Raw genomic sequence first — 116,134 nt, forward strand, 5'->3', positions numbered from 1 at the left:
CAGTGGACCATGCTGCCATATACTTTATTTTTTATGTGGCATGACTCAACAGCAAAGACAAAAATAAAAAATACATTTTCCTCTGTAATAGAAATCCCAGCTCTTATATAAAGAGGGTTCAAAAGATAGAATACTTACCCGGGAATGTGTTTTTCCATTAGCTTATGACCGCACCCTTGGAGAGGACCTCCCACCGCAGGACAGGAAACCTGGGAATATAAAATGGGACATGCCTCTCCACACCTCAGTTCAAAGTAAAGTAATCCAAAGGAGCCAGTAAACACAAAAAATAAATAAAAAAATATCCCTTCTTTTATAGGGTAGGATAAATGAGGGGTGCTCACCCTTGGTGACTTAGAATAGTAACTACCGTATTTTTCGCCCTAAAGGACGTACTGGCATATAAGACGCACCCAATTTTAAAGATGCAAAATCTAGAAAAAAAATTATTCTGCACCCAACAGTGTTCTTCAACCTGCGGACCTCCAGATGTTGCAAAACTACAACTCTCAGCATGCCCGGACAGCCGTTGGCTGTCCGGGCATGCTGGGAGTTGTAGTTTTGCAACATCTGGAGGTCCGCAGGTTGAAAACCACTGGATAGGAGGTAATACTCACGTGTCCCCGCCGCTCCGGACCCGTCACCGCTGCCCTGGATGTCGCTCCATCGCTGTCGCCGCGTCCCCAGGGTGTCCCCGGCGCTCCGGACGTCTTCTTCCCCGGGATCCACGCTCTCAGTCGCAGTCATCACGCTGCATCATCACGTCGCTACACACGCCACTCCTATTTGATGACGGGACGGCGTGCGCGACGACGTGATGACATCGAAGGAGAGCGCTGGCCATGCAGGGGATCCCGGCAGACACCGAGGAGGCAGATAAGGTCCCTCCCGGTGTCCTGTAAGCTGTTCGGGACGCCGCAATTTCACCGCGGCGGTCCCGAACAGCCTGACTGTGCAGCCGGGTTAGTGTCACTTTCGCTTCAGACGAGGCGGTCAGCTTTGATCGCCGTGTCTGAAGGGTTAATACAGGGCATCACCGCGATCGGTGATGTCCTGTATTAGCCGCGGGTCCCGGCCGTTGATGGCCGCAGGGACCGACCCGATAGGGGTGTATTCGCCTTATAAGACGCACCAACTTTTCCCCCCCAGTTTTGGGGAAGAAAAAGTGCGTCTTATATGGCGAAAAATACGGTAATCTTCAGGCGGTAGTCCCGCCCTGGACTTTATGTCCAAAGGAAAGATCAGAAACAGGATTTAATTGCAACCTATAGTGTTTTAAAAAGTATGTTTTGAGGAACATGTAGCTGCCCTACAGATCTGGCCCAAAGAGGCTTCAGCCTTCTCTGCCCAGGAAGAAGACACTGCTCTGGTGGAGTGAGCTGGGGGAAAAAAGGAAGGTGGATCCTGATTCTTTGTAGTGTAGGCCAATGTAATAGATGCCCTGATCCATCTACTAATAGACGGTTTAGAAGCAGTCTTGCCTTTATTAGGGCCAGAAAATTTAACTAAAAGATTTTCTGTAGAACAAAAGTCCTTAGTAGAGTCCAGATACTTTAGGAGGCATCTTCTGACATCAAGGTTAAAGGGGTACTCGGGTGGTCAACGTGTTTTTCAGTTTTTGACTTACCCCATTTGTTTTGTTTCATTTCTATTCTTGTTGTTTAACCTACTCTATTTCCGTTCTTTGTTGTCTTTTTATCCCCACTTTGTTTTCCTATCTTTTGCTTCTATTTCCTGTTTCTTGCTGTGCTGAAAACTACAAATCCCAGCATGCCACATGCCTTGCTGGTTTGGGGCGGCTCCTTTTTTGTTTTGTTTGTTACGCCCTTTACCCATCCTACTATTTTCCCGGGTCGGCCCCCTTATACACAGCACACCAATATAATCAGCCCTGGTTGGGGATACACTGTCATACACACACAAAAGGGACTACAACTCCCAGCATGTGTCATTCAGGAGTCTTCAGTCTGTGGTATAACACCAGCATGCTGCCTCTGTAGTCTCCTGGGGGTTGTAGTTCACCACATCTCTGTAGGGCATACACCAGTGTTTCCCAACCAGGGTGCCTCCAGGTGTTGCAAAACTACTACTACCAGCATGCCCTGACAGCCAAACGCTGTCCAGGCATGCTGGGAGTTGTAGTTTTGATACAGCTGAAGACACCCTGGTTGGGAAACAATGCACTTTGTTTGTAATATACTGAATTGGCTAGAACAGCATTTCCCAATCAGTGTGCCTCCAGCTGTTGCAAAACTACAACTCCCAGCATACCCTGACAGCCTTTGGGAATGCTAGGAGTTGTAGGTTTGCAACAGCTGGAGGCACACTGGTTGGGAAACACTGGTGTAACAGGATGTGTATGCTGAATAGGCTAGAACAGTGTTTCCCAACCAGTGTGCCTCCAGCTGTTGCAAATCTACAACTACTAGTATGTCCAAAGTCTGTCAGGGCATGCTGGGAGTTGTAGTTTTGATACAGCTGGAGCCCCTCCCTCCCCCTTCACATATAGAGATCATTCCCAGTATGAGATTTATTCCCCTGCAGTCCATACATCCCCAGCCCGTGCACCTTCTCTTCTCTGTGAGGTCCTTCTCCTGTGCAGATCTGCATCTTCAGAAGACAGAGCAGGGGGAGGGGAGGTGAGGAGCTGCGTACTATGGCTTCTCCTGTGCAGACCGGCATCTTCAGAAGACAGAGCAGGGGGAGGAGCTGTGTACTATGGCTTCTCCTGTGCAGATCTGCATCTTCAGAAGACAGAGCAGGGGGAGGAGCTGTGTACTATGGCTTCTCCTGTGCAGATCTGCATCTTCAGAAGACAGAGCAGGGGGAGGAGCTGTGTACTATGGCTTCTCCTGTGCAGATCTGCATCTTCAGAAGACAGAGCAGGGGGAGGAGCTGTGTACTATGGCTTCTCCTGTGCAGACCAGCATCTTCAGAAGACAGAGCAGGGGGAGGGGAGGAGCTGTGTACTATGGCTTCTCCTGTGCAGACCTCCGGGAGAGGGGGGGGGGGGCTCAGAACATGGCCGTTGTGGACAACAGTAAAAGAAAACACTCAACTACAGAACTTCCTGCCCAACAAACAGGTAAGCAAAACACACACATGCTGCCAAAACATATAACACATGTATATTGCAAAAAAACTAAACTTACAAAGAAGATGCAACAGTCAATAAAATTAATCACTGGAGTACCCTTTAACCCCTTAAGGACCAAGCCAATTTTATTTTGGCATTTTCGTTTTTTCCTCCTCGCCTTCTAAAATCCATAACTCCTTTATATTTCCATCTACAGACCCATATAAGGCCTTGTTTTTTGCGTGACCAATTGTACTTTGCAATGAAACCTCTCATTTTCTCATAAAATGTACTGCGAATTTTGGAGGGTTTTGTTTTCAAACTATACAATTTACGGTAAAAATGACGTGTTCTTTATTCTGTGGGTCAATACGATTAAAATTATACTCATGGCTTGATACTTTGTTTTTTTGTACCGCTTAAAATTTTTTCAACTTTTTGTACAAAGTCAGTAATATAAAATCGCCCTATTTTGACCACCTATAACTTTTTCATTTTTCCGTATATAGGGCGGTATGAGGGAACTTTTTTTGCGCCGTCATCTGTACTTTTTATCGATACCACATATGCATATATAAAAAACTTTTAAATAATTTTTTCTTACATTTTTTTTTTTTTTTTTATAAAATGTGACAAAAAAAAAAGTAGCATTTACGCCATTCACCGTACAGGATAATTAACATTATATATATATATATATATATATATTTTTTTTTTTTACACTATGTCCCCATAGGGGACTATCTATAGCAATCCTTTGATTGCTAATACTGTTCAGTGCTATGTATAGGACATAGCACTGATCAGTATTATCGGTCATCTTCTGCTCTGGTTTGCTCAATCTCAGACCAGGGAGATGGCCGGAGCCAGGTAAGGGGACCTCCGGCCGCCATGCTGGATGATTGAATCGCTGTGCCAGCGCTGCTGGCGATCTGATCATCCAAAGTACCGCACTGCCACAGATGCCGTGATCTGTATTGACGCGAGCACCGTTTCGATGCTCGCTGTCATACACAGGAAGTACATGTACGTCCTAGTGCGCGAAATCCCGCCAAACCAGGATGTACATTTACGTCCGTGCTCGTTAAGGGGTTAAAGAACTCTGTCTGACCCAATGGATAAAAAAGCAGAGTTCCTAGATCCTCAAAAGGCAAGGCGGATTTCTTAGTCATCAATTAACGGGGCTCTATCCCATGACTTAGTAACTGATTCCTCAAAGGGGTACTTCCTTTTAAGGAGTTTAGGAAAAAAAGATTTCATCAATTACTTTTATGTAAATTTAAAGTACGGGACTCCTTGGGGCCTAAGCCTTCATAAAGGGCATCTTTGGCCGAGACCGTCTCTCTGCTCTCCTCAAGGTTAGCCGTTATTAGACGGATTGCTTTAACCCCTTAAGGACCCGGGGTTTTTCCTTTTTAGCATTTTCGTTTTTTCCTCCTCACCTTTAAAAAATCATAACTCTCAATTTTGCACCTAAAAGTCCATATAATTGCTTATTTTTTGCGCCACCAATTCTACTTTGTAATGATGTCAGTTATTTTACCCAAAAATTTACGGCGAAATGGGAAAAAAAAAATAATAATTGAGAGACAAAATTGAAAAAAAAAATGCCATTTTGTAAATTTTGGGGGCTTCCGTTTCTACGTAGTACATTTTTCGGTAAAAATGACACCTTATCTTTATTCTGTAGGTCCATACGATTAAAATGATACCCTACTTATATAAGTTTGATTTTGTCGGACTTCTGGAAAATATCATAACTACATGCAGGAAAATGTATACGTTTAAAATTCTCATCTTCTGACCCCTATAACTTTATTTTTCCGTGTATGGGTCGGTATGAGGGCTCATTTTTTACGTCGTAATCTGAAGTTTTTAGCTGTACCATTTTTGTAATGATCAGACTTTTTGATCGCTTTTTCATTTTTTCATGATAAAAAGTGACCAAAAATACACTATTTTGGACTTTGGAATTTTTGACCATGCGGTTTAATTAATGACCGTGCGGTTTAATTAATGATATATTTTTATAATTCGGACATTTCTGCACGTGACGATACCACATATGTTCATTTTTATTTACACTTTATTTTTTTTAAATGGGAAAAGGGGGGTGATTCAAACTTTTAATAGGGAAGGTGTTAAATGATCTTTATTCACTTTTTTTTGCAGTGTTATAGCTCCCATAGGGACCTATAACACTGCACACACTGATCATCATTGATCACTGGTTTCTCATAAGAAACCAGTGATCGATGATTCTGCTGCTTGACTGCTCATGCCTGGATCTCAGGCACTGAGCAGTCATTCGGCGATCGGACAGCGAGGAGGCAGGTAGGGGCCCTCCGCCTGTCATGTAAGTTGTTCGGGATGCCGCGATTTCGTCGTGGCGATCCCGAACAGCTCCCTGAGCTACCCGGCATGGTTTTCCTTTCACTTTAGACGCGGCGTTCAACTTTGAACGCCGCGTCTAAAGGGATAATAGCGTGCGGCTGTGGCACTGCGTTATAGAATGGGAGCGGACTCATGACGTACCGGTACGTCATGGGTCCTTAAGAGGTTAAAGGGGTACTCCTGTGCTAAGACATCTTATCCCCTATCCAAAGGATAGGGGACAAGATGCCTGATCGCGGGGGTCCTGCCTCTGGGGACCCCCCGTGATCTTTCACGCAGAACCCCGTTACTATCAGCCCCAGGTGACAGCTGCCACGCCCCCTCCTATAGGCTTGCATTGAGGGTGCGGAGTGTGACGTCACAATACTCCAGCCCCGTGATCAGCAGTCATCAGACCCAGATCAAACATGCTCCGGGGGCTAATGGTAATGGGGTTCTGCGTGAAAGATCACGGGGGGTCCCCAGAGGCGGGACCCCCGCGATCAGTAATCTTCTCCCCCATCCTTTGGATCTGATCAGTATCCTCTGGAGAAAAGAGCAATTTGGATTAAAATTCTTCCTGCTCTTCATCAGAGGAGGAATACAGAGTAAGATTTTCCTCTTGAACACTAGGGGAACTGGAAATAGCAGGGGTGACCACAGAGGAGGCTGAAGCACCCCCATTCCCGACGATTCCTAGTCCTTTAAAGGGATGAATCTCTCTCCTCCCGGATCATTATTCTTAGGTTGCTAGCAATTGCAGAGGACTCCTGGGCCACGATAACTTAAATACAGGCTGCACATATAGACTTTTTATATACAGGATCTAACTGCTTCCTACATTCTGCACATTCTTTATTACGGGTTTTAGAAGCTTCTTGCTACCCTACAAAACAAAACAACAGCCTCCCTTGACTGAATATGGAAAGAAATTGAAATGATCTCACCCAGAAGTAGACCCACACCTCCGTAGCCGGGCTGGAACTACTCTTCTTGGAGCGTCAACCTCCCTCTGTCGAATGCTCAGATATGCTGGAGGAGTTCTTTCAGCAAACACTGCAGGGCAACCAGGAACGGTCTGCTCAGCTGCAGCGGGCTGGAACTGCTGCCACTGGATACTGCTGCAGCGGGCTGCTGTACTGCTGCAGGCTTGGGTTCTGGATAATGCTGCTGTGGATATTGCAGTGGGCTGGCTGCCAGCTGTCCACGGGATTCCGGATGCTGTAGAACGCTGACGGGGAATCCAAAGTGGAGAAATCTCACACCCCTTTTGAAAGGAGACCAGAACCGGAAGGGACGCTACGCTACTGGGCTGACGCACATTCGCCGGAGTCACTCCACAAGCGTTGTTCCGGCCTCAGAGACGGGAGAGCCGCCAGCGACCACGCTACACCCCAGCCCCCACCTCCTTAAAAGAGTAGTCCAGTGGTGAACTATTTATCCCCTATCCTAAGGATAGGGGATAAGTTTGAGATCGCGGGGGTCCGACTTCTGGGGCCCCCTGCGATCTCCTGTACGGAGCCCCGACAGCCCGCTGGAAGGGGGCGTGTCAACCTCCGCACGAAGCGGCGGCCGACAGGCTCCCTCCATACAACTCTATGGCAGAGCCGAAGCGCTGCCTTCGGCAATCTCCGGCTCTGCCATAGAGATGTATTGAGGGGGCGTGTCGGCCGCCGCTTCGTGCGGGGGTCGACACCCGCTATCTGGCCGGAGAGCCTGGCCCCCGTACAGAGAGATCGCAGGGGGCCCCAGTGGTCGGACCCCCCGTGATCTCAAACTTATCCCCTATCCTTAGGATAGGGGATCCGTTTTTCACCACTGGACTACCCCCTTTAAGCCGCAATGACCGAGGGAAGGACGGTGATGCAGGGCTATTGGGACCCCACTGGACCCCCCTGCAGGCAGGCTTAAGGCTGCTCCCCAGTAGAGACTTGTGCCGGTCAGGGAGTCCCACTACCGGAGGACCTGCAGCTCCTTGGAGAGGTATGGAGACAGCTCCCAGGCCTCCTACCGGAGGACAGGAAACCTGAACTGAGGTGTGGAGAAGCGTGTCCCATTTTATATTCCCAGGTTACCTGGCCTGCGGTGGGAGGTCCTCTCCAAGGGTGCTGTCATTAGGTAAATATTGGATATTTGCTGTGAGGCAAATACTAGTGCCCCTTATATGTAGTGAGACTTAATTGTGAGACTATGACATGTTCCTTTGGGCTGCATGTGATCAGTGGTATTCCACCCTAGATACATTTGGGGACATATTAAATACAGATTTGTGTTACAGCAATATTCAATCAATTTTTTTCTTTTTATTTCTCAAAGGTCCCTTGTGCTGCTCTGAACTGAAAGTAGCCAAGATGATTGTCTATTGAGATAGTCTCTTTAAAAAGGGAACCTGTTCTCACTTTCACATCCTCTGAAATCCGAGTTACCGGGAAGTCTTCAGAGGCTTCTCCACCCTCAGCAGCCTTGATCAATGGATCTATGAATAGCCAAGCGGGGAAGATTTATCGATCAAGGCTGCTGGGGCAAAGCCTCAATGACTTACGGTTCAAGCAGCAGGAAAGGGATGGCAGGTTCCCTGTAAAAAAAATTCAAAATCTTCAATTTGTTACTGTATCACAACAGAAATAAAACACAAGCCTAAGATTAGATTTCATTTATTTTTATTTTTTTTTATTAATCTTCAGTGCCATTCCAAAATGCAATTTTTTTTTCTTTAGTGTTAACATAGTGAGTCAGGAACTGGGGGCTAGACCCCATCCCATAACTTGGCAGGCTCACCATGGAGGTTATAAAAACAAATGGTCCATATTACAGGGATCGCACGCAGGCATAGTGATAAAAGTATCGCCACGACAGACTGGCCTTTAATTAATATGCAGGCAGGAGGTCTGGTAACTAACACTGTAGACAGATGAGGGAGCTGTGCGTCAATACTATCACAAAACCATCATAATCCTTAGTGTGTGGAATCATAGCATTAGTTTTATAAACAGACTTGTTATTCATTAAAACATAAAAAAAATGATCCTGTGCAAATTCCCTTTTAAAGAGCAGTGTAAAACACGATTGAAATAAGACTCCCATCGCACCCTCCAACCTTCTTCTCAGATCAACTTTCATACAATAAACTATACAAAGCCATTTGGAGCTAATCCAGGTGATGGACATAAATATTACTGTGTAAAAAGTCAGATAGCAACTTAAAAATGACTGTCCAGTAGGGAGTTTAAAGGGGTACTCCGCTGCTCAGCGTTTGGAATAAACTGTTCCGAACGCTGGAGCCGGGAACTTGTGATGTCATAGCCCCGCACCCTCAATGCACGTCTATGGGAGGGGGCGGGACTATGACGTCAAGAGCTCCCGGCGCCGGAACAGTGTGTACCCCTTTAAACATAAGCAAGTCGGTACCTATTGGTGATGTTTGCCTAATATTTATTCTCCCTTAGTGCCTGCTGCTTGGCTGACTTTTTAGTTCAGCTTTATTATAGCACAGATGTTATCAGCGACTACATTATAGCTACAGTGCCTACAGGGAGTATGAAGTAGTCTTAGACACACCTCCTGTCTCCTCATTGGTTCAGGTCACTGCTCTGTCCCGCTTTCTGCAGCTCTGTCTCCTGAGATTGGCTGCCAAGTATTAGGTATCGATATCTATTTTTTAGGGCCGATACCGATAATCTGTGGCCTTTCAGGACGATGATTTATACCTGAATATCGGTATAAACTATCGGCTATTTCTCCATCGCATCCCCCCCCCCCCCCGGCCCTAAAGAAGCGGCTGCAGATCATTGATTTAAAGCGGGCGCTTTAAATCAATGAACTGCAGCTGCTTTTGCGGGGCCAGAGACCGCCGCCTGCTTCTCTCCCCCTGCCTGTCTTGGGGTCCTCCTGAGTCCACCCCCCCCCATCCTCTGGCCAGAGACCGCCGCCACCCGCTTCTCTCCCCCTGCCGGTCCTTAGTCCAACCACCGCTGCTGCCTCATTGTCTCCCCATCCCCGGTTTTCTAATTACCTGTTCCCGGGGTCTGCACTACTTCTGGCTCCGGCGGCGTCCTGAGATGTCACTGTGCGCACTGACTGTGACGTCGGGTTGAGGACATCACTCGTCATTGCGCAGCGCACAGCATAACGCAGGACACCGCAGGAGCCAGAAGTAGCGCGGACCCCGGGAACAGGTAATTATAAAACCGGGCATGGGGGAGGCAATGGGACAGCGGCGGTCTCTGGCCGGGGCGGTGGGGTTGCGGTGCGGGGCATTATCGTCAAGGTAATTGCAGATACCGATAACGTCCAAAATCGTGAATATCGGCCGATAATATCGGCTAAACCGGTAATCGGTCGATCCATACCAAGTATAAACACATCTATGACAGGCTCACTGGGTAAATTAAGACAGTGATCTGATATACATTACAAAGAGATTATAAAGTGCCGATTACTAATCCATACTGCTATTGTGTGCCATTATTTATAATCTATGAGGACATGTTATATATTCTCTATAAGGACCATACCGATAACTGTGCTGTAAATTGTGCAGAAATATCAATACAGTACTTATTACACAGATGAAGAGTTGTCCTGTAGAAAACGCTAACCACAGTGGCAATTCTATTAAATAAGTTTAAAATGAGTTATCCTACAAAAATAATTTTTTAACTACATTAGAGGACGGCAATAAATGTAAAACCATTGGGAAAATCCCAGGACTTGCCGATTCAAAAGTTAGTACTTTTTTATATCATACTGTGGCTGGAAATGTTGCATCCCTGTCGAGAAAGGCTCATGCTTGGGCCGCAACGTAATCCAAGCCCCACTATGATATAATGAAGAACATCTACATTGGCGAGTGCCAGGATTTTCTCCCTTTTGATCCTCTTTCCTGCATGATCACAATGAGGAGGAGTATAGGGTGATCATACAAGTGGGCTACCGAACTGTTCAATGCCTATGGGGCTGCCTGAAACAGCTTAGCACTGTATGGTGCCAAGGCTCATGCATGGCCACTGCAATGTGGAACGGTGCTTGGGACCCCTAGGGATAGGTGATACATTATTATTATTATTATTATTATTATTATTATTATTATTTTCACAGGATAACCACTTTAACCTATTCCCTATACACAGCCATTGGGGAGTGTATTTACAATGAACTCTAAAAATTGAACTACCTCATGCTTTGGCAATGAAAACAACATCAGCTTGTGGATTAGAAAACCCAGTGTGTAAAGTAGGGTACAAATGACGATACTGGTACGGAATATGACTAAGGCTGGGGTCGCATTACTTCTAAGCAATACGGGACCGTATGCGGCTGGGGGGAGCGAAAACCGGGCGCTCCTGTATCCCAGCCGTATCCGGCCCAAATGTAATGCATTTCAGTGAACTGACCGGAGTGAAATGCTGACTCCAGTCGGCTCATTTTTGCCCCATATGCGGTTTTCTCACCGGACCTAAAACCATGGTACACCACGCTTTTTGGTCCTGTGGGGGGGAGGAAACACTGTCTCGCCACAAAATCTCACTACCTGGAAGCTTGATAGCGCTTTGTTGTGTCTCCCTCATCTCTGCATTAAGACCCCCTTTTTGTGGTTTCATGAAATATATACAGCCTTAAAGACTAGGGGAATTCTACACCCCTCACACGGCCTTTTTTACAGTCTGTATAGAATATACAAGAACATATGTATATATTTATATATTTATAGGATATGCTATATCTTTTATATGTTCTCTTTACAATATTAACTTTTGTATTTTAAAATTATTTTTTACATAAACTACAAATGATGATGGGCAATGGCACAAAACACAGCAGCGGATGGGGACTAGAACATGCACAATAGCTTGCCTCTTAGCAAGACGTCAGCCCTCTCTGAACCCTGTAAAATGGCACCAGCATAAAAAACAATGTTAAAAGTGGTGAGGGCTCAGAGGGAGCTGGGCTTCGAGGTCCTTGGAAATTAAGGCATTCTTATTTGCACAGAAAAAATTCAGCCAACTCAATAGCCCATAAGGCACTCAGGCCGAGGGTTCAATCCCTCATATTGTAAGAGATGCCCTGAGTGCCCGCTGCCCTGGCAATGACAATGCTAGGGCACCAGCTTCCCTATTAATATCACATACACATCTATGTTAACAAGGCGGCACAGTAAGAAGGTATGACATCAATCGGTGCAAGTAAAGCACATGGGCCGACAATCCCTCTAGGTTTGTCAAGACAGTATATCATGAGCTTGGCAAAACTGAGGCTGAATGCTCAAGTCCCAAGGAGGCACAACTTAACTATAATGGAAATTGTAATATTTTCTAGAAGAACTTAAAAATCAGCAGGGGTCACCATTAGTGACAAACGTGCATTTGGAAACAATGACCGAAATCTAACGCTCTCGTGTAGCTACTGTGCAAAAGGACACAAACTATCTCCAGTGTTCAGATGTCCCTGCCAGCTTGAGAGGGTGGCATGAAGAACATAACCCATAGTAGGGCCACAACAACAAGGGCTGATAAACGAAAAACATATAAAGAACACGGGACAAGAGGGTCAATAAATATACAATTAAAATGACAAAGTTCTGAAACACCACAATAAAAGCTGTAAAACCAGTTAGGGGATTGGGACTTCAGTGCAACTTGTAGGCTATTTTAGCCTTCCTAGGACGCCTCAGCCCCAACTATTTCGACACATAAAAGGCATCTTTCAAAGGACCCAGTATTACGTGAATAATGTACCATGCTATGAACAGTGTAATGGGAGGGATGATATGTCCTCCCCATAGAAAGATGATATCAAGAAGACTTTGGATTTTGAACCATTTGCTGCTAGAAGAGTCTCAATTACATAAAAGTGCCAACCACTATGGCAACCAGTCTTGCACTCCATATTCTGAGTAACTACTTGCCAGGCCTACTGCCTCCAAAAACAAAAAATATAGCAAATCTTGGCACCTTTCATCTCTTCATTCACGTTATGGTAGAGAAGCTATGCCTCTAATATCCTTTCTGACACTTATACAGTAGGTTAAGACAGTATCAGGATTTTATCGCTTGTTCAGCTACATTCCATATATATGTATATACACACACATCTAACTCAATTTTCATTAGACTCACTCCTTTAGGACCTATAAAGTGTATAGTACTTGGCACATGATTTTACTTTATAAACTAGGATAACTGTGGCCTTCAAGTTTTTGGCAAATTTATCACTGAAGGAAAAATACTGCAGTAGAAGTACATGTCAGTTACCATTGCTGCTCTAAGAAATAGCAAGTATAGGGACATAACCACTTTCTTTCAGAAACAGTGAGAACGGTACATGGATGATCCCAGGTATTCCAGCTCAGCTCTATTGGTCTGAATGGAATGGAGCTGCAATGCCATGGCACCCACCATGAACAGCTGTGGCATCGTGTCTGGATGAAAGAAGCTACATTTTTCTAATCTTATACCACACCTTTAAAAGGTTTTTCTCAATGCATTAATAGGGTTCCCTCTGCCTTTCACTTGGCCTTTTTTGGTCACAGCCATAAATGGCATGCACTGGGTGCGAATGTGACGGTATCCAGTATAGGTGTTCTAGATTGTTGTAGTGTTGGTATGTATGCTGGCTAGAGACAATAGATTACTGTTGGCACATCCAAAAGTTTTTGGCATGGACCCACCAATAACCTTATGACTACAAACAATCCCACAACATCTAGAAAAAACAAAAACAAAAGTATCTGTGAAGACCTCTCTCACGGCTACCCTCTGTAGAGCTCAGCCGAGTTGACTAGCCAGGTCAATGGGTATATTCAGATGGGGAGGATATGCTGTGGATTTTCTTTCAGATTTGTGGGCAGATAAAGGGTATTTCTGCATAGAAATAGAGATCCACTCAAAATTATGCAGATTATGGTGCAATATTGATTTATTGTATATTTTAACTTACCCACTGAAGTCAATGGAGAAAATCCCTAACACATCTGTGACCAGGAAAGGCCATAAACATCTGATCAGTGGGGTGTAGATATCTAGCAGAAAAGATGCCGCACCTGTAATACATAGTGAATGGAGCTGAAATCAGACAGACATTGTGTAGTGGCCATGCTGGATTACTACAGCTCGGGTCTTTTGGGAGTTGATCCGCAGTAGCAGTGTCACAGCATAGCCACTAGACTATGTATGGAGCAGCATGCTCTTGGCTCTGTCCACTGTGTATTATAGGTCCGCAGGTTTGGCAACCAGCTGATCTGTCTGGCCTGCTAGGTATCTACACCCCACAGGTCAGATTTCCATGGTCTATCCTGAGAATAGGTCATCAGCTTTCCATAATAAAACCTTTTTTATTTTATTAACTATGTCTGTGGTTTTTACCGGTTACCAGTACAGCGTGCGCCCGACAGAAAACCTGTCTTTGCTCGTTTGGATATTCCAGCGGCTCCCAGAATCGTGCACAGAACTCTTCCATGATTGGGTCCAGGTTGGAAGCTGCCCTGCTTACATCTATATAATATGCACACAAAAGAGGTTGAGCTCTTAGCCCAACATCACCAGGTACGTGTAATTCCACTGATCTTTCTATACAAGTGTTACCCTTGGTAACTGCACCAGGCAGCGCCACCTTTGTTGGATTTTTTTCTCTTCATATATCTACTGCTATCCCGAGAATAGGCCTTCAAATCACCAAGTCTTGAAGACGCCTTTAAAATCCACACCATAGATCAATTTTCGCAGAGTCTGGGCAGAATTTTTACTGTCTGATCCACTTTGCTGTTACGGTCATATTCTACAGAACAGAAAATCCATAGCATATTCACTCCATCTAAATATATTCTAATAAGAAAGAGGAAAGACCGTAAGCTTTTGTTTGGTTTACTTACGTCTATGGCAAAACTACCAGGGGTTGAGATTTCTTTCTAGCTCACATACGCTGACTCCTGTGTATACTTTCTGTTCCATAGCAGCAGGTAAAAAGAAAAATCTATATCAGTCTGAAAGGTAAAGGATTCAGAACAACCCTTTAAATTGCTGCCATTGGACCTGGCATGGCTAAGTGTATGAGATACAATCATAGCTGACACCCATGTGTCATATGGCATTACATACTTCCCTTCTCAAGCACTTTGTATAGTATACGGTCATGGAAAAGGTTCAAAAGTAATGAAACTTCATGTTGTATTCCTGGTGAAAGTGGTCAATTTAAAGGGTTGCACAGTGACTCTCACATCGAGCATGAAAAATACACTGCAGCACATTGGGCAGGAGAGCTTCCAAGGCAAATTTATGACCCCCCCCCCAGAAGGCAATGTACACGTCCTATTCCAAATAATACTGTAAATAGTAGAGAGAACCGGCACTATCAAGTGGAAAAAAGTTTTGGCAATAGAACAAACGATAGACAGTGGAGGCAAATGGTGGCATTTGTAATCCACAAGGCTGCGGTGCATAAACCTGGAAAAAAAAAACACAAAAGTATGCACAGGAAGAAAATGAAAACGCACTCTCTGATCTTGCGTGGAAAAGCTGGGTGCAATTTATTTTTGAAGGCACGGATACATCCTCAATGGTATCTGTTGTCTCTCCCTTCCTCCATGGAGGATGTATCTGTGTCTTCAGAAATAAATTGCACCCAGCTTTTCCAAGCAAGATCGGTGAGTGCATTTTCATTTTCTTCCTTTGCATACTATTCTAAATAATAAGATAGGTGAATGCGCCAGGTGTTGGCTACTTGCCTTGGGACAAGAAAGGCTTGTGTGCAGCAGAGTCTCTTCATGCCGGATGTCAGATGGAGCAGAAGAGTGGCGCTACACAATCCCTTTAAAAAGCCACCACAGTAAGTTCTTGTAAACATCTGAAGGCTCTCAATGTAACAGTTTGACTAAAAGTCATTGGTAAAAAACCTGATTTTGAAGTCTGGTCTGATATACAGGGAACAATTGTATAGCTTATCAAAAGCGACTGATCTAAAAGAAATCAATCACCAGGTATTCTTATTGTTAGATGTATCTAAGGGGGCTTAATAGTAGTACATAAAGGATTTAGAAAAAGGGGGTACATTTCTATGTCTGCCCTGAGGCACTGTCTCAGCTTGGGATGGCAACTTTAACTAGTTATGTTCCTGCAATGTTACACTTAACAGATCTAATATTCCCTCCCCACTCATTTCCCCCCCAACTTGTAATATATTGGGGATGGGTCCAGCTTGCAGACTGAAGATGAATAAATGATGCCCACTTAGGCCACATATTGTCTCGCATTCATCTTTTTAACCATCACATGGCACATAAATTATGTAAATAATGAAGGCAGAAGGGTGTCCTGTCCTTGTTGGCCCATTTTTGAGTTACAGTTGATACTGTACCTACACCTCCTTTGCACAAATTGTAATAGTACAAACTAATGTAATAAATACCCAATGGTAGACATCCGTAAAAGCCTACACAGTTCATATGTCATCAACTGCAACATCTGAACAGACTTGTGAAGCAGGTCGGCAAGTAATCTTAGCTGGTAAGAGACAAGCCATGCAAGACTGCCAATGTGGTGGCATCTTCTTAGTGCAATGTATCACTTTCCTTGGTTTGTGATCGTCACAAAAAGGTTTGAGAACCCCCTTCAGCTGCTGCAGTCTGTAACACAGTGGTGCCACAGGCATAAAAATAGATTGTTGGGAGGGCAGCTCTCCCTCCAACTCAATTACCACAGGTAATTAAGCTCTGGCTTCTCTTTTCCTATTGTAAGCAGGCATTATTCTACTCCTAAAGCTGCATTTTCAACTAATCTCTTCGTATGTGCGTTTTGCTAGAGAGCAGAGATGAGCAGTTCTTCCTGTTTGCCATGTGTGGGTCCTGTTGGTGTAGCAGTCCGGGTGGGATCAGGGGTCAGGCACTCCTGGCTGCTCATACCTGTTGGTGTAAGGTCCATGAGCTCACCTGAAGAGCTAAGAGGGAAAGAGGCCGAAACAGATATGCCAGATGATGGATCTGCTGAGCCAGCAAAGAGACGAGGAGGCTTCGGTACCAGATTTGGTTCGAACTGTGCTCTAAGCAGTATCTCCTGATCACTTACAGACTTGGGCATTTCACGGTCTGTTCCTTCTGTTACCATCATATGATAAAGGTCCTGCAAAGATCCACTTTTACTGTCTAGATTGAACAGACTGTCTATAAATTCTGCAAATTCTAGTACTTGAGGACTTGGAACTTCTGTGAGGCGTCCATTCTGTAAAGCCAGCTCCTCTGGGGCTGGGGTCTGCACCCTGGTGGTCTCTGCACCTGCAGCTGCTTCTTCATCCCAGGGTGGCAAATCTCCAGGCGAGGAGCGACCGCTGTTATGGATAATCTCAGTATGCTGGCTCTCTTGAGAGTGCTTCGAGAGGGCATCTGCTCCGAGCAATTCAGTGCGGGAGCTCAGGGATGGATTCTCCTCTGGAATGGTGGGATCAATGAAGAAGCAGTGTGACTCATCACGCTCCAAAACGGCTCGCAAACTGGGCGAGCCACGAATACTACGGAATCCAGAAGAACGCCTGGAATCGAAGCTGTACACTGACTCGTTGTCAGACAGGCTCTCCATCGTAGCTAGTGGCGCTCTGCGGTCTTGCAGAGATACTGCCAGGCAATCCTTGGTGCTCATCAACAGAAGCTCCACAGGATCCTTCAGAATCGGGGACAGGAGACGGGAGTCATAAAATCCTTCAAGGCTGATCTCAGACTGTTTACTCCTACAGACAAGAAAATTATTATTACACAAGATTGAAAAGAAAAATTGCATGTAATATAAAAGGAAAAACAATAAATGCAAAAAAAAATAAAAAATCTTGTTGCAACTCCGCATGATCCAAAAAGTATGGTGCAAAAGCAGAGGACTGTAGTTAAAGCAACACCAGTGGTAAATGGCCAGTTACTGAAAACGAAAGCAAAACTGCCTTTCATTTATAATCTAGCACAGCAAGAGACAAATTTCAGTGTTATAATTTGCAAGAATGGGGAAAGGCCGGGGTGTATGGGTGTTGTGACAGTATAGCAACAATTTTAGAATACATTTGGTAAATGTGTTCCACATAAAAAATGCATTTCATTTTGGGTGAAGCCATCTCCACATCATTAGCATTCGGGGGTTTAAAAACAAAAACATGTGCCCTTATTGGACACGAGGGACTGAGCAGGCCCAAACCCTACGGTCTCCTTTTTGATGAGGATAATGTTACTGGCCACTATGCCACAGATAGAAGATCTGACAAATGTAGGCAGCAAGATGGAGCACCTCTACAGTTCTATTTGGATGTTCGCCAATACTCAAATGAAACCCTACCAGAACATTTTATAGGTCTACCAGAAACAATAATTAACTAATAGTGCTTTGGCCTCCTCGATCACTAGAACTAACACACTGTGACTACATCATGGACTGTCCCCCTCAGCCACAGGTTCTGAATGACCCGAGACAATGCATCAATGAAACAGTGGAGTTCACATCCCAAGATACCCCGGCACACATCTGGACAGAACTAGACTACAACCTGCTGCGTCACCAATAGAAATAATAGATAAAAAACTTAGATAGTCTTTTCTGGTTAATAAATTAGTGGTATGTTCTCTCAGTTATGAATACCAAGGCTGTAATATTTGCACCATCCTTTTGAATCACCCTGAATTACTTAAAACAGAATTTTACATAATATATTAATTGAGTTACTACAATGGCTGCATTAAGATGGGTCATATACAATGGCTCCTCTCGCTCCGTCAACAGGCTACAAACATTTACAGTGTGTGGTAGTGATGGAAAATCACTGGCCAGGCAACTAGTGGAAGGTAAACTCTTTAAACGCAATTGCCATTTACAGGATCGTGATCAGACGTTAAAAAGGAACCTGAATTACCTTAATGGGGTACTCCGGTGCTTACACATCTTATCCCCTATCCAAAGGATAGGGGGATAAGATGCCTGATCGCAGGAGTCCCGCAGCTGGGGACGCCCGCGATCATGCACGCGGCACCCCGTTTTGTAATCAGTAGCAATAGCTATCACGCCCCCTCTCGTAGGCTTGCATTGAGAGGCGGAGGCGTGACGCCCGTAATCAGACTGATTACAAACGGGGTGCCGCGTGCATGATCACGGGCGTCCCCAGCAGCGGGACTCCCGCGATCAGGCATCTTATCCTCTATCCTTTGGATAGGGGATAAGATGTGTAAGCACCGGAGAACCCCTTTAATGCTGACCCACAAGTCAATGGTGAGGTCTTCCCCAGGTTCATGTATACTAAGTACTTTGCACAACCATGGAGACTAGAAGAGCTACAATCTTGCCTTTCTGTTTTTGGAGCACTGTTATAGCTTTTCTGTATGCGTGGATTCTGGAAGGCATTTGGAATACCAAAATCAAAGTCTAACTTCAATAAGTTATATAGAGAAGAAAAATCTACAATCAGACCTGGCCTTGGAAAAGACCCAAAAATGTGTTTGGGTTGACCACCACTGCTCTATAAGCCTGACTAAGGAGCTGGGGGGGGGGGGGGTAAGCAATGGAATCTGAAATCCCACTGTAACCAGTTAACTATTTTCAGAACACACTTGCTTCTAAAGTCGGAGCTACATACGAAAGAGTTTTTTTCTTAATTATAACTTAAAGCGCCACTTTTGCCCATGGACTGTGTCTGGTATATCAGCTCACCTCAACAACAAGAAGGGTGCATAGTTGTAATACCAAACAGTCCATGGCCTATGTTGGGGCAAAACTAGGTAAAGGTGTATGAATTTTACTAAAATTATGACTAATCCCGTTATTTTGCATGTACCCTTGCATTGTCCCTAAAACTATTGTAAATGCGTAAATTACGTATAAAGTTCAAACCAATGAGAAAGGTTCACATTAGTCAAAACCAGTGGTTTTTAGAACATAGAAAGATTTACGTAAATGAGTGAACAAAGACTAACAAAATAGGCTGAGGGTAAAAGAGAAGGGAAAATGATAAAATATGACCTGGTAAATTGACCTTCAATAACTCTAGACGGTGGTCCATCAGCTTGGATTCACAGTCATTTTCAAAACTATTTTATTACTGAAACCCATGAAAAACACACATACACATTTAAAGGGGTACTCCACTGGCAAGCGTTTGGAACATTTAGTTCCGAACGCTGTTCGGCCTGCAGAGGTCGGCCACGCCACCCCCCTCGTGACATCACGCTCTCTCAATGTAAGTCTATGGGAGGGGGCGAGGTGGCTGCCACGCCCCCTCCCATATACTTGCATTGAGGGGGAGTGGCTGACCCCCGCAGCACACACACAGCGTTCAGAATTAAATGTTACGAACGCTGGCCAGCGGAGTACCCCTTTAACAGAGAGAGTCAGACAGTGCTATTGGTTACCTATAGACCAGTGGTCTCCAAACTGTGACCCTATTTTAAAACTACAACTCCCAACCTTCAATAGGTTAGATGTGAAGAGGACCTGATGATGGTTGAAGACTATCACAGCACTTTAGTTCTTGAAATATGAAGTAGCCCAAGCTGATGGACACCACCAAGGAGATCTTTTGACAGGTACATGACATGTTAGAAGCTCCTCATGGTCTCCATATACTCTATAAAAAGGATAAATTCTCAAATATGCCCCAAGTCAAATCTTAATTTTGAATATACAGACACTAAGTGCTGAACAAAGCAAATTGCTCTTCTTGAGAATGTACGGGCATGCGATAAGACTCATTTTTATGTGAATATTAACCTTAAATTATTCAGAACTTGCAGGAAGAGACTGGAAAGCCTACCATGACTATTATCATGTACAGGGGCGAAACCTTCCTGGGGCTGAACAGTTTGATCAACAACATTTAAACTCCTGTCATTGAGGACTCTATGTCTTGAACACCCATAGTCTCTTGTGAGATGTCAAGTTTGGTAAATACATGTTTGCCCCATAAAATATTTACTTCTAGTTCTGCACGATATGGTTTCTCTAATATTCTTTCTAGAAATGTATGACTAAAAAGCTGACAATTGGGGGCGTGTCTCTGCACTGTCAGCTCTGATTGGATAGTGTAACAGTAAAGGGGCAGGCCCCCATCTGGCAACACCTAGTTGACTCTTTAGTCATATACGTCTAATAAGAATAACAAAGGAATATAACAACAGAGCTACAAGATGTCTGATCACGGGGGTATCGCCACTGATCTACGTGCAGCACCCGACATTCTAAACAGTATGTTTAGAATGCTGGGTTTCCTCGGCAGGGGTTGTGACTTTACGCCACGCCCCCCTCCATTTATGTCTATGGAAGGGGGCATGGCGGCCTACAATAGCTGGTGGCCGAGCTGATTATCCTATGCACATGCAAGTGTTTTCAATAGGTAGAAGTACATGCTGCAGCACGACAGCTCTGGAGTTACCACCCCTAAGAATAAAAGGCTTGGAAACTGAAATTTAACATGCTTGATCTCCCCCCCCCCCCCCCCCCCAATTATCTGTTGTGAGGCCACCATAAACATGAGATAGTTGCCCAGTGCCACTAAATTAACAGGTTCAGCTGTCCTGTCTCTAATGTGTATTGGGGTCTTTAGAATTGCAACCATTTTAATTGTTGCCTGTGGCCTAGAAGGCTGAGGAAAAAAACAACAATAAAGTTCTCCTGTATTCCCAGCCCAAGTGGCTGTCCACACACAGAAGTGGGCAGATTTTACATGCCAATTTGCAGAGAAATAAAGAAGCAGTAAAATAATGTGTGAGCAAATCTCATGGCAGAGAGAAAATGGGTAAGTGGATGTTGAGAGTGGGTACTTGCCAAAATTGGGCCCGCACAAAAATAGTTTTCTGATAAATAGGACTTTTCTGAATGCCCAGCGTGGCCCGAGTCTCCCCATGTTGGTACTGAAGATCACATGGGTTTACAACTAGGGACTTCAACTCAAAAGTACAACTTTCACAGAGAAAAGCGTGAATGAGAAATCATTCAGGAAAAAAAAAAAAAAAAAAAAAAAACTCATCTAAAATCAAGAGCATATAGACCATTATTTCTGTTCCAAGGATTTCAGTACCAGATATAAGGGTACAGATTTACTAAAACTGTGTAATTCTCAGACAGTCTACAAATACTTTTTAAGATTTTATAAAAAGGCTTAGGCTGTTTTCTAAATTGGGCACAACTCCAGACTGTTTAGTCTAAGTTTAGAGCAACTCTTGGTTGGCGTAAACTGCACCAGAATATTCTGCCAGAATTCTGATAATTGTTTTGGCAAACTGTGAGGCACATCTGAAGCCATGTCTCCTTTGGCCTAGGCCATCCCAACATGGGGAAAGTGCCTAAAACTAAAACAAATGTGGTGAAAGTAATGTAAGTTTTTTTTGGTGCAAATGACTGCAGAATTTTGTCCAAGTCTTCAATTAGGTATATGGGGAAAAACATAAGTTTCCATTCAAAAGGAAGAGCAATTCTAGATTTAGCTGTTACCTTGAGTAAGGATTGACACCAGAGGAACAATCAATTGACAGAAATGTGGGACTAGTGAAAACTAAGTAGGGTGGGATCCAAAACGGACAACATGGTTTGACCGACAACTATGAAATATACAGATGGATGATAGAAAAACAACAGCATCATAATAGTAAATAAATGATAAAGATTGAAAAAGACTTACAGATGAGAGAATACAAATCACGACACAAACAGGCCATGGTAATGCAAGAAAAATTGACAGAACAGTGTCCATTATACAGGCGAGCAAAGAGACATTACACCACACAGGACCCTGAATAATGAGGACAAGAAACATGCGTGAGGAAATGGGGGAGGGGAAAGGTAGAGTGGGAGGGAAAAAATAAGTGAAAAATGGAGTCATAGAAGAAAACATAAGAACAATCAATGGATCAATAGAAACTAGTAGTGCCTCAGCCCAAAAGACAGACCCAAATCCATTCGCTAAAGACCCCAACTCATAGCACTCAATAATGGACAGCCAATCCCCACTACCAATTCCCCCTCGAGTTCCTCACTTACCTGGTGCTGCTGTTCCTCCTGTTGGCATACGTGCCAGGCATGATGGCAGGGATCACCTCCAGAATAGGGGGAGACAGATGTGGAGGCTGATTAAAGATCAGTTCTGGGTTCAGATCCACTTCTGTTGGACTCACCATCACTTTGGCAGCTGAAAGAAGGGCAGTTTTGCCCTTGTTATAATTTTCTAATACCTGTTTAGGAGACATAATATACATCAGGCAGATAAATTAATGAAGCTTAGTAGGGATCGACCGATAACGATTTTTTAGGGCCGATACAGATAATCTGTGGAGGTTAGGGCTGATAACTTATACCGATTTTCCAGTATAAGTTAACGGCTATTTATCATCCTACACCCTCCCCCGCGACACCGCTGCAGATCATTGATTTAAAGCCGGCGCTTTAAATCAGTGCGGTGGGTGGTGGGGACATTATCGGCAAGGTAATTGCAGATACCGATAACGCCCAAAATCGTGAATATCGGCCCATAATATCGGCTATACCGATAAACGGTCGATCCCTAAAGCTTAGTTACAAATACGAAGATAAAAATGGTCGGCAACTCACGAGTGCTTCTCAAGCTTCTTTATTGAAGAAAATACTCACATTTCGTTAACAGCGGGGAGGGACACAGTGGGGGGGGGGGGGGATGTGGAAGGCAAAAGCAGCCGTTTTGCACGGGTTACGCGCTTCGTCTGGCCTTGTCTGGAGGCACGTAACCCGTGCGAAACAACGGCTGCTGTCGCCTTCCACATAACAGCGGGGAGGGGGGTATGTGGAAGGCGACAGCAGCCGTTGTTTGGCACGGGTTACGTGCTTCGACTGGCATCGTCTGGAGGCCAGACGAAGCACATAACCCGTGCGAAACAACGGCTGCTTTTGCCTTCCACATCCCCCCCACTGTGTCCCTCCCCGCTGTTAACGAAATGTGAGTATTTTCTTCAATAAATAAGCTTGAGAAGCACTGGTGAGTTACCGACTATTTTTATCATCTACGTTTCTATTGATATACACAGTATCCAGCCAGAGCACCACCACTACTCTGCATGCAACTTACTGCCAGTCATCTGCACACCCAGATCCTCATACACAGTGAGAGGCAGTGCCGGTCAAAAACATTTTCTTCTTGGTGTTGTATTAGTTACAAATACAGTGACCCCCCGACCTACGATGGCCCCGACATACGATAATTTCAACATGCGATGGCCTCTCAGAGGCAATCGCATGTTGAAGGCAGCATCAACATACGATGCTTTTGTATGTTGCCCTGTTTTTCCTCCCTAATCCTTGTTGGGGAGGAAAATCAGCAAAAAGGAGGAAGTTTTTAACTTCATATCCTGTCCCCATATATTTGTCCTCATGTCCTGTCCTCATGTGGGACTGATTTGTGATGAAGATATTGTAAGCTGAAAAACAGAAGGATGTGGCTTTGTGGGACTGGGCGTGATTTGCAAGTCAGACCGATGCACAAAAAGTCTAGCGAATATAAGGGGTGAGGCTTAAACAGTGGGCGCATCTTTGTGAGATGGGGTGTGGCTTGCAAGCTGGACTGACACATTGCCCAGGAGATGCAGAGCGGAGCTTGTGGAGTAAGGTACTGGAAGTCCCATATACTTGCATGCGACTTGAAACAAAAACCCATCTTTTATACAAGAGTGCAGGTAAGTGTTAATTTAACTATCATATATTTTAATTTGACATAAGTAATATGTGTAACGGGTATTATTGAAAAATATCTCCAGCCGTACGGAAGTTATTTGGGAACATACATTTCGCATAGATTAGCACGGGACTTTAAACAAAAACCCAGACCCTAACAAATGGGGGGAGTTAAGGGTTAAATGAACTATTCCATATTTTAAGTGGACATATAAGTAACATGTGACCAAGTATTATCGAAATATTTCCAGCAGTTTGGAAGTTATGCAGTAACATATTTCCCATAGACTTGTATGGGACTTTATACACAAAAAAAAAAAAAAAAGAAGAAACCGACCCTGGCAAATGGGGGTGAGTAAGGGTTAAATTACCTACCCTATGTTTGTTGTTGACATATTAGTAACATATGTGCCAAGTTTCATGTTAATATCTTTAGCCATTTGGATGTGATGCTGGAACGTACACACATTGATAATAGGGTGAATTATATGATAATTTGTTTTCTGGGAAGTATCCACGAAAGCACGCTGAGATGTTCTCTGTCCAATCAGGGGGAGGCAAACAATAAGAGGTTAAAAGTCCATCCCCTTCCTCTCCCCTTCAGTGTATTTATAAAGAACACAGAGTAGAAGAGGAAAAAAGTGGTAACTAAAAACCAGCACCAAAATGATCACCAAGGGTGGGATGTATGGGTGCTGTCGTGGAGTCTTCCCAGAAAACAAATTATCTGTGAGTATAATTCCCCCTTTCTCTAGTCGTCTCTACAACAGCACCCTGAGAAATACCAAATAATTATTAGGGAGGATCTTACGTCCAAATGCCATATCTTGACCTGCCATTACGTCAAGTCTAGTGTGTTTGGAAAAGGTATGCAATCTTTTCCAAGTAGCAACTTTGCAGATCTGTTCCACTGAGGCTGAATCTTTTTTCTGCCCAAGGAGGATACTGCACGAGTTGAATGAGCCCAAATCTCTGAGGGGGGATCCTGACCGCTAGCTGTATAGGATTCTGAGATGGCTAACCGAATCCACTTAGAAATGGAGCTCTTCGAGACCTTCCTTCCTCTATTAGGACCTGCAAATTGTACAAACAGGTTCTTATCCTTCCTCCAGGTACTGGTAACTTCTATGTAGTAAAGGACAGCTCTCCTAACGTCCCAAAAAAACTGAAAGATCTCTCTTGCTCATCGATAGGATGAGCACAAAAAGACGGGATAACAATATCCTGGGATCTGTGGAAGGAAGAAGCAACTTTTGGAATAAAATTTTGGTCTAGTTTAAAAACAATCTTATCCTCTAATATACTGAAATAATGTTGTTGAATGGAAAAGAGCCTGAATTTCACCAACTCTATGGGCTGAAGGGCTACAAGGAATATTGTTTTCATGGTAAGAAATTTTAAGGAAAGAGAGTCTAAAGGTTCAAAAGGAGCTTTAGTTAGAACTAAGAGGACCACATTTAAATTCCAAGGAGGAAGAGTTTTTTATTCTGGGTCTTAGTCAATCCGTAGTCTTAATAAAGCTAGATATCTAGATATCCTCTCCCAGTTTGGTCTGATAGAGGGCACCTAGGGCTGAGACCTGTACTCTAAGAGTGTTAGGAGAGACCCACATCAAACCCATCTTGGAGAAAGTCAAGGATTTTAGTGATATTAGGAGAATCAAAAGAAAAGAGGCATATTTTTTCCACACCTTCGTGTACATTTTAGGGGTAGAAAGCTTACGACTTGCCAAGACCACTATATCTGATAATCCCTTCTTCTCTAGCAGGAACCTTTCAGAATCCATGCTGATAGACTGAGGTTCTGAACCTGTCTGTAGGACTGGTCCCTGAGAGAGCAGGTCCTGGTGAGCAGGTAACATAATTGGCTTGTGCAGGCTCATGGACTGTAGGAGAGCAAACCATCCCCTCTTGGGCCAGAATGGAGTAACTAAGATCAGGGTACACTTCTCTTAGTTTTTGAAGGACTCTGGGAATTATAGGAATAGGTGGGAAGGCATATGCTAGACTGAAGTCCCATGGCTGAGCCAAGGCATCTGTCGCTGCTTGATGGTCCCTTGGATTGAGGGAAATTATTTTTTTTTCTGTTTTCCTGTTTTTTTGTGGTGGTGAACAAGTTGATCTGGGGGATACCCCATCTCTCTTATCAATCTGAAAGCCCAGTCCGCTAGACACCATTCTCCCGAATCTAGGGTCTGTCTGCTGAGAAAGTCCGCATATAGATTCCAGACTCGCCCCAGATGTACAGCTGTTATGGATAAGATTCTTTCTTCTACCCAAGAAAAAAAATGTTGCCTGCTATTGATTGGAGATGGCTGTGTCTGGGAACCCCTTGATGACAGATAAAGGATACTGCCGTGGTACTGTCGGCGTGAAGAAGAATGTGTCTGTCTCTGCAAGATGACTAGGTGTTGTGAACACATCCTTATGGCTAGAAGCTCCCTTAAGTTTGAGGATTACTGAGCTAGAACAGGTCCCCATCCGCCCTGAACGGTCTGATCCTCTGTGTGGGCCCCCAACCCCACGTGCTGGCATCTGTGCTAATGACTAGGGGATCCTCCTTTAACCAATGAACCCCCTGACTTAGTTTGATGGCGCTCCCAGAAAAACCTAACAGATTTTTTTATTTTTACGGGAATCAGTACATTCAAGGAAAATAAGGATTTGTCCCACACTGCTATGTGCAATCTTTGTAGTGGTCTTGAGCGAAATTGGGCCCACCTCACTGACGGGATGCAAGACGTTAGGTGACCCAATATGGACATTGCATAACGGATTGAGCAAGACACAAAATTCTGTAATTAACTGCTGAATCTTCAATTTCTTTGCTGGTGGGAAAGATTGTTGAAGATTCGAGTTTAGGGGGACAAATTGTTTCACTGGACTGGGAGAAAGAGCAGACATTTCTAAGTTGAGTATCCAGCCTAGGTCTTGAAGAACCTGAATGGTCCTGTGAATGTGGACCTGTAATCGAGGAACAGAATCCGCCACTACTAGAATGTCATCCAGATAGGGAATAATAATAAATCGACTCCTTCCTCAGAAGGGATACCACCTCAGACATGAGTTTTGTAAATATGCGGGGGGGGGGGGCAGAAGAAAACCAGAAGGGCAGGCAGAGAAACTGGTAGTGACGGATTCTGCCCTCCCAGGAAACGGCAAACCTCAGGAACTACTGAGATGCTTTGTGAATTGGAAGATGGTTATAGGCATCCTTCAAATCAATAGTTGCCACTACAGAATTTTCCTTTATTAGAGCTACTGCTGATTTTACAGTTTCCATTTTGAACTTTCTGTACTTTACAAATTTGTTCAGGGGTTTTATATTTATTATGGTTCTGAACTTCCCACTGGGGTTGTTTTTTTTTTTTTTTTAACCAAAAATAGGCCAGAGTAATGTCCCTGCTTGAGTTGATGTGAGGGAACTTTGACAACCGCACCCAATTTTAGATGCTAGATCCCCAGACCAGGATTTTAACCATAATACACGTCTTGAGGAGTTCGATAATACCGCTGTACGTGCAGATAATCTGACAGACTTGGCAGAAGCATCTGATAAACAGTTTGAGGCCATCTTGAGGAGAGGGAGAGACTCAAGAATCTGTTCACAAGGCGTATCCCCCTGAAGATGCAGGTATAGTTGATCCAGCCACACACCCAGGGTCCTAGCAACACAAGCGGAAGCAACACTAGGGCGTAGAAGGGTCGCAGCAGCTTCCCAAGTCTTTTTAAGAAGACTCTCAGCCTTCCTATCCATGGGTTCTTGGAGCTGGGTAGCGTCCTCAAAAGGGTAAGGAAGTGCGTTTTTGCCACCTTAGCATTAGGGATGTCTACCTTAGGGATAGTGTCCCAATCTACAGAATCCTTATCAAATGCATAGCCTCTTTCAATCCCTTTTGGAATGAAGGATCCTTTTTCAGGTTTGGATCATTCATCCTTAATGATTTTGTGAATGTTGCTATGGACCGGGAAAGAAAGCATCCTTTTATCTCCCAGCCCTCCAAAAAGTTCGTTCTGAATTGTTCTAGGCTCCTATACCAAAGGTGGATCTTATGGCTCTGATTAATTCCTCTGTATCCTCTGGGCTAAACAGGAATTTCCAGAAACCAAGGTCCTCCTCTACCTCAGAACATTCAACCACTTCTTCATCAATGTCCTGAGTAGCGGTACTTTCCTCCGAGTCAGAAAAAGTAATTATCTTAGGTTTTTTAGACACCTCAACCACAGTTGAGGTAGATGCGACAGTCTGAGATGATTTAAAAGCCTGAATCTCTTTGTGGATAAGCTCCTTGGTCTCTGTCATAAGGTCAGGAGTTTCCTCCCTGACTAAATTAGCCAAACATTTTTACATACTGGCTTCTTTGAAGAAAGAACAGTATTTATTACACAATAAACATTTCCTTTTAGTATGTTTAGGTTTGGGGACAGAAATATCCTTTTCTCCCTGAAATAAAATAAGGGAGGAAAGGATCAGAAAAAAACAACTGTAGATAGGCTCTGGGAAAAACCGCATAGCCCTCAGTACTCACAGATCCTGGATTCTACACCCTCAGGGACTTTCACTGGAGTAGACATCCTGGACTCTGGAAGCTCCATGCAGCAGTCTGCGCTCCGGAAGCGATCCCGTTTGATCCCGTTGCCCCCTCTTAATCCTATAGGGCAGGCCAAAGCATAGGGCAGGCCAAAGCATAGGGCAGGCCAAAGCATAGGGCAGGCCAAAGCATAGGGCAGGCCAAAGCATAGGGCAGGCCAAAGCATAGGGAAGTGACGTGAGACGCCAACCACTGGACTGGGGATCTGGCCAGAACTGACCCCAAGAAACAGGAAGTGAGGTAAGACGCTGGCCGGCACTGGGATCTCTTCCACGGGACTGGAATGAAGGCCCCGTGCGACGCTGGAAAAAAAGGCAGCACGGGAGCGGAAGAGAAGCCGGCGCCCTGTTCCACTCCCTATCGCTCCCACTCTGCATAAGCCCGACCTGGATGCTGCAGAAGTAGGTAGGGAAAAATAAATAAAATAGCCAAGCGGGATCCGTCTCCCACACCTGTCAGGTTACCTGCCCGGATCGGGACAGGAAAAAACACTCGAGGGGAGAGGAAGGGGAGGGTCTTTTAACCTCTCAGTGTTTTTCCCTGTCCAATCAGGCGGAGGCAATCTCAGGAAGCTGTCGTGGAGATGACTAGAGAAATATTATATATATATATATATATATTATATTTATATATTTATATATTTATATATTTATATATTTATATATATATATATATATATATATATATATATATATATATATATCTCAATGTGTGTGTGCGTATGTATGTTCCAGCATCACGTCCAAGCTATTTATAGATTACTTTCCAGTGCAGAGATACAAGTCTTTTATTAATATGTAAAAAATACTCAAAGCGGGGGGGTTCCCCAGAGTGGGTAAAAGCCCAGGTAAGTCAAGCCTATGTTTTATTTATTGCCATTAGTCAGATGAGGTAGGCAGATGCAAGCAGGTACATAGGAGGTGAATAAGATGGGCTCGGCTTACCAGTTATCCTGCTTACAGGTCCGCTTTAGTTTAGCTCACAAACAACATTTAACACCTATCCACTCAATAACTGTATGATCACTGGGGGTCTGACTACTGGGACCCCCACCAATCAATAGGATATGGGTTACCAACTTCTCTGTAAATGGTATGGTAGCATGCACACTTTACTACCACTTCATTCACGATCTATTGGACTGACAAAGATAGCAGAAAACTGTATTCTGCCAACTTCATTAGGCCTTTATTAATAGAGTGGAGTGATATCATACATGGGCACTACCACCCCATTTTCACATGGGAGTTGGCCCCTGTTCTTGCAATTGGTACAAGTCCCAGTGTTCAAACCCCCAGCGATCATACATGTGCTCCCAGAGAAAATAATCTGCCACTAGAGTGATTCTTCCCTTCCCAGTCAGAAAACTTGCATGCGGTATCTAATGTTAGGCTCAGCTATGCAAATTAGATACAATTTACACACAAAAATAAAAGGCTTAGCAAGTGTGTAGCAAAAAAACAATCTATAGGCTGCATTCAGGTTGTAACTATCTTGATATTGTAGACATGCAACATGTGAGTAGAACAATCTAAAGCAGTGTTTTCCCAACCAGGGTGCCTCCAGCTGTTGCAAAACAACAACTCCCAGCATGCCCGGACAGCCTTCGGCTGTCCGGGTATGCTGGGAGTTGTAGTTTTGCAACAGCTGGAGGCACCCTGGTTGGGAAAACACTGATCTAAAGGTTAGGTATAGATGTAGTGTTTTAGTAACGTAGAGAAATTTATACAAGAAGCTATATGGCAATGAAGCATTGCCACTATTGCCTATGGCAGTGGTCTCCAAACTGTGAACCTTCAGATGTTGCAAAACTACCACTTCCAGCATGCCTTGAAAGCTAAAGGCTGTAGTTTTGCAACATCTGGAGGTCCACAGTTTGGAGACCACTAGCCTATGGGCCATGGTTAACATTCAATACTATCTCCATACAAGTAAATATGGCTGAACTGAAAAGTAATAAAATAAGACCATTTTTTTGGCCCTGGACAGCTCCTTTAAAGATTAATAAAAGAAGGAACGTCCAGCACAGGATGAAGTCAAACAGGAACTTTATTAACGATCACATGGAGCACACAGAAACACCAACGCATTTTGGGTCAAACCTGACCCTTAATCAAGGCAAGGGTCATGATTAAGGGTCCAGTTTGACTCGAAACGCGTTGGTGTTTTTGTGTGCTCCATGTGATCGTTCATAAAGTTCCTGTTTGACTTCATTCTGCACTGAACATTCCTTCTCTTAGTTCTGCCTATTGGACCGGTGGCACAGCCGGTTATTCCGGAAGCGGATAGGAGAGTCAGGCTGAGGTGAGCCGCCAATTTTGCTGCTATTTCGTTAAACATGAATAGGTTTTCCCCTCTTTTGAAATCTCTGAGGTAGATCTCAAAAGTGATCTCCCTCACCTTGTTCAGGCCTTCCATTACCACGTGTGGAAGGTGTTCATGCAGCATGGCTGGGGAAATTATTACTTCTTCAAATGCTTTGTTATCTCCCCAAATGGCAAAGTATGTAGGTTCCTCTTGATCCCAGAAACTGTAAAGAGAAGTGTGATGATGCAGTGTACATCCACCAGTATTACATAGTAAATGATCTAGATTTTCACTCCACCAACTCACCAGCACTGCTCTGCTGGATGATTGTGCACAACATGAATGATCCGTCCAGGCGGATAGAGCGGGGTACTGGCTGACAGTGCTATGGTTAGATCACTGGGGTGAGTCCAGAGCCGGTTACTGGGCACAGTTATCCCCTCAGATTCATCCGGAAGTTCTGATTTAGGTATACACTTAGTCCCCCCTAGAATAATCCGCCACTAGGAAGGAAGAGAGAGATACAATTAAAGGGAACTTGTCATCAGAAATCACAGTTTCACAGCCAGCCGTGGACAGTGAAAGAACCCCCTTCCCTCCTTATCGCTAGAAGACAGATCTCTTCCTATAAGTAAAGAGGGTAATATCAATGAAGCCTGGAGGGTGCAGATAAAACACATGGGAGGGAGATTCATCAAAACCTGTCCAGAGGAAAAGTTGCCAAGTTGCCCAGTTGGCCATAACAACCGGATTGCCTCTTTCATTTTTAACAAGGCCTCTGAAAACTGAAAGGAGCGATCTGATTGGTTGCTATGGGAAACTTTTCCTCTGGACAGGTTTTGATAAATCTCCCCCATGGTGTCCATCCATAATTTCAGAGTAAATTATAGATGCTTGTAATAAAGGGATCTTATCCCTGCCTCATGCTGCCCACAGTTTTGGCAGCATATAACTGAATACAGGTTTACATGATTAAAAGCAGTGGTATAAAATAAACCTTAGAAATAAAACTTATGCACCAACATCTTTCCAAAACTAACCTTTGGCTTGTTGCTCCTCTGAAGAACATCTAGAAGATGTCTGCGGAATCCTTCAAGTTGAGACAAACCAATCCTAAAGGGAAAAAAAAAAAAAGTAAGTTCAAATGCATCCTCTGGAATGTAGTTTAAACAACGTTAACCCCTTAAGGACCCAGGACGTACTAGAACGTCCTGGCACCCTGGGCTTTAAGGACCCAGGACGACCTAGTACATCCTGGTGTTTCTCCGGTCTCTGCCACGCCCCGGGCAGAGATCGGAACGGCTGGCCGGCTGAAATTTTTCAGCAGGCTTGCCGTGCATATGCCGAGGGGGTCCCGGGACCCCCGCATGTTGGCGATCACAAGCGATCTTCGGCGATTCGGGTCACTTGCGACCCAATGACCGCGAAATACAGGGTGATCAGCGGTGTACGATACACCGCCAATCACCTGCCGTTGCTGGGGAGCGGTGACAATACTGTCACCGCCCCAGCAACGCTACTATTGGCCGGCGATCGTCCGGCCCATAGTAGCGCGGCAGAGGAGGGGTTAACGGTCCTTCCCGCCGCTGTGCCCGCTCGCTGCGTTCAGTCAGCGGGTACAGCAGCGAAGAGAGGACCGTGGATCCCCCCTCAGAGCTCCGGAGCCCCCTCAGAAGCGGTTAGAATAGGGACAGACTCTTGCAGGGACAGGTAGGTGAATAAGTGTCAATAAAGTTAATAAAAGTAAAAAAAAAAAAAAGAAAAAAAAGTAACCCCCACCCCTTCCCCCCTGACAGGTCCCCAAGAGTCCTATTAGGGTCTGATCCCTGACCCCGGGTCGTATTAGGGGTTCAGGGAGCTGCGTGCGTGTAAATCACACACAGTTATTATATAAAGTTTACACCAAGCACCACAAAACACACTTCCCCTCCCCGCCTGCCACCCTCCCCCCGCCGCCACTGTAGAAAAAAAAGACGATGGCCCGCCGGGCATTTTCAGCAGCGGAGGCTTGTCCGCCCCGAGGTGATCCCGCCCATGACCGGCTTTACAAAGTGAGTCCGGTCATCGATCACTTTGGGGACAAATTTTTGGAGGCCTATGTACTGCTCAGGGACCCCTCAGTAGAGGAGTTTCATCGGTTTTAAGGGGAGACTCCTCTTCCGTCAGTATATTCCCTCGAAGCAGGCGCGGTATGGCGTGAAACTCTACAAACTCTGCGAAAGTACCTCCGGGTACACTTGCAAGTTTAGAGTATATGAGGGATGGGATTCCCGTATTGAACCCCCAGAATGTTCCCCCACTCTGGGTGTTCGCGGGAAACTCGTCTGCAGAAGAACCAGAGAGGCCTCCCTCTAAATTTGGTCCAGACGCCTATCCCCAAGGGGGAGTCCCGTGCCCTGACCCATGATAACCTGTTGTTGGTCAAGTATAAGAGGGATGTCCTTATACTCACCACTATTCATGGGAATGGCAGCACCCCTATCCCTGTGCGAGGTACCACAACACCGGTCCTCAAGCCCGATTGTATTCTGGACTACAATCGGTATATGGGGGGAGTTGATTTCTCAGATCAAGTCCTCAAGCCATATAACGCCATGCGGAAAACACGGGCATGGTACAAAAAAGTTGCGGTCTACTTGGTACAGGTTGCCATGTACAACGCTTTTGTACTATCCCAGTACGCTGGCAACACAGGGACATTCCTCCAGTACCAAGAAGAAGTCCTAAGGTTCCTGATCTTTGCTGACGGGAAAGATCACGCCGGACTTCCCAAGGGTCTGGAGTTATAGGCACCAGGATCGTCCCAGGCCAGCACTTTTCAGGTGTGATCCCCAACACTGGAAGGACGGGACGATCCCAGAAAAAATGCAGTGTGTGTTACAGGAAGGGGATGCGGAGGAACACCAGGTACCAATGTGACACTTGCCCAGATAATCAGGGCTTCTGCATAGACTGCTTCAGGGAGTATCACACTTCCATGGAGCACAAAATTTTCCCTTTTCATTAGAATTTTCCATAATTTGACCAATGTCCAGAGTACATTCCAAAATGTAACCCCCATAAATCACTTAATTGCCCAAAAAAACCTGAGGAAAAAAAAAAACTGAAAAGACCTCTGGGGTGTTTTTTCAGAAATGGGTCATAGGTCACTGAGTCACTATCATCGGGGACTTATGTTGCCTCAAATGCGCAGCGCTCTCTCTCCACCTGAGCGGGTGCGCATTTGAGGCAACAGGTTAGGGACGGAAACACACATCACATTCCCAGAATGATGACTCAGAGCATAGGGTTTGGGGCGGGCATATTTTATTTATTTTTTTAGTTTTGGCTATGCTATGGGCCATCATTCTGGGAATATATCCTTTTTTATTATGATTTATAATTTTCTGTCACACTGTACCCCAACTGTCTACCCCAGTTACGGCCCGTTGTCCCCCATAGTGTTCCCCTATGTTAGGGCTCAGTGCTCCCCCCATTAATGCTCTTTGAGGGGGGGGGGTCCCACATCCTGGCTCCATATCAAGCTCAGGGTCCCTGACTGCGCTCCCACTCAAGCAAGACCTGCTGTGCACCAGCCATGCCAAATTCATCAAAAAATAAGGTATGTCCTTACTCCAAATAAATGTATTTACAAATTGTGGGGGGTCTTTTCTGCTATTAACCCTTGTAAAAATGTAAAATTTTGGGGAAAACCCACATTTTAGTGAAAAAAATATAAATAATTTTTTAACATATGCAAAAGTCGTGAAACCCCTGTGGGGTATTAAGGCTCACTTTACCCCTTGTTACATTCCTCAAGGTGTCTGGTTTCCAAAATGGTATGCCATGTGTTTTTTTTTTTGCTGTCCTGGCACCATAGGAGCTTCCTAAATGCGACATGTCCCCCCCATGTCAGCAAAGTTTGCAAATGTGACTACTTTTCTTCTGAGCATTGTGGCGCTCCTGCAGTGCACTTGACTTTCATACTCAGAAGAGATGGGGTTACAAATTTTGGGGGGTATTTTCTGCTATTACCCCTTGCACATATGTGAAATTTTGGGGGGAAACACATTTTAGTGAAAAAAAAAAAATTTTTTTTTTTTTTTTACATATGCAAAAGTCGTGAAACCCCTGTGGGGTATTAAGGCTCACTTAATTCCTTGTTACGTTCCTCAAGGGGTCTAGTTTCCAAAATGGTATGCCATGTAGGTTTTTTTTTTTGCTGTCCTGGCACCATAAGGGCTTCCAAAATGAGACATGCCCCCCCCCCCCCCCCTAGAAAAATTTGCTCTCAAAAAGCCAAATATTACTCTTTCTCTTCTGAGCATTGTAGTTCGCCCGTAGTGCACTTCAGGTCCACTTATGGGGTACCGCCATACTCAGAAGAGATGGGGAAATTTTGGGGGGTCTTTTCTGCTATTAACCCTTGCAAAAATGTGAAATTTGAGGGGAAACACATTTTAGTGAAAAATTTTTTTTTTTTTTTTATGTATGCAATAGTCGTGAAACAATTAAGGCTCACTTAATTCCTTGTTACGTTCCCCAAGGGGGCTAGTTTCCAAAATAGTATGGCATGCGTTTTTTTTTTTTTTTTTTTTTTTTTTTTTTGCTGTTCTGGCACCATAGGGGCTTCCTAAAGGCAACATGCCCCCCAAAAACCATTTCAGAAAAACGTACTCTCCAAAATCCCCTTGTCGCTCCTTCGCTTCTGAGCCCTCTACTGCGCCTGACGAACACTTTACATAGACATATGAGGTATGTGCTTACTCGAGAGAAATTGGGCTACAAAGATAAGTATACATTTTCTCCTTTTACCCCTTGTAAAAATTCAAAAATTTGATCTACAAGAACATGCGAGTGTAAAAAATGAAGATTGTGAATTTTCTCCTTCACTTTGCTGCTATTCCTGTGAAACACCTAAAGGGTTAAAACGCTGACTGAATGTAATTTTGAATACTTTGGGGGTGCAATTTTTATAATGGGGTCATTTGTGGGGTATTTCTAATAAGAAGACCCTTCAAATCCACTTCAAACCTGAACTGGTCCCTGAAAAATAGCGAGTTTGAAAATTTTGTGAAAAATTGCTGCTGAACTTTGAAGCCCTCTGGTGTCTTCCAAAAGTAAAAAAACTCATCAATTTTATGATGCAAACATAAAGTAGACATATTGTATATGTGAATAAAAAAAAAAAATTATTTGGTGTATCCATTTTCCTTACAAGCAGAGAGCTTCAAAGTTAGAGAAATGCAACATTTTAAATTTTTTCATCAAATTTTGGGATTTTTCACCAAGAAAGGATGCAAGTTACCACAAAATTTTACCACTAAGTAGAATATGTCACGAAAAAACAATCTCGGAATCAGAATGATAAATAAAAGCATTCCAGAGTTATTAATGTTTAACCCCTTAAGGACCAGGCCATTTTACACCTTAAGGACCAGAGCGTTTTTTGCAATTCTGACCACTGTCACTTTAAACATTAATAACTCTGGAATGCTTTTAGTTATCATTCTGATTCCGAGATTGTTTTTTCGTGACATATTCTACTTTAACTTAGTGGTAAAATTTTATGGTAACTTGCATCCTTTCTTGGTGAAAAATCCCAAAATTTGATGAAAAAAATGAAAATTTTGCATTTTTCTAACTTTGAAGCTCTCTGATTGTAAGGAAAATGGATATTCAAAATAAAACATTTTTGGGTTCACATATACAATATGTCTACTTTATGTTTGCATCATAAAATTTATGAGTTTTTACTTTTGGAAGACACCAGAGGGCTTCAAAGTTCAGCAGCAATTTGGAAATTTTTCACAAAATTTTCAAACTCCCTATTTTTCATGGACCAGTTCAGGTTTGAAGTGGATTTGAAGGGTCTTCATATTAGAAATACCCCATAAATTACCCCATTATAAAAACTACACCCCCCAAAGTATTCAAAATGACATTCAATAAGTGTATTAACCCTTTAGGTGTTTCACAGGAATAGCAGAAAAGTGAAGGAGAAAATTCACAATCTTCATTTTTTACACTCGCATGTTCTTGTAAACCCAATTTTTGAATTTTTGCAAGGGGTAAAAAGGAGAAAATTTTTACTTGTATTTGTAGCCCAATTTCTCTCGAGTAAGCACATACCTCATATGTCTATGTTAATTGTTCAGCGGGCGCAGTAGAGGGCTCAGAAGGGAAGGAGCGACAAATGGTTTTTGGGGGGCATGTCACCTTTAGGAAGCCCCTATGGTGCCAGGACAGCAAAAAAAAACCACATGGCATACCATTTTGGAAACTAGACCCCTCGGGGAACATAACAAGGGGTAAAGTGAACCTTAATACCCCACAGGTGATTCACGACTTTTGCATATGTAAAAAATAAAAAAAAATGTTTTACCTAAAATGCTTGGTTTCCCAAAAATGTTACATTTTTAAAAAGGATAATAGCAGAAAATAGCCCCCAAAATTTGAAGCCCAATTTCTCCCGATTCAGAAAACACCCCATATGGGGGTGAGAAGTGCTCTGCTGGCGCACTACAGGTCTCAGAAGAGAAGGAGTCACATTTGGCTTTTTGAAAGCAAATTTTGCTCTGGGGGCATGCCGCATTTAGGAAGCCCCTATGGTGCCAGGACAGCAAAAAAAAAACACATGGCATACCATTTTGGAAACTAGACCCCTCGGGGAACGTAACAAGGGGTAATGTGAACCTTAATACCCCACAGGTGATTCACAACTTTTGCATATGTAAAAAAAAAAAAATAATTTTTTACCTAAAATGTTGGTTTCCCAAAAATTTTAGATTTTTAAAAAGGGTAATAGCAGAAAATACCCCCCATAATTTGTAACACAATTTCTCCCGAGTACGGCGATACCCCATATGTGACCCTAAACTGTTGCCTTGAAATACGACAGGGCTCCAAAGTGAGAGCGCCATGCGCATTTGAGGCCTAAATTAGGGATTGCATAGGGGTGGACATAGGGGTATTCTACGCCAGTGATTCCCAAATAGGGTGCCTCCAGCTGTTGTAAAAGTCCCAGCATGCCTGGACAGTCAGTGGCTATCTGGCAATACTGGGAGTAGTTGTTTTGCAACAGCTGGAGGCTCCGTTTTGGAAACAGTGGCGTACCAGACGTTTTTCATTTTTATTGGGGAGGGGAGGGGGGCTGTGTAGGGGTATGTGTATATGTAGTGTTTTTTACTTTTTATTTTATTTTTTGTGGTAGTGTAGTGTTTTTAGGGTACAGTCGCACGGGCGGGGGGTTCACAGTAGTTTCTCGCTGGCAGTTTGAGCAGCGGCAGAAAATTTGCCTCAGCTCAAACTTGCAGCCGGATACTCACTGTAATCCTCCGCCCATGTGAGTGTACCCTGTACATTCACATTGGGGGGGGGGGGGGGGGGGAACATCCAGCTGTTGCAAAACTACAACTCCCAGCATGTACGGTCTATCAGTGCATGCTGGGAGTTGTAGTTTTGCAACAGCTGGAGACACACAGGTTGTGAAACACCGAGTTTGGCAACAATCTCAGTCTTTTGCAACCAGTGTGCCTTCAGCTGTTGCAAAAGCTACAACCCCCAGCATGTACGGACAGCGGAAGGGCATGCTGGGTGTTGTAGTTATGCAACAGCAGGAGGCATACTACTTTGGCTGGGGATGCTGGGGATTGTAGTTATGCAACAGCTGGAGACACACTGGTTTGCTACTTAACTCAGTGTGCCTTCAGCTGTTGCAAAACTACAACTCTCAGCAGTCACCGACAGCCAACGGGCATGCTGGGAGTTGTAGTTATGCAACCTCCAGATGCACCACTACAACTCCCAGCATGCACTTAAGCTGTTTGTGCAAGCTGGGAGTTGTAGTTACACAACAGCTGAAGGTACATTTTTCCATAGAAAGAATGTGCCTCCAGCTGTTGCAAAACCATAAGTCCCAGCATGCCCATAAGTGCATGCTGGGAGTTGTGGTGGTCTGCCTCCTCCTGTTGCATAACTACAGCTCCCAGCATGCCCTTTTTGCATGCTGGGAGCTGTTGCTAAGCAACAGCAGGAGGCTGTCACTCACCTCCTGCTGCTGCTTGATCGCCGCACAGGTCAGTCCCGCTGCCGCCGCCGTCGTCGCTCCTGGGGCCCCGATCCCAACATTAACGCCGGGGATCGGGGTCCCCAGCACCCGGGGTGCACGTCCCGCACCCGCTCACGTCCTCCGGAAGAGGGGCGGAGCGGGTGCGGGAGTGACACCCGCAGCAGGCGCCCTGATTCGTCGGCCGGTAATCCGGCCGACGAATCAGGGCGATCGTGAGGTGGCACCAGTGCCACCTCACCCCTGCAGGCTCTGGCTGTTCGGGGCCGTCTCTGACGGCCCCGATCAGCCAGTAATTCCGGGTCACCGGGTCACTGGAGACCCGATTGACCCGGAATCGCCGCAGATCGCTGGACTGAATTGTCCAGCGATCTGCGGCCATCGCCGACATGGGGGGGCATAATGACCCCCCTGGGCGATATGCCGCGATGCCTGCTGAACGATTTCAGCAGGCATCGGGCACCGGCTCCCCTCCGGCTAGCGGCGGGGGGCCGGGAATGGACAGGACGTACTCCTACGTCCTCGGTCCTTAAGGACTCGGAAACGGGGGCGTAGGAGTACGTCCATTGTCCTTAAGGGGTTAAAGGGACAGTGGCCAGATGTTCAAACAATGGCCGGGTCCTAAGGTGTAAAATAGCCTGGTTCTTAAGGGGTTAAAGGTTTTGGGGGGGGGGGGGGAAGAATATAAAAAAAAAACAACACACATCAAAAAATTTACCTGGGTACTAAGTCTTTTCCAAGCACTACAGAGGTAACAAACTCCTTGGAATACTCCATGGCATCCTCGCTGGGAAAAAATGAAATAAGTATGCAGGACATGATATAAGTGAAGCTAGATGGCAGTCCTGTACAACAAAACAATTACAGAACGCATACCTTAGGAGGCCCCCTGGTGGAGAGTAAGCGAAACACTTGAGGGAAGGATACTGTGGACGCAGAAGGAAGGAAAGAATAGCAGCAGTACCAGCTCCAAGTGAGTGGCCCACCACAATCAGACCATAATGTTTGGTTCCACGTCCCTGGGAACACAAGAAATAGTCTGTGTGACAAACATAGCTGGAGATAAATCTATGAAATATAAGAAAATTTATCTGGAGCTTTATGGAATATTTGCATGTCGTATTTTTCACCAAAAAAGCATTCCACATTGAAATATACCGTTAAAGAGCTCTTCCCATCTGGATAATTATAGCATATCCATAGGATACGCCATAAGTGTCCGATAGATCTAGATCAAGAGCTAGGACCCCCTAAGCCTAGGCAGCTTTCTGACACCATATGTGTATATTTAATTAAAAAAAAAATAAATACTGCTGATGGATAGACACAATGGCCCTCATTTACTATTGCAAACCGGTCATGTTTTGCAGGGTTGTGCGCCAGAATTGAAAAACCCCAACTAACTCCATTTTGCAAAGAAAACCCCAAAAAGGGGGGTGCCTGTTGGGAAAAGGGACATTGTCACTGAAAAGGGGAATGTTCCTGACATTTTCACAAAAACCCAACATATTTACTATGGTTTCCACAGAAAATGTGGCGGATTTCAGCTGAGGAAAACCCTACAGATCAGAGCAGGTGTTTAAAAAAGCAAAGTGTAGGGAAAGGGGAAAATGTAGGGAAACCTTAGTAAATACTGTGGAAAATAAATTGTAGGGAATTAAAACCCACAAAGAAACCTACACAACACTCTTAGTAAATAAGGGCCAATGGGCAGAGACTTGAAATTGATGACATCATAAATGCTAGTCTATATCTTACCAGATCTCTGCCAAATGCCTGAGAAAGAACCATTTCTTGTTCCAATTTCTTTTTAATATATTCAGCAGAAAGAACCATTCCCTGTAAAGAGCAAGATACCAGGATGACATAATCGCTTCTCAGTAGGGTCTCACAGAGGGTAACGTCGGCAGATCAGTCATCTAATTCCAAAGGGCAACAGCACCTTGCAAAACCGCGTGCATGATGTCAGAAGCATGACTAATATAAGATAATGATGGCCAAGGTTAGACGATACAGGGGCCACTAAGCTTACAACACAATGCTGCACAAACAAAAGAACAATTCATAACAGAGAGAAATGTGTCAGTATATCAGGAAGAAGAACAGGATGGGGTGAGGTCATCTGCAGAAAACAGGAAAGTTGATAATCATAGCAACCAGTTTCAAGATCCTTTTTGTTGCAATGGTTTTGATAAATGTTCATTTCCATAAAGGGAATTAGGGCATAAGGACACCATAGAGATCCAGCCTGTGGGTTTGGACCCATACCTTGTGCCCTAACCACGTCCCATGGTGTCCCTCTACTGGCAGACGCTCCGCATCTCCTGTGAGGTCTGTCAAGGCATCCTGGGAATATAAAGAAAGAGGTTTACCAGAGGTTCTTCCCATTTTACACGGAAGTGATCAGTTATTCAAAGTAAATGTCTGTATTCCTATACCTTTGGAGACAGGGTGCCACGTATACTAATCACTACTTTCTTCTTATCATGATCCACGGCAACAAAGAACGGGGTTTCATAAACCTGTAGGGAAAGAATACCTTATAAATGCCAAATACACCACAGCTGAAGAGCAAAAAGCACCGTGTACTAAACTGTACCTATAGGAGTACGGAGGAGCTGCTTAAAGGGGTACTTCCCCCCCCCCTCTAGACATCTTATCCCCTGTCTCTGTCTCTCTCTATATCTATATCTATCTACATTCACATTATCTACATTCACACACACACACACACACATATATATATACATATATACATACATATATACATACATATATACAATATATAATATATGTTAGTTATATATATATATAAAAGTTCAATGTCATTCCAACAACTCCTCCTTGGTTCATTATGCTCTTTTGTCAATGAGTATTTAAAGGGAACCAATCATCAGCTTTTACCCTATATAACGCTTGGCAAATTGTTATATAGGGTAAAATCTTTATTTTCACCATCCCCGGGGGATGCTCCTGCCCCCAGGGATGGTGAAGATATGAAGTTATAAACTAGTCACCGCCGCTGCCGTAAGTAGTCACCTGGGCGGGGAGCTCTTCTCATCTACTCCCGTTCTTCGGCCGGCAACGACGCCCCCTCCGCTTGATTGATGGGCCGCGTCATCACTCTGCTCCGTCTGTTCAGTGAGCGGAACAATGACGTGGCCCATCAATCAAGCGGAGGGGGCGTCGCTGCCGGCCGAAGAACGGGAGTAGATGAGAAGAGCTCCCCGCCCAGGTGACTACTTACGGCGGCGGCGGTGACTAGTTTATAACTTAATATCTTCACCATCCCTGGGGCAGGAGCGTCCCCCGGGAATGGTGAAAATAAAGATTTTACCCTATATAACGCTTTGCCAAACGTTATATAGGGTAAAATCTGATGATTAGTTCCCTTTAAAATCATATGCAGAAAATCTGCAGTGTGTGAACACAATCTAAAAAGGGATTAGAAAAACAGCTGTCTTCTTCCAAAAAACAGCAACCCACCTGTTCTCAGGTTGTTTGTGTTATTACATCTTTACTTCATTCACTTCAATGGAACTAAGCTGCAATATCACATACAACCAGAGGACAAGAGTGGTGCTGTTTTCAGAAGAAATCAGCTCTGTTTTTCTAATACTAGACAACCCCCCTTTAAGGGTAGGGTCACACGTAACGGATCTGCAGCGTATTTTACGCTGCAGATTTGCCGGTGACCCGACCCATTCTGTGCCTCCTGTTGTTGCCACGCCGGTTCCCCCACCTTGCTCCGCCCCTGGCCTGCTTGCAGCGGCAATCCACCGCTATGAGCAGCCACACAGAGGGCCTGCGAGTCGGCAAGTGCACTCAGACATCGCGGAGCAGCTGCGATGTCTAAGTACACTGTACATTACTTTGTAGTGACATGTACACTGCAAATGGCCTCAACTCCGATATCGTGGAGCAGCCGCGATGTCTGAGTACACTGCACCACAATGTCAGAGTGCACTAGCCAACTCAAAGGCCCCCTGTGTGGCTACTCGTAGCGGCGGATTGCCGCTGCGAGCAGGCCAGGGGCGGGGTGAGACGGGGGAACGGGTTTTGGCAACTGCTGGAGGCATAAAATGGGTCGGGTCACCGGCGAATCTGCATCGTAAAATATGCTGCGGATCCGTTACATGTGACCCTACCCTCCGCTGGGACTCCCCCTGATCTCTTGTGACGTCATGAGGAGGTGTAGTGTGAAATCATGTCTCCAGTCCCGGAAACAAAGACGTTTCCAAGACTGGAGACTCAGCCCCGCATAGAATGCTGTTGCTACGCAGAGATCGTGGGGGTCCCAGCAGCAGGCCCCCAGTGATCAGACATCTTAACCCCTATACTTTTGGAAAGGGGATAAGATGCATTTGGCTGGAATACCCCTTTAAAAAGGAGTACTCCGGCACTTTTTTTTATTTTTATTTTATTAACCCTCCGTGCCCGGGCTGCAAAATGAAACAAAACTTTAACTCACCTGCCTACGTTGACCCCCTCGTTGCTGCAATGTCGGCATCCCGTTCTCCGGTCCCTTTCTTCTTCCGCTTTCCTGCAGGTCATGAGTCACGCTGCTCTCAGCTTATCACCAGCCGCAGCGGGACATTGCTGCGGCCAGTGATACGCTGAGAGTAGCGTGACTCACTGACCCAACAGGAAGCGGAAGAAGAAGAAAGGGAACAGAGAACAAGACACAGACATCGGAGCAACGGGGGAACGTAGGCAGGCGAGTTAAAATTTGTTTTGTTTCATTTTGCAGCCCAGGCACGGAGGGTTAATAAAAAAAGAAAATAATTTTTTTTTTTTTTTTTTTTTTTTTTAAAGCCATTGTACTCATTTAAAAAGGATCTCTACAGAGGCTAAGATATGATAGAAACATTAAAAACCAAGTAGAAATAAAATACAGTGATCCTTCAGTATCAGTAGTTCAGAACCACTTATCCTATGCCAGGGTTAGCCGCTCCTTTGGACACCAAGTAAGGGCGGCTCCATTTTACTTTTTTAGAACATTGTGTACAGGACCCTGAAGAAGCGCCTGTCCTCTACATAGACAGTGATTTACAGCTCCCAGCAGCTCTTTTTTACTTTTATATGTAAGGATTTGCTTTTTCTGTATTGGTTATCTACTATTTACCGTATTTATCGGGGTATACCACGCACCGGCCTATAACACGCACCCTCAATTTACCAAGGATATTTGGGTAAAAAAAAGTTTTTTACCCAAATATCCATGGTAAAATGAGGGTGCGTGTGTGCGCGTGTATACCCCGATATACCCCCAGGAAAGGCAGGGGGAGAGAGGCCGTCGCTGCCCGCTTCTCTCCCCCCCCTGCCTTTCCTGGGGTCTAGAGCGCTGCTGTCGGCCCTTCTCACCCCCTGGTTATCGGCGCCGCTGCCCGTTCTGTCCCCCTGACTATCGGTGCCGGCGCCGATAGCCAGGGGGAGAGAAGCGGCGCCGACTGCCAGGGGGAGAGAAGGGGCAGCGGCACCCATTGCCGGCGCCAATAGCCAGGGGGAGAGAAGGGGCAGCGGCACCCATTGCCGGCGCCGCTGCCCCGTTGCCTCCCCCCATCCCCGGTGGCATAATTACCTGAGTCGGGTCCGCGCTGCTGCAGGCCTCCGGCGTGCGTCCCCAGCGTCGTTGCTATGCAAGGCGCGGCGCACTGACGTCATGCGCCGCGCCGTTCAGCGCATAGCAACGACGCCGGGGACGCACGCCGGAGGCCTGCAGCAGCGCGGACCCGACTCAGGTAATTATGCCACCGGGGATGGGGGGAGGCAACGGGGCAGCGGCGCCAGCAATGGGTGCCGCTGCCCCTTCTCTCCCCCTGGCTATTGGCGCCGGCAATGGGGCGCCGGCACCGATAGTCAGGGGGACAGAACGGGCAGCGGCGCCGATAGCCAGGGGGTGAGAAGGGCCGACAGCAGCGTCCTAGACCCCAGGAAAGGCAGGGGGAGAGAAGCGGGCAACGACAGCCTCTCTCCCCCTGCCTTTCCTGGGGGTGTATCGGCGTATAACACGCACACAGACTTTAGGCTAAAAATTTTAGCCTAAAAAGTGAGTGTTATACGCCGATAAATACGGTATTTAAATTTTTTTAATCCTCCCTTTTTCCTAGTTGTGTATGACAATTTGGTGGTTTCAGAACCAATTACCAGGTTTCCATAGAGTTATGGTTTCAACGTACAATGGTCGTCCTGGAACTAATATTGTAACTTGAGGGACCACTGTAAGAAAACTGAAATTTAGCAACCAATAGGAAACCAGTCATGTTGCAGGGAAGGCCATGACTGGCTACTATGCATGACAGTTCTATCCTCATACATGTCTCCATAAATGAGGCCCATGACAGATTTAAAGTGACCATAGAAAGGAGCAAGAGGCTGAGCAGAATAGAATACTAACCGCATCATGACATGAAGTGTACACAATGTCCACCATGTTCATGTTCTCATCCAAGAAGTGACGTTTTATTGCAATTGCATTACAACCGCAGCAGTTATCCTCCTCGATGGTAACTCCAGGGGCAAAGCGAGGACGAGAAGAGCAGAGACAACAGCAGCTGCTAAAGATGGCAGAAAGACCACAGAGACAAGAAACGGAGGGGGTACAAGTTACTTAGAAAAGGCCTGACTCTAAACACAGGAATATATACAAAGTACATAAACGTATCATGAAGAGCCTGAATATGGCATTACTGCATTATGTTTACTTTATGTGGAGACTGCATAAAAAAAAAAAATATATATAATATTGTAGCATACTCTACTGTGTGAATATATTTGCATGGAGTTCTTCCATAGAAGCACTGAATTTTATGAGTACCTGTCACCAAACTAAACTTTTAATATATTGTTCCTTATGTAATTATAAGACACTTTGCTATTTACTTGCTGTTAGAATTCTCAACCTTTATATGTTATTGAAAAAACGGCCACTAGGTGGCTCTGTTCTGTTCCCTGCAAAAGGCGAACAGTTAGTTTGGACTTGCAGAAGTCCAAACTCAGGATGTGTGCGCGGGGCATGGTGAGGCCCAGCTCTCGCAAGCTTCAGTGACACTGCGCCTGCTGGGGAATGCCCACTTTCACCTGCCCGGAGCTCACACAATGTGAGCAAAGGGAAAGGTATGATACAGATCTTTTTAAAGCTTTGAAAAAATTTTTAAGGGCAGGAGGGGTGTTAGGAGTAATAAGGGAATATAATCTGAGTTAGTTTAGCAAATATGGTTTGATGACAGGTACACTTTAAAGGGGTACTCCGCCCCTAGACATCTTTATTTCCTATTCAAAGTATAGGGGATGAGATGTCTGATCGCGGTGGTCCACAGCTACCTGCTGCACCCGGCATTCGTTTAGAGCGTCAGGTGCAGTGCCGGACGCTCGTGATGTCACGGCCACGTCCCCTCAATGTAAGTCTATGGGAGAGGGTGTAACGGCAGTCACACCCCCTCCCATAGACGTGCATTGAGGGGGCATGGCCGTGAGTCAAACTGGGCGTGACCGTGATGAGACTCCGCTCTGCATAGTCAGTCATACGGTACTTCGAACTTTGCTCTGTGCACCGAATGTCTGGGGTGCCCCAGCTGAGATCGCGGGGGTCCCCAGTGGCGGGACACCCGCAATCAGACATCTTATCCCCTATCCTTTGGATAGGGAATAAAATGTCTAGGGGCGGAGTACCCCTTTAATGTTTCAATTTATGAAATGGAATCTCACTTAGAAATTAGTCCGCAATTTGGTTCCATCTTATGCACAGAATAAATTGTCCCATGTGTACATCAGGCTATAGCATATCAAAAGTATTAAAAGAAAAGAAGAAAACTCACGAGCAAGCGCCCGCCAATCGGCAGATGCCACATGTTGGTTTTCGGATGAGGTACATGGGCCAGCCATACGCTGCCAGTGCAAATAACATGTAATAACACACTTCCTTGTACCGCTGCATCTCTTGCTGTAGTAAAAAAGACAGGACATGGTGAGGAGATAGGACTAAGGATAGACATATAGAGAGATAGAAAAGCAGTAATACTCACAGTATTCTTCAGGTCCAGATATTTGGTTTTTCTGGTGACTGGCATGCCAGACAAGAAAGCCAATATATCATTATTAGCCTGAAAACAGAAAATAGAGAGAAAACTATAGAATATCTGACCTTAAAAGACAATAACTTCCCTTTCCATTACATTAACCCTTATGCTGTAGGACTTTTACCGCACATGTTAATATTTCATTATATATTTGTAGTCGGTCACTTTATAGTGAAAGAGGTAAGGGCACATGACAAGCCTGTGTATTAAGGACAGTCAGTGATTTTATTTTTTTATGCTGCATGAACCACAAGTCTTAGGGGCAGACCCTGGTGGCTTCTGCCCTCCTCACTAGTCTTAATTGATAAAGTTCTCCCTATATCCAACACAGATTTAGATCTATCAGTCAAGGCCGGTGGGTGGGGGTGGAGCTGTTGGGAGCCACCTGCTTGACTTTGACCACATGACTCGACTGTGGTTCAGGCTGCATGAAGTTGGTGAAAAGTTCTCTTTACTATCACTATCATTACCAAGCCAATGGGGGTCTCCCTCGAATTCTCCACTAGAAACCTACCATACCATACGTCTTTCAGTTGTATCAAATTCACATATTCCTAACATACAGTAAGTCATGTTATCACAAACAGAGAGACACTGAATCATCCTTCCCACTGGAAGAAGAATACATCTAACGATCTTTTGGGGGTTTTCATAAAACAAAAATTCCCGAAATAATTTGTACAGAAGTTTTGTAGGAGTTGGTAAAAGTAGTCGAGTCAATGAAGTTTCTGCAGTATGTGACTTGACCTGACTACCACACAAAGCCTTTGGCTACCATTCCTGCACATATTAAAGGGGTACTCTGGTGGAATTTTTTAATTTTTTTAATCAACTGGTGCCAATGCGTTAAACAGATTTGTAAATGACTTTTATTTAAAAATCTCAAGCCTTCCAGTACTTAGCTGATGTATACTACAGAGGAAGTTGTGTAGTTCTTTCAAGTCTGACCACAGTGTTCTGCCACCTCTGTTCATGTCAGGAACTGTCCAGAGCGGGAACAAATCCCCATAGCAAACCTCTCCTGCTCTGGACAGTTCCTGACACAGACATATGTCAGCAGAGAGCACTGTGGTCAGACAGAAAAGAACTATACCTCTGTATTATACAGCAGCTGATAAGTACTGGAAGGATTAAGATTTTCAAATTTAAGTAATTTATTTATTTACAAATCTGTATAACTTTCTGGCACGAGTTGATTAGAAAAAAAAAATTTTTTTCCACCGTAGTACCCCTTTAAGATGACATTATATGGGAAATTCCAGCAAAAAAAAAAATAAATAAAATAAAAAAAAAAAAACACACACACACACACACACACACACACAACTTACTGGGATATCCTGTACTTCTACCTGTCCAATTTATTTTATGTCAAGCATTAAAATTATTCCCCCCCCCCCTCTAGGCATTTATGGCTCATCCACAAAATAAAGCTGCAGTCACATCATGATTTGGGGATACAGCAGTCTGATTCGGCAGGAGAATTTCAAAACCGTCCGTATCCCCGCTGGACTTGTGCCACACCCCACTAATTTCAATGAGCCGTACAAAGTCAGCTAGTGACTCCGTTCAGCTCATTTATGGACTGTATCAGTTTTTGTTGCCGGACTGAAAACAATGGTCTGCTGTACGGCAGATCTGGTCCAAAAATGAGCGGAACGGCTTATTGAAACAAATGAGGTCAATAGATACGGCAGCAGCAAGTTTTTTAATTCTCACACCGGATTAGGCTGCAATATCCCAGAATCATGTTGTGTATGCAGCCTAACCCATATCTTAAGAATGCACCTACGCCCCATCTCCATAACCCTACCATTTACTTTTATGCACATTACGTGAACAATGTAAAATAAAAAGCCTGCTAGGTAATTTTTGGCTTCCTGACCACCTCCAGTGGCTGCTGCCAGGCCAAAGGTAGCCCTTAAGTTTAAGATAGGTGCAGACCCCTCATAGGTGGGGACCTGCATCTATCAAAAATGTATGTCATATCCTGGGAAAACCCCATAAATGTGGGGAGCTCACCTCATCCAGAACTGCGTTACGCTTTGCTCTCTGCCTTTGACGCAGCAAGACCAACCCGGCGATGATGTCAGATGGGACAATATCCAGATCTCGGAAAAACTCGGCAAACAAATAGGCTATTTCTGAGTATGCATCCTGAAAGAGAAGGCAGAACGTGCTTGGTATACATATTCTACAACACTGTATTACATATCACAGGCAGGTGCTTGGCAAGACCGAGATCTACTCCAACTCAGAAGGTATTAAAGATCAAATGCAGTGTTTTCCAGACCAAGAAACGGAAACACAGCCGCACCTCCACCATTTGTATTATTAGTTTTAAACACTAACAGGTTGTTAGTATACATTTTGATCAACAAGCATGCAAGTCGCATGCATAGGATCCCGGGAGGGGGTAATGAACTTTAGCTTTGTTGACATACTTTAATTGAAATAGGCATATTTAGGTCAGTGGGTTAATTGTGTGCCAATGATGATTGGCAGATATAGGTAAATTACCGTGGGTAAAGAAAATGACTAATGTATCGCGAGTAGTGCTGGGCGGTATACCGGTATGAACCGGATACAGTTTTGTTTTTTTCTCCCACGGTATGGATTTTTGCCCATACCGCTATACCGGTCGGGCCCCACCCTCCGAGTCAATAAAAAAAAAAATTAAACTTACCCGTAATGGGGGGGGGGGGTCCGGGCCATCCATCCTTCCTGTAGTGTCCGGCGGCATTTCGGGTGGAGGGTGAACCGGTCCGGGGGTCCTCTTCTCCACTCCGGGCAGGCTCCGGCCTTGTACGCTGCATAGACGCCGCTATGCCGGGACGTCCGTGACGTCAGGTGCGTCGCTGCGCACGGACGTCACTGCGCAGCGGAGTCTATGCAGCGTTGCTGGGCCGGAGCCTGCCCGGAGTGGAGAAGAGGACCCCCGGAGAAGAAGGAGAACCCGGACCCCTTCACCCTCCACCCGGAATGCCGCCGGACACTACAGGAAGGATGGATGGCCCGGCTCACCCTCCCCTGACGGTCCCTGAAGCAACTGGGAAGGTGAGTCAGGGTTCTGGGATGGACAGGGGTCTGTATAATATACTATACCTACAGTAGGCCCTCCAGCTGTTGCAAAACTACAACTCCCAGCATGCCCGGACAGCCAACGGCTGTCCGGGCATGCTGGGAGTAGTAGTTTTGCAACAACTGGAGGCACCCCTAGTTGGGAAACACTGACCTATACTATATACTACTATATAGTCTAACATGCTGGGAGTAGTAGTTTTGCAACAGCTGGAGGCACCCCTAGTTGGGAAACACTGACCTATACTATATACTACTATATAGTCTAACATGCTGGGAGTAGTAGTTTTGCAACAGCTGGAGGCACCCCTAGTTGGGAAACACTGACCTATACTATATACTACTATATAGTCTAACATGCTGGGAGTAGTAGTTTTGCAACAGCTGGAGGCACCCCTGGTTGGGAAACACTGACCTATACTATATACTACTATATAGTCAAACATGCTGGGAGTAGTAGTTTTGCAACAGCTGGAGGCACCCCTAGTTGGGAAACACTAACCTATAGTATACACTACTATATAGTCCAACATGCTGGGAGGTGTAGTTTTGCAACAGCTGGAGGCTGTAGGGTTGTTTGTTACATCTATTTAAAAGGGTACTCCACTGCCCCAGTGTTCAGATCATTTAGTTCCAAAAGCCCATTTAGTTCCGCTACGCCACCTCAATGCAAGTCTCAATGTAAAAAAAAATACCGTGAAATACCGTGATACTTTAGAAAAATACCGCGATACTCATTTTTGGTCATATCGCCCAGCACTAATCGTGAGTACATAGAAACTACTCTGGTCACTAGGTGGCAGCAGAGTCAAAAGCTAGATAGCTGTCTGTATGAATGTAGATAGAGTATTAGGGTGACGATGTTTTACAGTTTAGGATGAATCTGAAATTATTTTGGTGGATAGCGGTGTAAAAAATGATGTACAAAAGGAACTGAATTGGTTGGTATTAGTATATGTAGCAGGTGGGATGTACTGACTAGGCAAGGATGTTAAGGGGGGGGGGGGGGCATTAAGACATGGGGGAAAGGTGGGGCAGGGGTGGACCAGTGGCTGGGGTAGGTTGGAGCGTTAGAGGTTATTTATGAGTTCTGTAGCTTCATTGAGACCAAGGGGTTGGACCGTTCCCAGATTGAAGATCTTTTGACAATACTTTGAAATCGGTTTGTATTGTGACTGGGGATGTGGTCTAGAGGGCAGATTGTGATTGGGTCTTTGGTGTCCGGGTGTTTCTCGGCACAGTGTCTTGTTACAGGAGAAATTTCTTCTTGAGGTTATTTCTGCTAGAGATGAGCGAAGTAACAGTGATTCGATTCATCACAAACTTCTCGGCTCGGCAGTTGCTGACTTATCCTGCATAAAATTATTTCAGCTTTCAGGTGCTCCGGTGGGCTGGAAAAGGTGGACACAGTACTAGGAGACTCTCTAGGCTAAAGTCAGCAACTGCCGAGCCGAGAAGTTTGTAATCAATCGAATTACTGGAAGTTCGCTCATCACTTAAGACTAAACAAACACAGAAATTAGAGAAGATTTGGGTGGTTCTACCCACATATTTATTGCCAAAGACGCAGGAGATGACATAAATTACAAAGCTGGATTTGCATGTTAGATGGTATTTTATAGGGAATCTCTCAACCGATGTAGAGTTCGTGAAGAATTCTTCTTTGTGGCAGATGGCATTACAGCAGAGACAAGTTTTTGTGCAGCATTTGTAGGACCCTTTTGGTGCGTCGATGGTTTTAGAGGTATGTTGTTTTTTTGTGAGTGTCGTTTTTAGTCAGCTGGGTGCGATCATGCTCCTAAGTGTTGGGGCTCTGCGGTATGTGATTTTAGGTCTTTCTGGTAGTGCGGTTTTTAAGAGGGGATCAGCCAGTAAAATGTGCCAGTGTTTGCGGAGTATGGTCTGGATCTGGTTATGGGCAAAGTTGTATGTGGTGATGAAGTTATTGCTTAGTGGAGGATCATTCTCAGTCACATTGCGTTTTGGTTTTATCTTCTTGTGTGAGGTCTTTGGTTTTGTTGTATGCTTCTTTGAGGAGTGGTCTCGGATAGCCTTTTTCTTGTAGTATTTTTGCTTGGGTCTTGAAGTCATTATTTTCTGTGCAGTTTTTTCGGATTCTTTTGTACTGGCTTTATGGTATGTTAGTCCTCCATTTTTTGTGATGGCCGCTGTTGAATGGTAAATGACTGTTGGAGTCCACTTGTTTGAAATGGGTGATGGTGGTGATTTTTCCAAGTTTGTTCTGAATCTCAAGGTCTAAGAATTCTATCTTGTCAGGTGAGTGATTGGAGGTAAGGTTGACCCCCCCCCCCCCCCAATTATTGTTGTTGATTTTGTAGATTAATTCATTGATAAGTTCTGGTGGTCCGTCCCATAGGGAAAAACAGGTCATAGATGTATCTCCGGTATAATTTGACGTGTTCTTTGTAGATGTCCTGTGAGGTGATATATATTCAGTCATGGAAATTCTGTGTGTGAACAGGGAGTGCATCGAGTCCCATTAAAAACAATAAGAGTCTGCCGCAAGTGTGTTGTTCCCAGAACAGTTAAAGGTTGGGGACTGAAGAAGCCTCATTGTTGGAAAGGCATGAAAGGTCTACTCAAAACCCGTTCTACCAGCCTTGCTGGGTGTACACAATGCTCTAGGACCAGACATTCCTCCAGATAGGTTACTTCAATAAATACTTACAATTACCTACAAAATAATTCTAGAACATCCTATTTTGTAATTGCATTGTGCTGCTCCAACATTATTCTCCCTGGAAATATGAAAAATTGACAACTGGGTATTACCATTCCTCTTGATAATGAGAAGAGAAGAGACGATGCAGGGTCACCACTTACTGACTAAAGCAATAGTAACATCAACTTATCCATATATCTTTACGGGATGGGTTAGAGGAACAGCACAACACACAGCTCAAATAATTTCAAAACTGCACCATACTTGTCCTCAGGTTGTGTGTGGTATTGCAGCTCCATTTAAGTGAATGGAACCAAGTTGTAATACCACACACAACCTGAGGACAGGTGCGATTCTGTTTTTAGAAGACATTTTAGCTCTTTTTCTATTACTGGATAAGTGCATGACCATCCCTCTGCACTGCTTGGGACCTAAACAGGCAGTTACAATGCAAATAAAAATTGATCTTTAGACAGGCAGGGACCAAGTAAACATAACTTTGGGGGTGGGGGTGAGCACATTCCTTCTGCGCAAAAACAAAATTTTTAGTTTAACTATAACGTGACTTACAGTAGTATACAGCTTTCTGTATCAAGCCTTGCAGGAGAAAAGACAAACAGGTAATGGTTTCTTTACACTGGGGATGGTAGTAGTTCCCTGGAGGGCCAAATAAGTGCTACTTCTGCCAGTAATGCTTTATAGCCTCCTCTAATTATATTGGAAATGAGGCTTTAATAGATCACATGATGTTCTGCACTGAACACTCATCTCTTCTGCAATAGCAGCGCCAATAGCCAAACTCAGCTATGACCAAGTCACATGGCCGCAAACGCAAAAAAATAAAAATAAAATAAAAAAATTCACCTTTAGATGTGTAATGGTGATAATACTGAATTTCTAATTAAATAATATAATATGCACATGATCTGTGTAGAAAACACTAAATGGGCAATAGCACGATAGCCACCTATATGTAAAGCCCTATGTGCTGCTTCATAATAGTACAACTACAAATAATAGACTAAGAAAACATTTAGGTGACAGTAGCTCTAGTCCGAGATTCATCTGCATACTGTTTACAACAAAACCATAAGGGATTCTATCACACAAAGTAGGTCAGATTCCTAAATCTCTTCGGGAAAGGTTTTCCTCTACGGCTCACACACAAAGGTTTTGTCTACATTTCTAATATTAGATAACCAGGTGAGCTCTGGAAGAACACGACAGTCCCAGGCCACATTCCTTTTTTAGCAACACCAAATCCACAACCTGATATTGTACGGCAGCACAATGTATAAAACTAGCAATCTGCAGAAAAGTCCTTCTTAAAAGGAACCTGGCTCGTTGAACATGGTGTCTGATCTGCCAGCAGGACATTATGGAGCAATGTGCTTCAGGTCCTTTCACATTTATGTTGAGGCCTTCTCCAAAGAAAAAAAAAAAAAATTCCCTCCGTCATCAACTTGCACTCAAAAAAGGGGTATAATGACAAAGTGTAGCACAGATTTTAAAAATGTTGCAGTTTTATTTAAAAAAAAATATAAAAAATATATTCCATGGACATAAGTTTTCAGATGATTTGCTATGACAATTGAAATTTAGCTCTGGGGCTTTCAGGTACATTCAGTTTATAAGACAGGATTTAGAAAGACACATGCTGCACTGAGTGGAGCACATTGCCCTCCATAATTCTTAAATGGAAGAAAGTTGGAACAACCAGGACTCTTCCTAGAAATGGCTATGTCACCAAACTGAGTAATCAGGGGACAAGTGCCCTGCAAAGAGGTGACCAAGAACCCAATGGCTACTCTGGCTGAGCTCCAAAGATCCTGTGTGCAGATTGGAGAGATGTCCAGAAGGTCAATCATCACTTCAGCAATTCAAGCCTGGTGGTGGCAGCATAATGCTGTTCGTGGTATTTTTTCAGTGGCTGGAATAGGGAGACTGGTCAGGGTTATCGGAAACCTAAATGGTCTTCGTGAAATCCTGATCCAGAGTTCTCTAAACCTCAGAGCGGGCCAAATGTTCACCTTCTACCAAGACAACCACACTAAGGTCACAGACAAGACAACACAGGAGTAATTTAGGGTCAACTTTGTGAATGTGAATTGAGTGGCTCAGTCAGAGCCCTTACTTGAGCCCAAGGGAATATCTCTGCAGAGACCCGAAAATGGCTTTTACTGACGGTGCCACCAAACCTGACAGAGCTAGAGAGGATCTGCAGAAAAGAATAGCAGAAAAAACCCAAATCCAGGTGTGTAAACCTTGAGGCATCATCCCCAAAAAGACTGGGGGCTGTAACCTCTGCCAAAGGAACTAACACTGTACCGAGTAAAGGGTCTTTATACTTATGGCAATGCAAGATTTTAGGTCTTCCCCTTTTAATAAATTTGCAGTTGTCTCAAATTCTGTTTCTTGGACACCACTGATCCAGAGAATGAAGGGTAAGAATTCCAGTGGGCATTTCACCTGCACAGCAGCAGATCTGACACAAAGCTTCACGTGAAGTTGTGTTGAGGTTCCCAGCATAGTAGGTGGTTGGGGGCTTTACTGTGTAAAGAAAATTAGTGATCAAGGTGGGTGGACATTCAAGCAGTCAGACACCCACTGTTAGGTCACAGCATACTATTTAAAAATAGACCAAGAAATATTTTTGATAAATGACTTTGTCTTGGATTATTGAATAGTGGATAATAGGAATTTTAGCACATCAACCTGTACTTACAGACTGAGAGTCCTTTGTGCGCGTGCAGCATAGGAAGACTTTCAAGCGACGGGTCCAGCTGCTGGCCTGACCTTCCTCCAGGCGGTGCCTAAGACCACAAAGTAAAAGAGGCTGAAGTTGTAGCAAGAGAAATTGAACACATTCGGGGAGGGGGTGAAATGTTATTTACCGCAGGTTGTAAGTGCGCAAATTCCTTTGTCTTCTCTTTGTTGCACGCAGTTTCACAAAGGTTCTTCCAGTTGGATCAAACACACAGAGAACCGTGATGCAGACACTGAGTATGACCACCCAGTTACATACTACCATCCCTATACACACACAATAGTAATAGGGTAAAACAATGAGGCACAGGCAAGAAAGAATATGAAAATGATCATAAAAAAATGAATAAGTATATATAAGTATATTAACTACAGATATACGCATCATTAAACACACACTTTCTTTATAAGGGGGATCATGTAAAGAATTTGACTCCTCTTACCCAGTGTAACATTCTTTGCGGTGACATCATTGCAGGATGTATAATACTGAGCGAGCCAGACAATACCAACGATGGCATAAATAAACTCAATCACCAGAATTGCTACAAGGGATGGAAGACAGCGTTAATGGAAAATATGTTTCCACATCAGACATGCCAAGGGAAAGTCTGTCTTTAATGCTAACTCACCGAGCCGGACGTAAAGCACATATTGCATGGAGTCTCTAGGTTCAGTGTACAGGATTCCCCCTCTCATACTCAGCCAGATGATGGCCACCTCTGCGATCATACAGCTGAGCAAAATGCCCAGATACCCACGCCCATGATCCACCAGATTCAGGGAACATGTTTCGTGTGGGTTGTAGGTCAGTCCAAAGAGAACCACAGATAGGATAACAAACCTGTGAGAAAGAATTAAAAGATGAATGGGGAGATTTATCAAAACCTGTCCAGAGGAAAAGTTGCCGAGTTGCTCATAGCAACCAATCAGATCGCTTCTTTTATTTTTCAGAGGTCTTTTAAAAAAAAATGAAAGAAGCTATCTGATTGGCTGCTATTGGCAACTCAGCAACTTTTCCTCTGGACAGGTTTTGATAAATCTCCCCCACACTGGAGACACATAATGGCCACTACTCAAACTCTGTTTAAAAGGATTTATAGAAGGTTTAAAACTCGACGGCCTATTCTTAGGAGATTATAAATCCAAATTACCCATAAAAGGTGTTTCCCAGGGATAATATATTCAGGCTTTCGCCCTCATGGGACTAATTTCCCAAGCTCCGGAACCCTATTTTCTTAAACTTTAACTTTTATTGTTATTTCTATTTAGTTTTAGAAATTGTGAGAAACCAAAATTATAATGTGGGTTAAAACCACAGATGTTGGGTCTGTATAGGGTTGAGTATTGTGCTCATTCCCATTTATAATTGGTATTTCAGTTGGATGTGTAGCTCCTAGCCAGCATGCCACTTGCACCTCGACACTTGATAAAGCCGGTTACGGCCGGCGAAACGTTGGGGGGTGTCAGTGCAATATGTTTTAAACAGCAGCATTGGGTTCAGTACAATTATCTATTAGGGTTGGATGTAAATAGAAATACCCCAAGTGGAAATATAAGTAGCATCCTGGCTAGGAGCTACACATCCAACTGAAATACAAATTATAAATGGGAATGAGCACAATACTCAACCCTATACTGACCCAATGTCTGTGGATTTACCCCACATTATAATTTTGGTTTCTTACAATTTCTAAAACTTTTTAAATAGAAATAACAATAAAAGTTACATTTTAAGAAAATAGGGTTCCCGAGCTTGAGAAATTAGTCCCATGAGGGCGAAAGCCTGAATGGGAAATTGAGAATTTGTTATTCTTAGGAGAGGCCATCAGTATAGCTAGAGAAAGTCCAACACCTGCCACCCACCCAATCAGCTGAGGTGAATAAGGCAACGCTAATACCTTGATTCACCAAATAGAACAGTGTTTTCAAGCTCCAATGTGACTGCAGCAAATGCTGAAGAGGGTCCAGTGCTTGAACTAATGCCGCAGCCTCTTTAAAAGCCTGTGAATAACCCCTTTAACTCTTACCATGGTTGTCCGAAACTTATGTAACCATCACAAAGTCATTACAATAAAGTCATTATCACCTCAATGCCAAGCAGAATCTGCAGAGACCTATCAAATATGAACGTTGCACACCAAGAAAGATAAAAACTGACGATTCAAATAAAATACTAAATCCACTATATATTACTTGTAAGACCTAGATACAAGTCTTAGAAGCGATTTTAAGTAGGATTTCTCACCCCATAAAATGATAGTATGTTATATGCTTTTACTTTAAGGAAAACTGTAGTCGTATATAACTTATTCTCTATCCAAAGTTATATACTGCCGTATAGGCCCTGTACAGGAGATTATAGAAGTTATATACCACTACAGTTTTCCTTTAAAAGGGGTTGTCCCATCTCGTCTGATTACCTTGCTGTGGCTCCTGTGCCTCTCACTCTTCCGGGCTTTTACATTTTTGATTCACATTCCTGGCCAGCAGCACTCCTGTGACTTCACTGCTGCTGAAACATTGCTCTGAACAAGTGCGTTGTTCTTATACCTTGTGGGGCAAGAGGCTGGTTATTTCAGCCTCACTTCTGTGTCTAACAGCTCCATAACATATGCATTATGTCTGAAGCTGTCAGACAGTAGGGCAGAGCAGTAGGGAGCCTTGTGTTCATGAAGGCCTGCAGAGAGTGATGTCACCTCTCTGTCCCCGCTGCTACTGAAAGCAGGTGGTCGATTTCCAAGGCACCAAGATGACTACAGGAGGAGGGAAAAGTGCTCTCTCAAATTCCAGGCAAGATAGGCTTAGTTCACATCAGTGTTGTGCTCTGTTCAGAGGAGCTTCGCTGGGTAAGTCTGTTAAAAATACAGAACTTGTGATGAAATTTTTACTTCACTCAACTCCTACAATCCAAAGGACCCCATTTAAAGTCAATGGAACCTATCTGGACTCAGCAGAGTCTGTTGTGCCCCGACCCGAATGGACTACGAATAGGATGGAGCACAACGCTGATGTGAACCTAGCCTTAAAGGGGTACTCCGCTGCCCCAGCATTCGGAACATTTTGCTCTGAACGCTTGGATCCGTTGGCGGGGGGTTATGACGTCAGCTACGCCCCACGTGACATCACACCACGCCCCATCGATGCAAGTCTATGGGAGGGGGCGTGCAGTGAGGGGAGTGGTGTGACATCACGCGTGCTGTGGCATTGAGATTCCCGCCACCCGCTCCAAGCGTTCTAAACGAACGCCAGGTGCTAGATAGGGGATAAGATGTCTAGGGGCGTAGTACCCCGTTAAGTAAATAAAAGCTGGTGGAGTGCGCGGGAGTGTGCTCCACTCACTGGCCAGCAAATTAGTCCTTTTACTGCATTGTCTTATGAAGGAAAAGGTCAAAATTAATTGACAGCTGGGGGAGTAACTCACATTGGCGCACACTTCCCTGGGTTATAACTCAATTGCAGAGGGTCTTAGGAGTCAGACCAAGAGTAATCTCAACTTTTGAAATGTCTGGGCAACATGTCAAAAGCTTTCTAAAATTACAGTAACATTTCAAGTTGCCCAGTACCACATTCTTCTATTAATGCTGCCTAGAGAGAATTATTGTTTTCCATCCTGATGATTTTACAAGAATTGTGACATCTACAGCACTCAACATAATCTGATCTGACCGATGGAACTCTGCCCCTTTGGTTGGTACATTTACCATTCACACTTCAACATTTCTCCGGGCTGTCATCACCACATTAGCAAGGCCAGTTTGACACAGGCATATTATGAGTGCATTTTCACCTCCTTAATGGTGTGTTCACACGTGCGTATTTTCTGCTGCAGATTTTCTGTTGCAGATTTTGCTGCCCACTGACTTCAATGGGTAGCAAAATGTGCAACAAAAATACGCACGTTTGAAGGTACCCTAATACAACCACAATTCCCGACCTGACAGAGGGTCTAATGACGCAAACTGACAGCATCATAGATAGATCACTTTAAAAGATCACCACGATGAGTTCAGGTCATCCACAGACCCTTGCTCAGGCCAGAACGTATTGTAAAAGGGATGTAAAAATGCACCCATGTTACACTTGTGTGGACCCATAAGATACTAAACAATTGTTCACAGGAAATATCAATTTGCGTGTTCACCATATCATGGTCAGCTTAGGTTTGGTGATCCTATCATTGCCTTATGTGCTTTGCCGGTTTAGTCACGGTCACTTATTTCTATCTGCTCTCAGGAATAAAGATCTGATTACCAGGCGAGAGATTATCAGGTCTAGAGGATAAACCTTCTTACTTACCATGTGCTGTGCAGTACAAAGAGAAAGATTCCCGGCAACACCAAATCATCGCTGCCCACAGACCAGCGCCGGCGGAACACGACAATCCCTGGCATGGTGAGCAGCAAGCACTACGTCACCGCGGCCTGCCTTTACTATCTGAGAAGAAAAATAAAAAAGGTTATAGATAACAAGATGGCTGCAAGTATTACCAATATTAGTAATAATATATTAAATTGGGTCTAGACTAAATTATCTGGGCACACATGGCCTATTCACAGGCATTTCTGGTGCCCTGAATGGACGTTCAGCTCAGTTCTCTAGACGTGTACAACTAGGAAAGCCGACAGAACAGAGATATTAGCTGATGTAAATAGACATAGAATGGAGAGATGTATTTACCTTCTTTATATGCCTCCCAGGCATGGTAATAGTTAAATATTACTATTAAACTAGTTAGACATTACATCATCAGTCTTCTCTGCAGAGCTTACAATCTGGCCTTTCATAGCTGTATGTGTCTATACATTTAGCTTCCAACGAGCAGGGATCGGGCATGGGCTTCTTCTGCCGCCACAAGCCATGTCCAGAACAATAGTGAATGTACAGTAAAGTCGTTGGCTACCGCTATAAAACAAGGGGCCTCTGTTCCTACTCACATCAGCACCCACCACTGGCCATTCCAATCCCCTCCTCAGCTTATTTCCATAGCCGCAGCACCTGCTGTAACAGATCCCTTTGTCACACGTCCACCTGCTTCATGCATTATTGCTTGGGGTTTTCTAGCATTTGTCAAAGTGATTTCAGTCTTCCGAGCTTATCTATTCCCCAGACTGCTTATCTGAAGTTCCATCACCCCATTCAGAAACCACTGCAGCCGCCTGCGGTGTCCCACATCCTCCGTACAGACAGCTCCATCCTCCCTCTACTTCTGGTTCTCTCAGCTAGTTTGATCACCAGGCTACCCCCCTCCCCCCACCCCCCCCTCATTTTATTAGGCTGCTTTCACACTTGAGAATTTCTCCGTTTTATAGACCCATTATAATGTAACCGTCCGTTACAAAATTCCAGTTAAGTCTATGGGATTTTGTGATTAGCCGTTATAATCCGTTAATGTAGGTTATTAATAACGGACGCTATTTTGTGACTGGAGAAAAATGGTACATGCCCTAATTTTCTCCAGTCACAAAATAACGTCCGTTATTCATAACCTACATTAACAGGTCATAACGGCCAATCACAAATTCCAATAGACTTGATGGGATTTTGTAACGACCCTTTAACGGATGGTCTTAAGGGTTTCCTGAACGGAACATTATAACTGGTCTTTAAAACAGAGAAATTATATAGTGTGAAAGGGGCCTTAGACTGTACTATGCACCTCTCCTGCACCTCTCTTTAAATGGGCTTTCCAGGATAAAAAATAAAAAAACATTTATTACAGGGTGAAACCAGGGTAAGACAAACACAAAAGCCCTAAAGTTCTTAAAAAGTCGTTGCTACTCCATTGTCCCCTGCAGGAACTGCAATGATTCCGTGTACACTGTCCACACGATGCTACAGCCAATGGCAGCAGCTTTAGAGTATAGGTTACCCCAGTTCCAGCCTGTACTAATTACCTTTGAAGGGGTACTCCACCCCTAGACATCTTATTCCCTATCCAAAAGGATGCGTGGCTAATGCCGGACAGCTGCGATCGGCCAATGCCCGGCATTAACCCTTTAGACCAGTGGTTCTCAACCTTTTTGGAGACTGTACCCCCAAAGGCTGAAAGTATTATTCCTCCTCCATCTTTATCCCCTTGTGTTATTATTCCTCCTCCATCTTTATCCCCTTGTGTCATTATTCCCCCTCCATCTTTATCCCCTTGTCCCATTATCATCCAATATGGCAAAAGGGGATCAGATGGAGGGAGGGAATAATAACACAAGGGGATAAAGCTGGAGAAGGAATAATAACACAAGGGGATAAAGATGGAGGAGGAATAATAACACAAGGGGATAAAGATGGAGGAGGAATAATAACACAAGGGGATAAAGCTGGAGGAGGAATAATAACACAAGGGGATAAAGCTGGAGGAGGAGGAGGAATAATGACACAAGGGGATAAAGCTGGAGGAGGAGGAGGAGGAATAATAACACAAGGGGATAAAGATGGAGGAGGAAGAGGAGGAATAATAACACAAGGGGATAAAGATGGAGGAGGAGGAGGAATAATAACACAAGGGGATAAAGATGGAAGGTGGGGGGGGGGGGGGGAGATAATCAACCCTCCCCCCCTCCATCTTTATCCCCTTGTGTTATTATTCCTCCATCTTTATCCCCTTGCGTTATTATTCCCCCTCCATCTTTATCCCCTTGCACCATTATTCCCCCTCCATCTTTATCCCCTTGCACCATTATTCCCCCTCCATCTTTATCCCCTTGCACCATTATTCCCCCTTCCTCTGATCCCCTTTTGCCATATCGGATAATGGTACAAGGGGATTAATATGGAGGGGGGTTGATTATCCCTCCCTCCATCTTATTCCCCTTTTGCCATTTCCCCCCCCCTCCATCTTAATCCCCTTGTGCCATTATTATCCGATATGGCAAAAGGGGATCATAGGAAGGGGGAATGGCGCAAGGGGATTAAGATGGAAGGGGAGAGGGATAATGGCGGAGGGAGGATGAGGGAGAAATAAAGCACAAGGCATTAAAATGTCATTCCTTGTGCTTTATTACTTCCCCCTCACCCCCGCCGCCATTATCCCTCTCCCGCTCCATCTTAATGCCTTGTGCCCCGTCCAATACACTCTCCCCCCCCCCCCCCCCAAGAATATAAACCGAGGCCCCTAATTTCACCCCAAAAACCTAGGAAAAGACTCTACTATAAGCCTAGGGTGTGAAATAAATCATCCCCCCCATGTAATCATCCAGACCCCCGTCATTATCACCCTGTCATCATCCCCTGCTTCATTGTCTTGATGAGGACGAAGGCCATAGTGGTCATCAACCTGCGGACCTCCCGATGTTCCAAAACTGCAACTCCCAGCATGCTCGGACAGCCGATGGCTGTCCGGGCATGCTGGGAGTTGTAGTTTTGCAACATCTGGAGGTCCACAGGTTGAAGACCACTGAACAGGCGGAGAGTATAAGCCGAAAAATTGTGCTGAAAAACTCGGCTTATAGGCAAGTATATACGGTAAAAAATCATTTTTGTTTTGCCATAGATTTTGTGGTGAAATTATTGATGTCATTACAAAGTACAATTGGTGGCTCAAAAAAACACAAGCCCTCATATGGGTCTATAGGTGGAAAATTAGAAGAGTTATGATTTTTTAGAAGATGAGGTGGAAAAAAACGAAAGGGGTTAAGATTTTGATTCCAACCTGATGGATTTCCCCTTAAGTTGTCTCCCACAGCACTTCCCGTAGAGGTTTCGGTATTGCAAGAATCAGAATTTCCCTGTGATCACCATTTACCAGAAGAAGAAAAGGTTTGACTATTTCCATGCAGAGATTTATTTCTACAAACGCCTGTAAATCCAGCCAAAATGTAAGAATTCCTTGGACACAGTTAACCCTTCGCTTGTGGAACAGTTGTAGAACCTACACAGCCTCTTAATTCCTACAACCTCATTTTATTCCAGGACAGGGAACATCTGGCCGCCCTGTTCTGTTACATAACCTGCTTTCTGGAACTTTGTACTCGGCTCATACAGCTCAAAGCGGAAGACGGATCGGATAGGCAGCGTTTCTTACTTTGTATTCTGGAACGGACAGGACAAAAATAGCATGTAACTAAATGTGTGTATTAAAGGTTTATTGTAGGTTGTGTATGTTTATATAGAGGAAAATAAGCATATCATCACTGTGCAAAGACAACCGAGATATAAAGGTGCTTTTTCTTTGGGGGGGGGGGGGTCAACAGCACTCAGGTCATTTTTGCTCTCCTTTACACTAGGTTCTCGGGTCAATGAACCAAAATTGATTTTTTTCCTGACCATTGTGTTGTATTCGTGTCATGGTGACAGCAGCTCTCTGTAGGGAGGACCCAACCTAATAGCCAATATCTCCGTTTCTGGGGGGGGGGGGGGGACACGGTCAAACCTTAATATTCTGGATTTTGCGAGTAGGCATGACTACACAGATCCTATAAAAAAACAGAAAAGCTGATTTACTAGAGCTATTCAAATAGTCTCAATTCCAACCTGACTCGAATACCTGCACCTTATGACCTCACCATGGAAAGCAGCGAACCCCAGAGCCGCGTATTCCCAGACAATAATCAGACGTCTCCGGTACCTGCCGTGGTCTCATCTGTCCTGCGCTGCGCTCTCCGTCTCTGCCATGTCTGGACTATTGACTTTCAGATCAATATTGACAGTTTGATCTTTGCCTGGTGTAGCAGGTGTAAATAGGCTCAATGCGGTGTGCCGTCATTTTCGAGAGGCTTTTAACCCTTTCCAGGCCGGAGCCTAGGGCATATGTAACACTAAGCCTTATCTGGACACCAAGTATTGCATTCATATGACAGCCATTACCCTGAACCACCTCATAAAGATCCACTCCCTGAATTTCCATATATACATGTTTTCTAATATGGGAGATTAGCAGCTATCCGGGATCTCCGGCATTGCTTATCTCTCAGTGAAAACATAGGATCAAAGGTTCCACACCTCACCTACTTGTGGTGCGAAGAGATAAGTAGCTCCATCCTTCTAAGATTTACTACCAAGGTCATCGTCTAATCCCCCTTCATGTTCTCCGTTAACGTGGTGGTGACCAGGCCAACTACTCTTTAATTACATGCATATTATGTCCACAGATCTAAAATTGCCCATAAAGATTCATCTTCAGACGGATTCTATCATTTTGAATGGATTTACTACAATTCTTTGTTTTTTGGTTGCAACTAATGCTTTTTTTTTTTATTTATTTTTTTATTTAATATGGGATTTCAACATATTTGTTAATTATTTACCAAAAGTATCCCTCAACCCCAGTAAAAATGCTCTTAATTCTTGGCCATTAAGGGTCTGACTTCCCTGCAATCTTCAGTTTATTGCCTGCTGTCAGGGAAAATGAAGACAAATTACAGGAAGTGGGGCAGGTTTTAGCATGAGCATTACAAGAGGAGAGCCTGAGAAAGCCTGGGCTGTGTACCTGCGAGCCGAGCCAGTCTACCTGCTGAGGATGATCCACACAGTTCCTCAAAAAGGTAAATCAAGGCTATCTACTAAAAAAAGTAAATCAAGGCTATCTGAGCTGTAAACAGCAACAGCTCAGTGTATAGTGTGCCCTTTTCTTGATGTGATCCTGCTGTTTCCTTTTTGCTCACATAGCACCTTGCAAAACCAGTCCATCAGTAAGGCTGCATTCACATAACATTTCTTATGGACGGGGCCTGGATCCGCTGGGAGATGGAAAAACTGGGCGCTCCGGCATCCCCACCGCCATCTCATTCATTTGAATGAGCCGACCGGAGTCAGACAGTAGCTCCGGTTGGCTCATTTTTGCCCCGTATCCAGTTTTGTGACCGGACTTAAAACTGTAGTATGTGCGGCTGTGTTTTTTTCTTTTTGTGTTGCACATTTGTAGTCTCTCCCTTCTTCCATGGCCAGCACTCCACTCCATCCATTTGGCCCAGGTATTTTTAATTAGTAGGAAACTGCATAAGGGTTTCCTCCTACCATTCTCCCAGCCCTCCGGCAGTGAGAACATGGTAGGTTTCATACTGGTGTGGTTCTCTGTGGCGGCCATTGTTTCTGTGATGCTTTGTCTGTGGGGTGGAGCTGCTTGGCCACTGGGTCGCTCCCCCCATTGGGCATGGGGTCTCGGAGGCAGTGGTCGCTGCCGGGGGCTACGCCAGTGTAAGGTTAGGGACCCACTCTAACGAGGTGGCCTTGACGTGGCGAGTAGGCTTGTACGTTTTGATCAAAATGTAAACTAACAACCTGTTTTTGAAATTATGCTGAGAAGCAAGTAGATCAAATTACCAATGGTGGATGTGCGGCTGTGTTTTTTTCTTTTTGTGTTGCACATTAAAACTGCAGTATACCATGGTTTTTAGTCCAGTCACAAAACCAGATAAGGGGTAAAAATGTGCCGACCAGAGTCACTGACTCCAGTCGGCTCATTCAAATGAATGAGATAGGGTCCGCGGATTCTATACAGAAACCAGAGGAGTTTAGATGTGTTTTTTTTGTGTGTGAATTTTAACTTTAATAAGAAAACTTACATAAAAATTGACACATCAATTCCTGAGGCAGATTTAAATTCCTATGATTTCATGTAGATGTGGATGGAAATCCCTGTCAAAAAACTGAATAAACCCTTAGCTGGACACAATGCGCTGTCTGATCATTCGTCTACTGTCCATGATTTTCACTGTCTGATTTTCACTGTATATGGATGATATTTCGAAATGGGAGAGGAGACTGTTAGGAATTCCTGGCACTGCTTATTTTTCCAGAAAACAAAGCATCAATACTAAAAAAAAACTACTTGTCCAAGCCCTTCCTTCCATGGCGACCATCGAACAGGCCTCTATCTCCAGTAGTATATTAAGAATATAGTGAGAAAACAACTTACTGTAGAGATATTTAGTCAGGGCGGTTTTGTAGTGGCAGTCGGCCGAGACAGTGTGTGCGGTGTTACTACAAACACCCAGGTGAATAGGAAACATTTTCCCTGAAAACTACAGCACTGTTCCCACTTACACGTAGGGGGCACCGCTTGCTTTCTATTTCACATTAGCTTTCACACACACTCTGCATTTTATTCAAGGGACTTATTTTCCGGTCACTTTTGTATTTCATTGTTCTGTTAATAACAGTAGAGAAACACATTGGGGGAACCAGAAATACAAGTGCGCTTCATGCTGTACTGACACAGAGGTATCATTTCAAAAAGCTATTGCCCATAGCAACCAATCAGGGCTCAGCTTTCATTTTACCAGAGCTCTAAAGGTTTGTCTGGTTGCCATGGGCAACAGAGTTTTACTATTAGTTTTGATAAATGAGGCTCAATGTTCCCAGAATCAGCCCTAGTAAACCATACTAGATTTACTTGTTAAGGGTCTATTCACACGTACAGTATTCTGCACAGATTTGATGCACAGGATTTTATGCTACAGATTTCAATGTAAATTAAATGACTGAATATAGCTTCAGATCTCTGCAGAATACTGCACGTGTGAATGCAGCCTAAGGGTATGTTCACACGTACAGGATCTGTTGCATATTTTGTGCAGCCGTTTTTGCTACCCATTAACTTCAATGGGTAGCAAAATCAGCAGCAGATCCTGCACGTGTAAATGTACCCTTAGTCATCGTATGCGACAGTCGGGGGAAGATGGCGGCGGGTACCTTGGGCTGCGCGGACCGGCGAGTAAAGCAGGGGAGGACCGGCAGGCAAGTGGAGGCAGCCGCAGCATCAGAGGCAGCAGTGAAGATCACTGTAAAGTGATCTTCACTGCTGCTTCTAGGAGTTTAAAAACTACAACTCCCAGCATGCCCACACAGTCCAGGCATGCTGAGAGTTGTAGTTCTGTAACATCTGTCCCTTCAGATGTTGCAGAACTACAACTCCCAGCATGCTGGGAGTTGTAGTTTTGCAACATCTGGAAGGGCACTGTTTGGAGACCACTATACAATGATGTCCAAACTGTAGCGCTCCAGATGTCAATTCAAAGCATGCCCAGACTGCCCAGGCATGCTGGGAGTTGTAGTTCGGCAACATCTGGCCCTTCAGATGTTGCCGAACTACAACTCCCAACATGCCTGGGCAGTCTGGGCATGCTTGGAGTTGAAGTTTTGCAACATCTGGAGGGCTACAGTTTGGAAACCACTACACAGTGGTCTCCAAACTGTTCTCCAGTTGTTGCATAACTACCACTCCCAATATGGCCTTCGACTGTCTGGGCATGCTGGGAGTTGTAGTATTGCAACAACTGGAGGACCGGTTGGGAAACATTGTCTGTTTCCTAACTCAGTGTTTCCTAACCTGTGTGCCTCCTGCTGTTGCAAAACTAACTCCCAGCATGCACTGACAGACCATGCATGCTGGGAGTTGTAGTTTTGCAACAGCTGGGGGCACATGGGTTGGGAAGCACTGAGTTAGGAAACAGACAGTGGTGGCACCCTGTTAGGGGAAAACTGACGTACAGTATTTTTGGTGGTGGAGGCAAATGTAACTCTTGCGTCCTGGTACACCCCTATAAAAACACCTAATTCAGGCCTCAAATGCGCATGGCGCTCTCATTTTAGATCCCTGTCGTATTTCAAGGCAACAGTTTAGGGTCACACATTGGGTGTATTCAGGAAGAATTTTGGGGGGGCTTTTTCTCCTTTTACCCCTTATGAAAAGGGAAAGTTGGGGTCTACACCAGCTTGTTAGTGTAAAAAAATGTAATGTTTTTTTACACTAACATGCTGGTGTTGCTCCATACTTTTCATTTTCATAAGAGGTAAAAGGAAAAAAAGACCCCCAAAATTAGTAACGCAATTTTTCCTGAATATGGAAATACCCCATATGTGGGCGTAAAATGCTCTTCAGATGCACAACAAGGCTCAGGAGTGAGCGCGCACTATGTACATTTGAGGCCTAAACTGGTGATTTGCACAGGGGGTGGCTGCTGGTTACAGGGGTTCTGACAAACGCAAAAAAAATAAAAAATAGCCACATGTGACCCCATTTTGGAAACTGCACCCCTCACATAATGTAACAAGGGGTACAGTGAGCATTTACATCCCACAGGTGTCCGACAGATCTTTGTAACAGTGGGCTGTGAAAACGAAAAATGTTATTTTTCTCTTTGCACAGCCCATCGTTAAAAAGATCTGTCAAACACCAGTGGGATGTAAATGCTCACTGCACCCCTTGTTACGTTCCGTGAGGGGTGTCGTTTGTAAACACACATGGCCCCCGACTTCAATTCCAACCAAATACTGTCTCCAAAATCCCATTGTCGTTCCTATCCTTCTGAGCATTGTAGTGCACCCACAGAGCACTTGACGTCCACACATGGGGTATTTCCATACTCAAGAGAAATGGTGTTACAAGTTTAGGGGGACATTTTCACCTATTACCCCTTGTAAAAATTAAAAATTTGGAGTAACCAACATTTTAGTAAAAAAATAAAAATAAAAAAAATTTTAAATTTCATTTTCACGTCCGACTTTATTGAAAATTTGTCAGACACCTGGGGGATGTTAAGGCTCACTGTACCACTTGTTACTTTCCTTGAGGGGTGTAGTTCCCCAAATAGTATGCCATGTGGAGGGTTTTTCACTGTTCTGGCATCATGGGGGCTTTCTAAATGAGACATACCCAGCAAAAAACATTTCAGCAAAATTTGCTCTCCAGAATCCCATTGTCGCTCCTTCCCTTCTGAGCCCTCTAGTGCACCCACAGAGCACTTTACATCCACATATGAGGCATTTCCTTACTCAAGAGAAATTTGGTTACAAATTATGTGGGGCTTTTTCTCCTTTTACCTCTTGTAAAAATAAAAAATATGGGTCTACAAGAACATGAGAGTGTAAAAAAAAAAAAAAAAAAAATTAAGATTTTGAATTTTCACCTCCACTTTGCTGCTATCCCTGTGAAACACCTAAAGGGTTAAACTTTCTGAATGTCATTTTGAATATGGTGAGGGGTGCAATTTTCATAACGGGGTCCATTATGGGGCTTTTCTAACTTAAAGACCCTCAAATTCACTTCAAAACTTAACTGGTCCCTGAAAAATTCAGATTTTGAAATTTACTGCTAAACGATTTAAAATTGCTGCTAAACTTTGAAGCCCTTTCACCAAAAAATGATGCAAGTATCAACAAAAATCTACCACCAACAAGCAGAATAGGTCACCAAAAACAAATGTCTGAATCAAATTCGTAAGTACAAGCATCCCAGAGTTATTAATGCTTAAAGTGACAGTGGTCAGAATTGCAAAAAAAAAAAAATGCTGTGGTCCTTAAAAGGGGTACTTTTTTTTTTTTTTTTTTTTTTTTTTTAATCAACTGGTTCTAGAAAGTTAAACAGACTTGTAAATTACTTCTATTAAAAAAAGCTTAAAAAGTGGTATTCCAGGCAAAAACATTTTATCCCCCCCCCCCCCGTCACGCCCCCCCCCCCATAGACATGAATGGAGGGGGCGTGACGCCACGTCCCCAGTCCCGGAAACCCAGAGGTTTCCGAAACTGGAGATTCAGCACCTGCATAGGATGCGGGTGCTGCAGGAAGATCGTGGGGGGGGGGGGTCTCAGCAGCGGGCCCCCCACGATCAGACACCTTATCCCCTTTCCTTTGGACACCTGTCACCGGAAACGCCCAGTTTAGAAGCAAATCCCCATAGCAAACCTCTTCTAAACTGGGCGTTTCCTGAGACAGGTGTCAACAGAGAGCACTTAGACAGAAAAGAACAACCTTAACTTCAGAAGCTCATAAGTACTGAAAGGATTAAGATTTTTTAATAGAAGTAATTTACAAATCTGTTTAAACTTTCTGGAGCCAGTTGATAAATATAAAAAAGTTTTTGCCTGGAATACCCCTATAATCTTTCCAGTACTTTTTAGGGTCTGTGTGCTACAGAGGAAATGGTTTTCTTTTTGGAACACAGAGCTCTCTGCTGACATCATGACCACAGTGCTTTCTGCTGACATCTCTGTCCATTTTTGGAACTGTGCAGAGTAGCATATGTTTGCTATGGGGATTTTCTCCTGCTCTGGACAGTTCCTAAAATGGACAGAGATGTCAGCAGAGAGCACTGTGGTCATGATGTCAGCAAAGAGCTCTGTGTTCCAAAAAAAAATAAAAAATAAATTAAAAAAAATTCCTCTGTAGTATTTAGCAGCTAATAAGTACTGGAAGGATTAATATTTTTTAATAGAAATAATTTACAAATCTGTTTAACTTTCTGGCACCAGTTGATTAAAAAATAAAAATAAAAATACGTTTTCCACAGGAGTACCCCTTTAAGGTCCAAATGGGCTCGGTCCCCAAGGGGTTAATACCCACTTTAAAAAACACACACCCCCCCACCCCTGTAGTTTTTTTTTTTTTGGCTGTGTATTTTGTGGTCTTTTTACACATCTTCGAAAAATGCATTTATGTTCTAACTTTGCTGCAGATTTAACACAAGGAAATCCACAGTTTCTGCATGGGCGATTCCACAAATATATCTGCACTTTTGGCTTTTTTTTTAATTTTAATATATATTTTTTTTTATTTATTTTTTTATTTTTTTTATTATTATTTTTTTTTAAATAAAAAAAAAAAAATCACACTCTGGGAAACCCTAAGAAAGGTGAAAGCTCCATTAAAAAGGTCTTAAAAATAACGCAACATAGCTTGGAAAATAAAAATAAAGCAAGAAAGGATAATAAAAAAGAAGATCTAATATGCAACCTCTATTACTGCTTAAGAGAAAAGAACAGCGTGCCGAGCAGCCATAGCCTAAGGCCCCCTCATTGTGAGCCGAGACCCTGGCGACACTGACTGTCATTTAGAAGACTCCTCATGAAATATTAAAAGAACAATTATGAGGCCTGGGCAGCCCGAGGATTATAGGAGATGCAGGTGAACGCAGACAGATAATGGGGAGACGAGCCACAAATCTGGACACCCCAATCTCACATGTAATTGAGTTTTTCCCCCTTTCAGGAGAATGTTGGATCCTGGAGAATTATTAGGACAAGGCTTTCCCTTCACCCTTCACCCTTCTCAGTGACACAAAAACAAGACGTATCAGAGACATAACAGGATGTCCCATACTGACAGTCATTTCCTCCGTATTCTCCCTGCACATCTTCACCGACATCTCAATGGGGAGGACACTTGGCACCTCGGCCTCCCGTCAGTGTCTTGGGCGAGGCTGTAATACCAGACTAATCTCCAGGCGTACTAATTTGATGGTAATAACATCTGATAATCTGTTTATGTAATCTGTAATTAAAGAGAAGAGATCTACGAGGCTCGCGCCAGAACGCAGCCAGGAGGCCCTGAAATAAGACAGAACCGGTCAGTGGGGAACATGGTAGTGGAGGTCCACCTGAGGAGATACTTGGACTATATGCAGCAATAGTGGACACCAGGCTGGAGTCTCCGGCTTTTCCTGCATCCAGACAAATGCCTCAGCGATTTATAAGGGACGTCCCGGGCAAACACATTTGTCTGATTGCTAGGGGTCCGCTGCTGAGACCCCCACGATCTCCCTGCAGCACCCGCATTCTATGTGGGTGCTGAATCTCCCGTTTCCGAAACCTCTGGGTTTCCGGGACTGGGGACGTGACATCACGCCACACCCCCTCCATTCATGTCTATGGGAGGGGGCGTGGCGTCCGCCACGCCCCCTGCCATAGACATGAATGGAGGGGGCGTGGCGTGACCTCACATCCCCAGGCCTGGAAAGCCGGAGGTTTCCAAAACTGGAGAATCAGCACCCACATAGAATGCGGGTGCTGCAGGGAGATCGCGGGGGTCTCAGCAGCGGGCCCCTAGCAATCAGACATTTTATCCCCTATCCTTTGGATAAGGGATAAAATGTTTTTGCCTGGAATACCACTTTAAAGGGGTACTCCGGTGAAAAACTTATTTTTTAAATCAACTGGTGCCAGAAAGTTAAACAGATTTGTAAATCCCTTCTATTAAAAAATCTTTACCCTTCCAGTACTTTTTAGCAGCTGTATGCTACAGAGGAAATGCTTTGCTTTTTTAATTTCTTTTTTGTCTTGTCCACAGTGCTCTCTGCTGACACCTGATGCCTGTATCAGGAACTGTTCAGAGCAGGAGAAAATCCCATAGCAAACCTATGCTGCTCTGGACAGTTCCTGATACAGGCATCAGGTGTCAGCAGAGAGCACTGTGGACAGGACAAAAAAGAAATTCAAAAAGAAAAGAATTTTGTTTGTAGCATACAGCTGCTAAGTACCGAAAGGATTGAGATTTTAAATAGAAGTAATTTACAAATCAGTTTGAATTTCTGGCACCAGTTCATTTAAAAATGAACATTAGGGCACAGAGAGGTTTTGGGTCTCTATACGGAAAGGTGGCATTGAGCATTCCCATGCCAGTAGAATACACCATCACATTATGATCAGTCAGAGTCAAACTTCTGGGACCCCCATGTAATTATGTGGGTGAAGCAATTCATCCAGTCACCTGGCTGTGTAGTCAGACATGTCCACTTGAATGGACCATCCTGCAGTTCCCTGGACAGCCAGAGGACTACAGTGCAGATTAAAGGGGTACTCCACCCCTAGACATCTTTTCCTCTATCCAAAGGGTAGGAGATAAGATGTCTCATAGCGGGGGTCCCGCTGCTGGGGAACCCTGCAATATAGCATGCAGCACCCACCTGTATCTGCTTCCAGCAGCGCTGGAGGTTCTGGCTCCCGACCACGGGAATAGAAGATCGTGATGTCACGACTCCGCCCCGTGTGACGTCACGCCCCGCCCCCTCAATGCAAGTCTATGGAAGGGGGCGTGACAGCCATCACACCCCCTCCCATTGAGGGGGAGGGGCACGACGTCACACGGGGGCGGAGTCGTGACGTCACTATCTCCCGTCCCCGTGGTCAGGAAGCATTAGACTGAGAGCCTCCAGCACTTCCAGGTGGGTAGCTGCTTGCTATATTGTGGGGGTCCCCAGCGGCGGGACCCCTGCTATGAGACATCTTATCCCCTATCCTTTGGATAGGGGATAAGATGTCTAGGGGCGGAGTACTCCTTTAAAACTGTGAAAAGGATACAGTAAGACATCAGCGTCACCGCCAGCTTCTTTCTTATGATTCGGGGTCCCAGAGAACCCTCATGGAATTAACGCTCAATTGATGGGACTTTGAGAACTGACTCGTACGCCTTGGTTTTTGCATAGAGAAGTAAAGGAAATTCTGTATAGTCAACCCAGTCTCAGAATACGGACTCTTGTAATGGCAGAATGATGGAGAAGTTTTCACCCACCTCACGTACACTCTAAGGCAAGGCTACCTACCTTTACTCTCTAGCTTTGGGAAAATTGCTGGGTTTTTGTGAACATTGCTGTATTTTGTTTTTAGACAATAAACTACTTGAGAAGTCCTGCATTTGAACTGTGTCTATAACTGGTGTTTTGTGCTTTTTGCCCATCTCTACCCAGCGCTATACAGTGGTCCCTCAACATACGATAGTAATCCGTTCCAAATGGACCATCGTTTGTTGAAACCATCGTATGTTGAGGGATCCGTGCAATGTAAAGTATAGGACAGTGGTCTACAACCTGCAGACCTCCTAATGTTGTAAAACTACAACACCCAGCATGCCCGGACAGCCAACGGCTGTCCGGGCATGCTGGGAGTTGTTTTGCAACATCTGGAGGTCCACTGGTTGAAGACCACTGGTATTTAAGGTTGTACTCACCTTTCCCTGCCGCTCCGGACAGTCACCGCTGCCCTGGATGTCGTCATCCATCGCTGTCGCCGCGTCCCTGAGGTGTCCCCGACGCTCCGGTAAGGCCTCTGCTTCCCCGGCATCCTCTCTCTCCGTCGCCACCATCACGTCGCTACGCATGCCGCTCCTATTGGATGATGGAACGGCGTGCGCAGCGACGTGATGACGTTGGAGAGCGCCGACGATGCAGGAATCCCGAAGAGGACGCGCCGGAGCCCAGAGGACAGGTAAGTGATCGTCAGCGGACCACACAGGGCACCGTAAACGGCTATCCGGCGGCAGCTGAAGAAGTTCGCGCTGCCAGATAGCAGTTTATGCAATGGCCCCGACATACAAAAGCATCGTATGATGATGCTGCCTTCAACATGCGATGGTCTCTGAGAGGCCATCGTATCTTGAAATGATCGTATGTCGGGGCCATCGTAGGTCAGGGGGGGGGGGTCACTGTAGTTAGCTGATAAACTGCAGCCTGTATTCTGCGGACAGACCACCAGGACAAAACTGATACGCTGCAGATTATTATCAGAACAAGCCTACCAAGGAGTGATTCCAATGCCAACACTACCTTATGGAAGTGCTATTCATGTAATTCTCCATATAATTTATGCCAAAAACAGGAGCCAGGTAAAATGGACTGTATACGGTTTGCATCAGGGAGCGGCCACCTTCCCCTGTACATTCACATATACTTCATCAGGCCACAAGGAATGTGGTATTACAAGATCTGGCCTAAGACACTAGAATCTAGATGTCACCTCATACAGGTAAATCTTTGATGCCACAAGCAGGATGTCCCTGACCGAGAACAGGACGAGCCATCTCTGAACAATACAGGCAGTCTGAACAGCTTCCAAGTCATACAAGCCAGTACCTGCGCAGGTAATTCTTCCTCTTCCCCCCACACCCATCTAGTGGAGCATCCATTCCAGCACCAGTAAGGGCTGCCACCCCCGCCCCAGTGCAAACACACCTCAGGAGGAAAGATTTACTCAGGAACATTTCCCAAGATGCCTTGGAGGCACAAGGATTTCTATCAGGAAATAACGTTCTAAAGAAAACAATATAACCCGATCACAATATGGCTGCACATGGGAAAGGTCTGCTGGAGGTTATAAGATCCAATGCTGGAGTAAAGCACAGAAATTCCTCTGACCCAGCTTTCCCAGGTTCCTGAAAGTCAGGTTTTATAAATTGATACCTAACCCTGTTAAGGCAGAATAGATTTTAACCCCTGTTTGCTTGGTGAATTGTTTGGGCAGTTGCTCAAAATTTACCAAAAAGGTGCAGGGGGCTTGATCAATTTTGCACAACTATAGAAAGCAGTGAACTGCAGATTGTTTATGTTTTGTGCTCCAGCATAGACACTTTTGTACGTGTCTAGAGATGAGCGAACTTACAGTAAATTTGATTAGTCACGAACTTCTCGGCTCGGCAGTTGATGACTTTTCCTGCATAAATTAGTTCAGCTTTCTGGTGCTCCGGTGGGCTGGAAAAGGTGGATACAGTCCTAGGAAAGAGTCTCCTAGGACTGTATCCACCTTTTCCAGCCCACCGTAGCACCTGAAAGCTGAACTAATTTATGCAGGAAAAGTCATAAACTGCTGAGCCAAGAAGTTTGTGACGAATAGAATTTACTGTAAGTTCACTCATCTCTAGACGTGTCCTATTAGATGATGAAAAAGTAGGCTGTCACTGCTGTTATCGAGCCTGACAGTCCCCTGCATGGTGCTCTGCTATTTTTCACCCTCTCCATTTTAGGGGGTGGAAACAAGAGAGTTATTTGCCAACAGTACACCCAGGGTTTCCTTTCCCTTATTTCAACGGCCAATCACAGGACAGCTGGAGAAAGTGTACTGGACTGAGCAGGCTTGCACTGTGCTGGAGGATTATTTTTAGTCCATGACTATAGATACTATGTAGATGGAGAAGGTGTTAGGGGGTTTGTAAAGTGCTATGTGAGCAAAAAAAAAATAAATAAAAAAAATGCATCAAAGTAAGGTAGGGTTACACTACAAAAGGAGCCCTGGTCTAAGCAGTGGAATGCTGCTGCTGAAAGAGTAAAGGGTGCTGCTGCTGAAAGAGTAAAAGGGGGTGGGAGATTACAGTAAGGAACTAGTAGATCATAAAAGCATCCCTGGTCTATGCAGTGAGCGGCTGATAAACTACAGGAGGGATGGCTGCCCAGATTTTTATGGGTGGTCAGAGATGAGCAGTAAACCTTGATTAACCTATAAATACACAGGGTGGACCTGCTGGAGGAGGCTGCATTCCCACATACTCTCTCCTGCACATATCTCCAGATAAGCCGTGCCCCCCAACTTCTGGTAATCTGTCTCAGTCTCCCTATACTAGAGATAGAATTCCCCTAACAGGCAGTAAAGAACAGATTGCAATGAAAGGATAAACCTAGTGGCCGAGGCATTAGAGGTTTTTTTTTGTTTTTTATTTCCCCCCTTTGACAAGGAGTATTTGGGGTATAATAAGATATTTGCAAATATGTTAGGAATCACAAGAGCAAATGTTAAAAAAAAGAAAAAAAAAAGAAAAAAAAAAAACAAGGAGGGAAATTGTTTAAAACGACAGCGATCATTTAAAGCAAATAAATGAAAAAAAATAAAATCACAGAAGACTGAGAATTTAAGGATTAAAATTAAGCATTTTTGAAGTTTCCAGGGTTAGCCTTTGTGTACAGTAACTAGAAATCCAATAGACTTCTATGTAAATGATCAGATGACAGCAGGGATCTGGCCTCATACACACTCCCATAATTCATTGCAGTCCAAGCTGAGGGGTCTGAAAAGATCAGCCTCCAATATGGACCCCAGCTACAGCAGCTGATAAGTCCTAATAACCACTCAACTACTAATAATGCTACAACCATGCTTTTATTAGCTGCTAGAGATGGAATTCCCCTAACAGGCAGAAAAAAAAAATAAATAAAAAAAAAAAAAAAAAATAGATTGCTATCGAAGGAGACACCTAGTGGCCGAGGGGCTATAGTGGCCATGGTTTTCCAAACAGTGCACCTTTTGGCTGTCGGGCATGCTGGGAATTGTAGTTTTGCAACAACTGGAGGCAAACTGTTCGGGCAAAGCTGCAACACATAAGAGTGGAGACATTTCCGGGGGGGAAGCAAATCCTTTTTTCCTCCAGAAATAGCGCCACTAATACACACAGGAGAAGTGTGGTATTGCAGTTCAGTACATCCCTGGTACACTACATAGGGCTTAGCTGCAATATCAGATGCAATAAACGGACAGGTGTAAGTAGGAACAAGGATTCACTCTCTATCCAGAAACTGTGACACTTGTCTAATATGGCATTTCAGCCCCATACACTGGAAAGGGGATGTAAAACCAGACAACACCTGTGCACAAGAGTGGCGCTATAGGTGGGAATAAAAAAAAAAAATAATTATATATATATATATATATATATATATAATGCTCTTTTCCAGAAACAGCTCCATTGATATCGATATGATATTGCTGCTCTGCCCCATTCACGCCAAGGGGAGAACTGCAATACCAGACACCACCTGTGGCACAAGAGGCGCTGTTTGCGGAAAGAGATCAGCTTTTTTTGTACAACACTCATTTGTGGCAGGTCGCTTAAAAGGGGGTTATCCAGGATTAGACTAGTCTTTCCCAACCAGGGTTGCAAAACTACAACTCCCAGCATGCACAGACAGCCAAAGGCTGTCCGTGCATGCTGGGAGTTGTAGTTTTGCAACACTGAAAGAAAAAAAAATACATTTTATATAGTCTCCAAACTGTGGACATGCATCTGTTGCAGAACTACAACTCCCAGCATGCATTGGTGTGTGATCGATAGAGATAATATATATATATATATATATATATATATATATATATATATATATATATATATATATATATATATATATATATATCCCATGTATGTAGTCCCAGTCATTCACCAAGTCCCGACCCCGTGTATGGCCGTCATGTAAGGTCCGCAGAGATCCCCCATCTCCTGGTCATACACCGGTCACCGATCCGTTATAGCCCTAGATAGTTCTGCACAGGCGAATACCGGCCGGAGCCCGCACTGCTGACTGTCCCCATTGATGGAGGATGCAGGGATGTGATGGAGCGGGGCTCCCGCACACACAGCTGTCACCTCTGGCAGTGACATCACGCACAGCTGTACCCGAGCCGCCCTGTTCCTCCCCACCCCCCGCCAGCTCGGGGCTCCCGCATGGCCGCCAGACGTCCCCGCCCCGCGCAGCCATCACCGCTCTCACCTCTCGGAGGCTCCATGCCGCCTACTCTCTCGCTCCTTCTTTCCGTGATCCCGGCGCAGCGGCACGTCCGCACCGGGGCGGGACCTGACGTCACTTCCGGAACCTCCTCTCTATCCCCCCTTTTCTCCCAGCACCGGTGGTATTCATGGCAACTGCGCCAGCAGCGCAGGGATAGCCGTGACGTCATAGCGTAGCAGGGGGATGCCCGGATGGAGAATAGGACCTCACTGGGAATGAAATGGAATAAGGGGCCTAATGGATGATGACAGCAAGTGGCCGGTGACCATAGCAACCTATCAGAGCGCTCCTTTCATTTTTGGAACTGATTGGCTGCTATGGGTAACGCCTTCACCTACTGCACCTGTGTTATCACAGGTGAGTACAGGCCACGCCCCTACAGTGATACCCAGAGTGACCAGCAGGTGGCGCCACCAGACCAAGCAATGGGGATGGGAAAGCCCCCTCACTGAGTGATACCTAAGCACAATGACAGATAGCATTGAGGGTGTGGCTTATTTAAAAGGGCGTGGTTATGTATTCAGACCCCCCCCCCCTGCCTATATTTATATCAGACCCCAATACTGTATTAGTTTCTGACCCCAGAAGGGATTGCACATTTACTTCAGACCCTTGTATTAATACCAGACACCAAATCCCTAAATATATTCATACTTATATCAACCCCCAGATCCCTAGATTAAAGGAGTGCTCCACTTATGAAAAATGACATCTTATCCCCTAGGTAAGATGTCTAGGGCCCCGCTCTGGAGATTGTGGGGGTCCAACTGCTGGGATCCTGTGAATAGGGATTCACAGTGTCCCAGCAGTTGGACCCCCACAATCTCCAGAGCGGGGCCGTCTCCTACCGCTGTGCCAATTCGTCCTGAAAGCTGTATTTGTCTATCGCTAGGTGAGATGGGGAGGGTGTGTCGCCCCCCCCCCCCCCCACTCTATGCACAAGCATAGCCAGGGCGTTGTGTAGAAGATTGCGCGTGGTTGCAGAGGTCGGAACACTCCCCCCAATCAGATACTTATCCCCTATCCTCTCTCCAAAGTACAGGAGATAAGATGTCTGATCGCGGGGGTCCCACTGTTGGGAACCCCCGCAACCTCGGCTGCGGCACCCCAGACATCCGATGCACAGAGTGAACTTCGCTCCGTGCTGGATGACTAGCGATGCAGGGCAGAGACTCGTGAAATCACGGCCAAGCCCCCTCAATGCAAGTCTATGGGAGGGGGCGTGGCGGCCGTCACGCCCCCTCCCATAGACTTGCATTGAGGGGGCGTGGCCGTGACATCATGAGCCTCCGGAGCCGCACCCGATGCTCTAAATGAATGCCGGGTGCAGCAGGGAGATCCCGGGGGTCCACCGCAATCAGACATCTTATCCCCTAAGTAAGATGTCTAGGGGCGGAGTACCCCTTTAAGCAACTTGTAGATAGGACCCCCCTGTATGTAGCTTTCCCTCTGAATGTAGGACCCCCTATAGATATCTTGCACCCTGTATGTAACCCACCCCCTCCTCAACTTGTTGCACAGAAATGTCTGACCCACTGGAGTTCTGATAGAGTGACCTATAAATTGAATGGCCTGTCTGGTAACATTTGTGTCATGTGCAAAGTAGAGCTGTGTTTGAGGAATAAATATGAGTTTTGATGACTACATGTAAGCGTTCGACTTCAACTGTATCGATAAAGTGAAATGATTTACAATGTAAGTGTATGGGGCCCTCCAGCTCTCTCCCCGCTCATTCTCATCATGGGTCAGTGGGTCTGAACATTAGTGTTCCTGTCAATGAACAAAGCTTTTGACATGTCTTACGGACAAGTCTAAAGTGTTTATCATTCGGGGTCTAAATGTTCAGACCCTGACTGATAATGTTTTTAGGGGTCCACAGTGCATCGGCCTCAATATGCCGCAGATGACTACAAATATTGTGCAACCTGACACTTCCAGCTTGTTTGCTGTTTTCCATGGAATTCAGTATAAAATGTGCCTACAGGGCTTGGCATGAAAGTGTCATGAAATCGGGTGGAGCAAGGTTTCTTGGTGCCCATGGCAAAGATTTCAGAATGCTTCTACACCCTGAATCCCCAAAGTTCATTATGATAGCAGAGATCCTCAGGCTGCGTTCATATTTATCACAAAATCCGTCAGACTAAATGAGAAGAATAGGCTGCGTGAATAGTGGAGCAGTGGAACATCATTGCCTGGTCAGATAAATCAGATTCTGGTTGCTGATTGGAGGGTTAGAATTTAGCACACGTAACGCTGTCAGGTGTCTACAGTTCAGGCAGGTGGAGGTGACGTAATGGTGTGAAGAATATTTTCTTAAAGGGGTACTCCAGTGGAGTTTTTTTTTCTCAAATCAACTGGTGCCAGAAAGTCATACAGAATTGTAAATTACTTCTATTAAAAAAATCTTAATCCTTCCAGTACTTATCAGCTGCTGTATGCTACAGAGGAAGTTGAATAGAACATTTCAGTGCTGACTCCTCTGTCCATGTCAGGAACTGCCCGGAATAGGAGAGGTTTGCTATGAGGATTTGCCCCTACTATGGACAGTTCCTGACATGGACATAGGTATCAGCAGAGAATACTGTGGTCAGACAGAAAAGTTCAGATTTACTTATGGAAATCTCTTCTTTCCATGAGTCCGTAGGCAGCACAAACATATGGGTTATCCTATTTATTCCTACTACCAGGCCGAAGAAACAAAAAACTACAAATTAATAAACTAATTCAATAAATCAATTAGCCCATAGAAGAACACGCCCCCAGAGGATAACTAACCCCCAAAAACTAGGCACACTGGGGGAGATTTATCAAAACCTGTCTAGAGGAAAAGTTGCTGAGTTGTCCATAGCAACCAATCAGATCGCTTCTTTCACTTTTCACAGGCCTTTTCAAAAGTGAAAGAAGCGATCTGATTGGTTGCTATGGGCAACTCAGCAACTTTTCCTCATGACAGGTTTTGATAAATCTCCCCCACTGTGTTTAAATTCAGCAATAATCTTTTATTGAGGGTGAGCTCCTGTGCTGCCTACGGATTCATGGAAAGAAGAGATTTCGGTAAGTAAATCGGAACTTTCCATATCGTCCTAAAGCAGCACAGACATATGGGATGAAAAGCAATATTTAACAGGGAGGGTTTCCTGCAGCAGCCACTTCCAGCACTCTCCTGCCAAAGGACACCGCTCTATTGGTGATCACATCCACTTTGTAGTGATGAATGAACATATTCAGAGTTGACCGCGTAGCTGCCTGACGATTTGGTCCCATGATACCTGAGTAAGAGCAGCCCATGATGTAGCCACCGATCTGGTAGAATGAGCTTTTATCTCTTTAGGAGGAGAGAGTGCATCTGCCGGCTTACTGCACCTTTACTTACTACACCCTTACTGTAGCTCCAGTCAGCTGCGCTGAAGCCGCTTCCGGGTGTACACAGGAAGCCGACACGTGCAGTGGAGTCACATACAGAGCAGGGAGGAGAGGGAGATGTGGAGGAAGGGCATGAAATGAGGGGGGGGGGGGGGGTAATGACAGTTTTCCTTTAACTGGAGGGCTCAAATTCTTAATGGTTCTGAAGAATTGGCGTACTAATGCACAATGGGAAAATCGTCCTTCGAAGAGGGAGTTGATAACAAAGGAATATACCTTAAGGGTATTCCACTTTAGACCCTTATCAAACCCTTCTTGCAGGAATTTTAGCACATCCTTCAAGTCAGGAGCCCCAATCTTGTTTTGGCTACACCAAGAGCCAGACTTCTTGTCCACTTTATTGTAGTATTAATGGTAGCAGGTCTGCGAGAAGAAGCCAGGATGCTCACCACTTTATTAGCAAATCCTCTAAATCTTATAGAAGACCCGAAAGCTTCCATGCCGTCAACCGGTAATTCAGAGGGTTCTGATGCAGCATTCCTTCTTGATTTTGTAAATCCGGTCTGAGGGGAATTTCGAGATATGAACCCCTCGAAAGCTTCCACAAGTAGTGAAACCAAGCCATGGTGAATCACTATGGCCAAAGCTTGATCCGCCATGATCTTCCTCAACACCTGAGACACTAGCTGGAGAGGAGGAAACACATAAATCAGTCTATTTTTCCAACTGATTGAGAGCCCATCCAGGAAATCCGGATTGTCCTGTCTGTTGAGAACGCAGAAGACAGGAACTTTCCTGTTGACTCTGGATGCCATCACATCTATGTCTGGCATGCCCATCCTCGTGGTAATGCACTAGAAGGCTTCCGGGTGAAGACCCCACTCTGACTGATCTATCTGATGTCTGCTCAGCCAGTCTGCTCTCACATTCTTCTCTCATCTGATATGTACTGGCCAGATTTCTGACAGAGTGTGTTCTGCCCTGATCATCATTGCACGGCATTCCTCCATCAACAGTGGAGACCTCGTCCCTCCTTGCATGTTGAAGTAATACACTGTGAGAAGATTGTCGGACTGCACTAGGACGCTCTGACCAGGCATGAAAAGTGGCGAACGGCATGATGAACCGCTCTCATCTCTCTTAAATTGGAGGAACTCCTCACCGACAATGACCTGAATGACAATTTCACCTGAACCCAACAGTCCCCTAGGTGAGCTCCCCAGCCCAGACGGGAGTCATCCGCGCTGGGGAGCATTGGACAGACACCTTCTGCAGGTGACTTTGTCCCTGTTCAGCCACCACACATTGTCCCTTCTGGTAGTTACCGAGAGAACAAGCGGAGAGTCTAGAGAAGACTGAAGCCCGTTCCTTTGAGAGAGAATTTCCGACTGTAGGCATCTCGAGTGAGCCCTGGACCAGGGTACTGTCTCTAGGGATGATGTCATGAAGCCCAGCACCCTCATGCCTGATCTGATGGTCGGATCTGAAGAAGCCAGAAAATCCCGCACAGACGACATCAGCTTGACCACTCTTTCTTCCGTCAGGAAAATCTTCATTCGAATGGAATCTAGTAGGAAACCCACGTCGACTTCTGGGTGTTCACAATAAACCCGTGCGTCTCCAGAGTGTTGATCGTCAGCTGCAGATGTTGTAGAAGAAGGTCCGATGATCCCGCTTTGATGTACCAGTCATTCAAGTAAGGCACCAAAAACACCCCCTGAATACGTAGATGAGCTGCAAGAACCACCACAATCTTCGTAAACACTCTGGGAGCCGAGGACAACCCCAAGGGGAGACAGGTAAATTGTAGATGCAGGATTCTTTCCCCTTTGCGGATGGCGACTCAAGAACCTGCGATGCGATCTTCTGATCCGAACGTGCAGGTACACATCTTTTAAATCCAATGTCACAGCGACCTCTCCTTCATGTAGGAATGCTGTGACCGAACGAACTGTTGAGAAAAGACAGATCTATTACCAGGCACCAAAGACCTTCTTTTTCCGGTACCGCAAATATTCTGGAGTATACTCCTGAGCCTCTTTGGTGATAAGGAACTCTCTCTAAAGCTCCCTTCTCGATAAATTGATGCACCAGGTTCAGAAGATGAGGTTTCCCAGGATTGATGAACAGACTTGTGGGTGGAAGGTGAGTAAACGCTATGCAGTATCCTTTGGAGACAACTGATCTTACTCAGACGTCCGAAGTAGTGGTCATCCAGGCAGAGGCAAAATGAAGAAGCCTTGCCCCTATCGGCATTCTTCTGGCGTCACAAGGCCTGATCTTCATTTTCTGGGTACTGCTTTTTCTTAGAAGGAGCTGACTGCACATCCCTTCCACCTCTGAACCTTCGTTGTCTTCCATTTTGTCTAGCTCTTCAGATGAAGGGAGATCTTCTCTGAGTGTTCCTAAAGGAGTGAAATCTCTTCAGGATCCTATCCAATTGAGATCCAAACAACTTCCGACCTTTAAAAGGAAGGGTGCAGAAATGGTTCTTTCAAGGAATGTCGCCTCCCCATTTCTTCAACCACAAGGCTCTTCTAGCCGAGTTGGTTAATGCCAACACTTTAGAGTTGACCTTCATGCAGTCCAAAGGAAAATCACACAAAAATTCAGACGCTCTTTTTAACTCAGACATATTTTTTAATAAGTCTTCCCTTGGTACTCCATTAGCAATATCTTTGGCCAGCTGACTGAGCCAAAGTCTCAGAGCCCAGGCCACTGGGACTGTTGCCAGGGAAGCCTTACAATTACTGGCGGCAGCCAAATACACCTTCTTCAGATCCTTTTCGGTCCTTTGATTCATAGGATTGTCAGGATTCGGCAGGCTGGAGGTGGATCCTCTGTGTCAGAGAGGGATTGGCGTGGACCGTACCGGCGGACCGGTTCTAAGTTGCTACTGGTATTCACCAGAGCCCGCCGCAAAGCGGGATGGTCTTGCAGCGGCGGTAGCAACCAGGTCATATCCACCGGCAACGGCTCAACCTCTCTGACTGCTGAGATAGGCGCGGTACAAGGGATTAGGCAAGAGCAAGGTCGGACGTAGCAGAAGGTCAGGGCAGGCAGCAAGGATCGTAGTCAGGGGCAACGGCAAGAGGTCTGGAACACTGGCTTGGGATACACAAGGAACGCTTTCACTGGCACAATGGCAACAAGATCCGGCAAGGAAGTGAAGGGGAAGTGAGGTAATATAGGGAAGTGCACAGGTGAACACACTAATTAAAACCATGCACCAATCAGTGGCGCACTGGCCCTTTAAATCGCAGAGAGCCGGCACGCGCGCGCCCTAGGGAGCGGGGCCGCGCGCGCCGGGACAGCACAGACGGGGAACGAGTCTGGTAAGCGGGCCGGGATGCGCACCGCGAGCGGGCGCATCCCGCATCGCGAATCGCATCCCGGCTAGGGAGAACGCTGCGAGCGCTCCGGGGAGGAGCGGGGACCCGGAGCGCTCGGCATAACAGTACCCCCCCCTTGGGTCTCCCCCTCTTTTTTGAACCTGAAAATTTGTGAATTAGGTCCTTGTCGAGAATGTTATCCTCGGGTTCCCATGACCTCTCCTCAGGACCGCAATTCTCCCAATCTACAATTTTTTTTTTACCTCTGAACGTCTTAGACGCGAGAATTTCTTTAACCGAGAAGACATCTGAGGACCCGGAGACAGGAGTAGGAGCAACAACCTTGGGAGAGGAGCGGTTAAGGATAAGCGGTTTAAGGAGAGAGACATGAAAAGAATTGGGAATACGGAGAGAAGGGGGAAGGAGTTTGTAGGAGACAGGATTGATTTGGCACTTGATTTTAAAGGGTCCAAGATAACGTGGTCCCAGTTTATAACTGGGGACACGGAAGCGGATATACTTGGCGGAGAGCCACACTTTGTCTCCAGGAACAAAGACAGGAGGAGTTCTTCTTTTTTTGTCGGCATGCTTCTTCATACCGGGATGAGGCCTGTATGAGGGATTTTTGAGTCTCTTTCCAGATGGTGGAGAAGTCCCGGGTAACCTCATCAACAGCGGGCAAACCCGAAGGTGTGGGAGTGGGGAGGGGGGGAAGAGGGTGACGGCCGTACACCACAAAGAACGGGGATTTAGCGGAGGACTCAGAGACTTTGAAATTGTACGAGAATTCGGCCCAAGGTAGAAGATCGGCCCAATCATCCTGGCGGGAGGAAACAAAATGTCGCAAATAGTCACCAAGAACCTGGTTAACTCTCTCCACTTGCCCATTGGATTGGGGATGATAGGAAGACGAGAAATTTAATTTGATTTTAAGCTGAATACAGAGGGCCCTCCAGAATTTCGACACAAATTGAACGCCTCTATCCGAGACGATATGCGTGGGAAGCCCGTGAAGGCGAAAAATGTGCACAAAAAATTGTTTCGCCAACTGTGGCGCAGAAGGAAGACCTGGAAGTGGAATAAAATGTGCCATCTTGGAGAAACGATCAACGACCACCCAAATGACTTGTCACGATTCGGCTGGCTGGAGGTGGATCCTCTGTGCCAGAGAGGGATTGGCGTGGACCGTGTTGGTGGACCGGTTCTAAGTTGCTACTGGTATTCACCAGAGCCCGCCGCAAAGCGGGATGGTCTTGCAGCGGCGGTAGCAACCAGGTCGTATCCACCAGCAACGGCTCAACCTCTCTGACTGCTGAAGATAGGCGCGGTACAAGGGAGTAGACAAGAGCAAGGTCGGACGTAGCAGAAGGTCAGGGCAGGCAGCAAGGATCGTAGTCAGGGGCAATGGCAGGAGGTCTGGAACACAGGCTAGGAACACACAAGGAAACGCTTTCACTGGCACAATGGCAACAAGATCCGGCGAGGGAGTGCAGGGGAAGTGAGGTATAAGTAGGGAGTGCACAGGTGAACACACTGATTAAGCCTGCTGCGCCAATCAGTGGCGCAGTGGCCCTTTAAATTGCAGAGACCCGGCACGCGCGCGCCCTAAGGAGCGGGGCCGCGCGCGCTGGGACAAGACAGACGGGGAACGAGTCAGGTACGGGAGCCGGGATGCGCATCGCGAGCGGGCGCCTCCCGCATCGCGAATCGCATCCCGGCTGAGAGAGATATTGCAGCGCACCCGGTCAGCAGGTCTGACCGGGGCGCTGCGAATGCGAGGATGCTGCGAGCGCTCCGAGGAGGAGCGGGGACCCGGAGCGCTCGGCGTAACAGTACCCCCCCCCCCCCTTGGGTCTCCCCCTCTTCTTGGAGCCTGAGAACCTGAGGATAAGACTTTTGTCTAGGATGTTGTCCTCAGGTTCCCAGGATCTCTCTTCTGGGCCACAGCCTTCCCAATCCACCCAAAATTTTTTTTTTCCTCTGACAGTCTTGGAGGCCAGAATCTCCTTCACGGAGAAGACGTCAGAAGAACCGGAAACAGGAGTGGGGGAAACAAGTTTGGGAGAGAAGCGGTTAATGATGAGTGGTTTAAGGAGAGAGACATGGAAGGAATTGGGAATATGAAGAGAAGGAGGAAGAAGGAGTTTGTAAGAGACAGGGTTAATCTGGCACAAGACTTTGAAAGGACCAAGATAGCGTGGTCCCAGTTTGTAACTGGGGACACGAAAGCGGACATATTTAGCGGAGAGCCATACCTTGTCTCCGGGAGCAAAAATGGGGGGAGTTCTTCTTTTCTTATCGGCAAATCTTTTCATGCGGGATGAAGCCTGTAAAAGAGAATTTTGGGTCTCTTTCCATATGGTGGAAAGATCACGAGTCACTTCATCCACAGCGGGCAAACCAGAGGGCAAGGGAGTAGGGAGGGGGGGGAAGAGGGTGACGGCCGTACACCACGAAAAATGGGGACTTAGCAGAAGATTCGGAGACTCTGAAGTTGTATGAGAATTCGGCCCATGGTAGAAGATCTGCCCAGTCATCCTGGCGGGAGGAAACAAAATGCCGTAAATAGTCACCCAGGACCTGATTAATTCTTTCTACTTGCCCATTGGATTGGGGATGATAAGAAGAAGAGAAGTTTAATTTGATCTTGAGCTGTTTACAGAGGGCCCTCCAGAATTTAGTCACGAATTGGACGCCTCTATCCGAGACGATATGCGTGGGCAAACCGTGAAGGCGAAAAATGTGTACAAAAAATTGCTTAGCCAACTGAGGCGCTGAAGGAAGACCAGGAAGAGGAATAAAATGTGCCATCTTGGAAAATCGATTAACGACCACCCAAACAACTGTGTTGCCACGGGATGAGGGCAAGTCCGTAATAAAGTCCATACCAATCTGTGACCAAGGCTGTTCGGGGACAGGCAGAGGATGAAGGAGGCCAGCAGGCTTCTGGCGAGGAGTCTTATCCCGGGCACAGACAGTACAGGCCCGCACAAAATCAACAACATCAGTCTCCAGAGTCGGCCACCAATAAAAACGAGAGATGAGTTGCAAGGATTTTTTGATGCCCGCATGGCCTGCGAGGTGGGAGGAGTGTCCCCATTTGAGAATCCCGAGACGCTGGCGTGGAGAAACGAAGGTCTCTACTTCAGAGGCATCTACTTCAGAGGCATCAGAAGAACGAGAGAGGGCATCGGCCCTAATGTTCTTGTCAGCAGGGCGAAAATGAATTTCAAAGTTAAAACGGGCAAAGAACAACGACCACCTGGCCTGGCGAGGGTTCAGTCGTTGGGCAGACTGGAGATAGGAGAGATTTTTGTGATCAGTGTATATGATAACTGGAAATTTTGATCCCTCCAGCAGGTGCCTCCATTCCTCAAGCGCCAATTTAATGGCCAGTAGTTCTCGATCCCCGATGGAGTAGTTTCTCTCCGCCGGGGAGAAGGTCCTAGAAAAAAACCCACAAGTAACAGCATGCCCGGAAGAATTTTTTTGTAGAAGGACAGCTCCAGCTCCCACTGAGGAGGCATCTACCTCCAATAGGAAGGGTTTAGATGGGTCAGGTCTGGAGAGCACGGGAGCAGAAGAAAAGGCAGACTTGAGATGCTTAAATGTGTCTTCCGCTTGGGGAGACCAGGACTTGGGATTGGCATTTTTCTTGGTTAAAGCCACGATAGGAGCCACAATAGTGGAAAAGTGTGGAATAAACTGTAATAATTGGCGAACCCCAAAAAACGTTGGATAGCACGGAGTCCGGAGGGGCGTGGCCAATCTAAGACGGCAGAGAGTTTATCTGGGTCCATTTGTAGTCCCTGGCCAGAGACCAAGTATCCTAGGAAAGGAAGAGATAGACATTCAAAGAGACATTTCTCCATTTTGGCATAAAGTTGATTGTCCCGAAGTCTCTGAAGAACCATGCGGACATGCTGGCGGTGTTCTTCTAAGTTGGCAGAAAAAATCAGAATATCGTCCAGATAAACCACAACACAGGAATATAGGAGATCACGAAAAATTTCATTAACAAAGTCTTGGAAGACGGCAGGGGCGTTGCACAGGCCAAAGGGCATGACCAGATACTCAAAGTGTCCATCTCTGGTGTTAAATGCAGTCTTCCATTCGTCCCCCTCCCTGATGCGGATGAGATTATAAGCACCTCTTAAGTCCAGTTTGGTAAAGATGTGGGCACCTTGTAAGCGATCAAAGAGTTTCGAGATAAGAGGTAAGGGGTAGCGGTTTTTTACCGTGATTTTATTAAGTCCGCGGTAATCAATGCAAGGACGTAGGGAGCCATCTTTTTTGGACACAAAAAAAAAATCCAGCTCCGGCAGGAGAGGAGGACTTGCGGATAAACCCCTTTTTTAAATTCTCCTGGATGTACTCCGACATGGCAAGAGTCCCTGGAGCAGACAGAGGATAGATTCTGCCCCGGGGTGGAGTAGTACCCGGGAGGAGGTCAATAGGACAGTCATAAGGCCTGTGAGGAGGTAAAGTCTCAGCTTGCTTTTTGCAAAAAACGTCAGCATAGTCCATATAAGCCTTAGGAAGACCGGATACAGGGGGAACCACAGGTCACGGCAAGGAGTACTGGGAACCGGTTTAAGACAGTCCTTGTGACAAGAAGTACCCCAGTTCTTGATTTCTCCTGTGGACCAATCAAGGGTTAGGGAATGGCGTTGAAGCCACGGTAATCCAAGAAGAATTTCAGAAGTGCAGTTGGAGAGGACCAAAAATACAATTTTTTCGTGATGGGGTCCGATGCACAATAGGAGAGGTTCCGTGCGGTAACGCACGGTACAGTCCAATCTTTCATTGTTAACAGAATTGATGTAGAGAGGTCTGGCGAGACTGGTCACCGGGATGTTGAACCTGTTGATGAGAGAGGCCAAAATAAAATTTCCTGCGGATCCGGAATCCAAGAAGGCCATAGCAGAGAAGGAGAAGGTAGAGGAAGATATCCGCACAGGCACAGTAAGACGTGGAGAAGCAGAGTTGACATCAAGAACTGTCTCACCTTTGTGCAGAGTCAGCGTACGTCTTTCCAGGCGGGGAGGACGGATAGGACAATCTTTCAAGAAGTGTTCGGTACCGGCACAGTACAGGCATAGATTCTCCATGCGGCGTCGTGTCCTCTCTTGAGGTGTCAAGCGAGACCGGTCAAAAATGTGTACAAAAAATTGCTTAGCCAACTGAGGCGCTGAAGGAAGACCAGGAAGAGGAATAAAATGTGCCATCTTGGAAAATCGATTAACGACCACCCAAACAACTGTGTTGCCACGGGATGAGGGCAAGTCCGTAATAAAGTCCATACCAATCTGTGACCAAGGCTGTTCGGGGACAGGCAGAGGATGAAGGAGGCCAGCAGGCTTCTGGCGAGGAGTCTTATCCCGGGCACAGACAGTACAGGCCCGCACAAAATCAACAACATCAGTCTCCAGAGTCGGCCACCAATAAAAACGAGAGATGAGTTGCAAGGATTTTTTGATGCCCGCATGGCCTGCGAGGTGGGAGGAGTGTCCCCATTTGAGAATCCCGAGACGCTGGCGTGGAGAAACGAAGGTCTCTACTTCAGAGGCATCTACTTCAGAGGCATCAGAAGAACGAGAGAGGGCATCGGCCCTAATGTTCTTGTCAGCAGGGCGAAAATGAATTTCAAAGTTAAAACGGGCAAAGAACAACGACCACCTGGCCTGGCGAGGGTTCAGTCGTTGGGCAGACTGGAGATAGGAGAGATTTTTGTGATCAGTGTATATGATAACTGGAAATTTTGATCCCTCCAGCAGGTGCCTCCATTCCTCAAGCGCCAATTTAATGGCCAGTAGTTCTCGATCCCCGATGGAGTAGTTTCTCTCCGCCGGGGAGAAGGTCCTAGAAAAAAACCCACAAGTAACAGCATGCCCGGAAGAATTTTTTTGTAGAAGGACAGCTCCAGCTCCCACTGAGGAGGCATCTACCTCCAATAGGAAGGGTTTAGATGGGTCAGGTCTGGAGAGCACGGGAGCAGAAGAAAAGGCAGACTTGAGATGCTTAAATGTGTCTTCCGCTTGGGGAGACCAGGACTTGGGATTGGCATTTTTCTTGGTTAAAGCCACGATAGGAGCCACAATAGTGGAAAAGTGTGGAATAAACTGTAATAATTGGCGAACCCCAAAAAACGTTGGATAGCACGGAGTCCGGAGGGGCGTGGCCAATCTAAGACGGCAGAGAGTTTATCTGGGTCCATTTGTAGTCCCTGGCCAGAGACCAAGTATCCTAGGAAAGGAAGAGATAGACATTCAAAGAGACATTTCTCCATTTTGGCATAAAGTTGATTGTCCCGAAGTCTCTGAAGAACCATGCGGACATGCTGGCGGTGTTCTTCTAAGTTGGCAGAAAAAATCAGAATATCGTCCAGATAAACCACAACACAGGAATATAGGAGATCACGAAAAATTTCATTAACAAAGTCTTGGAAGACGGCAGGGGCGTTGCACAGGCCAAAGGGCATGACCAGATACTCAAAGTGTCCATCTCTGGTGTTAAATGCAGTCTTCCATTCGTCCCCCTCCCTGATGCGGATGAGATTATAAGCACCTCTTAAGTCCAGTTTGGTAAAGATGTGGGCACCTTGTAAGCGATCAAAGAGTTTCGAGATAAGAGGTAAGGGGTAGCGGTTTTTTACCGTGATTTTATTAAGTCCGCGGTAATCAATGCAAGGACGTAGGGAGCCATCTTTTTTGGACACAAAAAAAAAATCCAGCTCCGGCAGGAGAGGAGGACTTGCGGATAAACCCCTTTTTTAAATTCTCCTGGATGTACTCCGACATGGCAAGAGTCCCTGGAGCAGACAGAGGATAGATTCTGCCCCGGGGTGGAGTAGTACCCGGGAGGAGGTCAATAGGACAGTCATAAGGCCTGTGAGGAGGTAAAGTCTCAGCTTGCTTTTTGCAAAAAACGTCAGCATAGTCCATATAAGCCTTAGGAAGACCGGATACAGGGGGAACCACAGGTCACGGCAAGGAGTACTGGGAACCGGTTTAAGACAGTCCTTGTGACAAGAAGTACCCCAGTTCTTGATTTCTCCTGTGGACCAATCAAGGGTTAGGGAATGGCGTTGAAGCCACGGTAATCCAAGAAGAATTTCAGAAGTGCAGTTGGAGAGGACCAAAAATACAATTTTTTCGTGATGGGGTCCGATGCACAATAGGAGAGGTTCCGTGCGGTAACGCACGGTACAGTCCAATCTTTCATTGTTAACAGAATTGATGTAGAGAGGTCTGGCGAGACTGGTCACCGGGATGTTGAACCTGTTGATGAGAGAGGCCAAAATAAAATTTCCTGCGGATCCGGAATCCAAGAAGGCCATAGCAGAGAAGGAGAAGGTAGAGGAAGATATCCGCACAGGCACAGTAAGACGTGGAGAAGCAGAGTTGACATCAAGAACTGTCTCACCTTTGTGCAGAGTCAGCGTACGTCTTTCCAGGCGGGGAGGACGGATAGGACAATCTTTCAAGAAGTGTTCGGTACCGGCACAGTACAGGCATAGATTCTCCATGCGGCGTCGTGTCCTCTCTTGAGGTGTCAAGCGAGACCGGTCAACTTGCATAGCCTCCACGGCGGGAGGCACAGGAACGGATTGCAGAGGACCAGAGGAGAGAGGAGCCGGGGAGAGAAACCGCCTCGTGCGAACAAAGTCCATATCCTGGCGGAGCTCCTGACGCCTTTCGGAAAAACGCATGTCAATGCGGGTGGCAAGATGAATAAGTTCATGCAGGTTAGCAGGAATTTCTCGTGCGGCCAGCACATCTTTAATGTTGCTGGATAGGCCTTTTTTAAAGGTCGCGCAGAGGGCCTCATTATTCCAAGATAATTCGGAGGCGAGAGTACGAAATTGGATGGCGTACTCGCCTACTGAAGAATTACCCTGGACTAGGTTCAGCAGGGCAGTCTCGGCAGAAGAGGCTCGGGCTGGTTCCTCGAAGACACTTCGAATCTCCGCGAAGAAAGAGTGTACGGAGGCAGTGACAGGATCATTGTGGTCCCAGAGCGGTGTGGCCCATGACAGGGCCTTCCCAGACAGGAGACTAACCACGAAAGGCATCTTTGACCGTTCAGTTGGAAATTGGTCCGACATCATCTCCAAATGCAGGGAACATTGCGAGAGAAAACCACGGCAAAGTCTAGAGTCCCCATCAAACTTGTCCGGCAACGATAAACGGAGGCTGGATGCGGTCACTCGCTGCGGTGGAGGTGCAGGAGCTGGTGGAGGAGATGGTTGCTGAAGCTGTGGTAGAAGCTGCTGTAGCATAACAGTCAGTTGAGACAGCTGATAACCTTGTTGCCCTATCTGTTGCGACTGCTGGGCGACCACCGTGGTAAGGTCAGCGACAACTGGCAGCGGGACCTCAGCGGGATCCATGGCCGGATCTACTGTCAGGATTCGGCAGGTTGGAGGTGGATCCTCTGTGTCAGAGAGGGATTGGCGTGGACCGTGCCGGCGGACCGGTTCTAAGTTGCTACTGGTAATCACCAGAGTCCGCCTCAAAGCGGGATGGTCTTGCAGCGGCGATAGCAACCAGGTCGTATCTACCGGCAACGGCTCAACCTCTCTGACTGCTGAGATAGGCGCGGTACAAGGGATTAGGCAAGAGCAAGGTCGGACGTAGCAGAAGGTCAGGGCAGGCAGCAAGGATCGTAGTCAGGGGCAACGGCAATAGGTCTGGAACACTGGCTTGGGATACACAAGGAACGCTTTCACTGGCACAATGGCAACAAGATCCGGCAAGGAAGTGAAGGGGAAGTGAGGTAATATAGGGAAGTGCACAGGTGAACACACTAATTAAAACCATGCGCCAATCAGTGGCGCACTGGCCCTTTAAATCGCAGAGAGCCGGCACGCGTGCGCCCTAGGGAGCGGGGCCACGCGCGCCGGGACAGCACAGACGGGGAACGAGTCTGGTAAGCGGGCCAGGATGCGCACCGCGAGCGGGCGCATCCCGCATCGCGAATCGCATCCCGGCTAGGGACATTATCGCAGCGCTCCCGGTCAGCGGGTCTGACCGGGGCGCTGCGAACAGGAGAACGCTGCGAGCAGGGAGGAGCGGGGACCCAGAGCGCTCGGCGTAACAAGGATCTTTAAGTAGAGAAGCCTCCTCTAAAGGAAACCAAGATTTCTTGGATAATCGGGCCACAGCTAGATCCACCTTAGGAGAATCATGCCATGGATTCGAGATTCTGGGGTCCAACTTATATGTGGCTTTAAATCGTGGTTCCACTTACAGCTTTTTTTCCGGTTTACCTCAACCAGCTTGCATGAATTTCAGAGAGGCTGTGTGGGGAAAAAAGCTATTCTTTTCTTTAGGAAAATAAAATAAGGCTTCTTTCAGAGGCATATTCTCAGTGGATATATCATCTGCCACTGTAGCTTTAACCGCTTCCATAAGCTGATTCATCTTTTCCTTATTTAATGGGCAAAAATCCTCAGGATCCTTGGCATCTGAGAATTCCGAACTGGAAATTACTTCCCCCTCGGACAAATCATCCAAACTTGAGTCGGAGGATGAACTTTCCTGATGATGTGATTTCTTGCATTTACCACTTTTTTTTGGCTATGCACCGATTCCTTGAACATCTCAGACATCTGACACTTTATCCATCCGAAATGCTGCTTGGTTTCTAAATGAATCCCAGATTCCTGAGGGGGCTGACAATACCGACATCACTGATGGATGAGTCAGGCAGGGGTTGATGGCAATTTACACAAGCTCTATGTCTGTCTTTTCTCTTTCTTTTCACCGATTCCTTATGGCTAGCCATCTGCAAAACATAAGGAGCAAAAAACAAACATAGCCTCAAATCCACTAACAGCAGCATGGACCCAAGGACAGGGAAAGCATACCTTCCTGAATCACCAGAGGCGCTGACCCAGCCGCCTGGAGCGACCGCTGTATGCGCATTATACTGGCTCCTGCCCGCCGCGTTACTCGCTGGTAAGATCGCTAAGGAGTACTGTACCAGTACTAGCCGGAGGAACGCCCGCACCTCCAAACAATAGTTCTCTCACCGGGAGTTTCCTGGGAAGGGGGCCATAAGCGGAAAACTTCCACATGGAATGTACTCCTGCTAGGAGAAGAAACAAAAAACACAGTGGGGGACATTTACTAATCTAGTCTATTCTGGGTATGCTTATAGACCAGCGTATGTGGTAGTCTCCTGTCTATTGTGCTCCTAATTTATCAAACGTCTCACAGCCCTTGATAAATTCTGTGCTCAGACTTCAGGGTCTACAGCTTAAACTGCATTTAGACCTGCTCCAACATGGTCTGACATTTCAGCGTATTTTGGGCAGATGCGACTTGTAGCACAAAAGTCGCACTTGATAAATTCAGCACCAATGCATTTTCCAATGCATTTCCGTCTAAAATAGACTTGCATGCATCATGTTCTAAAAATCCTCTGCAGCAAAAGTCGCAGAAAAGTCGCACATATTTAGACTGCGACTTTCTGTGCGACAAATTTAGATGGGAAGAAACAGTCTAAATCCTTTGATAAATCTCCCCCAGTGTGCCTAGTTTTTGAGGGTTATTAATCCTCTGGGGGCGTGTTCTTCTATGGGCTAATTGATTTATTGAATTAATTTACTAATTTGTAGTTTTTTGTTTCTTCTGCCTGGTAGTAGGAATAAATAGGATAACCCATATGTTTGTGCTGCCGTAGGACAAAATGGAAAGAACAACTTAACTTCCTCTGGAGCATACAGCAGCTGATAAGTACTGGAAGGGTTAATATTAATTAATAGAAGTAATTTACAAATCTGTTTAGCTTTCTGGAACCAGTTTATATGAAAAAAAAAATGTTTTCACCGGAATACCCCTTTAACACACCCTGGGCCTCTGAAACTTGTTCATTGATATTTGGACAGGAAGGCTATGTTCACATGTCGGAATTTCCATGCGGAATTCTGCTTGGAATTATGCAATGGAGATCTAGCTGCAGCACAGTCCCGTTGAATTCCATTGAATACACACGGCGGAATTTCCATGCCAGATGTTTCTAGCACAGAAATTCCGAATTCCCTGTCCGCAGAAACAATGACCTTGTTCATTCTTTCTGCAGACTCCGCACAAAATGCATAGCCGTCTATGAGATGGAGCATTCCCGTGTGATGGAGCATTCCCGTGTGATCAGGCCCCAAAGCACATATGCCCTATAAGAGACCAGTATTATAATTGGCATATTGAGCCCTTTCACAGATATTGCATCGAGGCCCAGAAGCTACAAGTTATGCCTCTGCATGCGGTCTGCAGTCCCCGGAATGTCCGCATGGAGATTTGTTGTGCGGACATTCAGTAGTGTGAACATAGCCTAAGGCCATGTTTACACAACGGAATTTCTGTGCCAGATTCCGCAGTGGAATCCGGCACTGAGATTCCGCCGCAGAAGAGTCCTGTTGAATTCTGCTGCGCTGTGCACATGGGGGAATTTCCATCTTCTGTGTCCACACAAAGAATGAATACGTTCATGCTTTGTGCGGAGTCCGCACAGAATGCATAGTCATCTATGAGACGGTGCATTCCTGTGCGTTCCTAGCGCCGACATATTATGCCGTTCGGACATTCCGTCATGTGGACAGAGTCTTAGACTTATCCAAGCATTTTGGCCTACCATGTTCATCCCTTCATGACAACTGTTTACCCTACTGCAGGAAGACACTTTCAGCAAAAAAAAAACGCACCGTGTCACAAGAGTCGTGTTGTCATAAGTTCTAGAAACAGTGTATAAAAGTCAGCACTCCACCAATTATCATGGTGCACAAGGCTGGTACTTCAAAACAAATAGAAAAAAAGCAAGGTATTAAGCACTGGATGTGGGGTAGTAGCCCTTCCAAAGCTGCAACGCCACATCCAGTATTGTTCACAATGAAAGACTTTCCTTTCTTCAAAGAAAGTGAGTGCTGAGCATTTTTGGTTTTCCCTGCTTTCCTAGCCTCCACAATCCTCAGATCTTAATCCTATATAGCATTTCTGATGCGAGTTAATACAGGGTTAAGAGTTTGTCAATACCTTCCCCTAAACTGCGGCACATGTGAGAGGTGATCCTGTCCGTATGGGGAAATTTCACTGCAGAACAATTTTTAATCAACCAAAGAAATTTATACCATGAAGAATTGCTGCGGGTCCAACATGCTACTAGATGGCTCGCTCTAATAACCAGTCACCAAGTACACAAATGGTTGTGTGACTTTTATACATTCGTTGCATAATTCACCAAAAAATGTCAATAACCATCCTTGTAAATGTCAAGACTAGCTCCAAACTTAATAAATACTCTCCACACTCTTATACATTGTTGTTGCTTGTAGTCCCCACACAGATCCAATGGAGTATCATATTTCAGCCAAATAGGTCTATACATTGTCCATTTATACCCAAACAGCACATGTATGGCCGACATTTATCATTGTCTTTCGACTGATTTTTGTGTCTACAAAAGGCGCAAAAAAGACACCAGGAGGGTTTATTTGTGCCTTTTTGCGCCTTTTGGTTTACACATTTCTGCTGATTTTGAGTTACAATCCACTGATTTTGACAATACACATGATATGGAAGGGATTTATGAACTGCATATTTTTGTGAAAAGGCGCAAAGCCACTGAAAAGTCTCTAAAACTTTACCTGCCCAGACTTAGTTTAGCTTTTTGGTGTATGTGAAGAGAGAAATTTCAGAAAATGAGACCTGCACAAAATTTATGAAATTGTCTGTTACCATTTGATGAATTTGGTGTTCCTACACATTACCAGCACACACAAAAAAGGTGTATAAAAATGCTTCACTTACACCTACAATGATAAATGCTTCACTTACACCTACAATGATAAATGCTTCACTTACACCTACAATGATAAATGCTTCACTTACACCTACAATGATAAATGCCGCTCTATATGCAGTAAGACGCTAGTCCACATCGGAGCAAACCACTTCACATAGAACAGCAGAAATCCTGGGTCCAACCAAAAATTATACCTGCAGGGTGCACGTACTTAGATAAAGTATCCAACAATAACACCATAATAGGTAATAATATACATGCACTCAATGCTCAGCAGGTATCAAGACATTCAGCAGTCCGGGGTCACGGGATCATGAGTGCAGACGCTAAGGAGCGCTCAGAGGCAACGCCGGCCGTTTGGCTTCTGGATGAATGGGCAAAAATCCCACAGACACCTCCAAAATCTTGTAGAAAGCTTTCCCAGAAGAGTGGAAGGTGTTGTGAAGTGGGGGGGGGGGGGGGGGGGGTCTAGATTAATGGGGTACTCCACTGCCCCAGCGTCCGGAACATTTAGTTCCGAACGCTGGGTGCGGGCTGCGGGGGTCGTGACATCATGGCCACACCCCTCGTGACGTCACAGCTATGCCCCTCAATGCAAGTCCATGGGAGGAGGCGTGGTGTGATGTCACGAGGGGCGTGGCCGTGACGTCACGACCCCCCACACCCAGAGTTCAGAACTAAACGTTCCGGACGCTGAAACATTGGAGTACCCCTTTAAGGCCTATGGTTTCATCAGTGGGGCACCCACATTGATTTGGGGGGGGGGGCTGCCAGGTCTGGACCCCCCAATAAAAAAAATTGCCTTTGTTCGGAGGGATTGAGGTGGTCCTGTCTTCAGGGGACAAATGTCATGTCTACAGGTTGCCTGTTTGAGATGGAACGCAGCTCTCCTGGTCAGTAACCTCTGCTAAATCCATATGTCTGGGATCTTGTCTTCAACATTTGACTGCATGTGCAATCTTATTATTTGCTGATATAAACATATTTTGTTATTGCTGGATGGAATTACATACACATTTGATAAAGCATATGAAGATTTGAAAGCATTTATTGTGTTGGAGTGTTTAATTGCGAGGGAGAGGTATGCTGCCCTCTGCTGGTGGTACCCAGTAAAGATTTAAAACAACTGATGTTGCATAGAAAATGTGGATTATTTTTGTTTCTATCATGTAGAAAAGGTTCAAAGTTTTCATTCTGAATATCTAAAAGGCTGAAAACAATGTAGTGGACAATAATAAAGGGTATTTACAGTTTTGCAACCAATGTGTTTCTTTATTGCTGGAGTTCATATAAAAGAAAACATAAAGCAACTGTTTGGAGTATAAAGTTCCTATGCAGAGCTATATATTTCCAGGATTTCAGACTACAGTCCAACCCTGCATGTAGTTTCATCCAGTGGTCATGTGTGTTTTTCATCACTCCGGTGCCATTACATTAAAACTTAAACCATGGATTCCAATAATTTCACAATTTGTTTCTCAATTTACTGAAGGTAGTAAAATAACAACTAGGTGGTGCACAAAAGGGGGAATTTATTATAGGCTGCACAGTGGTTTTCTGAAATAAAAAAGCAGCAAAGTAGCAAATTTGCGCAATTTTTTAAAAAACTTTTTGGTTGTTTAACACCACAGTTGTTGGTGGCGCATAGTGGGGAAGAGTCTTGGCTTCCTGCTGACTGGCTCATGTACTGTATTAAAATATACTCCCAAAAAATTGTAACTGAAATCAATGCCAGCTCGTAGCTGGGGTAGATATCACTGTGTGGCACATGGACAGCCACATATTCATTTATTAATAAATCTGTAGCAGTTGACACCGATGGGCTTCAGCTAAAGACCAGCATTGAGCCCCCTCCTATAGAGGGGGCGTGGCATCATGAGGGGGCATGGCTGACCCCCGCAGCACGCACACAGTGTTCGGAACTAAATGTTCTGAATGCTGGCCAGTGGAGTACCCCTTTAAGGGTGTCTCCTCTACTTTGTGATATTAAAAGGGATCTCCCCCTAACCCATATGAGGTCAGAGCAGTAGCTCCCATAAGATGACTGAGGCGATTGCCTCAGGCGTGCTGCTGCAAGGGAACACTTTGGCTAAGGATGTCTGGCACAGGGAGTCCAGCACACATTACACTTGGTAGTTTTTTCCAACCAGGGTGCCCCGGCAGGGATGCCGGGACACTTCAGTGGGAAAGATGACACAAAAATGTTGGATTTATCCTCATCCTGTGAAGCAGTTGTGGACTCTGGATTCTCCCTGGTCCCTCAGCAGAATGAAGTGGATGGAGGGAAGGAGCAGGGGCAGCGCTGACAGAGGCTACTCAGCTTCAGGTGGTGCACCCCCACCCTTCTTTCACTCCTCTATACCTCTCTGTCACCCCTGGACACTCCTCTTTTACCCCTCTACACCCATCTGTCACCCCTCTAAACCCCTCTGTCACCCCTGTACACCCCTCTGTCACCCCTGTATGCCCCTCTGTCACCCATGTTTACCCCTCTTCATCCCTGTCTCCCATGTATACCCCTCTGTCACTGTGTGGGGTGAGGCTGGAGACATTGTGTGTGGGGAAGGCTGGAGGAATATGGGGAAGGCAGGAGGCATTGTGTGTGCTTGTGGGGGCTGGAGGCATTTGAATGAGGCTGGAAACATTGTGCGTTGTGGGAAGGCTGGTGGCCTTGTGTTTGGAGGAGGCTGGAGGCATTTGTGGGGAAAAGGGGAGGATAATGCTGGAAAAGTGCAGAGCCTAATACATTTGTGGTGCAGGTTCTGCCCTGAAGAGTTTTGTCTGGAAGAGATCATTGAATTCCATTGAATACACACGGCGGAATTTCCATGCCAGATGTTTCTAGCACAGAAATTCCGAATTCCCTGTCCGCAGAAACAATGACCTTGTTCATTCTTTCTGCAGACTCCGCACAAAATGCATAGCCGTCTATGAGATGGAGCATTCCCGTGTGATGGAGCATTCCCGTGTGATGGAGCATTCCCGTGTGATCAGGCCCCAATGCACATCTGCCCCATAAGAGACCAGTATTATAATTGGCATATTGAGCCCTTTCACAGATATTGCATCGAGGCCCAGAAGCTACAAGTTATGCCTCTGCATGCGGTCTGCAGTCCCCGGAATGTCCGCATGGAGATTTGTTGTGCGGACATTCAGTAGTGTGAACATAGCCTAAGGCCATGTTCACACAACGGAATTTCTGTGCCAGATTCCGCATTGGAATCCGGCACTGAGATTCCGCTGCAGAAGAGTCCTGTTGAATTCAATGGGATTCTGCTGCGCTGTGCACATGGGGGAATTTCCATGCCAGATATTTCTGGCACGGAAATTCCATCTTCTGTGTCCACACAAAGAATGAATACGTTCGTGCGGAGTCCGCACAGAATGCATAGTCATCTATGAGACGGTGCATTCCTGTGCGTTCCTAGCTCCGATATATTATGCCGTTCGGACATTCCGTCATGTGGACAGAGCCTTAGACTTATCCAAGCATTTTGGCCTACCATGTTCATCCCTTCATGACAACTGTTTACCCTACTGCAAGAAGACACTTTCAGCAAAAAAAAAAAAAAAATGCACCGTGTCACAAGAGTCGTGTTGTCATAAGTTCTAGAAACAGTGTATAAAAGTCAGCACTCCACCAATTATCATGGTGCACAAGGCTGGTACTTCAAAACAAATAGAAAAAAAGCAAGGTATTAAGCACTGGATGTGGGGTAGTAGCCCTTCCAAAGCTGCAACACCGCATCCAGTATTGTTCACAATGAAAGACTTTCCTTTCTTCAAAGAAAGTGAGTGCTGAGCATTTTTGGTTTTCCCTGCTTTCCTAGCCTCCACAATCCTCAGATCTTAATCCTATATAGCATTTCTGATGCGAGTTAATACAGGGTTAAGAGTTTGTCAATACCTTCCCCTAAACTGCGGCACATGTGAGAGGTGATCCTCTCCGTATGGGGAAATTTCACTGCAGAACAATTTTTCATCAACCAAAGAAATTTATACCATGAAGAATTGCTGCGGGTCCAACATGCTACTAGATGGCTCGCTCTAATAACCAGTCACCAAGTACACAAATGGTTGTGTGACTTTTATACATTCGTTGCATAATTCACCAAAAAATGTCAATAACCATCCTTGTAAATGTCAAGACTAGCTCCAAACTTAATACTCTCCACACTCTTGTACATTGTTGTTGCTTGTAGTCCCCACACAGATCCAATGGAGTATCATATTTCAGCCAAATAGGTCTATACATTGTCCATTTATACCCAAACAGCACATGTATGGCCGACATTTATCATTGTCTTTCGACTGATTTTTGTGTCTACAAAAGGCGCAAAAAAGACACCAGGAGGGTTTATTTGCGCCTTTTTTGCGCCTTTTGGCTTATACATTTCTGCTAATTTTGAGTTACAATCCACTGATTTTGACAATACACATGATATAGAAGGGATTTATGAACTGCACATTTTTGTGAAAAGGTGCAAAAAAGGCACAAAGCCACTGAAAAGTCTCTAAAACTTCACCAGCCCAGACTTAGTTTAGCTTTTTGGTGTATGTGAAGAGAGAAATTTCAGAAAATGTGACCTGCACAAAATTTATGAAATTCTCTGTGACCATTTGATAAATTTGGTGCTCCTACACATTATCAGCACACACAAAAAAAGGTGTAGAAAAATGCTTCACTTACACCTACAATGATAAATGCTTCACTTACACCTACAATGATAAATGCTTCACTTACACCTACAATGATAAATGCTTCACTTACACCTACAATGATAAATGCTTCACTTACACCTACAATGATAAATGCTTCACTTACACCTACAATGATAAATGCCGGTCTATATGCAGTAAGACGCTAGTCCACATCGGAGCAAACCACTTCACATAGAACAGCAGAAATCCTGGGTCCAACCAAAAATGGGTGCAGGGTGCACGTACTTAGATAAAGTATCCAACAATAACACCATAATAGGTAATAATATACATGCACTCACTGCTCAGCAGGTATCAAGACGTTCACCAGTCCGGGGTCACGGGATCATGAGTGCAGACGCTAAGGAGCGCTCAGAGGCAACTCCGGCCGTTTGGCTTCTGGACACCTCCAAAATCTTGTAGAAAGCTTTCCCAGAAGAGTGGAAGGTGTTGTGAAGTGGGGGGGGGGTCTAGATTAATGGGGTACTCCACTGCCCCAGCGTCCGGACCTGGCAGCCCCCACCAAAATCAATGTGGGTGCCCCACTGATGAAACCATAGGCCTTAAAGGGGTACTCTAATGCTCCGGAATGTTTAGTTCTGAACGCTGGGTGTGGGGGGTCGTGATGTCACGGCCACACCCCTCGTGACGTCACAGCTATGCCCCCTCAATGCAAGTCCATGTGAGGGGGCATGACGGCCATCACGCCCCCTCCCATAGACTTGCATTGAGGAGGCATGGTGTGAAGTCACGAGGGGCGTGGCCATGACGTCACGACCCCCCACACCCAGCGTTCAGAACTAAACATTCCGGAGCATTAGAGTACCCCTTTAAGGCCTATGGTTTCATCAGTGGGGCACCCACATTGATTTTGGTGGGGGCTGCCAGGTCCGGACCCCCCAATAAAAAATTGCGTTTTTTCTGAGGGGTTGAGGTGGTCCTGTCTTCAGGGGACAAATGTCATGTCTACAGGTTGCCTGTTTGAGATGGAACGCAGCTCTCCTGGTCAGTAACCTCTGCTAAATCCATATGTCTGGGATCTTGTCTTCAACATTTGACTGCATGTGCAATCTTATTATTTGCTGATATAAACATATTTTGTTATTGCTGGATGGAATTACATACACATTTGATAAAGCATATGAAGATTTGAAAGCATTTATTGTGTTGGAGTGTTTAATTGCGAGGGAGAGGTATGCTGCCCTCTGCTGGTGGTACCCAGTAAAGATTTAAAACAACTGATGTTGCATAGAAAATGTGGATTATTTTTGTTTCCATCATGTAGAAAAGGTTCAAAGTTTTCATTCTGGATATCTAAAAGGCTGAAAACAATGTAGTGGACAATAATGAAGGGTATGTACAGTTTTGCAACCAATGTGTTTCTTTATTGCTGGAGTTCATATAAAAGAAAACATAAAGCAACTGTTTGGAGTATAAAGTTCCTATGCAGAGCTATATATTTCCAGGATTTCAGACTACAGTCCAACCCTGCATGTAGTTTCATCCAGTGGTCATGTGTGTTTTTCATCACTCCGGTGCCATTACATTAAAACTTAAAACATGGATTCCAATAATTTCACAATTTGTTTCTCAATTTACTGAAGGTAGTAAAATAACAACTAGGTGGTGCACAAAAGGGGGAATTTATTATAGGCTGCACAGTGGTTTTCTGAAATAAAAAAGTTGCAAATTTGCGAATTTTTTTTACTTTTTGGTGGTTTAACATGTTGGTGGCGCTTAGTGGGGAAGAGGCTTGGCTTCCTGCTGACTGGCTCATGTACTGTATTAAAATATACTCCCAAAAAATTGTAACTGAAATCAATGCCAGCTCGTAGCTGGGGTAGATATCACTGTGTGGCACATGGACAGCCACATATTCATTTATTAATAAATCTGTAGCAGTTCACACCGATGGGCTTCAGCTAAAGACCAGCATTGAGCCCCCTCTTATAGACTTGCATTGAGGGGGTGTGGTGTCACAAGGGGTAATGGCCGACCCCCGCAGCGCGCATGTAACGCCGAGCGCTCCGGAGCGCTCGCAGCGTTCTGCTAACAGCAGCGCTCCGGTCTCTGTCTCTGACCGCGAGCGCTGCTGTGTTCGTGCCGGCGGGGACGCGATCCGCGTGGCGGGTCATTCCATCTCGCGGATCGCGCCCCGTTCTACTAACCCTCCTCCTCTGGTGTCTGTCTCGTCCCGGCGGCTTTCTAAGATTTAAAGGGCCAGCGCACCGCTAATTGGTGCCTGGTCCAATCAGTTCAATCACCTCCCTACATCTTATAAACCAACTTCCCCTTCCTGTCCCTGCCGGATCTTGTTGCCTTGTGCCCTGAGAAAGCGTTATAGTGTGTTCCCTAGCCTGTGTACCCAGACCTTCTGCTGTTGCCCCTGACTACGAACCCTGCTGCCTGCCCTGACTTTCTGCTACGTCTGACCTCGCCTCTGTCTAGTCCTTGTGTACCGCGCCAGTCTCAGCTGCCAGAGAGGTCGATTCGCTACGGGGGAACACGACCTGGTAGTTACCACCGCAGCAAGTCCATCCCGCTTTACGGTGGGCTCTGGTAAACACCAGTAACTGCTTAGAACCGATTCCCCAATACGACCTGCGTCATCGCCTCTAGTCAGGGTCCGCTAGTCCGGACCCTGACAGTGCACACAGCTTTAGGAACTAAATGTTCCGAATGCTGGCCAGTGGACTACCCCTTTAAGGGTGTCTCCTCCACTTTGTGATATTAAAAGTGGTCTCCCCCTACCCCATATGAGGTCAGAGCAGTAGCTCCCATAAGATGACTGAGGCGATTGCCTCAGGCGTGCTGCTGCAAGGGAACACTTTGGCTAAGGATGTCCGGCACAGGCAGTCCAGCACACTTTACACTTGGTAGTTTTTTCCAATCTGGGTGCCCCGGCAGGCGTGCCGGGACACTTCAGTGGGAAAGATGCCTGCAGCACCTGTGACTCACGGTGCGGCAGGGTCTGCAGCGCTGTGAGTGAGTCACAGGCGCACAGGACGAGTGGACGAGACGTCTGTGCGCACTGCCGGGATGGGATGCTGCAGCTCTGATCCCATGTATCCTCCTCATGTGAAGCAGCTGTGGACTCTGGATTCTCCCTGGTCCCTCAGCAGAATGATGTGGATGGAGGGAAGGAGCATGGGCGGTTCTGTCAGAGGCTACTCAGCTTCAGGTTGTGCATCCCCACCCTTCTTTCACTCCTCTACACCTCTCTGTCACCCCTGGACACTCCTCTTTTACCCCTTTACACCCATCTGTCACCCCTCTAAACCCCTCTGTCACCCCTGTATGCCCCTCTGTCACCCATGTACACCCCTCTATACCCCTGTCTCCCATGTATACCCCTCTGTCACTGTGTGGGGTGAGGCTGGAGGCATTGTGTGTGGGGAAGGCTGGAGGAATATGGGTAAGGCAGGAGGCATTGTGTGTGCTTGTGGGGGCTAGAGGCATTTGAATGAGGCTGGAAACATTGTGCGTTGTGGGAAGGCTGGTGGCCTTGTGTTTGGAGGAGGCTGGAGACATTTGTGGGGAAAAGGGGAGGATAATGCTGGAAAAGTGCAGAGCCTAATACATTTGTGTTGCATGTTCTGCCCTGAAGAGTTTTGTCTGGAAGAGATCATCATGATGTCCTGGGGAAGAAAAGAAAAAGAGAATTACTCTGATCATTGAATATGTCATTTGTGAGTCGCTGCATATAGCATTACTGTAATCTACATAAGAAACATATAAAAATAAATTTGGTTGGGGTGGGCCGTGAAAAAAAAAATTCTAAGGGGTGCCCTGAGCCCAAATAAGGGAGGAGGCGCAATCTTTTGTTCTTGCCTCGGGCACAAAAGGAGCTAGCTACAGCTCTGTATGAGGTAAATGATTCCTCCTGGTGGTAAAGGCCTGATTTACCTCTAGATGTTATGGCCACCTCATACTTCTCCAGACACCTTCAGGTGACAAATAGCGTGATGTGCACATTGACTTTAAGGTAACTAAGGTGCCGACAGTAGTCAGTTTGTGACATTCAAAACTTTTCCCATTTAAAAAAAAAGTGGCTCACTATAAGGTACTCTATGCATTTCCAAACGTTATTTCTTTATCTGATGGTGACTATGGCCTTGCCCTCCTCTTTGTGTTCTGTAACTTTGCTGTATAACTCTCTCTCTTTATATATATATATATATATATATATATATATATATATATATATATGTATAGCATAAAACATTTTGTTATTGGGCATATGTGAGTATACAGACACTTAGGAGGGGTGTTGATTGAGGAAAACATTGAACAGATCTGAAGGCACAGTTTCACATGTGTGGAAAAAAAAGAAAATAAATTTAAATACACCCATCTTCTCATTTTTTAAATAAAGCGCTGTAAAAAAAAAAAAAAAAAAAAAAAAAAACATATTTGGCATCACCACGTGCATAATTGTCCTAAATTGCAGATTTTTGGTTAAATCACATCCCCCCAAAAATTCAATAAAAAGTGCACAATAGTGGTACTGTTAAAAACAACAGCTCATGGCGCAAAAAATAAACCCTAACACAACTCCATAGGTGGAAAAATAAAACAGTTACAGGGGGTGAGAACATGGCAATTAACAAAGTTTTTTTTTTTCTTTTTCAAGTTTTCAAATTTTTTTAAAACATAAAACGAAATAAAAAATGATTCAAGTTTGGTATCATTGGAATCATACTGACTCATAGAATAAAGTTTACATGTTAGTTGTACCGTATGAACTCTGAAAAAATGATTGCCCCATAAAATTGTGCAATTCCATTTGTTTATTCAATTAGGCTTGACATATGATTTTTATTTTGGCTTCGTAATACACTCTATTTGATCATATAATGTATCAATGGAAAGTACATATTATGCCACAAAAAATAAGCCCTAATACAACTTTGTCAGAGAAATAATAATAAAGTTATGGGTCTTAGAATGTGAGGAGGAAAAAAAACGCGAACCAGAAATCAAAATTCGCTGGGTCATGAAGGGGTTAAAAGATCCGTCAGCGACGATCTAAAGAGTCGATAGCGACCAGCGGCGATCGCCAAATGGTGGCTATTAGCACCGGCCCCCAACTACTGAAATCACCTGGGGGCCACCGAGTATTGCGTAGGCTCCAATCAGAAGCCTGCACCATACGTCCTTACTGGCTCTATGACAAAAATGGATGTCATGGGTTATTAATTGGCCTGTCCGCAGGATAGACTATGAATATTAGATCAGACTCATGACATGAACTAATTGCATGTGAACTGCATCCTCTTTAGCGTTACTGCTGTTTGTACCTGCATCATGACGATTTTCATAGTACAAGGTTCTGCAGTGTTGTCCAATTCAGTGAACAGGGCAGTGCTGCAGTACCTTGCATGAGCACCACTGAAAGCATGGTATACGAGCAGCAGCAAAAACTGTTAGCGCTGGAGTGTCACGAGTCGGACACCCACCAAGCTAATGTGGTGGATAGGCCATCAAGTTACAAATTTGGATAATGTACACCGCCGCTGGGGACCCCCGCAAACTCCACTGCGGCACCCCAGACATCTGGTGCACAGAGCAAACTTTGCTCCATGCTGGATGACTGGCGATGCGGGGCGGAGGCTTGTTATATCACAGTCACGCCCCGCTTGTGACATCACGGCCATGTCCCCTCAATGCAAGTCTATGGGAGGGGGCATGGCGGCAGTCACGCCCCTTCCCATAGACTTGCATTGAGGGGGCTTGGTCGTGACGTCACAAGCCTTAGTGCAGGTGACACTGGTTACAGATTTCCTTTAAGATATCCTATATCGGCATAGGTGGAGGTCACTATACAACACATTACAGTGACCCCTCGACCTACGATGGCCCCGACATACGATAATTTCAACATGCGATGGCCTCTCAGAGGCCATCGCATGTTGAAATTAGAAGTAGAGCAGGAAAAAAACCCTCAGGTATGGCGCTGCAGACTCTTGTAGACAGATGAGGCGGATGCCAAAGGTAATAGGAAAGTACTCAGCAGGACATTTTATTAAAAAAACAATAAAATGGACAAGATTACGCGTTTCGGGAGGATCCCTCCCTTCCTCAGATCGGATCCTGATCTGAGGAAGGGAGGGATCCTCCCAAAACGCGTAATCTTGTCCATTTTATTGTTTTTTTTAATAAAATGTCCTGCTGAGGACTTTCCTATTACCTTTGGCATCCGCCTTATCTGTCTACAAGAGTCTGCAGTGCCATACCTGAGGGGTTTTTCCTGCTCTACTTCTAATATTGATTTCCAGGACAACTTGTTTCCTCCTGCAACCCATCGGCATAGCAGCAACTCGTACTAAAGTACCCAGATTATATCGTGGGTGATATGCTTTTTTGCATAGATCTCAAGGTGAGCGGCCATCTATAAGCCCCGTGGGGTTGCCCCCCCACCCACCACCCGATCTATTGAGGGTAAATACACAAGGCGCCGTCTGTCGGTCCTTTCTTTTCTTTTCTCTATAGATCGCATGTTGAAGGCAGCATCAACATATGATGCTTTTCTATGTCGGGCCATTGCATAAACGGCTATAGCCGCCGGATAGCCGTTTACGGTGCCCCGTGTGGTCCGGTGACGATCACTTACCTGTCCTCGGGGCTCCGGCGCATCCTCTTTGGGATCCCCTGCATCGTCGGCGCTCTCCATCGTCCACCTGCGCACACCGTCCCGTCATCCAATAGGAGCGAGAAGGATGGAGAGAGAAGATGCCGGGGAAGCAGAGGCCTTGCCGGAGAGTTGGGGACACCTCGGGAACGCAGCGACAGCGATGGAGGGCGACATCCAGGGCAGCAGTGATGGTCGGGAGCGGTGGGACAGGTGAGTACAATTTCCTATGCCAGTGGTCTTCAACCTGCGGACCTCCAGATGTTGCAAAACTACAACACCCAGCATGCCCAGATAGCCAACGGCTGGTTGTACACCGCTGTCCTGTACTTTACATTGCACGGATCCCTCAACATGCGATAGTTTCAACAAACGATGGTCCGTTTGGAACATATTACCATCGTATGTTGAGGGACCACTGTATATTGGTCTTGTTATCTTACGTAGTAGAGATGTGTCACTTGGAATATGATCATTTGCTGATATTACTTATGTTGTCCTTTGGGATCCTGATGCCGTCATCCCACTTCATGAAGTTCGGCTGAAATAGAACAGATAAGTGTCACGATGCCGGCTGGCAGGTAGTGGATCCTCTGTGTCAGAGAGGGATTGGCGAGGACCGCGCTAGTGGACCGGTTCTAAGTCACTACTGGTTTTCACCAGAGCCCGCCGCAAAGCGGGATGGTCTTGCTGCGGCGGTAGTGACCAGGTCGTATCCACTAGCAACGGCTCACCTCTCTGACTGCTGATGACAGGCGCGGTACAAGGGAGTAGGCAGAAGCAAGGTCGGACGTAGCAGAAGGTCGGGGGCAGGCGGCAAGGATCGTAGTCAGGGGCAACGGCAGGAGGTCAGGAACACGGACTAGGAACAGACAAGGGAACGCTTTCACTAGGCACAAGTGCAACAAGATCCGGCAAGGGAGTGCAGGGGAAGTGAGGTGATATAGGGAAGTGCACAGGTGGGAGCCAATTAAGCTAATTGGGAAGATTGGGCCAGGCACCATCATTGGTGCACTGGCCCTTTAAATCGCAGAGACCCGGCGCGCGCGCGCCCTAGGGAGCGGGGCCGCGCGCGCCGGGACAGGACCGAGGGAGAGCGAGTCAGGTACGGGGACCGGGGTGCGCATCGCGAGCGGGCGCTATCCGCATCGCGAATCGCATCCCGGCTGAAGGCGGGACCGCAGCGCACCCGGTCAGTGGATCTGACCGGGGCGCTGCAACAACGAAGATGAGGCGAGCGCTCCGGGGAGGAACGGGGACCCGGAGCGCTCGGCGTAACAGTACCCCCCCCCTTGGGTCTCCCCCTCTTCTTGGGGCCAAAGAACCTGAGGAAAAAAAACTCAATTTTTCCGTGATGAGGTCCGATGCAAATTAGGAGGGGTTCTGTGTGGAAACGTACGAGACAGTCCAATCTTTTATTGTAAAAACAATAGATGTAGAGGGGTCTGGCGAGACTGGTCACAGGAACGTAGAACCTGTTGATGAGAGAGGCCAAAAAAAATTTTCCTGCAGATCCGGAATCCAAGAAGAGCATAGTAGAGAAGGAGAAGGTAGAGGCAGATATCCGCACAGGCACAGTAAGGCGTGGAGAAGCAGAGTTGACATCAAGAACTGTGTCACCTTTGTGCGGAGTCAGCGTACGTCTTTCCAGGCGGGGAGGACGGATAGGACAATCCTTCAGGAAGTGTTCGGTACCGGCATAGTACAGGCAAAGATTCTCCATGCGGCGTCGTGTCCTCTCTTGAGGTGTCAAGCAAGACCGGTCAACTTGCATAGCCTCCGCGGCGGGAAGCACAGGAACAGATTGCAGAGGACCAGAGGAGAGAGGAGCCGGAGAGAAAAAACGCTTCGTGCGAACAAAGTCCATATCCAGGCGGAGCTCCAGACGCCATCCGGAAGAACGCATGTCAATGCGAGTGGCTAGATGAATGAGTTCATGTAGGTCAGCAGGAGTCTCTCGTGCGGCCAGAACATCTTTAATGTTGCTGGATAGGCCTTTTTTAAAGGTCGCGCAGAGAACCTCACTATTCCAGGACAACTCGTAAGCAAGAGCACGGAACTGAATGGCGTACTCGCCAACGGAAGAAACACCCTGGGCCAGGTTCAGCAGGGCAATCTCGGCTGAAGAAGCTCGGGCAGGTTCCTCAAAGACACTTCGAATTTCCGAGAAGAAGGAGTGTACAGAGGCAGTGACGGGGTCCTTGCGGTCCCAGAGCGGTGCGGCCCATGACAGGGCTTTTCCAGACAGAAGGCAGAACACGAAAGCCACCTTAGACCTTTCAGTAGAAAACTGGTCCGACATCATCTCCAAGTGCTGGGAACATTGCGAAAGAAAGCCACGGCAATACTTAGAGTCCCCATTAAATTTGTCCGGCAAGGACAGGCGGAGGCTAGGAGTGGCCACTCGCTGCGGAGGAGGTGCAGGAGCTGGCGGAGGAGAAGATTGCTGGAGAAGTTGCGACTGAAGTTGGTGCGAAATGGTGGACATTTCCGACAGCTGACGGGTTAGAAGGGCGATCTGTCGGGCTTGCTGGGCGGCCACCGTGGTGAGGTCAGCGACAACTGGCAGAGGAACTTCAGCGGGATCCATGGCCGGATCTACTGTCACGATGCCGGCTGGCAGGTAGTGGATCCTCTGTGTCAGAGAGGGATTGGCGAGGACCGCGCTAGTGGACCGGTTCTAAGTCACTACTGGTTTTCACCAGAGCCCGCCGCAAAGCGGGATGGTCTTGCTGCGGCGGTAGTGACCAGGTCGTATCCACTAGCAACGGCTCACCTCTCTGACTGCTGATGACAGGCGCGGTACAAGGGAGTAGGCAGAAGCAAGGTCGGACGTAGCAGAAGGTCGGGGGCAGGCGGCAAGGATCGTAGTCAGGGGCAACGGCAGGAGGTCAGGAACACGGACTAGGAACAGACAAGGGAACGCTTTCACTAGGCACAAGTGCAACAAGATCCGGCAAGGGAGTGCAGGGGAAGTGAGGTGATATAGGGAAGTGCACAGGTGGGAGCCAATTAAGCTAATTGGGAAGATTGGGCCAGGCACCATCATTGGTGCACTGGCCCTTTAAATCGCAGAGACCCGGCGCGCGCGCGCCCTAGGGAGCGGGGCCGCGCGCGCCGGGACAGGACCGAGGGAGAGCGAGTCAGGTACGGGGACCGGGGTGCGCATCGCGAGCGGGCGCTATCCGCATCGCGAATCGCATCCCGGCTGAAGGCGGGACCGCAGCGCACCCGGTCAGTGGATCTGACCGGGGCGCTGCAACAACGAAGATGAGGCGAGCGCTCCGGGGAGGAACGGGGACCCGGAGCGCTCGGCGTAACAATAAGAATCAGTTTTTAGTCTGTCCATGTGTGAAATATCTGCTAAGTCACTTAAAGGGGTACTCCGGTGGAATTTTTTTTTTTTTAATCAACTGGTACCAGGAAGTTAAACATATTTGTAAATGACTTGTATTTAAACATCTTAATCCTTCCAGTACTTATCAGCTGCTGTATGCTCCACAGGAAGTGCGATTTAACCGCGGTGGTCCCGAACAGCCCGACTGAGCAGCCGGGTTAGTGTCACTTTCGCTTCAGACGCGGCGGTCAGCTTTGATCGCCGCGTCTGAAGGGTTAATACAGGGCATCACCGCGATCGGTGATGTCCTGTATTAGCCGCGGGTCCCGGCCGTTGATGGCCGCAGGGACCAACCCGATAGGTGTGTATTTGCCGTATAAGACGCACCAACTTTTTCCCCCCAGTTTTGGGGAATAAAAAGTGCGTCTTATACGTCTTATACCATCTTGCTCATTCCTGCCCTGTATCAGGTGCCATCCCCTGTGCTGGATAAGCCAAAAACATAAGAACTAAGGAAATTCTGACCCCTGGAGGCCACCAGTCCCTTGAAGGGTGCAGTGTCCTGTCCTAATTGACATAGTAAAGTGGTCATATATTTGTTATCACTTTGCATAAATGAATATATAAGATATAGAAGCCACCAGGTAATCATGCTTGGTTCTCTCATTATCTTTCATACACGTCTATAAAGAATACCTACATATGCCACCTCTCTATTGGCAATGGGATCAGCCACAACCCTTCTTAAATGTAATTTGTTAGGAAAACCCATTTAAGATTCATCCTTAAAGGGATACTCTGCCCCTAGACATCTTATCCCCTATCCAAAGGACAGGGGATAAGATGTCTGATCACGGGGGTCCTGTCGCTGGCGACCCCCGCGATCTCGACTGCGGTACCCCAGACATCCGGTGCATTGAGCAAACTTCGCTCCGTGCCAGTTGACTGGCAATGCGTGGCGGAGACTCGTGACGTCACGGCCATGCCCCCTCAATGCCAGTCTATGGGAGGCACTGCACCTGATACTCTAACTGAATGCTGGCGGGACCCCCGCGATTATATTGTGGTGTCCCAGTACCGTATTGCGTCCGGTACCTAGTGTAGAGGTCCCCAAATTCAGAGTAACTATGTTCAGGTAGGGTTCCTCAGGTGGGACAGCCCCTAGTCGCCTCTCCTTAAGTATAACTTTAATGCTAATAAATGTCTATATTTAATAATTATATCTATCTTAAATAGTAATGTATAGTTCTTGCCTTGTTCAGCGTCGCAGGACCTTCGGTCATGTGACCATGCTAGTAACCTCTATGGTATGTTGCAGGACCTTAGGAGGTCCTTGGGTCACGTGTTACCCACAAATCTCTGTAAAGGTGATTGACAACCGTATGGACCAATTAGCGTTAGTCCAGCCCCTGCCCATATAAGAGAGCTGCGTCCAATTATCGCTCTCTTGGGTTGGTGCTCTCGTGGATGCCGGACTAACAGGATGGAGTGCTACGCAACTTTCAAATGGAGAGCGGGAAAAAAATTAGGATGAGATACAGCTCCTCCTCCGGTGTGGTTGGTGTGGTGGTTGGGAAATAAAGATTATAAAAACTGTTTTTATAATCTTTATTTGCCAACCACCACACCAACCACACCGGAGGAGGCGCCGTATCTCATCCTAATTTTTCTCCCACTCTCCATATGTCTAACCGGACCTGCCAGTCACGGTTAAGGATGCAGAGGCAGCCACCTACCTAACACCGCCGAACGCTGGGATCTCCGACTCGGGACATCAACGGCTCCGTGCGATTCCAAAGGCAGACAAAGGTGGTGTGCCCGAAGCACAACCCGCTACGGTAAGGTGCATTAACCCGCACGTGCCCGCTATACACCGATGGTATCACACTAGGAGCGCGCCTCTTTTCCTTTGTCTTTCCAATGCAACTTTCAAAGACACGCTAGGCCTCAAAATCTCCGGCCTCAGCAGAACCAAAAATCGTGAGTCTTACTCTAATTCCTGCTAATACTAGCCTGACTACTGGACCGCAACTAATTCCCCTAAATCCAGTGGAACAGCGCAATAGACTAGAGACTCTGAATGCTAAAGTCCCAACCATTGTCCATCTCCAAAGGAAGCTGTTGTTATTCTAAGAGAATTGGAAGGAAGGAAGTTAAGGAAGTGTACAGAAAATCTTCAGTAAAAGTTAACGCTGTTTTCAGAAGCTCTCCGGTTGTGGACAATCCATTATTATTATCTACCTCTAACATATTATCATCTACCTCCCTATCGTTCCTGGGAAGGGTGGCGGTAGGAAAAGATTTATTGAGGAGCCCTCACCCTGGCGTCACGAATAGCGAGGGTTAACAAGCACCCTTTAATACCCGCACAGCTACACTCCCCATACCCTACACCTCCAGGCTATCACAATATATTGCTCTATGATGCCAGTAGTGCTGAGACCATCAACCAGAGGTTTTAAAGCTCTGTTCTCCATTCTGAAGCTGCTCCATCTTCGGTGTCCACGGTGCTGGCTCTCTGTACGTGGCTGGTTCCTGAGCACAGAAGCAGTTCTTGAGTATAATGTATTTATAGGTATAAATACAATGAAAGTACATATCCTGCTGAGGGAAATCTAGTAATGCATCTAAGATGTATGGATTTCTACATGAAATCAAAACTAGAATATTTAGACACAAATATGTGAAACTGATTCACATAGAACTGGATGACATTTATTAAAGGGTAACTATAATGCTTTTTAGACAAATGCCTAAATAACTAAAATTGTGAACAATACATTTTTCAGGAAATTGACCATAGCAGAAGTACTCTTTAACTATGGGGGCAGCAACTTCTCGCCCACTTTTCAAAAGTTATGAGGGCAGCCTAAACCTGCAGAAGTTATTTGTACGTACCTGCCAGACAGTAATGGACATGCTTAGGAAGGATCTGTGCTTGCTTTGCTTTGGACCCCTTAGGGTCAAAATGGGCTTGGTCCCCAAGGGGTTACAGGGGTTCTCCACTTTATAAAAACGTATCCCCTAACCAAAGGATAGAGGATAAGTGACTGATCGCAGGGGGTCCAACCACTGAGACCCCCACAATCTCCTGTATGAGGCCTGGTTCTCACCTTCTCATGCAGGGTCCCCAGCTATCATACCCCCAACCTCATAGACACGCTCATGCTAAAGAGAAGTGACGGGCCAGTGATTGGCCGAGAGGACCATCACTTCTCTTCAGAACCAGTGCATTTCTGAGGGTGAGGCCAGACTGCACTAGCAAGAAGCGACCAACCCTGCATGAAGAGGGGAGGGCCTCGTACAGGAGATCGTTTTTGGGGGGGTCCTAGTGGTTGCATCTCCCCATCCCC

At 45.7% G+C, this 116,134-nt stretch overlaps 1 protein-coding gene across 2 annotated transcripts; it reads right to left on the reverse strand.

Annotated features, from left to right (window-relative positions):
- Positions 1–8,093: 8,093 nt before the first annotated feature.
- Positions 8,094–79,065, reverse strand: DAGLA (diacylglycerol lipase alpha). Of its 2 annotated transcripts, none has more exons than XM_056526801.1 (20): positions 78,596–79,065; positions 59,943–60,080; positions 56,276–56,487; positions 56,087–56,188; positions 55,772–55,910; positions 55,603–55,690; positions 49,136–49,270; positions 47,060–47,137; positions 46,853–46,977; positions 45,433–45,589; positions 41,474–41,557; positions 41,304–41,381; positions 40,794–40,874; positions 39,912–40,054; positions 39,754–39,822; positions 32,029–32,101; positions 31,295–31,491; positions 31,082–31,211; positions 22,432–22,622; positions 8,094–17,158 (listed from the first exon to the last, which is right to left on the reverse strand). In XM_056526801.1, the coding sequence occupies exons 2-20, from the start codon at positions 60,035–60,037 to the stop codon at positions 16,237–16,239; spliced, it is 3,099 nt and encodes a 1,032-aa protein (XP_056382776.1). In that variant the 5' UTR covers positions 60,038–60,080; positions 78,596–79,065; the 3' UTR covers positions 8,094–16,236. The 2 variants fall into 2 exon arrangements, with proteins under 2 accessions (XP_056382776.1, XP_056382775.1); XM_056526800.1 differs by having other exon boundaries at positions 45,433–45,592; positions 78,596–79,063.
- Positions 79,066–116,134: the final 37,069 nt, after the last annotated feature.

The sequence above is a fragment of the Hyla sarda genome, chromosome 6 (assembly GCF_029499605.1).
Source record: "Hyla sarda isolate aHylSar1 chromosome 6, aHylSar1.hap1, whole genome shotgun sequence".
Classification (NCBI taxonomy): Eukaryota; Metazoa; Chordata; class Amphibia; order Anura; family Hylidae; genus Hyla; species Hyla sarda.

What these genes read in the sequence shown, in the direction of transcription:
- DAGLA (XM_056526800.1), bottom strand. Translation starts at nt 60,037, where the DNA reads ATGCCAGGGATTGTCGTGTTCCGCCGGCGCTGGTCTGTGGGCAGCGAT. An exon ending in GCACAAAGGACTCTCAGTCT is followed by an intron (nt 49,271 to 55,602) that starts GTAAGTACAGGT and finishes CTTCTCTTTCAG; the next exon opens with GATGCATACTCAGAAATAGC. An exon ending in AGAGGAGCAACAAGCCAAAG is followed by an intron (nt 31,492 to 32,028) that starts GTTAGTTTTGGA and finishes CTTCCTTCCTAG; the next exon opens with TGGCGGATTATTCTAGGGGG.